The sequence below is a fragment of the Sturnira hondurensis genome, unplaced genomic scaffold (genome assembly GCF_014824575.4).
Source record: "Sturnira hondurensis isolate 20B ecotype Veracruz unplaced genomic scaffold, ASM1482457v3 Scaffold0014302, whole genome shotgun sequence".
Taxonomy (NCBI): Eukaryota; Metazoa; Chordata; class Mammalia; order Chiroptera; family Phyllostomidae; genus Sturnira; species Sturnira hondurensis.
This window is the reverse complement of record NW_028086933.1, coordinates 6922280-7066458: the sequence shown is the minus strand read 5'-3', so window position 1 is coordinate 7066458 and position 144179 is coordinate 6922280. Positions and strand designations below refer to the sequence as shown.

The window sequence follows — 144179 nt, the reverse complement described above, 5'->3', positions numbered from 1 at the left end:
AGTCGTGAATGCTTCTTTTGAGACTGTTGCATTTGAATCAGTCTTAGAAACAGAATAGACAGGCATTGGAGATTAGCAGGTATTGAACAACCTCACCCTCAACATAGCATTTAACTTCTGATTTTCAGATGAAGAAACAGAAATACCAAAGGTTGAATAATAAGAGGCAAAGGGAGTCCTGGCCAGGTGACTCAGCTGGTTGGAGTGTCATCCCATATAGCAAAAGGTTGCGGGTTTGATTCCCAGTCAGGGCACTCATGAGAGGCAAACTGATCCATGTTTCTCCCTCACATAATGTTTATCTACCTATCTATCTATCCATCTGTCTATCTATCTATCTATCTATCTCCCTTCCTCACTCTCTAAAATCAATAAACATCCTCAGATGAGGATTAAAAAAAAGAGGCAACAGGAATGGAAGATTGGAGCACATTGCCCTGAAGCCAAATTTAATTTAGCAATTAGCTTTATAAACTTGATGAGGCAAAACGTAAATTTGCCTCATCATCTCTGTGTCTAGTTCCTCATCTGTAAAAATGGGAGACAATAATACCTATCTCATGTGGTGGTTGTAAAGATTCAGTGAGTTAAACCAGATAAAATAGGCTAACACACGGTGCTCTACATGTGCTTGCTTTCATGAGTAGACCAAGGAACCCTAATGAGGACCCCCACCCTCCCTCTCCTGTATGTAGTTAGAAGAGAAAAACTGACGATGTAAATCTATTGACAACTGTACAATGATTGTGAGTGGTTGTCATACATAACCTCTTTTCAGAATGTCATGTCAAAACCTGCATCTGAGTTTTTGAAATTCATTCAAAAGAGTTTCTGCAGTGGCGGGCAGGAATGATAACCAGTCTGGGAAATCAACAAAGTCCAGCAACCAGCCAAGCCAGAAAATTTGCCTTTTAACCAAGAAGACTTGAGTGTAATTACTCAGTGTCAGCTTGGGTCTATCCTCTGTCAACAACGGGCTTAGTGAACTGAAGGGTTGGATTCTGACTTAGATGTAATTCTTGGACAGGCTATTAGTTCAACTTTTCTTTGGCTGGCCAAGATTATTTTTCAATGGGTTCTTGAGCCAATAGTGATATGCTATATCACAAAATAAATCAAGGAATAAACTTTGCCGTGGGCTAGAAAAAGAAACACCCAATGGAAGTTCTGTCGTGGTGAAAACTATAATCTGCAATAAATTTTACTCACTAACTGTGGCCCAAATAGTATATTTTATAAGGAGAAGTATGCAGCTAACGAATAACAAGTGCTAAAAACTCAGTCTACAAAGGGTCTGTTTATGGAAGGAGTTATGAGAATTGTTTGTACTACATAGTACTCCTCCATCCACACAGCTGGTAAAGTGAACCTCGCACCGTGGAAGACAACAAGGAAATGGCCAGCCTTTCAAATACGCCTGGCTTAGAGTAGGTATCCAATGAACGGATACTAACTGAACAAATCTAATCTCCATCCGTGAATATGTATCCCACATTAACATGGCTGTTTTCTATCTGCCCAAAGGTGAAGGAAATGTGAGGAATTTCTTATGTAATTATCTTTTTGACAAAAAAATGAGGTAATAAGGAACCCAGATAATCGGCTGTGATTGCTACATATCATGGAGACTTAAAGAAAATAGATGAAGGTTTTAAAATTCAAATCAAATTAATCATTTTATCTTTACCCTTCATTTATTGACGTATTTATTTACTGACATTTGAAATCCTGAAGATTATCAAGGTGACAAAAATATTCTTTTTCTTGTCCTGGCTGGTGTAGCTCAGAGGATTGAGCACGGGCCTACGAACCAAAAGATCGCGGTTCGATTCCCAGTCAGGGCACATGCCTGGGTTGCAGGCCAGTTCCCAGCAGGGGACACACGAGAGGCAGCCATACATTGATATTTCTCTCCCTCTCTCCTTCCCTTCCCCTCTAAAGATAAATAAATAAACTATTTGAAAAAAATTTTTAAATTGTTCTTTTTCTCTAGAGACCAAGAGAGAACCTTTCAAAAACTTTAGATATGGGGCAGCCAATTTGTAACATAATTTGCAGTTCCTCAAAAGGTGAAAAGTTGAGTTACCAGGTGACCTAATAATTCCATTAACAGGTAAACACACAGCATAACTAAAAATGTGTGCCGTCACACACACAAAAACATGTACCTGAGTGTTCATATTAGCATTATTCATAATTGTTAAAAGTGGAAGCAATACAAATGTCTGCCACCTGGTGAATGGGTAATAAGATGTGGTATATCCATGCAATAGAATATTATTTGGCCACAAACAAGCCAAATACAAAAGGCTGTACAGTGGAGCCTTGGTTCTTGCACTTAATTCACTGTGGAAAACTATTCAAGAAGTGAGTTGTTCAAAAGCTCAACCTCCTTTGTTCGTCGCCTGCGAGGCGCGTGGCTGATCATACAGATGCCAACACGAAAAGGCTGTTGGGTAGAGAATGGAGAACCAAAGTCTTGTTAGACAACCAAGACGTTTTTCCTGTGAACAACTTGGTGGAGAACCAACTTGTTTGAGAGCTAAGACATGTGAGAACTGAAGTTTAACTATACATTGTACAATTCCATTTGTATGAAATACCCAGAATAGGCAAATCCATAGAGACAGAAAGTAGGTTAGGAGTGGCCGTGTCATGGCAGAGGTGAAGGTTTTAAAGGAAGGTAGGTTGGGGGAAAGTGGGGAGTAACTGCTCACGGGCCCTCGTGAATATGGGGTTTCTTTGGGGGATGGTGAAGTGTTCTTAATGTGATTGTCTGAGCAACGGACTAAAAGTGATTGAATTTCACCCTGTAGAAAGATGACTTGTATGGTACACGAATATCTCAATAAAGCTGTTAGACCAAAGGTATAGCACATAACATTTTTGCTTTGTTTGTGGTTTTTAAAAGCTGTCCTAAAACCACAGATTTTTAATTTAACTTGCAGAGTAATGGAGTTGCCTGACATTGTGACAAAGGGGCCCAACGTGCTCCACCTGGAACAACCATGGAAAAACTGCCACCCCCAGGGAAAGGGTTTGTTGTTTAATGTACGATGTGATGCGTGCTGGCACAAGGACACAGAGCACCAGAAGTCCTCACGGTCTTTCCATATGCTGCCATGGCCAAGTCTCCCTAACCACCCAGGTTGTGGGACAAATGTCAGAGAAGTTACATAGAAGCTGACTTTTATCAGTCCTGAAAAATTAACTCCCATGTTTACTAAGTTGCAGCCACACTGAGCTTCCTAATGTATTGCTGAGCTCTACCTGCCTCAGGGCCTTGGTACCTGCTATTCCCTGCATCTGAAGTCCTCACTCTTCTCTCAGGTCTCCACCTCACTGGATCCTCACCCGTCAAGCTTCTGTTCCCATGCTATCTTCTCGGGAAACTTTTCTTAGATCCTCCTAGCTAAAACATTCTTCCCCATGGACACCCTCCTCTCAACGCTGTGTTTTACTTTTGCCAAGGCACTAGAACTTTCTGAAAGTCTTCTGTGTTTATCCGTTTGCTGCCCGCTTTACCTGCCAGAAAGCAAACTCCATGAGGGCAAGGGACTGCAGTACTTCCCTGTGCCTACCACATTACCAGGTAGGTAGTCCGTGCATGAGAAATATTTATTGAGCAAATGGTCTCCATGGTACAAGTCATAATCAAGTTCATAAATAACATCCAAAAGGTCAGTCTCTGTACCTGGAGATCACACCTTGTACAGGAGTCCAGGGACATTGACTCTCCAAAGAACAGTCCGCAGCCAGCTCCTGGCAGAAAGGGCACATGGCTCAGACTAGAAACCCAGTTGGCCACCAAGGACTTCCTGTGCTCTTGCACTGATCTTCTGTCACCATGATCCCAAGTCATACGGCAGCATGAGCTCAGGTGCCTCTCCTGTGGGTTTATAAATAAGTCTGGGCTCACTACTGATCCTGGAACAGCCTACATGGCAACTTGTTCTCAGCTTGCTCAATTAGTAGGACTGCTCCCAATAAGGTCAGCAAATAGCAGTTATAGAGAGCAACCCAGAAACAACAACCTGGCCTGCGAACCACACTGACACCACACATGTAAGACCTTTCAAACCTTGATCACAGTTTCTACCAAAGCAGTTCTTCTCAATCATGCCCCAGAGTTGAGTTTTATTTTATTCACTGAATACCTGAATGTAGGATGAAGATGCTTCATTGTAGTGTAAGTTTCTTGCCTTTCAGGTGAGGAGCCACTGGTAATGAACTTCTCAGGCTTGATATGGTCAGGCAGAATACCTGAATGGGTAGGAGCAGGGCTCTAGGCAGCAGATGGTTCTGAGTTGAGGGTCTTGGTTCTCTCACTTCCTAACTGGGTTACCACAGTTGGAATGTCCTGTGTGAACTTGTCCGGTGTGAGCATTTTACCTAATTCCTCTGAGCCTACATCTCCTCATTTGTAAAATAGAAATAACTCATAATTTATTAGCGTAGATTAAATTATGTAATATATGCAAAACACTCAGCATGGTGCCCTCCAGTGAGATATTGCCATCTATAAATAACAAAGATTGTAGCAGGCATTTTCCAACTTCTCTTCTGAAATTCAGAATAATTTCTCCCAGGGACCACAGAAATAGGAAGGCTGCAAGGACACGTAAGTTGATGTCAAGAAACTGTGAAGTTAGCCCTGGCTGGTGTAGCCCAGTGGATTGAGCGCGGGCCTGTGAAGCAAAGGATCGTGGTTCGATTCCCAGTCAGGGCACATGCCTGGGTTGCAGACCAGTTCCCAGTGGGGGACACATGAAAGGCAACCATACATTGATATTTCTCTCCCTCTCTCCTTCCCTTCCCCTCTCTCTGAAAATAAATAAATAAAATAAAAAAAAAAAGAAACTGTGAAATTAACAGACTGTAGATACCTGAACTCAGGCATGGCGAGATGACACGTAACTACTAGTGGGAAGTTGAGAAAGACCATTAGTTCAGCTTTGTCACGGATGATAACAATGCATGTGGACATGATGTTCTACACAGCTCCACAGAAAGCCACCCAACAAAAACATGTCACCTAACCCAGGCTGCGTGTAATACAGACATGCCATCAATGTTGTCGCCCTTCATGAACACAATCCTTTCCCAATTCTACTGAAGGTAGCCGCAGGTCCCTTACCTCACAGAGCTACCTCTGTCTTCTTCCCATTTGTAACACTGGCTTGGATTTATGCAATTCCTTCCTGTTATACACTTTCATGTAAGTTTCAGTCCAGTTCATTTAGTATTCACACTATTTCAAGGTAATACACAAAGCAAGTAGTACTGACACCATTGTACTTTTTTCCTTGGTTCTATTTTTTTTTTTTTTAACGCAGAAAGGAGTATGAGACCCAGGGAAGTTAAACAGGCAACTTGCCCTGAGGTCACATAGCTGTTCAGTAGCCAGACTGTAGGAACACTTAGTCCAGTGGGCTCCCGTCCACAACAGTGCTGCTTAGACTGCGGCATGCGTAGGAATCACTGGGGATCTGATTACAGTGCAGTTTCTGAATTCAGTGTGTCTGGGGGAACTAGGATTCTGCGTGTCTAACAGGCTCACAGGAACTGCTGCTACTCGCAGGATATTCTTCTCCGTACCCTCATAACGCCCTGGGAATCACATGTTGCCCCTGCAACAACTTCCTCAAATGCAGTGGAATCCTTTGGGTATTCATTCATTTCCCCAACTAAACTATGAACACCACAAGAGCAGAGGCTGTGTTTTGTTCATGACTGGGACCTGGTTGCCCAGCACGAGGCCTGGCAAAAAGGAAAGGAACATAGATTTTAGGAGAATGAAGGAAAAGCCACCTATTTTCTTTCTTACTTTATTTTTATTTTTTTAACCTTGCCCAAGGAGATTAAAATGTTTATTGATCAATGTTTATTGATTCTATAGAGAGGAGAAACTGAGAGAGGGAGAGAAACATCAAACAGCTGCCTCTCACACCTGCCCCAACCAAACACAAAACCCACAACCTTGGCATGTGCTCTGCCCGGGAATCAAACCCGTGACCCTCTGCTTTATGGGAAGATGCTCCAACCAAGTGAGCCAGGGCTTTTGCTTTTTCTTAATCCCTTCACCTTTTTTTACCTTGCCCCACAACCTCCCTCCCCTCTGACAGCTGTCAGTCTGTTTCTATTTTGTTTATTTTGTCCATTATGTTCCACACATGAGAGAAATCATATGGTGCTAGCCTTTTTCTGACTGGCTTATTTCACTCAGCATTATGCTCCCTAGGTCCATCCATGCTGTCACAAAGTATAAGGTTTCTTTCTTTTTTACAGCTGAGTAGTAGTTCACTGTAAAATGTACCATAGAAAAGTGACCCATTTTCAGTGACAAAGCCACAATACTTGAACGTTAAGACTCTTGTTACTTTTTGAAAAAGGATGTTTATCAAGTAACCTTTATTGTTTCAAGTCAGATGATGATATCTAGTTGTTATCAACACGTTCCAAAATAGCAAAAGCAAAAGAAGTTTTGCGTGGTCATCTAGTTTAGGCTCCTCTCACAGAACGATGCCAGGGTCCAGTGCAATAGAGCCATATCTGGGGCCAGTTGGATGGGTTGATGTGAGGTCACCCTAAGGGAACGGGGCAGCTGTAGAAATAGCAGGGTGATTGAGGCTCCCTAACACTCAGCTGGAAGACAGCGGCATCACCCCTGCCTCCACCCGATAATGCTGATAACAGCAATCCACCACGGGTTGCGGGTTTTCCAAATGCCAAGAACTCTGCTAGGCACTTTATACAAATCATCTCATTTTATTCTCTCTCCACACCTACAGCATAAGCACTTATTCGTAGGTAAGGAAGGAAAAACATCGCGTTATTAAACTGTAAGAGGTGAAGCCAGATTTGGACTCAGGCAGTGTGTCTCCAGAGTTAATACTTCTTGCCTACTGCCTGGAAGCACACAGGAAAAAGAAGCAATTGCCTGAAGATAGGAGTGACTTCACTCCCTTCTCTGTAACCTGATAACAGGCCTTGACAAATCCTAGATAGAGGGAATTGGGGAGAAATACACCACACGAGCAGGAGATGCCCGTATATTGAAAAGGAAGTGTCTGAAAACACAGTGCAGAAAAAATGGGATTTTTTAAAGATTTTATTTATTTATCTTAGAGGGGAAGGGAAGGAGAGAGAGAGAGAGAGAGAAATTTCAATGTATGGTTGCCTCTCGTGCATCCCCTGCTGGGAACTGGCCTGCAACCCAGGCATGTGCCCTGACCCGGAATCGAACCGCGATCGTGTGGTTCGCAGGCCCGCGCTCAGTCCACTGAGCCACACCAGCCAGGGCAGAAAAAGTGGGATTTTCTGATACAGCAAATGCTCAAATAGTTTGATTCTATTTGGCTTACAGTTAAATATGCAAAAGCACTGAAGGGTTCAGTACGAGTTGGTTAAGTAGTCAGTCTCAAAGGTCCCAGGTTCTTTTCACACTCCATTGGGTCTCTTATGAAACTTGTTTTAATGATTGGGCAGAATCTGGGATGGTCACCACATGGAAGAGACCAGAGTTTTGTGAAGCATGTGTGCCCAATGTAGAAAGTCAAAAAGTCTAAAGGACAGAGAGAATGTTTTTTTAGAAGCTTAAAAAGCAGAAGTTCAATTGTTATATTTTAATGCTGTCAGAAAATGAGGAATCAAGAAAACAGGGGAAGAGGCTGCATTGTCAAATTGGATGTGAGGCCCTGACAAGCTTGGCTCCGTTGGTTGAGTGTTGTTCTGCAAAATGTAAGGTCACGGGTCCATTTCCCTGTCGGGGCACATGCCTGGGTTGTGAGTTCCGCCCCAGCCGGGCACGAGAAAGAGGCACCCAACTGATGTTTCTCCCCAAAATCCATGTTTCTCTCCCTCCCTTTCTCCCTCCCTACCCCTCTCTCTAAAAATAAATAAATAATGATTTTTTAAAATGTGATATGAGAAAAGGGTAAACAATCTTGCTTACTATAAATTCCTTTAAAATGTGGAATAAGGAAATAAATAGGAGCAATACTATATTCTCCCCTTTCTACCCATGGTCTCCCTTTCTACTGTTTTCATGACAAGGGGTCTACTTACCATGGTCCAAAAATACCAAACCGACAATTCCAGAAATGAAGAATTCGGCAGGGTTAGATTGCACACTGCTCCAGAGAGCGTGATGAACTCTCGGGTGGCCCTGCCTGGGACGCGAATCACCCCTTTGCCCAGCACACCCACGCTGTGTGCGCTCCCAGCCCAGTAGTCACTAGCAGCTGTCTCGGTCCTCAGACTGACTGTGGGGGCATCCCAGTGCTTGGGTGCAAGTGACCCTCATTTTGCTTAATAATGGCTCCGAAACACAGGGGCAACAATGCTGGTGATACAAATATTCCAAAGAGAAGCTTTCACTTGAAATGCGTCCTTGAAGTGAAAAGGTGGGTGCAGTACAATAAGCTATTTTGAGAGAAAGACCACATTTGCATAACTTTTATTATAGTATATTATTATAATCTTCCTATGTTATTATTAGTTATTGTGTTCATCACGTACTGTGCCTAATTTCTAAGTTATGCTTTATCACGGGTATATTTGCATGTATTACAAAATACAGTATATGTCAAGTTCGGTGCTATCTGCAGTTTCAAGCACCCACGGAGGGTCTTGGGACGTACCTCCCACAGGAAAAGGGGGGCTAATATACTAAAATACAGCCACAGGGTCTTGAATAAAACATTACGGTAAAAAAAGTTGAGCTCTGCAGATTGGTTTTTAAACACACTTCTCTTATTATTTACCTTTGGAGACAACATGATATTATGGATTGAGAAGGCCCAAGACCTGGTTATGCCACTTCCTAGTTATGGTCTCAAACTAGCCTAATTCTTCCTGGATTCAGTTCCTTTGTCTATAAAATAAAGGTAGCCCTGGCTGGTGTAGCTCAGTGGATTGAGCCTGGGCCTACGAACCAAAAGATATCAGTTCGATTCCCAGCTAGGGCACATGCCCGGGTTGCAGGCCAGTTCCCAGCGGGGATGCACTATAGGCAACCGTGCATTGATGTTTCTCTCCCTTTGTCCTTCCCTTCCCCTCTAAAGATAAATAAATAACAGCTTTAAAAAAAGGTAACAAACACCTTTCTCCTAGGATCACTGTGAGCCTTACATTAATGACATACTGCTACCTACACAGGGATGAATGTGTTTATAAGAAAATAAGTATAAATTAGTGGTATATTGTATGAAAAGATTATCATTGTATGTTAACCCATGTGGGTTAAAAACAGAACCATATATAATTTCACTTAGGTATGGATCCTTAAAAAATCAACTTCATTCATACTACACCTACAAATTTTAGTCAATTTACCAAATAACAATCATGTTAAAAAATCAGAAAATTTGCCCTGGCTGGTGTTGCTCAGTGGATTGAGAGCTAGTCTGGGAACCAACACATAACAGGATTAATTCCTGGTCAGTAGACATGCCTGGGTTGCAGGCCTGGTTCCCTGTCGGGGCACGCGAGAGGCATGAATTGGTGTATCTCTCACACACTGATATTTCTCTCTCTTTTTTCCTCCCTCCCTCCCATCTCTCTAAATTAAATAAATATTTTTTTTAACAAATCGGACAATTTTATGACTCAGTAGTGTAGATTTGGGGGGAATTCTACTTCAATTTGTGGAAATGCTTTATAAACCATAAAGTACTAAGTAATACACAATATTGTTTTTATTGTAATGCTCTGTTAGTTTCTAGAGCAGCTGGAGACGTCATCAAATTAAAACTACTCAACACGTTAAACTGCACATTTTTATCCACAGGCATTTAATATGAAATTTACTTGCAAAATTAGGGAAGTCAACTTCCTAAGAAGTTACAACAACATATATAATAGACAACAAGTCAACAAAGATAACAAACAAAATTTTTAGAAGTCTTCCCACAATTTCATCTTCCAGACTTGTGGGTGTAGTAGTAGAAATTAATATCCAGTTTTTACACGTCATATCCAGAATGCGCCTGCTTCCTAGAGGGAAAAAAGAGAGAAGTACCCTCAAATGAACACACAGTTCTGATTGTTTGACTCAATCTAACATTTGCACTGTGAAGAAATAGTGATGAGGAAACACCTTCAAGGCAACACTTGACATACTTGTTACCAACCAATAAACTAAAATGTTTTATCCCTTAATGAATTAAAATATTTTTCATCCATTCACTTTGACTGCTTTATGTCATAGTCATAGATTTTTCTGTGTACCAAACCTGCCTTCTTTCTCACAGACACAGTTCAAGCACTTTGTAAGGTATGGAAATGTCCAGTCACTGCTGTGCACCGAAACTAATATAATACTGTATGTCAACTGTAATTGAAAAGTAACTTTTTAAAGAAAAGAAACAGCTCAAGGAACTATCAGAATAACTCGTCTCTTTTGGTATTATCAGTGTTTAGGAAGTCTTAGATATTAAGTCATTTACACTATTGTACAGTGGAATCAGTGAAATTATCAGTCTTCCAACCCGTACAGTATTGTCAGGACACAAAAATTTGAAAACATGGAAAAAGGCAGGAAAATTTTTTTTAAGTTTTAAAAAATTAAACAACAAAAGGTTTTTTAAATTCTATTGATTTTTCCTCAAGATCCTCTCTCATATTCTGGTCTTTGAATAAGGTATCAATCAATCTCTTTCACATTTCAGTGTTAATTAAACAGCTTTAAAAGCTGGAATATTGAAAAGTATAATGGAATTTATAAAAGTACTAAGTTGTGGTTGGTTTAGCATACTGTCAGAACATTTTACCAAATGTCAGTTAGGTAGAAAGTTTAGAACCATTCTGAACTCCTTTTTCAGGAACGCAAGGTCAAATAAGCAATTTTCAAGTGCTTACTTACATCCAAGTCCCTTATGTACATCAACTTATAAAGGACACCAGCACTTCTAAAAAGTGGCAAGACTGGGGTAGTGCTATTATCACTCAAAACCCAAAAAGGTGGGTTGAGTTGTGAGAGAGGAGGCGGGGCAGTGGGGGGGGGGTGGCAGAGAGATACACGATCTATGCAAGTGTAATTTTCTCCCACGTGGAGCAATCTTGATTGATTTCTGTAATAACCAGCCCCATTCCTAAAGGAAAGACTTGTGCCCCAAATTACACAGCAATCACCAGCAAAGAAAACACCTAGAATATCCCTTACATTCAACAGTTTTCCTTTGCCTATGTTACAGAAACAAGGGATAGGAATAATACGTGGGTTTACAGAATGACTTTCTCTCTCTCCTATACCCTCAGCCTCCAAATGGTGTTTCCTTTGTGCTCTGAGGGGTACCTTCCATTTCCTTCAACGACAGTAAGAGAGAGGCTCAAACAGGAAGTGAGGGAAAGACCAGACAATTGGTTAAGGACTGAAGAACAGAAACCCATGTCTTACCTGACTTAATCCCAGGTGGTGGTAAATGACTCTGCTCTGTGGTTTTCTCTCTGTCTGCTCTGGCTAGAACAAAGTACACTCAGCACAGGTGGTTTCTTAGCAACTTCTGTTCCTGGGTCAAAGCACATTAAAAGGTTTTGTTAGACAGTGAGGAGGTGTACGCAGCTGAAGAAGAAGGCGTCTACAGAGAGAAACTCTAAAACTACTTCTCAGAGAAGTCAGGTAGGAGATATTGAAGAGGACTTTGGAAAACAGGACACTTTCATTTCGTTTCATCACAAATCCACATAGCTAAAATCTGTACCTTTAACAGAAGAATTAAACTGAATTCTAGGATTTTCCTAGCAGGGCAAACATTCACAACACTTTTTAAAACAATTGTTCTTAGGGGTGGGAAGATGGGAGAGATGTTTAATGTACATACTTATAACTAGTAAATGAATAAGTCCTGGAGATCTAATATACAGTACAGTGATTATAGAAAAAAACTATTATAAACATTAAACTTGCTAAGAAACTAGATTTTGATTGTTCCCAATTCTAGAAGAGATGAGAATTACGGGATCAGATGTTAGGGGATGTTTGTGTGGCCGTCATATAATATAAATGTATCAAATCAATGTCATACACCTTAAACTTACCTGACCATGTTGCATGTTAAATATACCGCAATAAAATTTTTCTAAAAATTATTTTAAATATATTTGCTTCAATATCCACCTTGACAACAAATAAAACTTCTCTGTCTATAGAAGAGACTACAACTCATGAAATTGTATGTCTGTTATAAATTCAAAAGTTTTAAGATTTTTTATCACTTTCATGATCAAATTAGAAACAGAGGAGTGAACTTATTATAAGAGACCAGGCTATAAAGTTCAGTCACAAAAAGAAGATTTTTTTTTGTCCAATAAAATGATAATTATTATAACTGAAATAATAGAAGCACTATTTAGAAAATTGTTAAAACATTTAAAGATGAATAAAACCAATACCTCTGACCACCTGTTACAATCTTAGGCATATACCCTGAGGAAATGCATGAATATCCACACCCAGGACACATATCTAAACGTCATCCATAGTGTCTTCAACCCAAATGCTCATTAGGAGAGAGATGATAGATAGATAGATAGATAAATATATTCATATGATGGATTTTTTTACAATAATAAAATTAAGCTACAGCTCCACAAAAAGGCAGAGCTGATTTTTATAAGCATAATATTAAATTTTTTAAAAGCAACATGTAAAAGAAAACACACAGTGTAATTATACTCATGTAAAGTAGAGAAACAGAGTTAAAAGCACGTAGTTTAAGAAACAAACTAATAGATTCATAGAACAAACTGATGGGGAGTACGGGAGATGGGCAGAAAAGGGGAGGGGGATTAAAAAGCGCAAACTTCCACCCTGGCCAGGTTGCTTAGTTGGTTGGAGCGTGCACCCAAAGGAGGTTGTGGCTGATCCCCAGTTGGGGCAGGTACAGAAAGCAGTTGTTCTCTCTCTCTTTCTCTCCCCCTCTCTCTCAAATCAAGAAACATAGCCTCAAGTGAAAATTAACAGGAAAAAAAGTACAAACTTCCAGTTATAAAAGATGTCATAGGGACATAATGCAGAAGGTATACAGCTAAGCACAGTGACTGACGGTTACTAGATTTATTGTTATGATCTCCTCATAAAGCACATGAAGGCTGAATCACACCTGAAACACACTGTTGTATGTGAATGATGATTAAAAGTTGAATTTCAAAAGTGCATGGTTTAGTGGAGGATGTACAGGTGGCAACAGTGTAGTGGTAAATAAATCAAGAAAAGTGAGGCGCTGGCCTCCATAAATTCAGGAGAGTGGTGGTGACTTTAGTGAGAGGAGGGGAGGTGGAGATGAGGAGCTTCCCACAACATTTCATTTCTTGTCCTGGATGTGGTTACACTGACAATCACTTCTTTTTTTTGTTTGTTTTGTTTTTAAAAAATATATTTTGTTGATTATGCTATTGCAGTTGTCCCATTCTCCCCCCTTCACTCCCCTCCACCCTGTACATCCCCTCCCACACACACTCCCCTGCTTTAGTTCATGTCCATGGGTCATACATATAAGTTCTTTGGCTTCTACATTCCCCATACTATTCTTACCCTCCCCGTCTGTTTTCTGCCTACCATCTATGCTACTTACTTACTCTCTGTACCTTTTCCCCCCTCTCCCCCTCCCACACCCCTGTTGCTAACCCTCCATGTGATCTCCATTTCTGTGGTTCTGTCCCTGTTCTAGTTGTTTGCTTAGTTTGTTTTTGTTTTTGTTTTAGATGTGGTTGTTAATAATTGTGAGTTTGCTGCCATTTTACTGTATGTATTTCTTATTTTCTTTTTTAAGATAAATCTCTTCAACATTTCCCTTATTAACAATCCCTTATTAATATTTCAGGTAATAAGGGCTTGATGGTGATGAACTCCTTTAACTTGACCTTATCTGAGAAGCACTTTATCTGTCCTTTCATTCTAAATAAAAGCTTTGCTGGATAGAGCAATCTTGGATGTGGGTCTCTGGATTTCATGACTTGGAATACCTCTTTCCAGCCCCTTCTTGCCTGTAAGGTCTCTTTTGAGAAATCAACTGACAGTCTGATGGGAACTCGTTTGTAGATGACTGTCCCCTTATCTCTTGCTGCTTCTAGGATTCTCTCCTTCATTTTAATCTTGTCTAATGTAATTATGATGTGCCTTGGTGTATCCCTCCTTGGGTCCAACTTCTTTGGGACTCTCTGGGCTTCCTGGATTTCCTGGAAGTCTATTTCCTTTTCCAGACTGGGGATGTTCTCCTTCATTATTTGTTCAAATAAGTTTTCCATTTGTGGCTGTTCCTCTTCCCCTTCTGGTACCCCTATAATTCAGATGTTGGAATGTTTAAAGATGTCCTGGAGGTTCCTAAGCCTCTCCTCATTTTTTTAAATTCTTGTTTCTTTATTCTTTTCTGGTTGGATGTTTCTTTCTTCCTTCTGGTCCACTCCACTGATTTGAGTCCCAGTTTTGTTTTCATCACTATTGTTTTCCTGTGCATTTTCCTTTATTTCACTTAGCATAGCCTTCATTTTCTCATGTAATTTGATACCAAATTCAACCAATTCTGTGAGCATCCTGATTACCAGTGTTTTGAACTGTACATCTGATAGGTTGGCTATCTCTTTGTCACTTAGTTGTATTTTTTCTGGAGCTTTGATCTGTTCTTTCATCTGGGCCATTTTTTTTTTTTTTTGCCTCAGTGCACTTGTTATGTATGAGGGGTGGAGCCTTAGGTGTTCACCAAGGCAAGGCAACCCAGTGGCTGGGTTGTGACACTGTATGTGGGGGAGGGGTCTGAGAAGGAACAATGTCACTTACTCCACTCGCTGCCAGATTTCAGTCACTTCCTCTGCTTCCGCCAAGCAAAGTGGGCCCTTTCTGGAGCTGATTCCTGGGTGAGTGGGCTTGTGTACATTCTAGGACCCTGTGGGTCTCTCCAACGAACTCTCCTGTGATGCTGAGAGTTTCTCTTTCTGCCTCAACCTCCACAGGTATTTTCAGTCAGAGGTTTGAGGCTTTATTTCCCTGCACTGGGGCCCTGGGTTATATGGTCTGTCCTCATTTTTTCCTGGTTTACCTGAACACAAATGTAGGACCACCTGGTCCTCCAGCCGCTTCATGCACCGTGTCCTACTCTACAATCTGCCTCCTCACCAGGTTGGCCAGCCGCCAATTTGCCAAGAGTCCTCTCTGCCCGGCTGCCCATCTCTGCCCCTCCTACCCATCTGGATGAACATGTCTTCTTTAACTCCTTGGTTGTCAGACTTCCATGCAGTTCAATTTTCTGTCAGCTCTGGTTGTTGTTTTCCAATTGTTGTTGTCCTTCTTTTGGTTGTGGGAGGAGGCACAGTGTGTCTACCCACACCTCCATCTTGGCCGGAAGTCTGACAACCACTTCTTAGCTATGTGTTAAACTGTAAATACAAGTTCTATGTGCTTTTCTATATGTATGTCAGACTTCACAATTAAAATATTTTAAAAAGAAAACAGAAGTGCCTACAAATGTAAAAGGTGGTCGTAACAGTTGAGTTTTAGTGATTTTTTTCTTTTTCTTTTTCCATTACATTTTCACTTAAAAGAATGTTGCTTATATAACTTTAGAAAATGAAAGACAGTGGCCCTATAACTACTAGTCCTCTTCCTCCCCATAAATTGAAAAGGAATGTATACTGATCTTATTTCTGTCAAAAGAACCATTTAACAACCATTAGAACCTGGTCATTGGTAATAAATTCATTCTTTTGAGAAAGAACATGTTCTCATCTCATTCAAAATGCTGATGAGAACCAGGAGTGTGTGTGATCCCTGTTTGGCTCTTCCCCTTGGTATTAGATGTTTTCAGTTGTAAATCACTGGAGAGACACAGATTGGTGTCATGACAAGATTACAAACACTCAGATTCTACTGTGTGTTACAATTGGGAGTATCACCGTACTTTGATTTACATTAGCTAAAAGCTCAGTAATCGAGTGTTTTTTATTTGGAATTGCTGGGACATTCTTTTGGGGGGAAACTATTTAACAATAGCAATTTTTTAGGGAAAAACTGTTATTGGATAAAACATGCACCAAAAATATAGCGTATTTTTTAGACCATAAGACGCACCTTGGTTTTAGAGGAAAATAGGGAGAAAAATTTTGAAGCAAAAAAATGTGGCAAAATATTTGATCATAAATAACATAATATTTCACCAATGTAAATGTAAACAGAACTCAATAGCAGCATTAACAACCATTATTCCTTTCAAATTTTGGGGAGAGGAGAGTGGGCGCGTCTTATAGTCTGAAAAATATGGGTAAATAAATTTCAATGGGTTAGGACAGTTTTGAAAGTATAGTAGAACATATATAGTGTGACTAACTCAAGACCATGGTCTTACCTTGAATGCAGTATTCAAAAACCATAGTTAAATAATTTCACCTCCAATTTCTGTAATAACACACCATAGGTTGTTTCAGCCCAAACATATTTCATGTTGAAATTTCAGATGGTTGCAAATACTTCCCTCTCCCATTTGCATGCCTCGACCTAGCTTTTACCCCCCTCCTATTTCCAAAAGACACTGGGAGTCAGTGTATTATTTTATAGAATGTTGTACTAGCAACAGGATGAATATTCCCTTACCAAGTTTTTAAAACTTCTCTTTGTTTTTTTCTTTTGTTTCCATCGAGATTCCAAATGACCTAACTCCAACTGACTGCTCACTGTCTATGGAATGGCTGGGCAGGGGACCCCACAAAGGGAGTCAGACAAATAGAGAGCAGGCGTAACCCGTGCTCTCTGGAGTTGAACTTCACTGAATTCTCGGTTCTTCAGTCTGATATCAGTGTGTAGGCTCTTTTGGTTTTTTTCAAAGATTTATTTACCTATTTTTAGACAGAGGGAAAAGGAGGGAGAAATAGAGTGAGAGAAACATCACTGACATTGATGTATGAGAGAGACATCAGTAAGTTGCCTCTCACAAATGCCCCAAACAGGGACCCAGCCCACAACCCAGGAATGTGCCCTGACCTGGAATCAAACTAGCGACCTTTGCTTTGTGGGAGAACACTTAACCAACTGAGCGACATCATTCAGGGCAGCTTATAGGCTCTTCATTAAAACCTTTACAAACACGTTTTTGTGAAAAACAGGGTATCTCCAGTCAACTCTGACCCCTGACACTAGTGCATTGACCAAATGGCTTGGTGTCCGGGAGAAAAAACAAAACAATGCAAAACAAACACACCAGAAAAACCACACCCCTCTATTATATAAAATTACTCCTCCTAATTATTTATACTAAGGCATCACCCCTTTCTCAATTTCTCTCAACTTCTACTCTTTCATTTTACGTTTTAGGCGTGGATTCTTGGTGAAGACAAAATTGTAAAGTCTCTTTTTCAATCAAAAGAAAAATGCTTTTCATTGGATTCAAATTTATATTCTTAAACACGAGTCACATTTCAAATAATATTTTCTTTTTTGGATAAGAATGTGCTAATCCTACTTCTTGTTTCCATCAATATCTAATGGTCAGGATAATATTGGCAGAGTTGCCTTGAGACACACTTTTAAAAAATGAGATATAATTGAAATCTGTCCACTTTTGCTTAATAGGTCACTTATGTAAATTACCATAATGACCCTTTATTGAGGGTCAAGTATGTGCCAGGCCACGTTATGCATGATCAGGATAAGGAGCCGCTGCCCAGCCTACTGAGCTCCTACTGGGCTACTCGGCCCAGCTCCTACTCTATGTTGGAGCCTAGATTCTACCAACCTGGGACTCCAGTCTCCAAGTCCTCAACTACAGGGATTTATTAATTTTTTCTTATAGAAAGTCACATGTGAAAAGATCTGCATTACAATGGAAGCTGACTGTGCTGAAATGAAAACATCCACATGGAATGATCAATGGCCACTTTTTTTCTTTGGTCCGGCTCCTTTCTGCAAAAGTGAGCTGCTGGTTGAATAGTGGGACGGACAGTTCTGTACTTCCTCTCTGTGCCCGAAGACCCTGAGGTTGCCAGAATATCTTTACAACAGCAGTCGTTAAATTATTCACATCAAAACAATCTGCTCTTTGTCAGTGGAACCTTCACAAACCACCACTGGGAGGTTATTCACCAGCAACCAGATTAGCTGAAAGGCAGTTTTTAAATCTACTTTTTATTAGCTTTTACTACCAGCAGTTTTATTCTTGTTTATTATTGGTTCATTATCTATCCGCGGATCAGCTTATGACTGATAAGTTTCTCCCCTGGATTTCAACATTAGCTGGACAGAGAAATAACAAGAGTGCTGTCAGGACACGTTGGCTGAGAGATGGGTCTGGATTTAGACTGATGGGGTTTGACTCAGATCTGCCACTTGCCACAAGAACCTGGGACAAGTTACATTAACTCTCTGTGCCTCGGCATGTCTGTAAAATGGGGTGATGACCATAGCACCTACTTCTTAGGGTAGTATGAGAATTAAATGAGCTCATACTTGCACCTAGCAAGTAAACATCTAATTAGAGAGGGTGACTATTATGAATTATCATTTAGCCTATTCCATCCTAGATTATACCCTTTGAATGAATCATTCTTTTTAGGTTCTTCTTAAGCACTTAAACAGGCAAAGCTGTTGCGTTCCTACTTATCCTTTGAAACCCGATGTTCCCTCCTCCGTGATCCATCCTGACTTCCTCTGGTAGAATTCAGTGCTCACTTGCCTGTGGTGTAGTGCCTCTCACTGCACTGTTTATGGTGGTTTGCATGTACCAGCCTCTACGGAGTTGCTATCTTCCTAGAAAGTGGGATCCACGCCTTACCCGTCCTGGATCCTAGCGCCTCACAACAACTGCATGCACAGTAGAAGCTTTCTTGGAAGGCTGAAAGTTCATTTTTTTTAAATGACTATTATAACAAGAACAGCAGATACAGCAGTGGGCAAAAGGATTACAGTGGTGAGTACGCCAAAGAATTTGTTCTTGTATTATTCATTTATTTCTGTATTATTTATCTTCTTATTGTTACAATTTTGTGTCCTTACTTATGATTTACCCTTTAGGTAATGATGACTGGTAATTTAACCTACTTCTGCTCACCCCTGTATATTAAGTCTACTTTTCCCAGCAAAATTTTAAAACTAAAATCCCAGAGTTAGGAGCTTTTAATTTGTGTGCACATGGACAAATGTCTCTTGCCCATGAAAGTTTTGTTCAATAAAATTATCTTTTAGAAACTTGAGAAATCATACGGTAATTACGTCTTGTCGGTGTTTTCACTTCTGGTTTTGTTTTTTTTTCCTCCTTGTAATTAGGAAACCAAGTCAAGTTGTTGGAAGGCAGCAATAAACATACGGCGCCAGCCCTAGAGGTTTCAGGACAGGAGTGTCCTGTGGGGAGGGTCACCATTTCTGTGACATAATGGAGATTTGTCCCCTTAAGTCTCCTGAAATGGATGCCAGTCTAGCAAGGCGGGAGACAGAAACTCCTGAAATCTGAGTTATTCAGAAGCTAAAGAACAGCTGGGCATATTTAATAGTAAATGGATTTTGTATGCTTTGTAAATTTCTAAAAATTTGAGTTCGAGTTGCATTTTCCGAACTAATTAAGGCTCCAAAGCTCAGTTATGTGAGAAAGGAAATTTAATGCACATCTGAGAAATTAATTCATTGACGATATGAGCCTTGTAAGAGTGAAAGCTTGAATGAGAATCATAATAAACAGCACATGGCTTCATACTTAAATGATTGCCAGACATGATTGTTGGACCTTGTTCACTTATTAAAATGGGATTTCAAGGAAATTTTTCTCTTTCCAGGTACGAAAAACAACAGTAGTGAAAGGTCTGCACTATCACAGAAATGTTGGCACCGGAAAAGATATTTGTGATTTTGTAAAGTTCTCACTTGACCAATGAGACCCAAGGAAGTACAGCAAACTCATCTGAGGTCACACAGCTGCTCTACTTCAGAGCTACTATCATAACTGCCTCGGCAATTTTTCAAAATCTCTGATAAATTGGATTCTGAGTTCCGTAAGATAGGGCGATTTGGAGATATTCTACTGTCATCACCTCCCAGCTTGTTTGATTCCAGCCAGGGAAAGACCAGAGAATCCGGAATAAAGGAGGTGGCAAGTGAAAAACCCAAGAACTTGGCCAGGCAGACGCACGAGGCGCAGCACTTGACAAAGTGGACTTGGACTGCAAAGAAACACTTAGGCTCTGTCACACATGGTCGGTGGAGTGGGGCGAGAATGTAGAATGGGGGCCAGATGGAGCTGGTTTTAGATCCCGGTCCTGGCCGGCATTAACTCTGCAGCCTTGGCCCAGGCACTTACCACCACCTGCTACCTCACCTGGAGAACCACCAGAATACCTGCCTTCCAGGGCATGGAAAGGGTTGCATTCATTACTACAGTTAAGAAAGGCCTATGTGTGGTTTGATTTTAATCTCGTAAAACCTTATGAGGTGGGTTATTGCACTTTTATTCCCTTAGTTGGAAAGATGGGCCTATGCATGCTTTGATTTTAATCTCATAAAACCTTATGAGGTAAGTTATTAACACTCCTATTTCCTGAGAGGTTAAGTGACACGACACAAGATCACACACCAGGGCTGACCAGAGATTTGAACGGAGGTCTGTTCGGCTGTGAAGCCTCAGCCGCTGCACTGCCTCAGGACTGGACGAAGGTAATGCAGGAGCCCGGCAAGCTGCCCGATGCTGGATAAAATAATGATTGGCGCGATGAAGCAGCAGAAGCAGGAAGATGCCTGCTTCCCTGCAGCCCAAGCGCAGGTGAGAGGCGTGAGAGATCAGAAGAATGGGAGGGAAGCCTGCTCTTCCGCAGGGGCGGGGCGCCCCAGCCCTGAGTGGAACCGCTCCACTGCTTTTGTCTTCAACTCTCTCCTGGGCTTTCTTTCTGTGTCAACACCTGTCTGGGTTTGCCTTCCCAAGCCATCTATGGCCATGCCTCCAAAGTTTAAAGTAAATATTTTGAGCCTAAAACGAACTATGTTTCTACCCAGGAACAAACATCTCCTCTTAATCATTCACTCCCAAGTCTCCGGAAGGCTGAGATTCCCCGCTATCACATTCCTGCCCCAGATAGGAGATTGGACATTGACCCTAAGACCTAAATTACTCAGTTGTGGGCACTTAACATGAGGAAATATTCTAGAACCCAAATAATCAAAATGTTTCCAGCCTTCTCCCTGCCAAGCTCCCCACCCCTCTCCATGAAGGACAGCTGCAGTGCACACTTACAAGGCCCGACATAGTTTCCAGAGCACTGGCTGGGCCCCAGGGCTGCCAGGCTCCAACAGGGAGCCCCAGCGCAGCAGCGCGGCCCAAACCCCACCCTCCTGTGTGACAAGGAGTGGGACTGAGGGCTGTGGTGTTTATCTGCAGAATGCGTGCATCCAAACAAGTGCCATCGCAGGTTTGCGGCTGGCGGGTGGAGGAGAGTAGAAAATCTCCGGACCTCTTTCAGTTCTAAAAAGCATTTCACAAAGTCTTTTAAGTATCTTCTTAAACTGCAATGCACACTCCTCTGCATAAACTCATTGGTGGCAGTTTGTTATCTGCTGAGGTACGGGGGTGACGTCTGAAACCAGCGACATGTTATTTGGAGTCAAGTTTAGCTGAGAAGATACGTGGGTAGGTTGGAGAACACAACTTCCAGTTAAATAAAAGTCTGTGACCTCCGTTTAGGAAGAATTATTATTTCCAGCATGTAGCACAGGGATTAGAACAAAATAGGGGCTCGATAAAAACAAAATGTGGGCTGGGGGAAGAGGAGCCATAACTTGATGGTGCTGTTCTCCTATGATGTCTCATAGACTCATTACTTAGGAGGAGAACCCAAGGAGGAGGCCTGTAAACCAAGGAGCCATTTCTCCAAGAACGTACAACCTTCTAAGGGAAAGACTGTTGTTTTGCTGAGTTTGTGCATGAAGGCCCTGCGGACCTGCTGCTGCATCAGAATACAGTTTCCTGTCCGTGCTTCTCCTTTTTCGTGTAACAAGCCCCCTCCGACCCATATCATGAAATGTCTTCTACAGTAGAGCTCACTGATCCCTTTCTAATGTACTACTGTGTCTTGCCTACACTTAGAATTGTATACAAGTTTGCAGAACCAAAGCTTATTAAGGAAAACAAAAATCTCACCCTGTCTGCTGAGTTACAGGGTGACGGGCACTTTGGGAAGCAGGTGTTGTGTGAGACAACCCTCCTTTCTGTCCCATGCAGACACAGAATAGAAATCTAGCAAGGCGGCAGACCAGTCTTTTGTCACCATAATCACAAGAAAACATTTAGAATGCTGATTATGGCAGAGCCAGTGACTTTGGTGAACAACAGCTTATGCTTTGAAATTGTCATGCGAGGTTCCCCGCCATCACTGATCTTAGCCATGGCCTTGCGTTCTAAACTACTAACCACGCACCACCCTTCCAAGCCCACATCCTCAGCATTCACAACACCTACACATCCTGAGGATGCAGTTACTAAAAGCAACAGAAGCCAGTTATTGTCTCAACAACTTAGATTAGTGTTTCCCATCAAGGACCACTCTGAAGGCTCTAGGCAGGGTCCGGCACAGATAACACCCCTTTTTCATTACAAAATCATGAGCATGTAATTCTGTAACATAGCAACATCACACTCAAGCACACCATATGACATTTTAGGTGGAATATTCAAATTAAAACTGTAAATTATCACACCCATATTATTATTCTACCAACCACTCTCAAGCAGGCACTACTTCTGCTGGACCCTGTAGGTTGCAATTTGAAAACAAATGAGAGCCTTGGCTGGTGTAGCTCAGTGGATTGAGCACGGACCTGCGAACCACATGATCGTGGTTCAATTCCCAGTCAAGGCACATGCCTGGGTTGCAGGCCAGTTCCCAGAGGGGGACTCATGAGAGGCAACCATACATTGATGTTTCTCTCCTTCTCTCCTTCCCTTCCCCTCTGAAGATAAATAAATAAAATCTTTTAAAAAAAAGAAAACAAATGAGAGATGACTGAGAAGATTCAGGTGCTGGAGTTATTGAGTGATCAGTTGATAAATAATATAATTGTCTAATCATGGTGTGGTACATCTGAAACTAATATAATATTGTACATCAACTGTAATTTTAAAATAAAATGTTTTAGAAAAGAAGATTCAGGAAAAGTTCAAATGAGGGATTTCCTAAACAATGTTACCATACTTGGCCACTTATATGCAATTCTCGCAAACCCCCCTACCCTGTAAAACAGGTGACAACTCACACTCCACAAACAGGGAATCTGAGGCTCAAAGAGATTGAGTACTTGCCTGAGGTCACACAATTTGTGAGGGGTCCAAGCCAGGGCTCAGTACCCAAGAGGGCGTCTGCCTCCTTCCCACCCACTCTAATGCCTCCCGTATACATTCTATCTAGAAGCCCGATGCGCATGCTCAAGGGCACTGAACGTGTGTAACCACAGCAGAAAGCTTGGTCGGTTTATAGTCCTGAAGAAGGACTGCAGGGTTAGGTTTCCTCCCTGCTCTCAGGGACCGAGCTGGGCACCAGCCTTTCTGGGCGCCAGGGTCCTCCTTTCCAGATGGAAAACACGGTGACCTACTTTGCAGGGCTCTCAGAGGCCGCCATTATAGAAGGGCTTCATAGACAAAGCCTTTGCCTAAAATAACAAGAAGGCAATGAATCCGTGGAACAAGACAGGTACCCTCTCTGACCCAAATCTCCTATCCAACTCTCCCCTGTGATACTTTCCAAATTTCTCTTTGAAATCACAGAAATCCTCTCTCTAGAGAGGAAACAGGGGAGATGAGAACATCGAGCATAGCCACAAGGCTTGCTCGAGTAATTGAGACATCATTAATGCCTTGCTTCTCCTCCTGCCTTTATTAAGCCAGAAGGAAATGGACAGAGCAGAATGCTAATTCATTAATTTAACCAATAAGCAGCCTTATACAAATTGAACAGATGCTGAAATGCAGGGAAGGGAAATAGGCTTTATGAATCTAAGTTTTAATTTACTATATTCTCTCTCCAGTAGAAACAAACAACAGTCATACTAAACTTTCCTCCTATAGCAACATTTTAAAATGCCACATTTTTAAAACCCAAAACTTACTGTTTAGGGGTCCAGTAAGTGAAGTCCGAAGCCAAGGAGATGATCGCTCTCTTTTGTGAAAAACACCATATGCTCCTAGATGGATCAGGAGAGTCACTGGGCTGTTATTAATAACTGGCCTAGAGCTTTACGAAGAAACATGAGCCAGACCATTACAGGAGGAGGCCAGTGGAAAGGAATTGACAGACACAGGTGGGATAAATTATGACCAAATTATACTTAGGCCCACACAGGAGCTCAAATACCCCGTGAGGAGGGCCTCGGCCCTTTCACAATCAATAGATCCCACGTCAAACACTTTGAGAGTTCCATAGTCAGCTAACAAAAATACCCTTATGTTTGTTTAACTCTCTTGAAAAATGGCATGACTCATTTCATGTTATACTATCCTTCGTTCTTCCGAGAAATGCTTTCTTGTGGATATCTGACTATCTTCTCATATTTATCCATTTTCCCCTTGTTTACATTGACTTCCCCTATGTTTACAATGTATGAACAAAAGGATTTTCAAGCCCTGGCTGGGTGGCTCGGTTGGTTGAAGCATCATCCCATACACCAAAAGGTGGCAGGTTTGATTCCTGGTCAGGGCACATACACAGAAACATAGGCTGAGTATTTGATCCCTGGTTGGCTCACGTGTGGGGATCGGGCGACCAATGTTTCTCTCTCATGTGGGCGTCTCTCTCACATCTCTCTCGCTCTTGCTTCTTCTCTAAGATCAATAAACATATCCTTCGGGGAGGCTTTTTTTAAAAAATGGATTTTCAAGGGTACATTATCAGTATTCTGAGATTTGTTTACCTGTGAGCATATCAGCCTCTCTCCCTCATAGATCCCAAAGCAATCCCTGGAAGCGCGCGCACGCGCGCGTGTGTGTGTGTGTGTGTGTGTTGAGGGGCAGGGAGGTAAATCTTGGGAAGCTATAGAATTCAAGTCTGAAGAACAAGTGCCCCCGGCAACTGACATCACATCGGTCAGACTGTTAAGAGTGTGTCTTCAGACCTAAACTATATTAAACACTGGCTCTGTACAAAGTGTTAAAAGAAAACAGGAGATAAGACAGAAATATGTCTTATTGAAATATGTAAAGGTATTAATCGAAGGCGGGACATATTCGTGAGATTTCCTCATTCTGAAGGTTCCAGCTGCCATCCCCCTGACTCAAGCCTGGAAATCAGCCCTTTTTCAAACTAAACCCCTTTTCAACTAACTGCTAAGGGTGGGGAAGCTCGGACACCTATGACCCTCACCCAGTGGAGTGGTGTTCTGCTGGGGTAATTGCCTCGCCCCCCCAAAAGTAATATGCCTGTTTAATAGATGGGTAAGAGTGTAAAAGTAGGAAAAAACAACTTTTTAATTACTCTGATCCATTTTAAATTGTTGAGTATCCACTGAATACACATATTTTTATAAAACATATTCACAAACTATTATAATATATTATGTTCATTATATAACACAGATAGAATTTTTTAAAGATAAAATTCAAGACTACATGAGCATTCTTTCAGCACTACACATGGGTCCCTGGGACATGAACACCCCAGTCTGCAGATGGCTGGGGAGTGGTGCAGAACCCCAGCTTCACCACTCACTGGCTACTGTGGGTTGAATTTTGGCTCTCAAAAAGATATGTCCAAGTCTTAACCCTGTCTTAACCTGTGAACGTGGCCTTATTTGGGAATGCCACGTGACAAAGAAAACAGACACTTGAATGATGTGTCTACTAGTCAAGCCTCCCAGGATTCTCGGGCAATTCTCAGACTGAGGCTCTCTGCTTGACTTCTCATGTGGTGCAGAGAATCTCAGGAAGTCCAAAGGACTTACTCATTCTCCTAGCACGGCCCTTCACAGATGGGGAGATGGGGCCCAGAGATTCCAGTGTGTGTTCCAGTCTGATGTTTACTGAAACCTCCTTGAGCCAGGCAGAGTAGATTTGACATCCTTAAGGATATCAGCCAAGTGGGAGAGATAGGTAGATGAACACACTTAACAATTTCCCCAAACCTACCAACCACGTCTTGGCTCTGAGCTTGCAAATGCCATTCCTTCTGTCACCTAGAAAGAGAAGATCATAACAGTCACCCTCACATAAATTTGTAGCAAGGATTGAATTAACATGTGTGGAACATGCAAATGCACAAGAGTAAGAACTACAAAAGTTCTTGCTATTTTTATTATGTTGAACACTTCATCCTACAGGCAAGATGGGGGCTCACGTTTCTATTCTAAGCAGGGGTGCAATGCCGCCAGCCTTTCTTTTAGAAAGGCTTGTGGAGTTGGGGTTACTGAGCAGGTCCTGAGGCCAGAAAAGCAGCTGACACTATTTCCTACAACAGCCCAGGAGCGACAAGGACTGAACTGACATGGAGCAGGAGTGGGGAAGACGAGCAGGAGTAGGAAGCGTTTAGCAGATGCAATTGGCAAGATTTAGTGTCTGGCTAGAATTGGGTGGGAAGAGGCTGCCCGGACAAAGAGTCGGTGAGCACTTTCTGTTTATCAGGCACATAGCTAGACTCTCAACACCAAGAGATGCTGAGGAACCGGTGCAGGGCCACAGTGAGTGAGCAAGTGGGCGAGAGAGACTTGAAACTCTGTGTCCGGGTGCCCAGTCTACGCACTTTCTAACAACCCGCTGCAATCTGGGAAACAGGTCCTTCCCAGGGATAAAATTTCTGCCTTTCACATAACAGCTCTTAACCCACAAAGAGGACCAACAAGGAAAATTCAGATACCGAAGGAGGTGGGAGGAGGACTTTGGAACATCCAGGGCCTTCCACGCCAAAAATAATGAAAGTTTCTTACCTCGAGCCACTCACATTAGCAAATTCCTTTTATTCCATTCATTTTGATGTAATATGTTTTATGCAAACTTGAATACTTTGCCTCTCCTTCCCATTTTTATTGCTAGAGGCAGATCACTCACCTTTTCTTCTTAACTTTACAAAAGTGTTGCGGTCTCCCACTGCCACTGAGCGTACAAAATGAAAAACAATCTCTGTCTCCCGCCCCGGCCTCACAACTAAAGGCTGGGAGGAAGCCCTGGCCACACCGAGACCCTAAAGAAGCTGGTGACGGAGGAGGAAGGGGCTGTGGGAAGACTTGCCCCATCATTGTCTTCAGCAAGGACCAGCTCCACAGCTCTACCACATCCTTACTGTCTCTAAGAACTACATCGTAGACACAGAGGTATGGGGTAAGCAGTCCCAGCAGCTGGTCCTGGGAACACAGCAGGGCAGGAGGACTGTGATCACCTCCAGCCTCTCTCCTACCCCAGCAATGACGTCATTCTCAAGGACAGCCTGGGAAACATTCCTGAGAAGCGGACTCATGAGGTGAAGCAATTTGGCCCCATCCTACCCATCATCCTTGTGGGCAAAAGAAGGAACTGAGGCAAGACCAGCTAACCAGAGAGCTGGCCAAGATGAATTCGGAGCCTGTTCCATCTGAGGAAGGCCAGGACATGAGGAGCCAGATCAGTGCCTTTGGCTACTTGGAGTGTTCAGCCAAGACCAAGGACAGGGTGTGGCAGGTGTTCACATGGCCATTTGTAAGCTGGCCTCCAGGTGCACAAGAGTAAGCACCCAAGGGGAAGCACCACTCATTCTCTGAGAGCCCAAGACCGCCCCTCTTTCCCACTGTGCCTGCCTTCACAGGAATTCAGAAACACCCCCTTTCCCCAGCCACACCTTCCATTTTCATTTCTCTCCAGCCCCAGGATTGCATGGAGTTTCCCAAGCTCCCAGCCCCCCACGGTGGTGGTGGCAGGCCCCTCCTCCCTCCTAGCAGGAGAGGAGTTCTGCTGCTGCTGCCTGGGTCCAGGGCCAGGGTCCTTGATCCCTTTAGCCTTCCCCAGAGGATCATCACACAGCAGTACCTGACAAGCTTCTGGTTCATGGGAGTGTGCCTGGGGTAGGAGACTTGGAGGGTGTAACCCAGAGTCCGGGTCCCTGGGGTTTCTGCTCTGGCTATACTTGGTGGGAGACATGAATAAAAAGATCATTGGCTTCAACGTGTTAAAGAAAAAAAGAAATGAATAACACCCTATGGAATTATGTATTCAAGCTGTTTTTAAAGTATCTTCCCCCCCAGTTTCATTTCAAGAAGCTGGTTTGAGGCTTTTTGTTTCTGGGTTTTCTGTTTGTTTGTTTGTTTGTTTGTTTTGTTTTGTTTTAAGTAGAACCTGGCTTGATAACTGTGTGTTGCATGAAAGAGTCCAAGAAGCTTGAAAGAAAACCGAGCAAATCTTTAAACAATAAAATTCAAGACCCAACACATTCCTTTCTCACAAGCTCTCCACCCCCTCCCCCCTTCCAAGTGCCCTTAGGGCAGCGGAAGGAAGTGGCCCATGAACTCCAGCCTCCAAACATCCCTCAACAACACTGCCCAAGTGGGACAGAGCTGTTCCCCTCGTCAGTGAGCAGAATACCCAGGGTCCCAGGTGGCTGCAGAGTGGTTTGAAGAAGGGGGACTTGCTTCTTGCAGGAAGGTTCTTCCAAAGGAAGGTAACTGAAGACAGGCACCCAAAGCACTGCCCCGCAGTCCTGGGTAATAGTCATCCCGAAATGAACTTCCTGCCCTTAATCAGCCCGGTATTTTTAAAGAGGCGAGACTGGCTTGGGTATGGTGGGGGACGGTGTGGAGGAAGTGACACAGAACCGTTATCACGCTGTGGCGCAGCGTCTCCATCCTATCTGGCTCCGTTTTGGCCCAGTTTCAATGCCTGGGACAGTTCAGGGAGGGCTGTGGGACGGATGCGGGCTGGCGGCCGGGCGTTCTGCCCTGGTTTCGGGCCTGCAAGCTGTGCTACCACGTTTTCAAGGTGGAGACTTGGGAAGAACAAGCACAGAAGTACAGCGCTCCACATGAAATCACATAAAACTCAGAACAGTTCTGAAAGGTGATCTGACTGACATCTTTCAGACACAGCATTCGCACATCACTACTGCCAAGAAAAACGAATGTCGGTTTTGAAGAATGCCATTGTCTTTTTGTAAAATTGCATTTTCAGAAAGTGAATTCGAGAAAGAAAATCTTAAGAGATAGGACAAGCTAACTTGGTATCTATCCCCAGAACAATCCTGGCACTGGAGGAATTTAAAATAACAGCGCTCATACGTTGGGGGCTCAAACCTATCCTACGTTCAAAGTCCCTGCCGTAAGGACTTTATATGTAGAAACATGTTTATTCCACACAACTCTGTGAGGAAGATGCTAGAATGGACTCTGAGCAGTTATGCAACTTGCCAAAGGACCTTAGGGTCAGACCAGTGTCTGAAGTCAGGCCTGTATATGTAGGTCCCGGTGCCCATCCTCTCGCCTGCCCTCTGAAGATAGACATTAAGGAACGAACACAAAAGCATGCTTTGATGAAGGAATTTTTTTTCTTGAACCCTTTGGTTTAATAGACAAGATTAAATACGTGATGGTCCTTTTAGAGATGGAGTTCCGAGTATCATAAATGTGCTTTGACCCCCTTGTGGCCATTTAGCATTTTTTTTAACGAAAATTTTAAATACTAAATGAATTGCTTACCCTGGTCTCCCTGTAACCAGACTCAACCAGGGTAAATATTGGAGAAGTATAATTGGTAGAAACTGGTTAACCTGGAGAGATCAAGATGAGTGAGTACTGGCATCCTCTCTACACACAGGCTAACCTTTCCTTCAGGCATAGAAATGGGCTTGATCAAACAAGCTTAGAGATAATTCCATTTATGATGGGAAAACAAAGAAAAATGCAACTCATGGTACAGGCTCATAGGTATTTCAAGTCAAACCTGGCTCTGTGTTTGAAATACGGGTTTTTTTCCTCTGACTTTTAGAGGAACTCTCAAGGCATAAAATGGGCCAATAATTTGGATAACCTGCACTTTATCTGAAAGGTAATAAACTTGTTTAACGAGTGAGGAGCTTAACGTCAATTTACGGCCCTTGTTTTCCCAAAGCACACAGAGAGTAGGTCGTATAAAAACAGTCACTTGGGTTTTAGTTGCTTTACAAATGAAATCATTCCTTCTCCCCTCCAAGTGGCCACAGTTCCCATCTCAGTAAATCAAACCCGTCTGAAGTATTTTCTCCATGACCAAGGAAATCAGGGACCTCTTTTCAGATGAGGGTACAAAATTTGAAGATGGGGTTCCTCAGATTAGGAAGGGAACATGGTTGGAAATCCGGATGCCAGGAGAATTTAATCAAACTTTTACTGGTTCCATGGCTCAGTTGTCATTGTCCTAGACTCTACAATATCAAATTGACAAATTTTATCCTTGTAAAGAAGTTAGGAGGAGAGAAGAAAATGGTAGCAGTTCCCTGTACTCTACATTTTTTAAAAAAGTTTTATTGAACCATTTGGTTTAATAGACAAAATTAAATATGTGATGGTCCTTTCAGAGATGGAGTTCAGAGTATCATAAATGGGCTCTGGCACCCATGTGGCCATTTAAAATTTTTTTAATTACTATTTTTAAAAAATAATAATAAAATTATTATTCTTGCTGGTGAGACAAGCAAGTTAGGAGCTACCTAAAGGTCTGACATTAGTCAAACAGCACATTAATCACACCCCAGTCATGCTCCTCAGCCTGGGAGCATGTTGTGTAATCTGAAGGTGCGTACAGTGAGTCATGAACAATCGCCACTCAGAAAAGGCCAGCAACTTAAAAGCACCCAAAAGTTGAGCTCATATTTCCACAGAATGAAAAGTCAAAGTAAAATAATGCCCAATGACTTCCTCTCCCTAATCACATTGTTTTTATATTTAATTCATTCATTTTTAGAGAGAGGGGAAAGGAAAAAGAGGCAGAGAAACATCAATGTGTGGTTGCCTCTTGTGTGCCCCCAAGTGGGGACTTGGCCTACAACCCGGGCATGTGCCTTAACTGGGAATTGAACTGGTGACCCTTTGGTTCACAGGCCAGTACCCCAGCCACTAAGCCACACTAGCCAGGGTCCTAATCGCATTCTTAAACTCAGGTGTACTAATGGTGGCGGGTTGTCTCACTCCATACTTGTTTACATAGAGACTGTTTCTTTAGAAGAAGCCTCATGACTGATATACCTTCTTTGGATCATAGGAATTCGCCCTAAATCTCTTTTGGTTCCAAAGTTCTATCAGATCAACCAAAAATGTAATGACAGCAACATCACATCTTAACTAGAAAATTGGAACCCTAAGGGGCAGTGGTAGTCAGCGGCCTTTTCCGAGCTCAGAGGAGGTTCTGACCATGCCAGTACTATTATCTACAGAAATGTGTACGTGGGAACACGCAGAATAAAGGAGAGAATTTCCTCCTGTTTCACTTCACTGGAATATCGATCTCTCCAATCCAGTTGTCTGCAGTCAACAACTCACACACCCATAAACCAAGGCTCAGGTCAGAACCGCTTCTCACCGGGTTTCCCACTTTGGAGCGTGGTGCGCAAACCACTGCCGCCTTCCTGCGCAGATCACACTTGCTGCGGCGGCGCGTTGCTAGCAGTCTTTCCCACGACTCCCTCCTTCCTCTCTGTTCTTAAAAATCTGTTGGAGAGCTACTCCCAGGTATCTCTCACCTAATGTAGGGAATCAATATAGTGCTTTCTTACTATTACCTGGCCTGTGCTAGGAACTTCCCATGCAGGCCTGGCTCCAAACAGGGCTTCGATTCTCACGTCTCAGTGCTTTCTCCCTCTCCCCATCTCTTTCTCACGCATGTGCACAATCTCTAGCCCTGTCAACCTTCCCTCGTTCTGCAAACCCCTTCTGCTAGGGATTCGCAGACTCCAAAGGCTGCGGGGACCACACTCTGAAGACTTGTGTGGTGGGCAGAGTGACCACCGTGCTTGCAGGGGCGAGGCCCCATGGCAAACTAATTTGTCCAGAGAAATTAAGAATATTGATTTTAGAAATTAAGAATATTGATTTTTAGAAAAGCAAAAGTCTCCATTTTCAATAAAAAATTATTTCAATTTTCATCAACTGGAACTCTGTGAGGTGACAGATGTGTTAAGTAAGCTCACTGTGGTAATCATTTGTACAATGTCTATGCACAAAACTCATTACTTTGTACACGTTTAATTACACAATGTTATGTGCCAATCAGTTCTCAATAAAGCAGGGGGAGGGAAAAAGGAAAAGAAAACATGCTACATTTGTTTCCACATTTGGGGGAAAATTTTTTTTCATGAATACTCCAGGTCAACCAACTTAATGGTGGTGAGAGGTACTTGGTGCCCAGGCCACCCACCGGTAGCAGACTTAGTGCAATGTGGCGTACCCCTTGGCCCACCCAATTTCACCAGAAGCTCATGTACCCTGCCAGCATCCCTCATCAAACTTGAGGTGGCTGCTCTTGGCTTTGCTGCCTCGGGCTGTCAAGGAAGCCTCATGCGCAATGTAGAAAAATCCAAATGGAGCATCATTCTCCCCATGGGTACCTTCCACCAAGTTGGTATGGATCCAACCCCAGCATCCCTGTTCTCTTGGGGGACAATTCTGTGTCCCCTTCTAAATTATTCCCTGGGGAGACCCCGTGGGGCTGCACTTTAGTTGCCCACAATGCTAACAAGCTCAGTAACCCAACTTTCACTGGTTTCACTTTCTCCAGGTTCTTCTTCTTTCTGGAATCACCGCTCTCAGGAAGCTTCCTGCACCAAATCCTTGTCTCAGTCCCTTAGTAGGGGGCCCAGTCCTCACTTGGATAAATGCTCTTACTCCAGGTTTTGAACATGCTGCTCCCTCTGCCCCTAACACCCTTCTTCTAACTGCTCCCTGCTCTACAACAAACTGCTTGAAGGTCAGTTCCTCTGGAGTCTTCTCTGACCCTCCTCACGTCTAATGCCGAGGGATCTTGCTGCGCTGTTCCCACACGGACGGCGCTGACCACGTTTGCAGGTTATAAGCTCCAAAGGAGAGAGAACTGTAGCCTTCTTGGCCTCCACCACATACATTCCCAGTATTGTACACAATGGCTGGCATAATTTGTGTTTTAAAAATATTTGTGGAGAATGAATGAAATTATAACAGAAAACAGTTAAGAAGCTGCAATCGAAGAACACAATACTCTCTACAACTTAGTTTATAATATATTCATTGGACCCTAATGGCAATACGTTCATTCATTGGGTCCTAATGGCCCCATTCACATCCGTATTTTGTAGGTGAGGAACCAGCTCAGAAAACTGACTCAGACCAGACTCGAGCTCACTGGACACTTTCTACCTATGTTACACCTCGAGGCTTTGTGCCCGACATTAAAGTGACTAATAGGTGGAGTGTGACTCTGTTCCCGAGGTTAATTATTTCCCAATAGTGGTTCTATCCAGGCAGAGCTATTATCCCCAGGGCACGGGCACGGGTCGAGAGAAATGTGGACAAAGTTACTCAACCAGACTCAGCTCGAATTTCAGGAGTTGCCTTTTTATAGTCCTTTAGGCACATTTAAAGAGCACACACCTAAATTCACAAGACTTAAAGCAAGTTTTTTGCATTTATATCTCAAATATAAATTTGAGATATTGTATTTTTCATCTATAGAAGTTCAATTTGGTCTGTTTTGTATTTTCCATTTCTTTTATATGCTTGTGCTTCTCTCTGCCTTCTTGACACATGGAGAATGTTTAGAATTGCTATTCATCACTTCCACTGTAAATTCTTTCACTTGTCTCACTTCTGGGCTGGGTCAGACTTTGATTTTGAAATGAGAAATTTAAAAATCAATTACTAAGATCTCTTTTTCAAATAATTAGTCATCTTGAAAGCTGCAGTCATTAGCAGGGTATAGGGTGATATATGTAAGAGAACAGAAAGATTTAATGGACAAAAATCCAACTTCTCATGTCTACGTGAACATCAGACACAAACCGTAACTGACCATGCACTGATTTCTTCTTTTTTCCATGTATTTTTATTGTTGTTCAAGTACCGATGTCTGCCTTGTCCTCCCGCCTCTCCCCCGACCCCAGCCATCCCCACCTCCCTCCCCCGATTCCATTCTCCCACCTTGGCTTCACCCATATGTCCTTTATAGTTGTTCCTGAAAACCCATCCCCCTCTCCCCCCATTCTCCCATCCCACCTCCCCTCTGGTTACTGTCACACTGTTCTTAATTTCCATGTCTCTGGCTATATTTTGCTCACTTGCTTGTTTTGTTGATTAGGCTCCACTTAAAAGTGAGATCATACGGTATTTCTTCCTTTACGTCTCAACAGAATGTTTCAAAGTTTGGGCACGAATTAGACGTTAGTGACTAAACACAATTGCATGTCCAATTAAAAAAATTTTTTTTTAAATAGCCTATATGTTAAAACAGATTTAGACTCTCTCATAAACATGAAAACTTTCTAAGCCAACCATTTCAACTGTATTAGAAACATGTGAACACACAGCCTCTAAAATGTATTAAAAGGAAAAAAGGGTACATGCAGCTTCAACTTTACCTTCCTGTGAATGCATTTTGTGTAAGTCCTGTTTTCTTCAAATGCTATCTGAACTCAGAATGGCTATCCCATTACATAGATCAGAAAACTGAGGCTGGCAGAGGACACCAAGACTTGAATTCAGACTTCCTAGGTCATTTCCTGGTCAACGTTTTCATCAAGTTACAGTTAAAATCTAGCTGCCAAGTAGAGTAAAGATGCATTTTGAGATGTTGGCCATTTTCAATTTACATGACTAAAATTCATTCTATTAACTAACGGTTAACATGGAATCTTGTTCAAGCCAGAGTGAGTCAAGACTCAAGATTTATTTAATGATTTTAAATAAAAAGGGGCCCAGGTTTAAACAGTTTTGAGTCCCTAAAATGGTGTCACAACTGGGTTCTGGAAGGCTATGCTCCTGAGACAGGGTCCTGCAAGGTACTGTGCTCTGCCTCTCAGAATGTGGACTCACACTGCGGGGGCCTTACTAAATGCCACCGATGAGCCGCCGCCCCACGCCCCACCCAGACACACACGGAAGTCGCACCAAATACTCATTCTAAGTTTCTTCCTAAATGAATCAGTGTGGAAGGGACTTGTCTTGTGTCTTATTGTGTGAGGAACTGTACTAAATAAAGGCTTTCATCTGAATTTTTTCATTAATCTAGTTACAGAAAATCCTCGTCTCATAGGTAAGGAACTTGAATTCCAAAGGGTTAAGTAACCGGCCTAGTGAAAAATCTGGTACTCAAACCTAGAACTAATCTGAAGTCATGTTTCCTACTTTGTAGGAAACCATACAGATGGCTTTCTTTACAATTTTAAGAAAAGCTGATATACCAAAAACAACGTCCAAAGCCTGAAAAATATATATACCCTTGTTTACAGTAACATTTTGGGAATTGAGGGTGGCTTTATTTTCTTTATTAAAAATCTCCTAGGTTTAGGGATAATATAACACAGATAAAAAACAATAGATAAATCATAAGCATACAGCTCAATGAATTTTCAAAAACTCATTATATCCAGGTAACCAGCCCCTCCTGTGTCCTCGTTTACTTTCTGTACAGTAGCCTTTAGTATTTAGAATCTAAGTTTGATATCTGTGAGAAGCAACAGGGAAACTATGTTCATCTCCCGACTCAAAGACCGGAAAGAAATGAGGCATATTTAAGGCCAAGAGTTACATTTTAAAAAATTATCTTTATTTAGGTTTTCTGATTCAGCACATGTATCAAAGACTAATCAACATAAAGAAGTAAATAAGACGTTAATTGGAAATCTTACATCTCTCTAAACTCTGACCAAGAATGTCAAGATTGCCACTATCACCAGAATCCAACCTAGTCCAGCTGTAGACAAGCTACCTTGAACACACAGTGCGCACGGATATGCAGAGGCAAAGACATGCTAGCGCCTGGCTGTCCTCTCTTCCTTGTTGATGTCTTTCAGTTTGACAGTTCACTTTTGATCTCCATGCTCAGTTCCAAATGAAGTCCAAATAATCCTCAGGGTGAACCTGACCACACACTCTTCTGGAGGAACGCATTCTTTAACTGTCGTGCCTGCAATTCTGTTTTTGCCAGGTGGAGTTGGGATCGAGATGTACAACACAATCTAGATGACAGTGCAGACTAAGTCAAGAACTAAAGTTGAGCAGTAACCCGAGTTAAGGCATGAATGCGCGCGCACACACACATACACACACACACACAGCACCCACGCTGTCACCAACACAGGCTTCGCCTAACAAGAGGCAACCAGGCCTTGGCAGTTCAACACAACGGCTGAGCATTCTGAAAAATGCTCCCCATTATTTTATGCTAACAGCTGTGTGTGTGTTTCATCAAAGAGAGAGAGAGAGAGAGAAAACTAGAAACAAAACAAAAACCTAAAACCCCCTTAATCTCTTACAATGGCTCTTGAGCATGGAACTCACGTAGCAGCGTCAACAGCTGGCTCTTGAATAATTTGGAAATAAAAGGTTGTTTTACTATATTTCTTTGGTAGTCATCACTACAAAGTTCTCAGTGTTGGTTACTTACAAGACAAGTACTAGACAGAAGATTGAATTACACAGAAATATTTCTTCTGTACTGATTAAGATAAACATATTGAGCTCTTGAAGCACAACTTACTATGCTTTTTCTTATCTTACTGGGCACCCTCTACAAGCAAGGCTTTGGGCAGGAAAAGTCTGTGTCTACCTAACAAAGGGTGATACATTTTCTGTTTCCCTACAACTGAACAGTTAACAAAAATTCACATTATTAATTATTTCTGGTCACATCAGAAGCCAATTGCAAAGGGACAGCAGCAGCTGGTGTCAAAGCCACATTCTGGCCACACACACATGCATTCCATGGTGGGGGTCAGTATCTCAGGAGATCAGAATTTCAAACTCCTTTCAATCAACAAAGGGGCAAGGTAAATGAAATCTTAAATACTTGCGCCATCTGCCAAATTTCTAGAATTCTGTCTACAATGCCAGCACGCTTTTGAGAGAGAGCAGTTCGGAGCCCAGAGAGCTGTCAGGTATCAGGTAATTTGGTTTCCTGTGGAAGGCTTGGTAATCTGGCAACAAAGTACTTATTAGCAGCACAGTGGTAGCCAAGGGTCTCTGTCAGCACGACAGCAAAATGAAGCTGCTGAAGCTACTACTGGCTCCTGCCTGCCTTTGGGATGGCTACTGGTTTTACAAAGGCCTCTGGGAGTCTGTCCAGGGTAACTCTGGGCGAGTGGGCAAGAGGAACGGCAGTAACCATTTCCAGCCGCCGTGGGAAACGGCTGAGGTAAGTCAGCTTCCCATGCGGGAGGGGGCTCTGCCCCTGTGGGCTGGGGGTCTGAACCTGATGGGTCCCCGGTGGCTTAACGGCTGCCAAGAAACTGCCTTTGCAGGTACTACCCAAGTGTGACAGGTTCCACATGGGGTCATAAAACACTTTAAAAGGACATGAAACAGCATAAATTCAAAACAGTAGTGTTTGTCCCATCAATTCTGAACGTCTGCAGGGAGGGGGAGCTAGACTGATGCGGGAAGGGTGCTGTCTGAAGGGGCTGCATTTTACTTTAAAGTGAAACGATTCGTCCAGGGGACCCAGCACTACACTTCAGCAGAAGTCTGAATGCCAAGAACCGTGTCTCTAAAAGGCATCTGTCAGGAACTGTTTGCTCATTCCTAGCGCTTTGTCATTCACCGTATGGCAATGTTCTGACATTTGTGCTTTCAGGAGGTAACGACACTGAGAGGAAAGAGAGGGAAGATCATCACGTCACGCACTTTCTGGTTGGAGTGCGAGACACTACCCAACAGCACGGAAATCTATGCACTTGTAGAAGATTCTTGTAAACATATACCATATTTCTCCGAGAAGAAAAACCAAGAACTGTACCATGAAGGCAAATTTTGTTTGCCTGCTTTCAGGATGCCTTGGAATGGCAATGTACCGGGGTGGGGGGGTGGGGGTGGAGCGGTTGGGGAAATCCCAGGTCTGATCTGACCCAGTCTGATCATGTTAAAAATCTAAAGCCTCAATAAAATGCCAGACTTGTCCCCCTATTTGAGAACTGTACTGTGATTATGTCTTATTACACACACATTATAAATAAAATTTACAGAGGCGTGGGAGTTCTCCCGACCAACTGAGCAATGATGTTCTCCATCTGGGGGCGGGGGGAGGGGGGTGCGGGAAGAGGTGAAGTGCCCTGTTGTTGCTTTTCCTCTCGAGTTCTTAAAATGCTAGTCAAACACTATCGGCCAACAAGACTTTCCTCTTTCTGTAACTCTTAAATAGGCATTCAAAGGCAAAAATGGAGGTTTCTATGCTGTACAATATTAAATATCTACAATGTCATTCATGGTTCCTTATTTTTAGGAGTGTGTTCCATAAGAGCTAGCTATTAGAGATGGTTGTCACAAAACATGGACTCTGAAAAATTACCGATAAATTAACTTTCAGTCCTCTGATTATATCCAACAGATGCACATTCTCATCATAAAATATACATTCTCTAGTAAGTTATTTTTGTCCACAGCATATATAAATATGCAAACACAGGTGGTAAAAAATCACTTTACTACCAAAATACAAAACAGTAACTGCCGAAAAGCAAAAATAAAGATGTGGCAAGTATTAAGAAAAGAGTGACTCACTGTGTTCCACTTCAAAGTGAAACCAAGGAATTTATTTGTGCTAAATGAATGGAAAAAATGTATTCAGAATATACTTCTTTGTACACACTGCACTCGCTTATACTGGACAAAATAAGCAGTCATCAATACTAATGTGCTACTTTCCTCTACACCTCTTTTCTGCCGAGCAATAAAGCATTGTGTGGCCATTATGCCAAGATATTCCTATAATGTTCATTTCAAATAATATCTTCTAATAATTTTGCACCTTTAAAATATTTGTCAAACTCTACTGCAGGGGAACACAAAGAATGGAGAGGGGAAATAGCTGTTTTTTGCTATAGTCGCATTGCCTTCTGTAGCAGAAATCAAATAGCACGTCCTAATCAGCCATCGCAACCACTGTGGGAGGACATTCATGGATTCATGTTAGCGGGGGCAGTTCGGGCGGATTAACATGAAGGATAAAGGAAGAATCACACTTTAATATACAATATCTATCCATCCCATGTAGGTGGAAAAGGTACAGCCATGTGACCTGTCACTTTTTGGCCATCTGTTTTACAAGAGGCATGGATGCTAATATATACCGAAAATAACCTATAAAAAGTGTATCTGTAGAAAGCTCTATTAAACAGTGTATTGTCTTGGGCACTGATCTAACTTTCCATTGCACACTGAAAGCTAGATTTTCCAAAAGTCTGAATTGTAGTGCTAAATTATTGGGATGTTTGGTTAACACCATTATAATGGGGAGGTGGTGGTGGTAATAACAGCTCAGTGATTTTCTGCAAATTCATGGAAAAAAATATAAAAAAGATATCCCTTTATATTTTACAAACCTAAAAGCCAGGAAAATGAAGCTCTGGGGCCAAGCAAAGAACTGCACACTGCTGCTGAATTACCAGGTATTGAATAGCAAATGTTCCAGCCAGGGAATGGACATACATGTCGATTCAAGTAAAACACTGATGGAAAAAGTCGTCTGTTTAGTGTTGTAACCCACAACACTGGCTGCGTTTCTGACAAACATTTACAACACAATTAATAGTGAAGCCTAGATAACCTCAGTGCAAATAAGTCAGATCCAAACAGGCCAGGGAAGGAAGCCTTTGGCATTGAGTAGACGGCTCCACTGGATGAGTCCCAACATGAGATTCAGACTAAGCACATGCATTAAGGCTGGGAGGAGGGGTGCACCGAGTGTGGCGGAGGGACGGACGGCGTGGTGGCTGCGGAGGGGGCTGTGGGCTGCATGGGCGGTGGAGGTGGAGGCGGAGGAGGCTGGACTGGTGTCTGTGTGTTGGGAGACGGAGGCGGCGTGGGGCGTTTGAATTTGTCAGGACTGTTGCTTCTCCGTGGTGAAGGCCTCTGTGGAAAGGACAGGAATATCAGGAGGTCAGTTTGGGTACAGACAGCTCATTCTAACACTGCCTGACTCTGAGCTGAGGCCAGTGAAATACTGGCCAACGAAGAAGAGAAAGCAGTGGTTTCCTTGTCCATCTCTACTGGTTTCTAAACTGGTAATGAAAACTTAAATAAGGTCAAGTTTATACTTACAGCTATGAAAAAGCAAAATTACTGTGGAACTTGCATTGAACAAACTACTGGACTTGTGCCCCTTCAATGGGACAGCCCTAACATTAAAACACAGTCGTCACATGCTCCCCTTAAATCTGTCCCAAGTTCCTTCTATCACTAAAAAAAGTTTTCAATATCCTAAAAGCTGAAGATCAACCAAAAAAGTGTCTGCTTTTACGCAAAGCCCATCAAACCAGCAGAACAGCTTCATTAGGATCTAACATGCTTTTATGGAATAGTTTCTTCTTTGAAAGATTCCCTTATTGGGATTCTTCAATGCAGTCCTATTCTCAAAGCCCCTATGAACTAGACTTCCAAATACTCTATCAATGGACTAAATAAGAAGTTCTGAAGAAAAAAAAAAGACAGTCCCCTGAGTACAGTTTGACTCAGACGCACAGAAGGTTCCTTCTAATTTCGGGAGAAAAGTTCTGAGTGAAAGTAGAATAATGCTAATTTCAGGAAGAATACTGAGGGTCAGTGAACTGTGAAGGTACAGACAATAAATATTTTAGACATTATGGCAACTAACCATAATTCGTTATGGCAAGGAGCTGGCCAGAGTTCAAACTGCACTTCACAAGGGCAATGTTTCAAAGAAAGTGAAGTTGAAATTTTGCTTCAGGGATGGATTTTAGTGTCAGCACCAGAATATGATATATAACTATTAGTAAGTCTCTATAGTTTTTAAGGTGAGAGGGAGGGAGGCAGCGGAGTTGGGGAGGGAGGCGGAAAGGCAAACGTCTGGGAGCATCAATCCTGGTCTCCTGAGGAGGACCAGTTGCTCACAGCATCTGGAGTCAAGTGCTCCTGCCCCGCCCATGGAGACTTACTGTGATACCGTGGGAGGCTCCCATATGCTGCACGTGGAGACCCGGGGAGTTGTAATATGACATTCCGGCTCTAGTCAGTGAGGTCGGCGGGGTGAAACCAACGGTGTGACTTGCATATGATAGACCTGAAATACAACACCACCTTGTAAGTATTATTTCATGTTGTCAAACTATCTCATGTTGTCCACCACCTAGGAGGCTTTAAAATGCAGAAGTTCTCAGTCATTCACAAAAATACAAGGAGACCAAAAGCATCACAAACTCACTGAACGGCCTGCTGGATAGCAAGGGATATAAAAGTCCAGCCCTGGAACAACAGAACGGAGAACCCAGATGTAATTCTGAGCATGCACGGTCAAATGATCTTCAGCAAAAGCGCTGAGAATTCACAATGGGGAAAGTAGACACTTTGAAAAACTGAACATCCACATGCAAAAGAATGAAGCTGTACCCTTGCCCTACACCAAACCCCAAAATCAACTCAATGGCTTAAACACTTGAATGTAACACCTGAAACTAAAACTCCTAGGAAGAACACAGGGAAAAGCTTCCTGTATTTCCTTGGCAATGATTTCTCAGATACAACAGCCACAAAAGCAAAAACAGACATCAAACTGAAAACGTTCTGCTCAGCAAAGGGTACAATCAACAGAAGGTAACCTATGGGATGGGAGAAAATATAGTTTTCAAACCACATATCAGATACAGGATTACTATGCAAACTACATAAGGAACTCCTACAACTCAATAGCAAATAAATAAATAACCCAACTGAAAAAATGGGCAAAGGACTCAGACATTTCTCTAAAGATGACATAAAGTGAACAATAGGCTTATAATAAGATGTTTAACATTGCTAATCATCAGAAAAATGCAACTCAAAACCACAATGCGACAGCACCCTATACCAGTTGAGATGGCTATTATTATTTTTTTTAAAGTTAAGTGTTGGCAAGGAATGCGGAGAAACTGGAAACACAGTTTGTGCCCTGCTGGCAGGAATGTAAACTGGTGCAGCCACTATGGAAAACAGTATCGAGGTGCCTCGAAAATTAAAAATAGAACTACCGTGTGGCACAGCAACCCTCCTTCCACTTACTTACGCAAAGAAGTGAAATCAGCATACTAAAAAGGAATCTGCAGCCCCACGCTCACCACAACATCCACATGGTAGAATCCACCTAAACATCCACCAACAGGTGCACGAAGAAAATGTGGCATATACCTACAATGAACTATTATTCAGTCTTTCAAAAGAAAATGCCTTTTGAAGAGTACGTAAATGGACCTTGAAGACATTGTGCTAATAGAAGCCAGGCACAAAAGAGCAAGTACTTGCATGAGGTGTCTTACGTCGAACTCAGAAGCAGACAGGAGGGCGCCAGGTACCAGGGGGTTGGGGTGGAAAGCGATAGGGAATTAATTGGTCAGTGGGCCAAAGTTTCAGTTACAGAAAAAGTGCTGTACAGTGCTGTGTACTACAGTAAAAAATTTGTTCAAAGGGCAGACCTCATGTTCAATGCCTTACCCCAACTGAAGAAACAAAGGCGAGCCCTGCCGGAAGCGATGATGAGACAAAACTGCTGCGGGCGCAGTAAGCACACATGTGTCTGCAGCCCTTTGGCAAAGGAAGACTGCCACACACCTTTGCCACTTCAGGATATTCAATGAAGAAAACAAAAGCTCTACGTATGCCCAAGTTCCCCAAAAGAAAGTTGTATGTAAGGAAGAAACAAGCCCCAGCGCACGACAGCGTTCCGCAGTCTTTATCCAAGACCTGAGAACCACCTCCGGAGTGTCTGAGAAGGGCGCGCCCAGACTCCCCACACTGTTAGATAGGTCTGGGGGGAGGTCCAGCCAGGTTTTCTCTGAACAGCTCTAGGGAACACAAGTACAGTCTTCATTCCATTTCTTAGGAAAGTGATGAAGTTTAAGAGAAAGGCTATGAAAGTGGATCCTTATCCCCAGAGAGAGAAGCTCAGAGGGTTCAATTCACAATAACAAAAGTAAGAGCTAGCCTGTTTTCTAGTATTACAAGGTTAATACATGAGTCAGAATCTATGGGGAACAGGGTCTCCGGGCAGCAGGTGTTAAGAACCACAGAGCCCTTATCACTCTTAACTCTGACATCCACATCTCAGTTCATACCATGTCCTTTGCCTGAGATATCTTTTCCTCACCACAGAACTGAACTCATTTGTTCCTTACCCATCCCCTCCTGTCAGTCAGGCCCTCACGCAGCCTTTCTGAATGGGCAGAGAGTCCAGACTCTATAGCTGACTGCCACGTTATCTCAGACTCTAGTTCTGCCACTGGGCATTGAGTGACTGTGGACTCTTAACCCTTCCGTTGTAAAATGAGATCATCCCAGTGACCTCACAGGTCGTTGTGAGGATGAAATGAGTTAATAACAGAAAGTGCTTGGAGAGGGCCTGGTACCAAGTAAAGGCTCGGTAAGTTCCAGCTTGTTAAGGTCTCCTTTGAGGCTCATCTCAAAAGCTCTCTAAGCTGGTCACTCTCTGTTGTTTGAACCTGTTTTAAAATTAGTAATTTTTTATTACAACTTATTTTAAAATAGTTTATAATTCACAATAAGCTGCAGAAATACCACAGGGCTCCTGTGTACCTTCTCCCCAGCATTCCCCAGTGGTATCTTCCACAACCAAGCACGTCAGCGAAACTGGGACACCGGCATCGCTCTATACGAGTGACTCCAGCCTATTTGGATGCCATCTGTTTTTACATGCAGCTCAATGCAGTTTCAACACACGTACAGACTCGAGTAACCGCCACCAGTCGGGACACAGAACGGTGCCCTCACAGCGAAACTCCTTCCTGTTCATTGCTTTAACAGTCGTGCCTTCGCTCTAACCCTGAACCCTGGCAAGGACTAATCTGTGCTCCTTCACTATAGTTCCGTCAAGTTGAAATTATTATAGAAATAAAATCGTATGGTGTGTAACCATACATTAGCTTTTTTCATTCATCATTAACACCTTTGTAATCCATGTATCAAGTCAATTTTAATTGCATGTATCAAGTTAATTTTTTAATTGCTGAGTAGTATTCCAGTAGTATTGCTGGAGTAGTTGTACTACAGTTTAACTACTGAGCTTTTAAGGGATATAAAACATGTAAAATTCATTACAGTTGCCCTTGTATTAAGAGTTTCTTTTTTCTTGTATTTTCCCCCACTTCTCAGGCATTGAGGTTGATTATAAGCTTGTGGAGGCCAAAGACAATGTCTCACTAATTTCTGTTTAAGTTCTAATCATCATGCATCTGACCCTCTGGCCCAGGAATATAAGAATAAGAATAAAAAAAATCTGGGCTCAAAATGCCAAATCCCCAAAACCAACCTACTTAAATAAAATACTATGGCTTTATGAAGCTATTGTCGGCATAAATTCCTTTGCTCTGATACAGACATGCATCACCTACATACCTCTGGAACACTGCGTATTATTTCCAAATGCCTACCAGAACTTCTACAAACACTCTAAATTCAGTATTGAGAATCAAATTTAGTATCCCTCATCTGGAAACCATTCCCTTTCCTGTAAACTCCTTCTTGCCTAATAGAATTAAATGATTACTAGAATAAAAAAATAGAAATGCATTAACGAAAGTACAAGATTAGGGCTTCATTCTCTATAAGCTCAAGATATTAATTAAAAGCAATTCAGACAAAAACAAACCCACTGAACAAAATGAAGCAAGATACACAATGTATAACCCATATAAAACCAACCCCCTATAGGAAAATTGCCAGAAGTAGGGGTAGGGAGAGGAGCCACTTGAAAACAGTAAAACATTAACACTGCCTTTGGATAAAAGGATTCTGGATAATTTTATTTCTGCTTCTTTATACCCTTCTGATGGCTGCCTCAGTTTCCTGATATATTTCTGCTAAAGAAAAAAAAATATATAAGCAATCTAAAAGGCAGAAATGTTTTTTCTGTTACACAAGTCATGTATGGAAACGCTTTGTAAAAATTCATACAATCTAGATGTGATTTCCCCTTTAACTCTCCCTGACCTGGATCCATCACCTCCGCTTCATCAAGACTGCTCTCTTTAAGGTCAGCAGCCTCTCCGTGTGGCCAGCTGCAATTGCCAATACTCATCATTTTACTTGACCTTGAAGCAATATCTGACAGAGTGGACCATTCCCTTCTCATTGAAATGCTTTGTCTTAACTTCAGTGACTCATATACCAATTTTCCTTCCACTTTTCAATCTTCTTTGCCACGTTTTCCTCCCATACTTGACCTCTGAATATTATAGTCGTTTCAGGATTAGACTGGAGGTTTTTTCTTTGTTCTATCTTCTATGAATTGCTCTTCTCATCTAACATCAGTAGCTTTAAAAAATGTTTTAGGTTTACGAGAAAGTGGCGACAGTAGCAGAGAGAGTTCCTATATATCCAATATTCAGATTCCCCTATTATTAACATCTTATAAGTGAATACGTGGCATATTTGTCTCAATGAATAAACCAATACTGACACGTTATTCTCAACTCAGGTCCGTGCTTCACTTGTATTTCCTGAGGTTTTTTCTCCTCATGTCCTTTCCTGTGCCAGGATCCCTGTTAGAATACCATGTTATATTTAGTCATCAAGTCTCCACGGGCACTTCTTGGCTGAGACAGTCCTTCAATTTTCCTCGTTTCTGATGACCTTGTCAATTCTAGGGTGTAATGGTCAGGTTTTTGTAAGCAGACTATCCCTTAAATGGGATCTGTCTGACGTCACCGCGTGGTTAGACTGAGGTCATGGGTTCTGAGGAGAAAGACCCAGAGGCACAGTGCCGTTTTCCTGACATCACATCGGAAGCACACACCACTGACATGACTTCACATAGCCGACACTGACCTTGATCATCTGGGCCGATGCTGGGTTTTGTCAAGTTTGCCCATTGTAAAGGATCTCTTTTATTCTCCCTTTGCATACCCTATTTTTGGGAGGAGGTCCCTATGTGCAGCCCACACTTAAAGAGTGGGGAGTTATTTCCATTTCCTTGATGGCGGAGGATCTGGTACAGAATTTGAAATTCTTCTGCGTAAGAGATTTGTCTCTGCTCCCTTATTTATTCAGTCATTTATTTTAATCAGTGTGGAGTCACAAACACACATAAAACAAATGTTACTGTTCCTGTTGTTCCGTTTGGACCTTGGGAGGCTCTTGTGGTGAGCCCTGTGCTGCACTGACACCTCGCCTATCTTTGTTTCTGCACCTCCTCACTTTCTGGCATTACCAGGTTTCCCAGGTTCACCCTGTACCTTCCCTGCCTCAGGCCTAGGAACACCCATTTCTCCAAGGAGAAGCTCGGTCTTGTCCCTGGAGAGTGGAATCCCCAAGCACGATTTGGGTGGTGGGAGCGCATGGTGCTAGTGGGATGCAGAACCTTTTGGAAGCGTCATTACTGCTCATCCCTGATGTAGGCACATTGAACTACGCTCACTGGGAAGGCCTCCTCAAGCTGTATAAAGTAATGGGCAACCTGAAAAATAATCATTGAAAAGTAACACTCTCCCCATAGATAATAGACATACACAAGTCCACTTATAATCAGGAAGAGGATGCTTCTTCAGTCCTAAGAAATTTACCTTTCAAACAGTGAAACAAGATTCTACGTAAGTTGGTGAAAGTGCAAGACTGCCAATGTCAAATGGTAAGGGAAAGAGCCCAAGTGCTTAAAATGGAAATGAAAACTACAGGAACAGCACCATTCCAAAAATCCTTCCAATGACAACGGAAGTGATAAGCACACTTGAAAATTCAGGTGTTGCCGATGCACTGTGTGCAGGACTGCAGTGGACCAGAAGAGGGGTAATTCTGCGGCCAAACAGGAGCTAAACTTACTCTGAGGATATTACAGGACTTACAATAGGATACAAATGTTCTCACTTAGCCTGGCTGAAAGCAAAAAATCTAGGTGTTACTATGTAGTTTAAGGGAAAGCTAAATACTGGGAGCTTTTTCATACACACAAGCCCCACACTACAGAGACAGGCTGCGACGAAAGTCAACACTATGAAAATGGAACGAGGTCTTTCTACAGAATATTTGTTACAATAAAAGTTAATATTGCCAGCAAACATCTGCCTTTTTTCCCCAATGACCACAACATTGTATTTAATGAACTGGAAATTATGAGCTTCTAAAGACTTCCTTAGGCTTAAATAAACAGGGCATTAAACTCTATGCACTAGGAATCAGAGTCACGCATCCACTCTAAAGGCTTGCCTGCACCCTGCTTCTTCCTAATTCGTGTCTTCCTGTTAGGACAATTAATCAGAAAGCAGAGAAGACCTTTGCTATGGTAATGAAACCCAAATGCTATTTGGGGGAAAAGTGAGAGAGATTAAAGGCCACAGGAAAGTAGGGAAAGAGTTTCAGGAACCTCCTTTGGGCAAGAACAAGGGGTGATGACCAAGCCACCGATCCAAGACAGAAAGTGGCACTGCTCCTCTGTGCTGCTGGATGCCAGGGACAGTGTGTGGGCCCTGCGTGGACAAATGCTGCCATGCTTCGCGTAGAATTTTCTTTTGATTTCACCTCTTCAAAGAAAAGAAAATCACAGCATCACAGAACTGGGCTGGATCCTAAACTCACAAAACCGAGCCATTTCTACCTGACGTTTTATCGCTGGCCACCTGCCTTCCCGCAGCGTTTCCCCTTTACCAACCTGAAGGGCGTCTCCTATTTTTAATTTTCTAATTATTATAACAGATAATATGAGATGTCACTTTACCATGAGGTTCTTTTACTTTCCAAACCACGAAACCTCTATTGCTGCTGCCCTTCCAAGAAGTCACTTCACTGTATCCTGCTGGGAAACTCCTCTCCTCCCCTCTCCCCACACACGCTTCCCCCCCCCGCCCCCCCAGCACCGGCAACTCTGTTTAAATTCTGTTTACCACCAAGCACAAGAAAATCAGTCTCTTCCCTGCAGTCACAAGACTCAATCTTTGGCCTGCTACCTTTTCTTTCTTCCCCCCACTCTACTCGCCAACCTCCCCCCCCCCCCAATGCTTCCTCCTCCTTCCTTACGGAATCATTTACTTGCCCTCCTGGCCTGAGAGCTCCATGCTGTGCTGGTACTGGAGCCAGAGACCTGGGGAGAAAGTTTTCGGGGTCAGATGAAGACAAGCACGCCTTTGAGGGAGAGGCTTCTGAGGAGCAAAGCCAGAAGCAAAGCCAGCTCCTTCCTGCATGGCCTGGCTGCCAGGGCCGAGTCCTACTCCCAACTCACTGGAAAGAGCAGGTTGTAGCTCTCGCTTGAAAGAACACAGGCTTTGCAACAAGACATGCCCCCACTTGCCACTTCCTGGCCATGTGACCAGCAGCTTCCCAATCACTGCTTCCTCAATTTTAACATGGGAAAAATAATGCCTGCATTAATTTCTCCATGAATGAAAATGAAATACTGCCTGCAGTACAGAAGGAAAGAACCCATAAATGATGTGCTATGATCCACCTTAAAAAATCTACCCAAGGTTTTGTCGATGCGGCGCCACTTAAAATCACAAAGACAGTCTTTTAAAAAAAGGTTTTGTAGTTACATTCCGTTTAGGTTAAAAAAAAAATAAAGAAAAACACCAGCTGGCATTATAACATTTAGGCTTAAAAATTACACACTAAGACTCAGTTTAGATAGTGATTTGTTGTTGATGTTTCTCAAAAACATACAACCATCCTCTCTGTTTACAAGATTTTTATATGCCAAAAGGGATGCCTGGTAACATACCAGAAATCAGTCCCAGAAGTAACGAGAACTTGTACTCACCAGGTGATATAGGCCTGCTTGAGCTTGGAGAAGGAGTGTAAGGGATTGGGCTGGACACAGTGCGAGGTCTTAATCCTTGTGCAGACATCTCGTTAAAACACCTAAGAGGAGAACAGGGATGATCAGAACCACCCACATTTCAATAGTTCTTAAGGGGCCTCCCAGGAGAAAAAGTCTGCGGTTCACATCTGGACTTCTGGCTCCTGAATGTGTAGAGTGTGATGCTATAACTAGGAGATGTATACAATGGACTCCAGCTGCTCGCTGCTCAGCAACCTCTCTCCCCAGGGCTACAGGTTGAGGGGGATCTGGACGTCCTGGCTCAGGAGAGGGGCCTGGTGACAGAGCTACACCACACAGAAGACAGGACCGGGCTCCTCTCTGTTACACAACTGCTATTTAGAAGTTCACTTCCAATGTCCCAAGAATTAAAGACATATCCATTTTTAATGGCTAAATTTAACTTGTTACTTGAAACTCGAACCCAAAGAAGCCCTCTGAGATTCATGGAATCAACTTAAGGCTTAAAGATGTGTACTCCTGAGAATGGGATGTCAATCATTTACAAGGCAAGCCTTCCTTAACAAGCAGTCACATGTTAGAATATTTGAAAAAAGACACTTAAAAGAACACTGATGAGGAATTTCTGCTTGAGAGACTCCCTAATACGCTGTCCCCCACAGGCCTGACAGCCAAAGGAAGACGCAGGCTGAGCCTGGGGAGGATCTCAGTCCTGATACTCAATCCGCTCACGAGAGATTGGAATGCAGTCATTTCTACACTGGCCTACTTGACGCAAAGAAAACCAGGCTCCTGAATTTGGCATGCATCTCTCAATTAGCCACCCACCACTAGCTGCACCTCTACTCTTTAGAGCGGCCACCATGGTGGCAACCAGGCTGGACTCCTTGTATCCTACCATCCTGCTAGCAGCTAGGACCGCCTCTTGGTTTTTAAGAAATAAACTCGCTGGTAAATGTCTCAAGCACCCAACTATTTTCTTTCTCCCAAATGTGAAATCATCATTCCCGGTAGGGAGAGGAGACGTCCTTATTGAGTAGCTGTGCTCCACCTGAGATAATCTGACCTACAAAAGGTAACGCAAACCTTCTGGAGTGAATACCAGTTCTGGGAAATAACATCTGGGAGCCTGAAGTAGCTTTAGCATTGTCACCATAGTTGGAAGAAATGCCAGAGTGCATCTGATTCAAAACCAAGTACAGGGCGCCATGTGTGTTAACAGATGGTCTGCTCTGTGTCTTAAGGTCATTGATAAAGCAGTTAATAAGTTATTTAGTACTCGAGCTGTTGTTTTTTGTCAAATGGTTTTCAGATAAAAATTTCAGCGAGAATGGGGCACTGTCAGAAAGGAATCAACTAAATTCAGAGTTAAGGATGATAGTTTTATGGCATAAACTTTTAAAAATACTCTTCATTCTTTTCAAATGAAGAAGTACGCACATAGATATTGCCAATACCATTTCTTCTCATTAACCCAATGACAGCTCTTATTTCGGCCCATTTCTCAAGGGCACAATCAGGGCGTTTGATGTTTGGCTTCAGCAGATAAAGGCATTGCATTATTATTTTTTTTAAGTAGCTACAAAAAGGCTCAAAAGTTACTAAGTGTGTTAAGGAAAGGCCTTTGGCTTTCAAAAACCTCCTGTCTCCTCTTTATTCCTTCAACCGTGTGAATACATCCATTTCCTTGGGTTGTATGATGGCTTACTTACCTGTACCTATGACTTAAGGTGCTCCCAAACTTTAAACAGACATAACACAGGATTAGACAAATTCATCGACAAATGCAAACTCTGCTTCTTGACCCGTAACCCTGCCTCCACTTCTCTCACCGAATAATTTTGGAAAGGCCATTTCTTTTCATCTTTTCGGGTTTAGGGAAAATGGTCCATCTTCTTCATTTACCCCATTCTCAGCCTCTACGGGGGATGATGAACACCACTGCATCCAACAAACAAGTGCAGAAGCTATTTCCTCCCCATCTAACAAGATGCGAGGGGGGCCCTCTTGGGGCCTTCAAAAAGAAAACAAAAAACAAGGATCATAAGCCACAGGCACACCTCTCGTCATCCATCTCCAAGCTGGACTCGCTCTCAGACAGCTGTCGGCAGAGGGCTTCCCTCCTCTCCATCTCCCTCTGCAGCTTCCTCTGCAGCCGCAGGTTCTCCTCCCTCATGTGACGCTCCTCCTCCAGGTACTGCGCCATTTTCTCCGAGTCTGAAAAGCCAGAGTTCTCAGTGAAACCGTGTCATGAGCCCACACACAGACCTTGACAAAGAAGATGGCAGTCCAGCTCCTGTGCTATAGACAAGGGCTGTGTCCAGACCAGAGACCTCACTCTCCCACACTTTCGATCTGGGTTTCAAGTTTACCCCTAAATACCAATGCTCACCAACAATCTGTATTCTGAAAAGCATACAAAAAGCAGCACTGGGAGTTTCGGCATCTTCGCTCCCACTTACTTGCCTTCAAAAGTGCCTGGTATGGAGGAGGAAACGGAGTTGTAGCTAAGTCTGGGCTGAGCAGCTCCCAGAGCTCTCTGCGTGGCTGGAGCTCAAGGGGAAGGGACGCAGCCAGGGAAACAGATCCAGCTCACAGGCTCCCCCTGGGCAACAAGTCCGCTGCTGCTCAACTCCAGACAGAGTGTGGCAAGTCCCCTGTGGGAGCCCATCACACCTGCTAGCTCACCAGTGCACTGTGGAGGCGGCACACAGAGAACCAAGGTACTAGGACATGCTTGGTAACAGTTACGGTTCTTATTTTTAAAAATAGAAACTGACAAACGACTTTCATGTTTCAAATGAATCTAATGTTTAGTGCGTGTGTGACTCACATTCAGCCTTTCTGAGTCAGAGAGCAGGTAAAGACCTGCATGCGGCCAGGCTCTTGGGATGGAGTCTTGATTACGACAGACACCCCTCCTGAGGAGCCGCACCACCCAGGCATGGGCAAGAGTAGGTTCAGAGTGGGGAGTACGCAGAGCAGTTTATTCTTACATCATTATGTACTCTATTATTTATTTGCATTACAACTGTAAAGCTACTTTGGCCCACCCCTGTATGGCAGGGTCTCTACTACAGCACCAGTCTCCCAGGCCAGAGCTCTCTCGCCCCACAGAGCGAACTGGAGCCAGGAATCTGACATGCAGAACTGACACCTTCACCAGGCTCTGCACGGAGCTCCCCGAGGTTACGGTGGGCAGGACTCTGGCGCACTGCGGCACCAGGACGTTAAATGGCATGACGTGACCTCCTGGCTCCCTTTCTGGTTTACCTCAGACAGAATTGGTGTTACTAAGCAACCAAAATATCCTTTCTTGCAAAACTCAGCATCTACCCATCTTCCTGCTTTTTCTTTTTCCCTGTCTTAGCCCAAGAACTGGGAAAGTAAAGTCTCAAAAAAATAAAAAGGTGCTATCTATGTCTCCATTCCAAAAAACAGCTACACACTCCGAGCGGCCATGATCACACATAAGGGAGAGTCCTTCGGGTCACAGCTCCGCATCACCAGCCCGTGGGAAAGGAGGAGCGGAGCGCTGCTTTGGCTGTTTCTCTCCCACCATCTGACCCTGCTTCTTCCATGGCCACCAAATTAGTTTAGTTTCCGTTTTAAACAACCTGATGAAAAGACTTTCGTGGGTTTTAGCAAACAATGACTTTTGATGATAAATATTTAGTGATTTTTCAAAACACTGTCATTACAGAATATACAAAAGCTCCTGACTAGCCTTATTGTAGAAATTCAAATAAAAATGCCAGACTTATTAAATTCTAGTACGTACATAAACACTAAATCCCTCAGTTATTTTCACTATATCCAAAATCCTGCTGTTTAATCCAGTTGCAAAAATCTCTTTAATTGAAGGCATGCTGGGAAAATATTGACAAAGCACACTTTTAATATAAACATTTACATTCCTTCATCCCAAATATGTAAGTGTGCAGCATTTTTACTATCTCTACAGGAAGCACTAGATTGTCCTCTTGGAATATGTATTGTTTCTAGACTCCGAAGAGCGGGTGTCAGAGCAAGTTGCCTTCTTTTCCATAAATAGGAAAGTTTTGCAGAACGAAGGATTCAAGAGGCTTCAAGAACAATCAGTTAAAAGGAAATGTTTTTCAAAGAAAATGGCAGTCCTTTCCCATCTGTGGAAATCAACAGCGGGACCCCTTAAACAATCATCTACAGACAAGAAAGCTGCTCAGGAGGCGTGACGGCTGAAGACTACTTAGCCCTTCAGCGGGTAACACAGAAGCCGCAGGCATGGAGAAGGCTCCAGGTCCAATACCTCTCTCTGCACGTTCCTGACCCAGGGCGTTCCCTGGCTGCCGTCTGCTGGCATGCCCACACCCGATTTCAAGAGACTGGACTCACTCCCAGGAGTCAACACTCACCTCCTTTCACACAGAGCTTCCTAAGACTGACAGGCCACAGTTCATGTTTCCCCCATCTTTAGCCATCTTGCAATATTCAGTCACAGACAGCATCGACCAAGGGTGACTTCCTGTCAGAGTCCAAAGAGATTGTTCCCAAACGACCCAAACGTGGCCTATATATTTTGGATTACCTTTCAAGTTTATGGTTAGAAAACACCGATGCCCACAGCCTACCCAAATCAATTAAGTCAGAATACCTGAGGACGAGGCCTCTCCACTGGTCCATTAGAAACTCCCTAAGGGATTCCAATGTTCAATGAGAAACATTGGGAGAGAGCTTCAGGTCTGCTACAGTTGGACTTGGAGAATGAGAATGAGGTAGGTAGGCGGGGAAAAGTCACTAACTCATTCTTTAAATCCAATCCAAACCAACTGTGAGAAGCTAAGTGTCCCCTGTTGCTGTTCGGTTTGGCTTCCTCTATCCTAAGAAAATCAAAACGGCACTGACGGTGCCTCTGTTGACAGTATCTGCAGTCTCTTCAAAGACCCAACAGTGGCAGGACAGAAGTAATGGGAATAAAAAATCCTCGCCAAATTTCTTCTAAAAATATTGTCTGGGGTACAAGGCATACACACCAAAGGGGGCGGGGAGCACACTGACGGCCCTGGAAAGAACTCAGAAAGGTGCTACAAGACCTCTGTCTGCCCAGCACTGCAAACTCTCAAAAAAAAAATCCTAAGATAACTGATATTCGAGAACTTCTTGATTTGTTTTCATGGAGGATATGTCGTGGTTCTCAACCCAAGGTATACATCCGAGTTACTTACATTAAAAAACAAACATACAGATGACCAGGCTTTTCCCCTCAAGTAAGGCTAGAAACCTGTGTGGGGTTAGACAGAAGAATATAGCACTCCCAAAGATTCTCAAATCCTAATTGCTAAAGCTTGTGACTCTATTACCTCATGTGACAAAAGGAACTTTGCAGATGTGATTAAGTTAAAGACCTTCGATGGGAACTTAGCCTGAATTATGTGGCTGGGCCCAACACACCCACAGGGTCCCTCTAAGGGGGAGGAGGAGAGTCAGAGCGAAGGGGAGGTGTGATCCCCAAAGCAGAGGTGGAAGCGATGCCACTATGAGGATGGGGCCCCGAGCCAAAGCATGCAGGTGTCCTCTGCAAGCTGGAAACAGCAAAGGAACAGGTTCTCCCTTCCAGCCTTCTCCTGTTGAAGCCTTGATTTTAGCCCAGGGAGAGACCTCTTCTGAACTTCAGACCTCCAGAACTGTCATACAGGTCTGGGCAAAAGTAGGCTTACCGTTGTTCTTGTGGAAACAACAACTCATTATTTCAACAAATAATAAAACAGGAATAAACTGTTTCATGTACTCATAACCATAAACCTACTTTTGCCCATCACTGCATTATCCATTTGTATTGTTTTAAGCTATGAAGCTGGTTACACCATCAATAGGAAACCAGTGCGCTGTATTTCGTAAAGGCTCACGATATACCATCCCAGATGCATTATTGGACAAGAGTAGATCACAACGAATTTTAGAAAAGGAAGCAAAGATAAAAAACCACTAAAACTTTAAACATATGCCCCATTTGACTCAGCAAATCCACTTCCCAGGATTTATCCTGAAAGTGTTCCTAAGCAGTTATCAAATGTGTGTACGGACGTCTTACTGTAGTCACAGCATCGTGACTGAAAATGGTCCGTTGGAATGAGGCTCATTAAACAAAGTATGGTCTGACCAAACAATCAGATACTGACGCCATCTTCTAAAAAAGGGAGTAAGGCCACTCTATATATTGGCGAGGAAAAAGTTGTAAAATACAGTGAGAGAAAACAGGAAAGTGCAAGAGTACGTTCATTGTACTACTATCTGTGTTTTAAAAGTTTATACACACACATACCCAGAAAAATATATAAAAAATGTGTAATTGTGAGAACTGAGTGGCTGGGGATCAGAGGTGAAACAGACTTACTTTTCCCCTGCGTGCCTTTCACTACATTATCTACTCAAACAAACTGGTGGGAGCAGCCTAAAGGCAGATAACACTGGAGACCCGCGCAGATGCAGTGATCTCATCGAGTACTCAGAAATCTAGTTCCCTTCATTGCCAACTCAACATCTCAACCTTTTCCAAAATAATAAGTATAAATTTCAAAAGCATCTATTCAAGGACCATGAACAAATGTTAGCCACAGCTAAACTTTAGCAGTGAGGAAGATACAGGCTCTAATCTCTGCATTAATGCCCCCCAAATACACTGGTCTCCTGCAATACTTTGCTAGCACAATCCTAGAGATGAATGCTGGGGAGAAGATTAAAAATAATACCTGTGGTTTAGCACCTCCTGAAATTTTTTGAGTTACTTCTTAGAAGTGTTCTGAACTAGTTGCCCTGGCATACCACAGCACTTTTTAAAAATAATCTATCCCAGGACGACACGATAAATGTGGACTGACAAGGTAAGTACAATACGAATTTGACTGGTACACATTAAACAGTGAACGTCAGTAAAACCCTGTACGTGGTAAGTGGACTAGCTCCGCAGGTGGAGGACCAGCGGAACCAGAGACTACGTACGCTGCAACTGAGCAGCTCGCAGCTGCTTCTTCAGCCGCTCCACCTCGTTCTTCAAAAACCGGATGTGGCGCATCATGTTTTCAGGAGAGTCGATCTCCATGGAGATGTCTCTAGGTGATGGGGGAGCCGAGACTGGCTGGTCTAATTTCTCCTGCAGGATTCTGTATTAAAAAAAAAAAATCCAACAATGAGAAACAGTTGGCCTTTGAAAGACAAAAACAACATACCAGCTGCAGGATTTGTTTTCTAGAAGCTCCTGTAATGAATGAACTACAGAATGAATTCAGGGGGTAGCTTATTTCCCCTGCCCACTTTATATCAACTTCTGGTCACCCTTACCTGGCTTCAGGTCAAAGGACAGAGTGGAAGGATCCACCCTCCTTTTTTCCCCCCTTTAAATAGCCACTGGTAATTACGCATTCCTGAAAAAAGCGCTAACACTTGCTTCTAAATAGTGTATCTGGCATATAGAAGGCATTCAGTGATCTGTTCACGAGATATTTGCCATGTTGGTTGAGGATACGGTGATACTAGAGGAATTTCACTCTCTTGATGCTTTTAGTTGAAATTTATTTACTGCACAGTATGAATCTGTGGATGGTGGCGTGGCATGGAGACTCGACTTATAAAATTCCCTCCTGAAAAACCAATCCTGAGGGTGTGGCCAACTGGATGAGAGGCCCTTTACTTCTGGCCATAGCCAAGGCAAAAGTTAAAAACAAAACAAAACAAAAATGAACAGGCTAATAATTGGTAGTGCCAGCCCCTCCACCAATTATGGTTAGTTTGAAGCACACAACATGCCTATTTATATTCAACAACTTTTGATTTACACACGTCAACTTCATACTACTCAACCCAATAACTGCAATACACGACCTCGACTGTGTTCTACAAAGGAAGACTGAATGGCCACAGACCTCCATGTCCCCTTTGACAGGATGCTGGGTTTTTTGTTGTTTTCTCTTTACATCTGAGTTTGCCCTAGGGCATATTGTGAACTGGGCCTGCCTTAATCGAGCAAACAAGGTTAAATGTTGTTAACAGTCTCTACGTTAATTATGTTAAATAATGTTTCCTAATTCCACTTATTAGTGCCAATATACAAAATGCAAAACACAGTTGGTTCAACTGTAGCTTGACTGTACATATACCTCTAATTGTCACTTTTCTTACATCCTGTGGTATGTTTCTATTTTGCAGATCTTGAGATGAACTCAAAATAATTTATAATGTTCATCCAAATCCAATACTTATGGCAAAAGGAACTCGGTTGGCACACAGAAGATCCTGGTGAAATGCATTAATAAGCATTTTTAGGAAACGCCTTTCCGATGCCCCCCCACATACAGAACCCCCGGCCATTCTCTAAGCCCTGCTCCAGACCCTCCGCGAAGTGTGCAGCTCTTGGAAATACAGACCTAACGGGATCTTGCACAGAGGTGTTCAAGAAACGTTTGCTGTTGAATGACATTTCAGATCCACATGCACACATTTAATGCAAAGAATCCTAACCTTAAATATGTGCAGGTATTTCGTTATCACGAGTTTTACAATAATTAGATAATACTTATTCTATCGGAATCTCAGCCTTCCTAACCAAGTGCATGCTAGTGATGCGTAATAGTTAATGGTCTGATGCAGTACGTGGGCTGTGCACTTTAGAAAGGAATGGGGCAGTCAGCTCAAGAAGGCAAAAAAAGTGAAACTACAGCCATCCTTCGAGAAATGTCAAGGGGAACAACAGCACCTTGGCCAGTTTCTTCATAGCCTTTGACACGGAACAAAAAGACACTCTACTGGGACAGTGTGAGAGAAGGATAAGAGGTGACCAACATGAAAATAGGTTGAAGGCTTCCGGCATTTTTTTTTCATTTGACAAAATAAAATGGCGTGCATCAACCACAGAATTAAATGTCTCCTTGCTATCCTTCGGTCACACCCAGAGTAGTACCCTAGTCACACATGTGCGTCCCACACCGAACAGCAAGACTGAACAAACCGCTTTTCAGCTTCGAGTTTATCCATTCTTTTCCACAGACGATTAACTAGTGCTTCTTGCTCTTGTTCCAGAGTGTTTTCAAGGTCAATCTTCTCTCGTCTCAACTAGAGGAAGAAAAAAAGTTTTACTGAGAATAGTAGGCCACTTAAGCTTCATTAATTAGACTTGACTGCACCAGTAAGACCCCTTAACATGGAGAAAACTGCAAAGAAATGGCCAATTTTCTGGCACAGACACATTAAGTGCATCTAGTTCTTAAACTCTAATTGAGAAACCCAAGACAGGTTCATTCTTTGATGCTAAATCTTAACTGTTGTATGGTACATTGCTTGTGTTAGCACTTACTCAAGACACATAGCGAGTCTTCCCTAAAGAGGGTGTGGGGGAGTTCAGTTCTCCTTACTAGCCATACCAGGACTTACCTGGGTTTACCTGCCTCAACCCAGCCCCCAAGTCCTGAATGTAGTTCAACATTAAATCAAAAAGACTTTATCAGCATTTATAGAAACAACTCAAACACCTGAAGACAATTCTACATACTGGTCAAGGGATGCATATCAATATGTCCCAAAATACAGAAGTAGGCACGAAATGATAACCACGGAACTCACAATACTGGTTACTTCAGTGGAGGTAGGGCAGAAGGGAAATTTGATTTCTGGCAGGTTGTGCAGTTGTGGAGGGAACCCCCAAACTGCAGTCTATTCGTAAAAAGAAGCAATAATGAAAAAATTCATGTCATCAACCAACACTGAAAAACATGAAAATATTGAAAACAATGCCAGACACTGGTTAACAGGATGCAGCAGGGAACCAAGAAGTCAGCAAGTTCTGCCTTTGTGGAACTTATGTTTTAATGGTATTGAGAAAGTAAATGAAACAAATTATATACTTGGTAGAGGGTGAAAGGATATGAAGAAAAAGAAGACAGGTGAGAGGGACGGGAAGTGCAATGATAAACAGACTGCAGGGTCACAGGTAGAGGGAATGTGTTGTATCAGTTTTTGTACGTGTCTATACATTTGAGAAGTTAGATAATTTTAACAGGGGTTTTCTTTAAAAGGAGAGAATGGCTATTTACTGCCCTTATGCTGTCCCTGCAACCAAGAGCAATCCACCTTTTCCATCACTGAGTCAACAAATTATTTTTGATTGCACAGCTGCAAAAATGCCAAAGCGGCAGATTTCCCATTTCCTTGGGAGGTTGCAGAGGCAAGCTCCGCACTGATCACAGATCCCGTGTATGCAGTGAAGTGGGACCAACACCGTGTGTAAAATGCACCCTTTTAGAGCAACCAAAGTAGATGCCATTCAACAATTAAACGAGCCCACAACACAGAGTCAACGAAGACTACAGCTTTACGGTAGTCTCTTGGCATGGGAAGGCGGGAGAAAGGAATGAGATTTCAGAGTAAGTCAGATGCATTTTTTTGCTGTGAGTTTGGGGGTGGGCTAACGCATGCTGGCTCCTCAGAATGTCCAACACCTCCTACCTGAAGCCATGAGGAAAAAACCTAGAAAGCCTCGCAGAACTCCTCCATAACTTAGTGATTCTCCATGCTGAACACGTGTTTGGCCAAGCTTTGTGTATAATTCACAGCCATTTTTTAAACAAACAAAATTCTAAGGCATTTGCCTGTTAAGGACCCTGTTCCTATATTTAACTAAAAACATTATAGTGGGTACTTTGTAGCAAGAAAAAATCAAGCAAGGCATCATCTTGTAGTAGAGAAACTTATGCCCGATTACTTTTTATTTTAGAGTATAGTATAATCATACATAATGCTAACTAATAACTCTGAAAATCAAAAGCAAGATCAAGCTGTCTTTGCTTACGGATAACTGACTAGACATGCGATTCTAGCAGGTACTCACCCGCTGTGACCCTCAACATCCTCATCTATAAAAGGAGAGGTTGGCCTAGTTGACTTCTGAGGCCCCTGTCTGGGCTACCCATTCTATCATTCCTTAACATTCTCAAGATGGCAGCTGTCTCAGTCTGAACTAGCTCAGGCACCGATTTTCAGCAAGATAAATCATCTAAACCCACACTCTCATTTCAGAGCTGAAGAAACCACTGGTTGGTCTGAGAGCTGACGTAACGCCAGCAAAGTGATACCACCAGGAGAGGAATGCAGACACTATGGTGTCCAAAAGAGCTGGGTCCCATCCTTCCAACAAGCACAGGGCATCTTCAGGGGAAAGCAGGATTTGGGGTAACATATACTAGGGTTTGTGACCCATCTGCCGACAAGTCTTGGGAACGGCAGAGTAGGGGGCAACTTCCGGAGTGTAAGGGAACAGATGAGAGCCGGACAAATAAGTTGGAAAGGTACACGGATCTCAGGCTCTTTTGGTGCCAGCTATCCATTTACCACCCACTTCGGCAAACCAAGGCTTCCTGGGGGTAACACTGGGTTCGCTGCACCAATTTGCTCTCCTAATTTATTTCCATGAGGCAGGCCGCACAGAAGGTCCCAGCTCGGCAGCTTCGACCTGGGGGTCTCACTACACAGGCTGGCAGCACGGGAGGGACTCACACGGTCTAGCCCCTGAAGAGCAGGGTTTACCATCTTGTTTCTCCAACTTCAAAAGTTCCCGCTTTTCAGCACAGCTGAGGAGTTCTCACAGACACTGAGGGGCAGCGAATTAAAGAAAATAGTATTATTTATGATTATGATTAACTGCCCCTTCAATTCTTTCTCACAGTTGCCTTTCCACCCCCTGCTCACTAATCCTACAAGCTACACATTTGGAACCAAAGCATCCACACCAGTTCTGCGAGTTCAGGCAGAAGACTTCACTGCCTGTTACACTTTCCTGACCTCGAACAACCCTCAAACTTCGCAGTATGTGTTACATTTACAGAGTAGTCAGAAAGGCATGCTTAAATAAGAACATCAGCCCAATGGTGCATTGCTTTAATTATGCTGGTCTCTATCTGTATTACTATCTCCTATTTCCTTCCTAATACTATCTGATCACTTTTAAATTCAGTGTTCATGCAAAAGGCATTGTCACCTAATGCCAAGCATCAGATTCTCAAGCTGATGCCCCTTCTGACTACTTACTCTGTGAGCACCAATGGATACAGCCGATTTGTAGAACACATTCATGTAAAAGGCTGCTTCGTAACTAAGTTCAACCGGCTGCCAAATTCTTTACTCCTCTTCAGTAGCTCTCCTTCTCATCACAGGTTCATTAACATCAGACCAAGGCTTCTTATTTTGTTCTCAAAACAAATATAGACCTTCTCTAATGGATAAACTTAGTGTATACAAATAGAACAGACTCATCTGAATTCACAGCCCTTCTAACCTGTGTCTTCTCAGTGGGCAGATACCAACCTCCACCAAAAAAAGCAGAAGATAGCAAGCAGCTGAAAAACGGCTCCCGACACTACCAGACTTCTGTCTCACTATAGCATTTTCCCATTTGAGGGAAACTAGGACCCTGAGGCGGAGGCAGAGGTGAGGGAAAGGAACACCTGGCAAAAAGGAGTGAGGAGAACGTGAGCCTCACCACAGACTTCTGAAAGGTTTCAGTGGATTTTTTCAATCTACTTTGAAAAGTTGTAGTCTAACTACCATACAGTCATCATCTCTATGAGAAAATGTATTTTGAACCCGAAACATCAGACTTAAAAAACAAGTTCTAGGTTTGGAGGGATGAGTGAAAAGGGGAAGGGATTAAGAAATACAAAGTTATAAAATACAAGTTATAAGAAACATGGGGATATAAAGTCCAGTGTAGGGAATATAGTCAATAATATTGTAGTAACTATGTATGGTCTCAGATGGCTACTAGCCTTATCAGGGTGATCACTTCGTAAGCACAATGTCACACACCTGAAACTAATATAATACTGTAACTTTGACTGTAATTGAAGAAGAAACGTTTTCTAAAAGGCAACCCATTATAACTAATCCAAGATAATCGAGAGAGGGGAACGCCTGTGGTGGGGCACCATATAAACTGAACACAGACACAAAGTCTATTACAACGTATAGTGAAAAGCACTTGGAATGCTGATGGTACACAGGGAGTAACTGAGGTTTAAAAAAAATAGCAGAGTACGTTCTAGGTCCTGCATTAACCCAACTCTTAGAGTTGGCTAGATTTTTTTTAACAGAAAGAGACAAACCCTAAGAAAACAAGTGGGTGATGGGGATTAACACAACAATCCCCCAAACCTCCCAGGCTGGGTAGTAGTATCTGAAGGTCATTAACAGCTCAGCCCAAATTTCTATCAATTTATTATGTAGTACCATAGATGTTCAAAGTGGTGACTGTGGAGGTAGATCAGAATCATCTGGGAAAATGAAAAGCACAGTATTCAGAAAATGACTAAAACAAAGTCAGTTTTTGCAATGGACTGAATGGGCATAAGCCCCAGGGGCCCACCCCCCACCCCCAAATTAACATGTTGAAGCCTTAATCCCCAGTTTGATGGTTTGGAGCTGGGGCCTTTGGAAGGTAGTTAGGTTTAGCCGGTATCATGGGCGGGGGCGGGGCATCATGGGATCAGCGCCCTTTCTAAGAGTCACGAGAGACTCTGCAGCTTGCTGCAACCTGGAAGACGGCCCTCACCAGAACCTCATCAAGCTGGCACCCTGATCTCAGACTGCAAGACTCCGAAACTGTGACAAGTTTCTGTTCTTTGTAAACCAGCCTATGATATATGTTACAGCATCACAAATGGGCTATGACAATTTTGTTTCTAGTAGAGACAATAAAAGATCTTACCTCATTCCATCCCACTTTGCCAATACCTTTGAGTTCATCAAGGTTTTACATACACAGGTAGTCCTCCCTTAATGTTGTTGATTGGTTGTGTGACTTTGTGCAAAACAATCTCTAACAAAACTAATTTTGCCCTAGACTAATAGATGTAAACAAGAGTTAAGTTCCTAAGGCATCTCATCAATGTTACAAAGAACTGATGTTAGTCAAGGACCTGCAGTACATGCAGAGAAGCGACTAATAGGATTCATGGGGGAGCTATTGAAATATGCCGTGTGTACTGACAGGAAGAGAACCATGCACAATGGTCCTTGCCCCCAGCTCTGTAGCAAAGCCTTCACAAATTAAAGCAACAGAGACAAGTCAAACTTATACACCGCCTCAGTTGGCGCCTGTTCAGGCCATCAGTGGAATTTCACTCAGCCCTGGCAATTCTCCTGGGCTGGAAGACATCTGACCCTTACCTTCTGGAAAAAAACATTTTTTGAAGAAATCAAGCAGCCAGTTTCTGTTACGGATGAGTTAAGACAGGTGTTCACATAGCACAGGGCCCCTGAAGTACCTATTTGATTAATCAAGCTGAGGCTGGTTTCAGAATAAAAAAAAAAAAAGGGGGTAGGTCATCCCCACAGCTTGTTCAATGCTGAGCACAGAAAGAGCCAAAGGAAGCCTACCAGGGGAGAGGACGAGACAAGGAGGATGGCCACGTTCACATGTAGAAAAGAAATTCATCTATGCACCTCAGAAATACACCAACAGAGAAGAACAAACATGCAAAAATCATAAAGCATTACATACACAGCAAGATAAACAGGGCTGCCCCTTGGATGAAAGTGTACTGGTGATAATTTACCTTCCTACCTTTCCCACCCCCACGGAATTTAATGAAATTTATTATTTTTAACAAAAGAAAAAAATCAAATTCTAAAAAAATGACAATTTCCTAATATAATTTAGGGTGTAAATTTTCACATGTAAAATACGGAATGAGCCAATAAACTCCCAAAGGACCAGTGGTAGTGACGACTTAGCTATCTGGGAGTCTGAGGATTTTCCAGACTGCCCAGAGTTAACCTTCTTTACCCAAGCTTACAACTTTTTCTTCTCAAAAACTGTGTTCCTATAAAAATTAGTTTTCTGAAGTGGATATAACTTCAGGCAGCACTAATATCCCATGAACTTTAACGTGTGGCAAATGGCACTCTGCATTTCACAGTTTACAAGCTCAGTGGATTTGCTTCTGCCCAGTGATGCTGAGAAACGAAGGTCTTTATGAAAGACACATACTCAGACTTCTATAGTTTCTAGACTTAAGTTTTCATCATGTGGTTATCAGCACAATACTAAACAAACTTGCATATTAGGTTTATAATGCTAGGACTCTCGTACCAAATAATTACCATGGATGGAAAGCAGGTTTCAATGTCCTGGGTGGACATTCTTTTGGCTACCTCAAGAGTACAGTGGAATGGGAGTGGGGGACGGAAAACTGTACTTGAACAAGAATTAAATTAAAAAAAAAAAAGAGTACACTGGAAAAGTCCTTGGGAAAGACGTCCTATCATAGTGTACATTGCAAATGCACTATTACATCAGTGGCTACCATCTGTCCTTGGTCTAAAATAAACTTCCTCAACAAAATAACATTAGGGAAACTTTTTTTGATGTGCTTTATCCAAAGTGGAAATCCTTGGATGAAAGAAATCACTTCTCTCCAGTCATTACCACACCCAACCCACTGCCTTACGTAGAGTTGTCAGATTTAGCCCTGCATTTATTGGCTGTGGTTCAGCAAAGGGAGACTGCCTCTCCTGAATCATCAACCGAACTCTTGTTTTGGTCATAAAGAAAGAGACTTCATACATTTCAAAATTCAGAACAAACTAGGAAGTCCCAATATAGCATCTCCGGACTCTGCTGCCCTAACTGCAGCACACCAATGCCCTTCACGTTAACAGGCAGTCTTGGCGCTCAGGGCAAGACCAGACACGCACACAGCTGGATCGAGATAAGGTTCCTCTCCACACAGGAAACAGGTTTTGAATATTTTCCCTGCCATCATGTACTGTCTGTACAAACTGATCCATGTGGCAAGTGGCATCGGATACTTCAAAACAGAGGTGGTCAAGAGGGAACACAGTGACGTTCTGTACTCCATTGAAACAGGGTTTAGGGAAGGAACCCTAGGGATTGGGAGGGGGCGTTGTCACACCCTACAGAGCCCAGGTGGCACACACAAGTCCCGAGGGATGGATCCGGCCCTCTGCCCCATTTTATCCGGCCCAGAGCTTGTGTCTACCCGGCAGCAGCACCAAGCTCTCGCTCAACTGTTAAGGACTAGTTACATGTATACAGTCCTAAAGTTACACTCGGCCCTTTGAAGGCAACCTCAAGGCTGAAAGGGGCCCCAGTGAAAATGAGTGTGCCACCCCTGCTGCAGAGACGTATCCATGTCTCTGGCACAGCTCAGTGGCTACTTTCATAGGTCTGGAGTTGGGACCTCTTGACTGGCATCAAGACAGGCTGACAGCTCCCTGATCACAAAATATATCCACTGGAAAGAGGGCCTACTGAAGCTTCTTTCAGTACTGCACATTGCCCTTAGTTTGCCTGCTTCCGAGGCACCAAATCCCACTCCCTTCTCACCTACACTCCAAGGCTTTCCCCCCTTCCAAATGCACAGCAGGTAGAACGCTTGCATCCAAGATCCTCACATCGCCCAAACATCCTCAAGGATTTGCTACAAATTCCCACAAAGTGGCCTTCAGGGTTTACTATGATCATGTCTGGCTGTACCCCAATGCAGCTCATCTGAATGTGCACACACACAGTTTATTATTTTTTACCAAAAAAAATTAAAAGCAAGGCAGCAAGTTATAACACACCATTGTTAAACAAAAGGAGGAGGAGGAAAAAGAGAAGAGGAGAAGGGAAATGAAAAAATATAAACAGCTGGGGAAGCTACAGTCTGGCTCATGTTTTATCATTTTTGTACTTACACGTGTTTCAAGTTTTCTTTAAAAAGCAATGGATTAATTTTACAATGTAAATGTTTAAAAATACAGTTTCCTAGACTTCCATAAGTTGAGGTGTTTAAAATCAGATTTCAAAGCAAGCACAGTGGTCACCAAATTTCAGCTCCTTAATGCAAGGGAACCCTCAAGGAACATGCGTGTTCTCTGGGGAAACATAATGTGGCACACAGACCCAACAGGTGCTGCCCAGAGTGATGCGGCGAGCCCTTTACAGCCGGGGCTGCGAGGGCAGCTGTGACCGTGAATGAAATACTTAGAAAGCCAGTATGATCATGGCGCCCATGAATTTAAGAAATACTTGGTTTCACCTCAAAAAAAAAAAAAAAAAAACAACCAAGAAGGCAAACCCTAACACGAGCCCCTAGCCACTCAATTCACAGCTGTCTCAGTCACGAGGACGCAGAGGTTACCCATGTAACTCACTTGAGTGCGTCGTCGGGGCGCTAAAATAAACAGCATCAGCACTGTGCACAGACTGGTGGTGCCGCCAGTTTCGTTTGTGCTCGGAATGAATTAACTCCCAGGCGTCTCCCAGACGTTCTTCACTGAGAACCGCTGTTCTGACAGTCAGGAACCTAAAACTTCCCTTTCATCCTCATACGACTTAAAATATACTCTGTTTCCTTATTTTAGAAAATGAAATGAAATTTTGTTCTTTTTTTCCAAAATAGTAACGCTGCTCCTCTCCACCACAACACAACTCTGCACAGAGCACCTCTCATCACTGTCCCTGGGGTCACTGGCCTCCCGAGATCGGGCTCCATAAGGCCGAGGACTTTTCTTAGCAGAGTCTGTGGCAAATGCCAGGCACATGGCAAAGGTGTGCTGAATCCACATAGAATGTGTGCCGTCCAAGTGCACTGACCGCAGCACGGACATAACAGATATCGAAGTGGTAGGGTTGCAGATGCCATACGAGCACACAGAGATGCATGAATGAAACAGGCTCAGTTAATAAGCATGTACATTTTCCTGGACATTTATATAACATGTCACTTACCACACAGAATAATATAATGTCATTTACCACAGACATTAGGTGGAAACTTTCATTATAAATGGCAGCAGCTACAATTTTTGGAGAGCTTATTAGTTGTGAGTCATCAGGGGTTTTACCTTACAGGGAATTTATAGGGAAGGAACAATTTAACTGTTTGATAATTACTATTTGTGTGCCAAGGGTTACAAGAGAAGGACTGGCGGTTTGGACACACCTCGTAGCACAGACACCCTAAGTGACGAGCCGGGGCACGTAGATAAGATGAACAAGGAGGGAGGTGGGAGAGAGCCGTCAAGGTGGAGGAAACAGACCCACAGAGACCTAGGGCAGGAAAGCACTGGGCACATCAGAGCATGTTTCCAAACTGCAGGTCACAACCCATCAGTGGATTATGAAATTAGTTGAGTCCCTTGTGACCTACATTTTGCTAAAAATGAAATAGGGCTGAATGAAAATCAGTGCACAGCACCTAAGGCTGTTTGATGAAACTTGTCCCAGTCACATACACAGTAACAAAAACGCCAGTGCACTGGGTTACATTTCACCTGATTCCTGGCTGTGCAGCCAGCCCTGGAACCACTGCAGCAGGGGGAAGAAAGGACTTCAGGTGCGTGGCCAGTGAGGGGGGCGCCGTGGAAGAGGAACCCTCCCCACAAACCTACAGGGTAGATATCGTGTCTGTTTCCCAACAGAGATCAAATACAGCTCCACAGCTCGCCTGACACCACTCAGCTTATCCAGATGGAAGGAAAATTTCAACCTAGAGAAGACGGTCCCTGATGTACAACAGGGTAAAATAGTGTTGGTGCAAATGAATGCTGATGAGTGAAATTAACCATTCCAATTCTAAACCCAACCTTCAGATGTGGGCCTCTGTGGTTCAGGAGGAAAGGGCATCTTGGACAGGAAAACATACCCCAGATTTCAGGAGTGACTGAGAACACTACGCTGGACCCACTGCAGGGAAAGAGTAAGGTATCTCAGACATGGTAGGCAATTCTGTTCATCACGGGTCAGCTGAATTACCTGCCATGCCGAATGCTCCTCTGATTTATCCCAGTATTTTTCTATTGTACCGCCTAGTACACACACAGTTAGGCATGTAGTCCACCTGTTTATGGCTGTTTTCTTCTCTCCCATAAGACAATTTTCTGAGCCGAGTCCGAAGAGGGCTCTCCTATCCACCGAGCTGAACTTCACTTAATAAGTAAAGCAGTATGTGCCTTTAACACCAGTTGTCCTTGTCCAGAGACAAAAAAATCCTTCCTAGTTAGCAGAAATCATTCAGATCAAGATTTCTTGACTCAGAGAATATTCCAATTTCTAAAGTTCTTACCTAAGAAGATGTGACTACCAAACTAGAGACTAACACTGCAGACCTGTTTGAACACAAGTCCTCCAATAAGGGCCACCAGTGTCCGCTGAAGAGCCCCGAACGTCACGCAAGTCATGGTGACCAGACTAACCCAGTTTATCAGACCAACATTATCAGTGCTGCAAAGACCCTGTAATCCTACATTATTCCGAACCTGACTTTTTGCATCATCCCATAAATTGTCTCTTGGACTTAACCATTCAGAATGCTAAATAAATGCCAAAAGGGTAACTGAGATAAATGATTAAGAACTCCTCCCTGGCTGGGTGGCTCCGCTGGTTCGAGCGTTGTCCCAATACACCAGGGTTCCGGGTTCAATCCCCTAGTCAGGGCACATACAAGAACCAATCAGTGAATCATAAATAAGTGGAATGACAAATCTCTCTTTTTCTCTCTCTCCCCTCCCCCACCCTCCTTCTCTCTCGCTCTCAAATTAAACAAAAACAAAACACTCCTTAGCTGTGTAACTTGAGGAAAGCCTCCTGTTCTGTCTGGGCTTCCATTTCTGAAAAAGCAGTACAGGCAGGTTAGGCCACTTATAAGCCAACTTGGTCTGTCACCAAGCAGCGAGCCACACCACACCCTCCTCTGCAGCAAGTTCTGGGCAGAGAGAAAAGGTGAGCAGGAGGCTGTCGTCCCAAATCCTGGGAGGAGATCTGATGGCCTTGCCTCTTGATTTCCTCATGATTTCCCCACTGTCTCACGTGTCCACTAGAGTCTGGGGACAAAGGCAGTCTTCCCCCAACACAGTCTTCCAGCTCTGCAGTCCTGTGAATCCATGTATTGGAAAACACCAACAAGGGTAGCCAGAACCATCAACAGCACAGAGACCTGGACGATGACCACACTGTTCACATTCCCTATTTGAAGAATGAAAGGATCCCAGATTCTGGGTGCAAGGGAACAATAAACACTATGTGACTGACTAAGTGTGCATGAGAGGGCCTGACTTTTGGGGAGAGAAACTTACAACGGGGGCCTTCTGGCATGTGAGCCAATTGGGGCCTGCTCTGAAAAACAGGCCAAGACAAACACTAGTAAGTCTCAAACACTGTTAAGTTCTCCTTTACAGATAATGCGGAGGGGCTGCCTTAAAAACCATTATAATCCAAGCTACACCTTTAAAACAAACCTATTATGGCCAACACAAGCCCCTGGTAGAAGACCTTTCAATATCCCTCCTGCAGGTCCAATCCCTTAGGATGAAAAGATGGGTTGTTTTAAAATTAATAGCAGCAACCACCGCACGCTGGGTGCTTACAAAGCAGCTGGTGTGAGTCACCTGACACTCTTCCCCACGCACTGTATCCGGCATAAGTTTGCTAACACTGCCATTCTATCAGGAAGGGCACGGAGGCCTAAAAGTGAACTGACTGGGACAACGGGACTGAGCCACAGACAAAAGAATGAATTGGGAGCCCTGTCTCACACAGTACCCAAAAGCTAACTCAAAATGGATCAAAGACCTAAGCGTAGAAGTCAAAAGTATAAAACTCTCAGAAAACAGAGATAAATCCTCATGACCTTCAATTTGGCAACGAAGTCTAAGGACTGCAAAAGCAAGAGAAAAAGAGATAAACTGGACTTCACCAAAATTAAAAATTTCTATGCTTCAAAGCACATTATCAAGAAAGTAAAAAAAAATCAAATAAATATTTGTGAATAATATATTTGATAGGTACTTGTCCATTCAATAATAAACAGACCTTGAACAGACATTTTTTCCAAAGAGGATATACAAATGGCTAATCAGCATCTAAAAAGATGCTCAACATCATTAGCCATCAGAGAACTATAAACCACAAGGATACAACTTCACATTCACCAGGATTAGCTCTAAGCCATATAGTGCAGCCACTCTGGAAAATAGCGTGGCAACCTCTGCAAAAGGTAAACACAGAGTTACCATGTAACCCAGCAATTCCACTCCTAGGTATGTACCCAAGAAAAATGGAAACAGGTGTCCACACAAAAAAATTGTATACGCATGTTCACAGCAGAATTATTCATCAAAACCAAAAGGTTGAAACCACCCAAATTTCCATCAAATGATGAATGGATAAATAAAATGTGGTATATCCATTCAGTGGAACATTACTTGGCCAGGAAAAGAATGAAGTATGGACACATGTTACATCATGAATAAAAACCTATGCTAAGTGAAAAAGCCAGTCACAAAAGACCACATGCTATACAGCTCTATTTATGGAAAGTATCTACATAATTGGCAAATATGTAGAGAAAGTACAGTGGTTTCCCCTTAAGGGGGATGGAGGTTAACTGCTAAGGCCACACGGTTCCTTTATGAGGTGATGAAAATGTTGCAACACTGACCATGGTGATGGTTACACAACTCTGGATATGCTAAAAAACCACTGGATTATACATTTTAAATGGGTGATCTGTATGGCATGTGAATAAAGCTGCCACCAAAAGAAAAACAAGTGAACCAAGATATTAAGCAGAGGGAAGAGGTTCACATCTGGTCTTTACAAGTTTTGTGCTCAGGTCCCGAACAGTGCACCGAACCGCCTTCCAAATGGCAAATGACCACTCTCTAGTCACCTGTCCAAATCCACACTTCTCCAACACGGCAGGGCAGGGAGTGCCTTCAAATAGCTTATAATTGTGTCAGAAAACAAAGGCATGTACTACACATACATTATTATAAAACATAGTGTAGTGCATGCCTTTACTCTCTGATGATAATCTGTAGTAGAGAATCCATTATATAATACAGACTATGACATACAGTATATAATACATTACAGGTGACAATTCCAAGAGATGACCACAGAGAAAGTCCGAGAACTTCCACAGAAACAGGAGAGATTTCCACTGGTGGAAAAAAAATAAACATTTCCCTTAAACAACAACTAAAATTACTTACAGCAAAACAAAATACGGAGTAAATTTCCCAATATTTAATTATCCTCAACCTATCCGGAGCACAGGGGAAAACGTTTTCCAGTGATGTTAAATTTCTCTACCTTAACTAAAATAGGGACTTGATGTCCTGAATCCGAGCTTTATTTCTTCTACAGGGCTTGGCAAAGCACGTATTCCATTGTGGAAATCCATCCCTTTACTGCTGAGATCTGAAATAAGTCTAAAAACGCACTAAGTCCTTAACTCAGAAAGAACATACACTTTGGACCCCATTTTAAAGGGGTTCAGTTACTGAGGTCACCAGAGAGTCTTAAGAGGGTGCAGGCAAGCCACCCTCTTAGGGCCTGACTGCATTTCTTTGATGCTAGGCCACTACCTCCCCCTGGTGGTCAGAGTGAAACCCTGGGGCTTACAACCCTATTCCTAAAATCTCCTTTGGAGCCTGTGAACAAGTGTGAAGCTGTTTATATTACTGACCACCATCACTGTGAAGGCCATGACCAAGTGAAGTTCTCACAATACCAACTACTGGGAGAATTTCACTTGGTTAAGTCTTTATTAACAAGTACTTGGTGTAACAGGTTCCTGAACAGGGTTCTTCAAAGTCTTACCTTGAACGGAACTAATTGGCTAGTGCCTATCCTGGGAATTAAGCAGGTGAACGTTGGAACAAAATGCTTTTAAACTGTACAGGAAGGAGGAGCCTTCTAAACTTAGACATTGTACCCAAATTCTAAAGATAAATGGTAAAAATAGATTACTCTGAATGTGTGTAAAATAGACAACCCCTGGGAATGGAACTTTTTTTTTCTTTTATCTGAAAAGGATAGAAGAAAAATTTAAGGCCATTAGTCTTGGAAAACCCACCAACATTCCTCCCTCTGACATACAGGTCAGCTAAGTCTCAAACAAACCCTGACTTCTCAATCCTCAGATTCCCATCACCATCCATTCTCAGGCGTAATGACGAAGCTGGAGTTGGAGGGTGATTTAAGAACCCATCAGCATGGATATACAGAAAGATCCCAACGTCAGGATCAATCAGACAACTTAGCATGGAAGGGTTAGTCAAATCATCAAAATGGCAACAGGGACGCAAATTGTTAAGAGCTGGAAGATGTTAATCAATATGCTGAATTTTACATGGAAACCAGATAATAGTACACCATGGTCAGCCTCTTATTTGTCTCAGGGAAGTAAAATTTCAGGACACTAGAGTGGGGGGAAAGCCCTAAGAGCAGATCTAAGTCAGGGAATAACAGGTAATTCTGTCTGGCACATGAGCCTCGGTGGACCAGTAACAGCTGCCTACACGTCTGTGCATCGGGGTCCAAAGACCCGTCCAGACTCCCACAGGCAAGGACTGTGATCAAATGCTAGTATCTGCCAAGCGCAATGGACAAAGGGATTATGCACTGTTACTTTCTACCCTTTGAACAAGTTTAAGCTTACCACTCCTGATTTTAGTTTGTCCTGTTTACCAACGGAAAACCTGGGCCCAAGATATTAGTGGAGATAATTCAAGGTTATACAGCCAGTTAGTGGTTGAACTGGGTGTGCAACCAAGTCTCTGACTCCATATCTGAATCCACAACCCTACTGAGGAGAAGACAGGCTTCATAAAAGGTTGCTAATAAATACAAATAAGAAATGCTAAATGTTTGTTCTGGAGAATTCTTGAAACAGAAGTTTTGGTTCCACAGCCACACTGTCTCAGAAACTTTCACACAACCTATCCTGTGGTTCAAAACACATTCTTCCCCATTTGCAAAAAGGAACCTAACATTTCCTGTCTATAAATCAGTACAACACAACATATCCCCTGAAAGTTTATTAACTGCAATTAGAAAAAGAGAAAGTGTGTGAGAGAGTGAGCAGGTGCGACACAGAACCTCCGTGCTGACTTCAGAAATGAAGTCTCCGCTGTAACAACAAAGAGCTGAAAGACATTTTTCATTTAGATGCCTCGGGGCATCTTAAAAGCTTAAAAGAACAGTTGATGATATGAGGGGGAAAATGGGCAGAGAGCTTTTGATTCTTACCTGCTCTAATGTCAGCTGCTTAGAAATGGTATCATTCTCCAGTTTTTTAATTTTCTTCATCAGCTTGTTGACCTGGAATTCCTGCTCCTGTTCGAGGTGCTGTTCTAACTCGGCTTTCTCATGCTGCAACTGGAAGGCAAAAAAGACACAGCTGCGGAAATCAAGACACTGTAAGTGGCTTCAAAAGCTGGTTTCACCGAGTAAGAGGCATCACCGCTAAAGTTATGTTACTGGTTTATACTCATTCATTCAAACATGTTCCTAGTAACCTGTTCCTCACTGGCTGCTTAACTTATAACCAACAATTAGACTGCACACACACACAGACACTTGATCATAGCCAAAGGCCAAGAAGAAAGGGCAAACCATGTTTGAGCATCAAGCCATAACTAAAGACAGATTTCGGTTTTTACAAATGTAAGTGATTGACTCTGTAGAGAGGAATTGGGAAGCTAGGAAATGAGGTAAGGAAGGGAATTTATTTTTTAACATATAACCATAGATATAAAAATGAATAAATTATAAAAGAAATTTTGTATTGTCAGTTTTTATTAAATGAATTCGTTTACTCAGATTTATATATAGTGATTTTGCCATGTGTGATCTGCAAGCACGTTTTTGGCCCAAACTTTCAGAAAAAAATTCTTTTAATTTTTTTAAATTTAATTTGTTAAATTTATTTATATTTAGAAACAAAATAGATGATCATATTCCAGGTTATTTTGCATACAGAGATCATTGTTGCTTACTGAAATTATTACACTTTTAACACATAAGCATAAATAAAAGAATTAAATGCACTTATATCGATATGGAATTAGCACTTCCCATTTATAATGTGCACTCTTATTTTTCCCTCCCTCAAAAATTTGGGCAAAAAAGTGTGCATTATACATAGCAATATATGGTAATATGTGTAGAGTGGGAAGAGATGTCACAATCACAAAACATACATACTTAATTATTCTGAATGCTATTTCCCAATGTGCTAGTAAGCACGCTTTGGCAAAAAAGTACAACTCATTATCTTTCTATAATGAGATCATACATCACACCTCCTACCGTCTTCCCAAAAAAACAAGGGGAAAAGCGTCTCATTTATGCACTTATAAGGTTATGGTGCCACTGATCAGAACATTCAAAAAATAATAATTTACTACAACCTTTGAAACCAAAAAGGAATAACAAAAATTCAGTGGGCACACCATGGGTGGGGTTCTCATTAATAAGGACACACAGTTTCCAATAGTCTCAACCAAAGAATTTTGCCCATCCATAGTAGACAGTGAAAGAACAATACCCACAGAGCCTAATATTTTCAGAACCAAGGAAAGATGAAGAAAAGCCTATGAAAAACAACAAAGCACATCCAGTTTTATTCAGTTTAAGATGACACTGCCCGAGAGTCTATCTATTTCTTGGGGCAGACACTGTATACCATGCATTAGGTAGGCGAGATCACCCCATTTTACGTCACAGAACAGGTTCCCGGACCAAGGCAACTCAGCAGAAACTGGCACCCAAACCGTGCTCCGACCCCTACACCTGCGTCCTCCCACTGGGACCTGGGCAAACCTAAGAGGGGCCGACTTTGGACCCTCCACCTGCTGATGCCCCGTGCCGGGCACCTGTGGTGTTGGAAAGGCAAACAATTCAACACAGAAAATAATCGGCCATACAGGCTGGCCCACAGGATGCTGCGTCCCTTTGTAAACCCTGTCTGTCTGGGGTGCGATGGAAACGGAGGAAGCTCATCAGGACCCCATCAACCTCGATACCTACCCGCCCCACATTGGATAATCTCCACTGCTCTGAAAGCACATACTTGGTTTAGAAAAAGGAAGTTTAAAATCCAATATTGTCTTCTAAGGTGGAAATGTTGATTAAACAGCTGCTGTTTTTCCTCCAACTGTTTTTGATGTGCAACTCCAAAACAAAACAACAACAAAAAAAGCTGGTCAACCTTGCAGAGACCCACAAAAAAAGCAGATGTGAGGAGGTGCTTACAGTGACAAGTCTATTTTTAGCTAGCTCTTTAAAATGCAGGTTCTGCAAGATCAAGCAGTAATTAAAAGAACTAAGAAGAGTGGACAGAGAAGAATTCCGGGCATTTCAGACACAGAAGATTCAAATTGGAAAAAATATGACTTACGAGGGGAACAGCAAAATGTGTACGTCTTCAACTAACATTTTTATTCTATAAATATTTTCTATGTGTTGTCTATCTGCAGATATTATGCTAACGGCAAGTAAAATCTATGCTTAAGATATTATCCTTACCCTAAAATAGTTTATTAACACTAAGTTTAAATGGTAGCTACTGGTTTTTAAAAAATGAACTTTAGTCTTATAACCTTTAAATCATTTGCATAAAGCTTTTCTTGGAGTAACTACATTTTCTTCCAATATGTTTTCAATTGGTACTATTTTTATTTGAAAGAACTTGGTCTCCTTTTTTTAGCATCAGGCTTCTGTCCTGAGGGAAATTAACACAATAAAGGATCTAAAATTGAAAAATCTCTTCCTCACCAAGCAGCATTTGTCACAAAATATTAATCTGAAAAAAGAAAAGGTTCTCCCTGGTTTATTGGAAAATATTCATATTTAGACAGATGGTCTAGTACGATCAATATCTGATTAATAAAATCTATAAAAGCTCTCAATTTTAAGAGGTAAAGCTCTCAGAAGCTATCCCCCAAGGAAAATTTGACGGTAAAGCGGTCATAACCAGACTCAAATAAGGTCCCTGGGTTACACTAACCCATTTGGAAAATATCAAGCCATCCTGAGACCTGTTTGTCAAAAATTGTTCTCGTCTTCCCCAAAAGACAGAGCTGAAAGGAACAGCTTTGCTGTCTGCTGCGTTCTGCCCTCTCTCAGGTGACGTGCAATGGAGAAGCAAGGCAGAAAGTTTCTGAGCAGAACATTGGAGACAGAAAATATGCTTCTTTCTTGGAACAAAGCATCCGGCAATAAAAGGAGAAAACCGTGAGACGAGAGTTAAGTTGAAGGAGGAGAAGGAGGAAGAGCGGGGGAAAGGGGCCTTGATAACATTAATAACCTCGGAGTTCACTTCATTACAATCTGCCTGAGAAAAACCCAGAAATTGACTGTTTCAAATAGATACCATGTAAATTCAAACCATTTGGCCCCATGGGGTTTAAAACAATACTCTGAATTCACCTATTTTAAAGCTGCAGTCTTGGGTACAAACAAAAAAAGGAAGCTGGTGTAGGCTGACCCAAGACTATCAGAAATAATGTCCAGTTTCGTCTCAGAGTAGCATCTTCAATATGGGCATAAAATTGGAGGCATGATTTTAAATTTCTAATCAAAGGTCCTAATGCTTTTATGAGCAATTTTAAATATTCCAAGAAGGTCAGAGATCCTGAACTAGAACAAACTAATTCTAACTAAGAACAGTCTAGCAAATTCTACTAATGTGTTTGAAATACAATTTATGTATTTGCCTCAAATATATTCAAAGCAAAATGTTTACTTAGGTAGACTGTTTTTTCCCCAAATCAGAATTTTCTGAAAATGCACTTTTATAAGGTAAATCTCAAACGTTATAGACTACTCTTATTTGTGCAATATAAGGTTAACATTAATAAAAAAGAAATCCCCGTGAAACTGAAGTCACATTACGTAACAGATGATTCACTGCAGTACAGTACATTTTCATTGGGATTAGGATTATATATATAAAGATTTGTTCCTTAGAATTCAGCAAGAAAACTATAACATAACTGAAAAAGCCACAAGCAAAGATATAACTATGAATCTGTAAGTTTTAGGTACTAAAACTTGGAACATTTTCTCATTGTATTTGATTATATGTGGAGTCCCAAAACAAACTTCCAGCCCATTAAAAAATACAAGTATAGCAATAATTTGATCTAAAACAAGCTAGATGTAAGCATTATTCAGTTACCAATAATTGTTGTCTTATAATTTACAAAGGCTTTCTGGAGACATTTCAGTGATCCGCTCCTCTTGTATAGGAGATTCAAGAACTCCTCACTACATTTACTCTGGACAAAACTCTCTCTAGCAGGTAGAAGCACTGAAAATCGTCCACCTGAGAAAAGCACCATAGCCGCACATGTAGGTTGGCTGTTGAGGCAGGCCACACGCAGCAGGCATGCCAAATCCCAGGCTGGGCGAAGTGTGTTTGCAAGTCTGGGCTTGCCAACCCAGCCCAGGCCAAGTACGGCAAGCTTTCTGGCCACCTGTCTCAGAACCCAGCTTTCTTAATGCAACTTGAAAATAAACTCAAGCCCTGAACAGGTATAGCTCAGCAGGCTGGAGCGCTGTCCCATGTATCAAAAGGTTTACAGGGTCAATTCACAGTCAGGGCACATACCTAGGTTACAGGTTTGAGACCCTGCCTGGCCATGTACAGGAGGTAAGCGATTGATGTTTCTCTCTCACATCAATGTTTCTCTCTTTCTCAAATCAATGAACATATGCTTGGGTAAGAACTAAAAAATAAAATAAAAATTACAGAAGAAAAAGAAAATAAACTCAAAATGCCACTACCTCTGTTTTCACTAAACACTAATATCTCTGTGTACTAAAGACAGTCCCACAACCATCTGCACTGGACCAAGTAAAGGCCACCATAAGACAATAGCTGCATTAAGTCATTGTGATACAGGCAGACCTGGCCAGGCAGACTGGCCAGATGCGGGGGTGAGGGAGGGGCCGCAGAAAGTGCCCAAGGCAGCACAGCAGCGCCATGCTGCCCCACTAATCGAGCTAGCACAGCACATAACAACAGATTCCCTGGCCCCTGGCAGAGACAGGGCAGGAGAAAGTCACTGTGCAGAGTTTTCACAAGGCTAGAGAGTGATGAACAAAGGGAAAAGCCCTCCTACCCGCTTCTGGTTCCCGATTGCAGGGGAAACCATAGGACACAGTGGCACTTGTACTATAGAGGTCAACATGGCAGCAGAGCGAGGTGCTGACCTGCCATTCTAGCCTGGGACAAGGACAGGATTGGCGGGGCAGCCTGACCCTGTGGAGTGTGCAGAATCTCCAGTGGGAAATTTAAACAGAGGGAAGACAGAGCCGTGAGCTTCTTCCTCTGGGATTCATAGTAAGGACATGGGGGCTGGAGCACTGGTAGAGCCAGTGGGCCCTGAAAGCCACGTGACTGAGCAGCGGGCACTGGGCCCTGTGACCAGCATGACAGAGCCCCTGCAGAGCCAGCCACAGCCTTTGGCGGTAACCCTGTGCCCCTGTGCAGGTACGAAACGGCAGTGGCTGCATGGCGATGCGGGCTGTGTGGGTCGACTCCAGGGAGAAGCCTGAAGCTAAATGCAACCAGGAACAAGCTAAGCCGCCTGGATGGTCATTCTGTAGCCACCTGTGGTTCCCAAGGAAGGTATTTTTAAATGGGAGAAGGAACTTCAGGAACAGCCTTGGACTGATCCGGCAGAAGGTGGTGGGGTTGTCTCTCTGGGTTTTCTGGAGGGAACAGGCTCTGAGGCAGAAGCCTGCCATTCCTCCAAATTGTGTCATTTTTGAATAGAGGACCTCTTTCCTTCTTCACCAAACCCCTGCCTCCAGAGTTTGCCTATGGATGGCGGCTGGCAGCAAACCCCACTTTCTGTTTGGTAACAATTGGACTATCAATAATCATCATGTCACTAACATGAGCTCTGAAAAGAATGTTCAAAACTCTCTTTCACAACACTGAGTCTCTCAAAAACCAACTTTCACAACAGCTCTACTGAGCAGCCTGAGCAGAAAGTCAGCCTCCCACCTCAAACTCAGAACATCACCACTGAATGCCTCTCAGGCCCACACTGATTCCCACCTCCTCCCCCTGCTGTTACCGGTACTGGTATTCTCAGTCAACACCTCCCATCTCATCGTTACCGAACGGCAGTAGGGCAGCCTCCATAACAGCTGTCAAACACAGCCTCTCTTTCCGTGCTCATGCCCCAGTCTAGTTCGAGCCTTCCACTCCTCCTCACTGGGCCACTGTCAAGGCCGCCTACGCCATGAACCCAGATCTAGTGCAGGTGACCCTACCAGACACACACATACTTCAGCACAGGGTTCAAAACCCTTCAACAGCTCCCTGTGACTTGCAGACCAAGTCCAAACTCGTTAGCATGATGCTCAAGTCCCTCCCAAATCTAGTCCCTTTACAAAGTCCCTGTGCTTTTCTTGGACTATTTTCACACTCAGCCCAAGAGATAGTCTAAGGTTTGTAAATATAAATGCCTCCGGGGCCTAGGCATCTAGCAAACAAAAAACAGATGACTCTAAGTACAGGGAGTGGTGGCAACTGCTGTTAAAGGCAAAGCTTGTAAGTTTTTAAAATAAAACCCACTGTGCTGGCTAAACACTCTAGACACTGTTCTGGTCACACTGAACCCCTCGAACACAAGCTGCTGCACATGTCCTGCCCCCTCCCCCATCACACTGGACCCTCTGCCTAGAGCCCCTGAATCTCTCCTCCCTCCAACTTACAGAAACTGGGGGGAATGGTTCAAAAGACATCTGGCACTGCGCCTTCCCATATACCCCAGCATAAGGTACACCCCCGACTCCTTAAGCTTGACAGGCACACGGTGTACTTGGTGCCCATTTTAATGCCTGGTCCATTGTGTTGTTTACATTCTCTCTATTAGTTACTTCTAAAAGTGGCTAACACTTCGAGGCATGAGTTCCTTTGTGCCAGGCACTTACATACATAATACACTAAATCACCATACTCTGGTAGACACTATGGTCTGCACTTTATGACGGATGAAACCACAGATTACAGAGCTAAGGTAAACTGCTCAAAGTCACACCGTTGTTAAGGGGTAGATTCAGGGTTAAAACCTAGGTCGCCAGCTTCNACAGAAACTGGGGGGAATGGTTCAAAAGACATCTGGCACTGCGCCTTCCCATATACCCCAGCATAAGGTACACCCCCCACTCCTTAAGCTTGACAGGCACACGGTGTACTTGGTGCCCATTTTAATGCCTGGTCCATTGTGTTGTTTACATCCTCTCTATTAGTTACTTCTAAAAGTGGCTAACACTTTGAGGCTCGAGTTCCTTTGTGCCAGGCACTTACGTACGTAATACACTAAATCACCATACTCTGGTAGACACTATGGTCTGCACTTTATGAAGGATGAAACCACAGATTACAGAGCTAAGGTAAACTGCTCAAAGTCACACCGTTGTTAAGGGGTAGATTCAGGGTTAAAACCTAGGTCGCCAGCTTCAAAGCCTTTGCCTTTTACCCTAGATGTGCGCTGCCACCCTCGGGCACCTAGGTGCACCCTTGGGCACATTCCAATCTCCTTCATAGGACTGCAACCTCTATGAAGGCCAGTGACCAGGACTTACTCAATTCTGCTTCAGAGACCTAAAGAACACCTTATCTACTGATCAGATAAATAATATCCCCATTTCCTATAGACTGTCTTTCCCTAGATTAAGCCTCAGAACGAGAAAAACTAGGCAAGTATAAATACCATCAGTACACATATAGTACCCCAGGTGACCAACACCCATGTCAAGGAATACGACACCACCAGCTCCTCCACAGCCGCACGTGTCTCTTCCTGATCACAGCCTCGTGACTATTAGAGGTGTTCAATCACTCGACTGATTTCTACGGCATTTAACTCCTTGCATCTTTTCTTCTTAGAATATGTACTATTTATTTCTAAACAGTAACTTTTTCTACCTTCTTCTGCTAAATGAACTTGTGATTTCATTCACCCATGCTATTGAGTCAAGTTGCGATTTGTATTTTATTGCCTTATTAGTATCCCATTGGTGAATATATCATGATTTTTCCATTTTATGGATGATGGTGGGCATTTGGGTCATTCCTAGTTCTTCCTATCATGAACAACACCACAGCGAATATTCTTCTACACATCTGGTGCCCATGCGCACACGTCACAAAACAGACCCAGGAGTACAGGTGCTGGGTCCTAGACAGTGAGTATCTCTCCAGCCCCATAAGGCAATAACAAAGCGTTTGCAGGATGGTTGTAACCATTTCCATGCTGGGAGTAGTGCGTGAGGATTCTCTCATAAAGTCTTGTGCTGTATGTCCTCTTTCCTAATTACTAATGGGGTTGTGTACTTTTTCATGTTTATTGACCATCTGGCTATCTACTTACATGAAGAGCTTATTGAAGTCCCTTGCCATTTTCCTTCAGGGTTGTCTGTTTTCCTTACGGATTTGTAGTTCTATGTGAGTTATATGTGTCGCAAATATCTTCCCCCACTCTGGTTTGTCCCTGCATTTTCTTTACACAATTTCCTATGATACATCTATGGTTCTCTTTCTAGACAACACTCCATATTCGTATCTCTAGACCAGGCTTCTGTAGAGAGAATCTCTGTCCAGCTACTTATTTATCTTCATTTGGATGTCTAAGTAGCTCAACTAAACTTCTGACCGTCTCACTCCAAGTCTGCTCCATGCTTGCTGTCTTTCCCATCTTTAGTAATTCTTCCAGTTGCAGAAGCCAATATTTCTAAGTCTTCTTTGATCCTGTCTTGCTCACACCCATTTCTGATCCATCCTCAAATCCCATAGGATATTCCTTTAAATGCATTCTCAGTCTACGGTCACCATCGTCACTACCACCATCCTAGAACAATCTACCCAATATCTCTTGGCCTGGGTTACACAAGAGCCTCTAAAAGAGCCCCTTGCTTCTCCCTCCCCGCCCCCACTCTATAATCTATTCTCAACATAGCAATCAAACCAAGATCAAGTCATTACTTTGCTCAAAATCCCCTGATGGCCCCCATCTTACAGTGAAAGCCAAAGTCCTGACCAAAACTCGAAAGGCTCTACGTGATCCGCACGCTGACCTTCGAACCCGCAGACCCACTACCTCCCAATCTCCCCTCTCACTCCCCTACCCCGGACTCCACTCCGGTTACACTGGCCTCTCTGCTGCTCCTCCAATATAGCGGGCACAAGGCCACCTCAAGGCATTGGCAATTTCTCATTGTCTCTGGCTTCACCGCTCTTCCCTCAGAAATCCACATGACTAGCTTCCTCTTCTCCAAGATCCTGCTGCTATTACCTCACTGTCTAACTTAAAATTTCAACAGCCCCTTACCTGTCTTTACAGCGTTCTGGTTTTTTTTTTCTTTTTTTCTGTAGCACTTAATATATTCTCATGGTGTTTGAAGCTATCTTTTAAGTTTTCACATTCAACTGGTTATTAACTACAACATACATTTTATGGGGAAAAAAACACAATTATTTACCTGGAGGTTCTTTAAGATTTTCGTCTTACCTAATCATAAATGAGGGGCAGTCTTAATACCCCTTTCCAATCTTTATATCTTTTTTCTTGCCTTTCTATACTAAAACAGTGATGAATGGAAGTAAATACAGCAGGTATCATAGTCTTGTTCTTGATTTTAAAGGGAAAGTTGTTAAATTGTCATAATTAAACACAACGTTCGGTACCTTTTTGAAGACACTAATAAAGTTAAGTTCTTGGTTCTCTGTGATTTATCATGAATTGTTGTATTTTATGAAGTCCCTTTTCTCCATCTATAAATATGATCACATTTTTCTTTTAATTCTGTGAAATGGCAAATTACACTTACTAACTTTCCATTGTCAAAACAACCTTGTATTCCTTGTATAAATGCAGTCTGGTCCAAGGTGTTACCCTTTTAATATACCTCTGCATTCATTTTCCTCATATCTAAGATTTTTGCTCATGATTGATATTCCCTGTAACTTGCCTTTCTTGAACTGTACTTCAGTTTAACCTTATGGTTATGTTAGCCTTAAAATAAGTTGAAAAGCATCTTTTTTTAAACTTTAGAGTTTACAGAAGATTGGAATTATTTCTCTCTTGAATGTTTGGTACGAGTCTTAATTGAAGCCATTTAAGTATGAAAGTCTTTTTCTTAGTCTGCTGATCAATGACTTAATTTCTCTTGTAGCTTAGAAAATTCGTGCTCCCTATTTCTTCCTCATTTAGTTGGAGAAAGTTATGTTTCTCTAGGAATTTTGTCTGTTTCACCTGAAACCTCAAATGTACGACTATATACTTATTCGTAACTTCCCCACTTATCCTTTATCATTTGGATGTTTGTAAGATAAGTTGTGATGTTTCCAGTTTCCTAACAAAGATTTCAAACTTGGCTCTTATTTCTTTGAATGTAGTGAGCATGGTAGTTGATGTGTGATAAATCAAATATGTAAAGTCCACTTCTGTTGTGTTCTTTCTACTGGTTTACCATTCATGAAATCTCCTATTTCCCTCTGCCTGGCTCTCCTTTCGTACTGTATTAGAAAATGTATTTCAAAGTTTAATTGAAGGAGAAACTCATGGCCTAAGATGATGGTATCTTCCTCCAGAAAGTTCCATTCTCTTTTGTCAGTTTGGATCTATCTTAATCCCAACCAAAGCTGCCGGTTCTCTAGTTTGCCCAGATGACGCAAAACTGGAGTGCTCTCATCCAGAAGGTGTGGCTCTTCACGAATGCAGCCTGAAGTGGAGATCGTGATCCACCACCATCTCCACCTCGGGCCAGCCCCGGGATCGGACGCCTGCAACACCCAGCCCCGCACAACTACCAGAAGCACCACTTGAGTTCTCGGCCATTTCTTAAAGAATAGCAAATGCTCCCAGGACAAAAGCTGCCCTTAGTGCTGGGGTCTTCTCGCTCAATTCCCATCCTCTCTGGAATTTCAGCCCAATGGGTTCTTCCTATCTTGTTAGTTATTGGACACTTTTAATAAAAATTTAAAAGCATTTTGTTTAGCTTTTCTTCATCTTTAGTGAGGTCTGTCTGAATTACCTAGTCTGTCACTTTCCAGAGAGGAAGACACACATAACTTTTCAAGGGAGTGAAATAGCTAGGTCCTTCCAGAAAACTAATTACCCTTTAAATGTTATTTCCTTGTCAGCGCTGTCAACACCAAGGACTGGAGTCAAGCCCTCACTTCTAAGCAGATGGCCCCGAGAGAACATCAGACTTCCCATCCACTCAGAATACCTAGAAGGGCTAAGTTTGAGTTTCCTGGATTTCTAACAGGAAATGATGCTGCTTAAAGCAGTAATACCTTTAGAGAAATCTGGTTAGGAAGAAGGTTAGAAAAGGATGCTCCACACAGGTAAGATAAAGAGGTCCTGCAGGCCCAGCAGTCGGCCTACTGCACTAGAAACCTACTTCATCAAAACTAGCAGTCTTCTTCTTTTAGCAGAGAGTGCTTAGCCCAAAGCACAATTCACTCTAAGCTGAGACATTATTATAAATTAAAGTTAAAAGCCTCTCCTTTCTTATCCAGTTTATGAATAAAGAAGGAAAAGAACGGTTAAGACTGCCATAGGGCGTAACTGTATTCTAAGGTAATTACTGGGCTGGCTGTAGTTCATAGTTTGAAAATAAAAAGGACCCTACACCAAAAATGTAAAACAGTGCAACATTTAGAAGTGCAGAGCTTCAAAAACATTTGAAAAGCGTTTCCAGGGATTGATACAAAAGTATCCTTCCATAACCAAGATTTCCCTTTTCAACTAGAAATAAGATGCTCACCTCTACTCTGATAAATAAATCAACCTCTGAGACCCAGCTTCATCTAATTATTTTTACTTTCTTTTTATTTTTACTGTTAATTTCTCCCTACCTGTATTTGCTCACATTTTTGTCAGGAAGTCAGCATAAGAAGCTTCCAAGCCCTTACTCGTGCCCTTATGGTTCATCAAATCTAACCACAACGGCCACAGAGACACACACACTTTGAAAGAAACTCAAATGATAACATAAGACTAAAGGAGTGCATCAATGCTACTGTATTTTCTAATCATTATGCACCTCATATTGGACTGAGAGATTCTGGGCATGCAACTAGGAAATTTCCAGTTTCTAGTTTGCCCTTTAATGGTTGCAGCATTTAAAATGCACTAAAAACATCCCAGGAGCTCGTGGCAGATGTATCGTGAATGAAATGCAAAAGCTCTCTTTCCATGAAAAGAAACAAGGGACAGACAAAGCTGAGGGTCAGCTAATTTGGAATGAAAAACATTAACAAACACACACACACACACACACACACACACACACACACACACAAACTCTGCCCCAACTGTTCTGCAAGCTTTAGGTGGTACCAGTTTTTTTCTGACCAGCTCTAATAGCTCTGAGAAACTAAAAGCCAAGCAGTCCACTGGTCTGCACCTTAACAAAGAATCTATTTCAAGTTTCTCCTCCCCTGCCATTGGGAGAACCAATTCATCTGAATGGATGCAATGGCAGTCTTAGCCCAGGTGCCCCTGAAATTAACAAATGGTGTTACATACATTTGTATCTCTATAATACAAGTTTACTGCCTGCACAAACAAAAATCACTTCATTGCCATCTCAATGACCTAGGTAACCTGGAGGGGAAAAGAGCCTCGGATTCTGGGGCGCATGATTGGGGAGAACGGTAACGAGAGTCTCTGCTCACTTCTTACATCTGCAGACACATGCCCACTCCCCAGAGACACAGCCTTTCTGGGGTTGGGGAAGCACCTGCTCCCGAAGACCAGATTCATTAAGATGGTACTGGAAGGAGAAACTACTCCCGAACTGAGGGGAGGAGAGGGAGAAGGCAAATGCCGTTTGGTAAGCCTCTGTCCAGGTGAATGGGCAGACTTGGAGATCTGTTAAAATCCTTCCTCCCAGGTTTTATTCCTGTGCTAACAGAGATGAAAGAATAATGCACTGCATGATATCACCCTGAACTGCTGCTAGGCTATAGATCATTCAGTAGAGGCAGCTTCGGCAGTGGTTTCTGGCCACAACTTCCTTCTTTTCCGCTATTTATCATCTTTCCATAGATGCTAAGAAACTTCAACCACTTTAATTCCAGGAGGCATTTTAACCTCAGGGACCCAGCTAATAAGAGTAAGAATAAGCCATGCCATTTAACGACTGATCCAGAAAACTTTTATTCTTAAGTACTTTCAATACTCAATAAGAATGGGCACTCCCCTAATAAGGATATGGGTATCATAATTTCTATTAAAGCTATAGTGGCATTTTCTGAGGACCAGATCCAATTTCAAATGCAAATCATAATTACAGTACTACAAACCTATTTATTGTTTTAAGGTTTGAAATTTCAAAGTCAGATTAGATTGAAAAGAATCAGAGATAATATGTAATACTCAGTATTCTTCTTATCTCAATCCTGTTCCAGGGTATTCAAAAAGGGAAAAGTATTCATTAACTTTTGGCAGTGAGGTGGTTCAGAAGACTGTAGGCAACGATTGAACAGTTTCTTTTCCCAAAGAGCAGGAAGTGAACTTGACATATCAGGCTTACATAAAAGCTAGTGAGAAAATCCACAATTGCTAAAACCATTATTCATCTCAGCAATGACAGGTCTTCCAGCCAGCAATGGTAAATGGTGGTTAACCGTTAGCCGGGGGAATTAGAAATTTGAAAAAAAAATTGTTGAAGCCAATGGAGTGAATCATATCAAGAATGACAAGACAGTTAAGCTAATTATCAGAGCGCTCTGTGTATCCCAGTTATAAACAATTTGGGCAGTCTAGAATCTTCTATCACCTGCAAATGAGTCTGCCTCTGTAGGGAGCTTCAATGCATTGCTGTTCATGACGAACAGATGCAACTGTAATACAGGACTTGGAGTTCTCAAAGGCAGGGACACAGAAGGAGGTTTCAAAAGGTAAGTATAAAGCAAGCATCAGAACTTTAAATATCTTCTTCAGAAAATAAGATAGGTGGCCCCCCTTTTTCTGCAATTTTGCTCTCCATAGTTTCAGTTACCTACAGTCGTTTGTGGTCCAAAAATATTAAGAGGAGAATTCGAGAAATAAACAATTTCTAAGTTTTAAATTGTGTACCGTTCTGAGTAGCGCGACGAAATCTTGCACCATCCCGCCAGTACATGAATCATCCCTTTGTGCAGAGTATCAACACTATACAGGCGCACAACCCATTCGTCACTTAGTACCATCTTGGTTATCAAATTGACTATCTCGAAACCACAGTGCTTGTGTTCAAGTAACACTGATTTTCCTTAATAATGGCCCCAAAGCACAAGAGTAGTGATGCTGGTAATTCAGACATGCCAAAGAGAAGCTGCAAAATGCTTCCTTTAAGTGAAAAGGTGTGTCTGTGCAGAAAAAAAAGCACAGAACATATTGTATATATCCATATACATAATACTACCTGCAGTTTCAGGCACCCAGTAGGGTCTCAGAATGTATTTCTTGTGGACAAGGGAAAACTACTGCATTTTGTAATTGTGAAAGAAATTCATGTTGTTTTTACAAAATTGGAAGAAAAAGGGCACAAGAAAATTAACCTAACTTGGAAGTTTGGTACCCAAATATAATTATAGTTAACATTTGGAGTATAGTCATTCAGATTTTTCAAAAATATGTATTTGACATATACATAGCACTGTGTGAATTTAAAGTGTATTACATATTGATTGATACATTTATACACTGTAATATGACTGTGATTATAGTGAGAGTTAGCACCTCCATCACATCACAGAATTATCATTTCTTTTCTTGTGGTGGGAATCACTGTGGTGTGAAGTCCCTTCACAAGTTTGATTATAACTTAACACTGTTGTCCACCTTCAATGTACTGTTCATTAGACTTTGTTATTTAACATGCACGTTATATATGAAATTCTGAAGAGTTTGCTCACACAGCATTTCTTACAAATTTTAATTACAAATTATGATTTAAAAAAATAAAAAAAAAATTTTTAATTATGATTAAACTACAACTTCTTGTCAAGGCATTCTGGGGCAGAATTTAGTTCTGATCAGGCTTATGCTGAGTTTACCAAAAAGTATAAGGAAGTTCTTCATCAGACAACTTCTCACCAGTCAGGTCATCAATCCCAGTCGAAGCTCAGAAGGATAGAGATTTTTCAGACAAGAATTTTTACAAAACGAAGATATAATTTTGTACCTACTTATCAGATACATGCAAAAGCAAGACAGAGAAAACCGCATGTTCTCTGTGTGTGTTTGTGTTTATTTCAGTGCACATTAACATATTGGGAGGGGTTTAAGCTATCTCCCAAACTTGATCTTCCAGAAGGGCCAAGAGATCTCCTCTCATTTCACTTGAAGAAGCTGGATTCGATTTATAAAGGTGTTAGATACCAGCTCATTCAGCAAATGGGAAGGAAGATGTCTCCTCCACAGCAATAAGCTCGTTTTGTTCTCAGGCCCAAAGAATTCCTTTGAAATGCACATAAAAGCAATGTCCAATCAGTCTGAGAGACAACAGCTGAAGTATAATGACAAAACCAAAACCGTTCAATAAGCTGCCTCTCAGTGGCCTTCGAGTGAAAAATGCTAAACACGCTCATGGTGAGCAGGTCAATTCACTCGTTTTTTCATCAGTGACACCTGCAGTAGGCTTCTCTTAGCAGGCTTTTCACAACAAAGTCCTGTCCAGAAGCAAACATCCTAGAGAGCCCGATTAAAGTAATTACACAGTTCAAAAAGTCTACTGGTACCAATTACTCTAAAAGTCTTCCAGATGGAGATCAGTCCTTCCACGATGGTGGCAGAAAATGTGAGTCCTTCCATGAAGGACTTGGTTGAATGGAGGAAATACACACTGAGGAGCCCGGGGGGACGAATTACGTAGGCCCTCAGCCTTTCCTCCCTGTGGTATCTGAGATCTCTCCCACTGGCCCACAACAGAAGAGGGCTTCTTGGGTATTTACCACAAAATGGCATGTAGTGATACCTGATGTTTAAAGTGAGAGATCACCTATCATGCCACAGAACAGACATAGCTCTAAAGGGACCTCAAAACCGCACCCCTGCCACCCATCTCCATTCGAAAGTCTAAGAACCAGGAGTGGGAAATGACAAGTTATTAATGTGCACAGAGTTTGTCTGAAAAAGTTCTGGGGATGCATAGTACGATGGTTACATAACAGTGTGAATGTATTTAATGTCACTGTAGTACACCTTCAGAAAATGACTGAAGTGGAACATTTTGTTTATTTTACTACATATGTACCTCCTCAGCATCAAGCGAGGATTCATGAGAGATTATCTCAGAAACATGCTGACCACTCATTTGTCCAAATACTATGAATTAGATCACTAACAAGCTACAGACCCATCCAGAGTTCCCTAAACACCAGAGTCACACCTCCATATCCTACCTTTTGTTTTGAATGAGGGCAAACATCAGACCAGCACTACACTGTCCAGAAAGCACCCATCCACGTACTATGAAAAACAGACACATTCCCTGAAGATACAAGACACAGGAAACATTGTACACAGGACAATGGTGCCTCAATCCCCTTCAAAGCAGGCACCTTGGGATCTCACACAGTTCTCCCTGGAGGGAGGGACTGTGATAGACAACACCTTCCCAATCCAAAAATGCAGTTAACACAGTCTTGACCTTGCTATGACTTTGTCACGCCTTCTTTGGGCGTGGAGAACCAAGCAAGTTCCTTTGGGAGGACCAAGCCTTCGTTTCCAGATCACAGCCATAGACCCACCATTCACCTCTGGTTATGACCCTGAAGAAATCTGGTTCGTCGGTAGCGGTCTGAATCAAGTCATTAGCAACTACAGCACAATGGTCCTTTGGCTATGGCAGCAGGAGCCACAGAACGAATTTTGCCACGACACATTCCATACCAAGATTCTGCAAAATCTCAGACCTAGTATGTTTTGGAATCCCCAGATCAGCTGCTAATTCTTGCACTATCGGTTGCCCAGCTTTGTTGACTAGAGCCGGTACAGGGTCAACTTTCTCAGCTGTTCTGCTTGTTGCACGCCTTTCAGAACCTGGGTCACTTTCAACAGATTCTCAACCAGCTTTGAAGCATTTGTGCCACCCTTTTATTTGTGTTCCAATCACTGCATTGTCCCCAAAAGCTTTCTGAATCATCCAAATAATTTCCACAGAGGAATATTCAAGCTTTAACGCAAAATATGATGCAGGTTAGTTGCTCTATTCACACAGTCATTTTGAATGTGACTGCCACACAGTACACATGTTCTCTCAATGGCATCTACTGCCCCCACTAACACAGTGAAGTTGTCACTGTTCACACATGTGCATTCCAGCCCACTCTCCTTGGCAGCCAGATTACATAATGTCACACAAATTGGTCTTGTTATATTAACAATTAACGATGGCTGAACTTTTTCCAGACAAACTTTGTATTACTTTTGGCAAAAAGAACTTAGTGTGTTGTTCAGTTTATATATTAGTTTCTTTAGAAAGATCCAATGCGTCTCAAAAAATTTTATTTTTGATATATGAAACACTTTTTCTTCTGACCAAGTAAAACTATTTTTTAGACATATGAACTATAAAAAAAGAATCACTATATTTCTCCATGTTATGAATTCATAGGATGCTCAGAGCTGAAACTTTAAGTTCAAACTTTATGTCAAGTAGATTACTATAACTAACTCCCCATTCTGTTACACACAGCTCTTAATGTTTTCACTCCTAGTTAGCATCTTATTTTAATGTCTTTGGAAAGTAGGTGGGGCATGATAAGTGAATGAAAGGCTGATTGTAAACTCACACTGAAGAAGCACTTACAATGAAGATGCGTCTTTACAGAGGAAAGGAGCCTGATCTGGCCAGGTTTTGACAGCTTTATAATGTACTTTGGTCAAACAGCCCAAATATTAACAGCCAGGAAAGTTGAAAAAATGTTTCTTACAATGTTCAAATTTAGGCCACCTGATTGATTACACACCAAATCAGAACAAAAAAGCGTAATTGCATCCCTTTAGTTCTAGAAGCAACAGGGAGAATAAGTCATTTAATGCTGCCGAGGTGAGATATACCCGAAGGCCAATCTAACCTTCTCCCTCATTTTTTCTCAAGATGAGAAGGCACATGAATAGACAAAAAGTGTCCATGCAGAAATTCTGCCATAAATCTCTACAAATGCCTGGGTACCTCTATTCCTCCAATTTGGCCGCTGCCACATAAATCTAATCTTTCTGCAAGATTATAACAGTGTATTTATTCAGTAACCAGGCAGAAAAATGGGAATAAAACAAGGGCTGAGGAAAAGTTGCCCAGGCCACTACATCGTCTTAACACTAAAGTTTCTATACCAAAGTTTCTAGTCTTATACAATAATCTATGTTGGATGGATAAAAAAAGGATTTAGGAAGTTTTTTTAAGAGCCTTGAATATCTTTTTATTATAACCTCACTAAAATACATACGTCAACCAAATTAAGGAAGGAAATTGTTAGTGACGCCAGTGAATGGAAAACACGAGCGTGTTGCTTCTACGTTTCATGGCCTTGGGACAAAAGGAGCATAATGGTCCTCCAGTGACAGTGTCATCTCTGCTCACTGTTCTGAACGAGCTGTGTTAAACAGTAAAAACTCAATATTCTACTTATTCTTGGGTCCATACTAAGTAACCCAGAAAATGTCTGCCCCACATAAATTTTAGTTTTGTACTTCCCTAGTAAACTTTTGGTGGGGGAGGGGCGGGGGACAGAGCCTTTGAATTAAAATGATCAAACCTTCGTACATGTTTTGTGTGGTGGCTTTTACATACTATTGGAGATTAACACTGAGTTTTAATAAACATCTGATATCTGTTCAGCAACATATTAGTCAGCCATTTGAACACAACAGATTGTGTGTAATTTTAACCACAGATTGTGACTATCTTTTCTTTTTGTCCCCTAAAGGGACATCTTACTTTATATCCTCCTATTTTAGCACCAAAGACCCACTTCTGACTGCCAAAACTGTTCATGCCTTCATTACAGATTCAACATAAAAGGAGAAAGAAACTTCCCATTACTCCCAAAACACTGCACATTGCATTCACGCCCAGGCGAAGGCCTCCGGGTCCTCAGAATTTCCTGAAATGCTGGATGAAACGTCTTACATTCCCTAAGCAGGTGAGCCACGAACCACAGCCTTGGCATCACACACACTGCTGCCATCTTTACCCTGTCCTTTTAATCTCCAAAGAACATTAGCTACAACCTCCTCAGCAGATGTTTCAAGCAAAAGGCTCTATCAGAGTCATTTTTCCCTACAAAGGACAACAACAGGCAGAGAGAGAAGGCGAGAGGGGAGAAGAGAGAATTTACCTGCATCAATTTTCTGGAGAGTTCATTAGTGAGGAACTCTTCTTCCTTCTCATAATTTACAGCAAGGGTTTCTTTCTCCTTCTGCAATGCCTGAATTTTCTTGAATAACGTGTTACTGATGAATTCTTCTTCCTGCTCAGCCCTGGCTTGCTGTTTTAAAAAAAATTATAAGGGAACAAACAAACAAACACAAAAAAACCACATGTTAAGGAAACAGGAAATGTACTAATTGAAATATAGTTCTTATTTCCAGAGAGAACACCCATTTTAATTAGAGCTCTATTTTTAACTGAGAACCAACATACCTAAGAAGCACAAAACAGAGGAACTCGGCAGCAATCCTATCACCCCAAGGGCCTCCCAGGACTACCTACGGTCCCTCTTCTTAAAGCAGCATTTCGACGAAATTAACAAAGACTGTTTTTGCAGTTTTTAGAAGCAATCCCAAGTCAATCAATCACCAGAATATAGAGACAGTTCCTTATCATATGGCAAATAAGTCCAACTCTGAGGTACGTGCATCGATTCACAGCTCTATAAGTCACTGTATCTCAAAAGTTCATACAGCAGGTCCTCACATGATGTCATTTTGTTCAAGATCATTTCGTCATCATGTTGATGAGATACGTCGGAACTTGACTCTTGTTTATATCAATTACACTGTTGGGCGGCAGTTCCAAGAACCTATCCACAATGTTAACCGAGTACTTATGGTAATTAAAATATCTAGGCAAAGAATTGCAACTCACTGAAAGTAAAATTACATCACCTCTACAGAAAGGGTTAGCACATATCACTTAAAAAGCACTACAAATACACATGGCTTTATTTACACGTTCACTGGAAGAATATAAACCAATAGCTGAAAAATATTTTGCAAAGTAGTAGGAATCCAGGGGGTAAAGGCTAAGGGTGGACACAAGGAGTTTCATTCTTTACTTCATATATTTCCCTACTGGGAATTTTTTGGAGGTGTGGGAGAGAAAGGTCAGGCATTACTGAATTTTTAAACAATTTTCATGTATTGATTTTAATGAGTGGAAAGGACGGAAGAGGGTGAGGAAGGGAAACATCAACTGGTTGTTCCACTTATTTATGCATTTATCGACTGCTTCTCGTACGTGCCCCAGCTGGAGACGGAACCAGCAACCTTGGCGTATTGGGACGCTCTAACCAACTGAGTCGCCTGCCTAGGGCCAGGCATTACTGAATTTTAAAAGCAGATTAAAAGGGGGCCAGGCATAATTCAATGGAGTTGAAAATATTCTTCTGTAGATCCTCTCCTTCTATGGAATGTTTGAACAGAATGAACAGAAAAACTGACCATCCTTGAAGCAAATTAATGTTTTCAGAAAGAATGTACTCGTTGCAAATGGAGCCAACTGTATTCGTAGCCCTTTTTAAACCTCAACATTTTGATGCATTAATCCCCAATAATGAACTCCTGTTTCATCTGCCAAGTCAAGGGAGAGAAAGCAATTCCAAGCCTGGTCCAGCACCTGTCACTTAGAATAACAGGAGAGCCAGAGGGCAAGACTCAAAAGGGCTCCTGCATTAAGCAATTACCACCTTTTACTGTAAAAAGTCTGACAACCACTCACGACTCTGGTGGTTTAGAGTTCTGTACAAATTCACCAGATGCCCCAGCACCCACACCGGAACAGGCATGTGGGATGGATGGGGGTCCATCATTCTGGGGGTCCATCACTCCCGCTCTCCATCACAGAGGCCGGGACGAGGCACGTCTGTCCCAGGAACTGCCTGCCATGCCATCCCACAGAAAGAGCCACATGCAGTGAGCACTTAGACCGAAACACACAGTTCCATAAAAAGTGGAAACCTTGGGAGAAGCTGCCGCACTCCATTTCTCTAAGAAACTATTTGGGATAGTCCAGGAGAGCCAAGCAATTAGGAACACATCACAGCTAATAAGTCTGCATCACCAGCCAAGAGCATCCAGTGTGCGATCCCCACACCCCCAGTGGCTCCCTCACACACGTCGTTTTGTGTCAGCACTTCTCAGTGTCTGTTCTGTCCACTACGATCAAGGGAAACCACTGAGGCTTGGCGCTTCCCCTCCCCCTTTAAATTAATCCCCATTTATCTTCAAAACTCATAGACTTCAAGATCTCACACAAGCGCAATGGGCAGCAATCCGAAGAATGTAAAGCATATCTGACTCATACATCCAAGCCCACAATCTGTTCACGCTCCCCGTTTTTCCGATTTTGACTGACAAAGTCCTATATGATTTGAATGCTGCTTTTTCTAAAGTTACATAACAAAGAGGTAGAGAGGACATGTAATGCTTTTGTCGATGATTCCACATTTAGAATTCAAAAGGCTATTTACTGTAAATTAGTTTCATTAGTAAGTCAGACTCAACTTTTTGCAAGTTACTACCAGACATTCAACATTGTAGACTGGTAAATTTAATCACAAGCTGTAAGAGAGAACCAGGTCCATGGGCTCAGCTAACCAACCACACCCCCCCCCGCCCCGCCCCTTCGCGCAGGGGCCTGGGGTGTCTAGAAGCGAGAAGTGGAAAGTAAGAGGTTAGGCCCTAAGAGCTTGTTCATGTAGCTTCTACCCACTTCCCCTTTCATCTAACCATTAAGTCACAGGGACAACAGATTTCAATGTAATACAAAACAGAATATTCGATACAAAGCAGACTAGTGGGTGGGGGCAGGAGAGAATGGGGAATGACTGCTAATGATACAGTTTCTTCTTAGGGTGATGAAAATTTTTGGAATTAGTGCTGAGTTTATAAAACCCTGTGAGTATACCAAAACCCACTGAACTGTACACTTTAAAAGGGTTTAGGAATTATATCTCTAGTAAGGAAAAGAATTCTGATAAGTAACTGAGTCAGTATTTCACAGAACACCAGGTTTCCTATGTAATCCTTCCCAGTGTTATAAAGCAACAAAAGACCCAAATGGCCCTCGTAGTAAACCCCACCAAGACTGACTTCCTAACCTAGCTGTAGTTTCAGCCACTCCCAGGAATGGAATTTTAAAACTATCAGTCAGACTTTCCTGGTCTGGGCTTAGTGGGGTATTCTGCCCGACAAACCCCACTGCCTTCGGGGAGCTGACCGCGCCGGAAACAATCCATTTTTGTTCAACTTCCTTGTGTCGCCCTCTTTCTGCCTATAAACACCTTCCATTCTGTACAACTCCTCACGGCACCTTTTTCTTTACTAGATGGCTGCTGCCCAATTCATGAGTCGTTCAATTGGCCAATTAGATCTTGGGGCTGACTTGAACTTTTGTTCTTTATTACCAGGCAAAGTGGCAGAATTTAAAAGGAATGGGGCAGGGAGATGAGGAAGAGAGCTACATCTGCTCTAGAAGTTCCTCTCAGAGTAAGTGACACATCACCAGTCGTGAGCCATGGAAGCCTTGGCAAACAGAATCATCCGCCACTTCTGAACAGCCGGTCTATTTCTAGGCAAAGCTCATTAATTAAAAAAAAAAAAAAAATGCCACTCTCAGGACCCATTGAATAGCATGAGGAACTATTGTTCTATGCAAGCTGGATAAACCAATCTACCTCAACAAGGGGGTTAACAGAGCCTAAAAGATTTAGCTACATTTTTTGCTACTTAGTAGTTCTCGCTGGGGCTGTTGTTCTGCCCCCCACAGCATCTAAACATCCACAGAAAAACCGTCCATGGAGAGGACAGAATTCCAGGTCCCCAAAACATAAAGCCCTACTTCACCCTTTTCTCAATTGGTCACACACAGATCATTTTAGAAATTAACACACAAATGATGACAAAACACAAGAGGCTGTATCTAATTACAGCCTCAAAGGAAATTGTTTTTAACAGATCAGATAAGGTGTACTAACAAAGTTAATTATCAGGGTATGAGCAGTAGCTTTACAGAAAAGCAGTAAGTATCCACTTTGATCTTAATCTTAGTCCTGGCTTTTTCTTCCCCTAACTGCAAAACAGGCCTTTCTATTTAAACCATAAAATAAATTATCATTCTAATTTACCCCTGCCCCAGGAGCAAGACACAAACTCCACACACCACTTGGAGCAGGTGCCCCCAAGAGGCTACATATACCATATGGACTCATTAGTTTTAGCAATATATTTTCCTTCTTATCTGAAATACTTAAAAACCTCAGCACACCTAACTACATCCCAATTCAAAAATAAAACTTTATTTCAAAAGATAAATAAAATTGTGTTTCAAGGTTTACCTATCACGCAAAACAAAATGTAAGGTTAAAAAATTAGGAAATTTTTGAAGGAGGAAACCCCTTTTCCTAGTGCTTTGCATATAGCTGTAGATTGAAGACTGGAAAACTCTGGGGGGAAATCAAAAAAATCTGTGATTATACATTCATGTACAATATGGTTCTAGTTGCTGTATGTAGAAATAGAGTGAATTTGGTATAATCTTATTCAGTTATTTGTATCTGTCATTCTGCTCCTCACCTAGCAGTAGTTTGTCCGTTATCTACTAATGGAAGGACTAGAGTACAAAACATGTCTCCATCATTCTTCCCCATCCTACCAAAAATCCAATACAAAAAGGAGGAGGGGAATTGGGGAGGGGGGCAGAGGGGAAACAGGAGAAATTTACCTAGTCCACTGGAAGAAATCAACACCGAAAGGATGACTGAAGAAAACTGTCCTCCCCTGAGCGAGCGCTTACTTAGGCAACCAGTCTCCAAAGGAGCACACTTTCCTGCGCTGAGGAAAAGCCCGTTTGTCCCAGGCCACGGCTATTACGGCCGAGGCACGCACTGGAGGGCAGGTCCCACGGTGGCTGTTTGATGTTGCCGTCCTTCATCAGTGGTATTTGGAGACAGAGGGTCAGCGCAGAAAGGGGGATGTGACGGAAAACGGTATTTCAACAATAACCAAAGAACAAGTTTAGCGTACAAGCACATCAGAGGCGCAACTATACTGGTGTCGAGCATTTAAAGGAAAAAAGCATGATGAGGAGACAAATGGAAGATATAAACAAGTCAAATGGAACTTCTAAAGGTGAAAAGTACAGATCTCAAATGAAAATTCACTGGATAGAATTAACCTCAGATTAGACACTGCAGGAATAAAGATGAAAAAGTTTGAACACAGAGCATGAAAAACTATATAAAATGAAGCATAGAGATAAAAAAGACTTAACAAATTATGAGTCTCAGTGACAATGTCAAATAGTTTAATACATGTGCAACTGGAGTCACAGGAGAAGCAACGAAGGGACAAACATAATAATTCTGTGTGAAAAAAAGTGGCTAATAATTTCCAAATCTGATGAAAAATATAAACCCATAGATCTAGATCCACGAAGCTCAATGAACACCAAGTAGAATACTACCCAAGGCACATTCCAATAAAATTTGTGAAAACTAGAAATAAAGAGAAAAATCTTAAAGACAGCAAGTTAAGGGGGAAGAGACAATCCTATGTAAAGCCGTAGAAATCTCATCAAAACCTTGGAAGCCAGCAGACAGTTGAATGTTATTTAAAGTGCTGAAAGAAACGTTCGACTTAAAATTAGAGCAAAAATATGTTTTATAATGTCACTTACATTAAACTCCAGAAATGACAAACCTAATCTGTAAAGGAAGAATGCAGTGGTATCCCAAGTCCAGGGGTCACAGATGAAGGGAAAAGGCACAGGAGAGCTTTTGGGACTGATGGAAGTACGCTGTCTGGATTGTGGTGGTAGTTCCATGGACACACAAATTTGTCACCAATTATTATCTTTGCTCTTAAAGTAGGTCCAGTTTATTACATGTCAATGACAAGTTAATCAAGTTGATTTTATTTAAATGGAAAAAAAAGGTGTGAAGGAAAAACTCTCAACAATGGCACTCACTGCTGAGGAGAAAAATCCAAGGGCCAAAACCACAATTACAGAGGATGATGCAATTCATGACCCGTCTAGAATTTCTTCTAAAAAGTACCTTTTCAAAGCAAGAATTACAAGCAAAATCAATTCAATAGCAGCCATTGGTAAAGAATATAATCAAGAAAGTTCAAGTGACTACCAAGATAATCAAGTGATTTCCAAGATAAGTTGTATTTGTTTTTTAAAAAATTCCTTAAGTTGATTGCTGACTTGTTTTCATACCCCCCCAAAATCAGAAAACTAAGATACGACACCTTGAAGCTCTAATGCATAAGAATCCAGGCAGGCTCTATTTATTATTTAAATCATTTAATTTAGGAATAGATTTAAATATATTTAGGAATAGATTTAAATGTGATATTAAATTTAAGAATATATTTAAATGCATTATTCTAATTATTTAGATTTACCATTTTGTCGACTAGTCACTTACAGTCCACACTGTAATGATTTTAACATCTCTGTTTAAAACAGCATCTAACACCAAATTATTACAAAAGGCAGGAACCACCCAACACAAAGCCAGGCAACTGAGTAACATCCTGTCCTTTCTCCTCTGTCGTTTATCAGGAGCACCACTGCACTACAGGGTTTTCTGGGAGATGCTCAGAGTCCAGCAGAACTCATGACTGATGTCTGGCACCTCTTACAGGATTGGCTCAAGTATCAGTCATCCCAAAGGGTTTAACACCACAGACCACTGCCCTGCACTAACATTTCAGTGTCCGTATTGTGGGGATTGGAGAGCATGGCAGGTGATGCTTTCAATCCTCTACTGGAAGAACTAGGGCATGATTTCCATTACACGCCTAAGCATTCCAATTCTCTTATTTAGTCAGAGAAAGCGCTACATTATTTTTGTGCTTCTTCCACATACTGCATACTATCTTATACTTCAAGCAATTAGTAGTCAACAAATGAATATATTATTTATTAAATTCCAGCATTTGCCAGCAAGTCACCAAGTACACAGGGATCAGAGGAGAACCCTGATTAGGCCTCGTGGCTGTACGATTCTGCCCCGGACATACGCCTGAGCCATTTGTACCGGACTGCAGGAGAAGAGAGAAAGCAGCAGCAAAGGGTGACTTCCAAGACAAGAGCTCGGACTCCAACAGTTACCAGGTCTGACTGAGCTGCAGTGCCTCTCAAATCAGTGCAAGAGCAGCCCTCACCACAGATCTACGATAGACCAACACATATAATACCTCGTGCATGTCCTACTACACACGACTAGAACAGGACTCTGAATACCTGCCTCACCACTTGAACACAACACCACCCACACTGGTCCCCACTCAATTCAAGACGAGCCCACTGGTCACAATGCTTGGATTGTGCACAGAACAATCAGGGAGGAACTGCTAGGGAAGTTGCTAAATGTTTACACTGGATTATGAATTTATCTCCCTATGGCCCAGGACAAAGGGAGTACCAGTTCCTGGGTGACACTTTGAACAGCACTGGGTTGGGGGAGGTTCTATATATACATCACCAGGCTCTAGAGTCATGTTTCTACCAGATGGCTATGCTCACCTCCAGCTGTGTGACCCTAGGGGAGCCACAGGCACTCTCTGGGCCACTGCTCTGTCCTCTGTAAAGTGAAAAGCAATGGCACATCCCTCTGAATCGGTTGTGAAGATAAATTTAAATAATTCACATAAAGAGCTTATACTACCTTGCATGAGTATGCACTCAAAAGATACAGAAAGGCTTGGAGAGGGGGCATGTATGGGAGAAATAACGAGAAAACACTAACAGCTTCTGGAGTATTCCTTCATTTAACTAAAAGAGGAAATGGACAGAAGTATGGTACATCCATAGGAAAAAACACTGGAACCACTGAAAAGATACGATTTGCACATACTTCATGAAAAGATGTCCAGCAGCAAATGGTCAAGTGAAAAGCCAAAGCTGAATGTGTGTCTGTGTGTGTGTACGCACAGAAGGAGGGAAAGAAGATGGGCACGGGAAAGGGAAAAACTCCGTGCTGAGCTCGCACACAGAAACCTACATCACAGGCGCGAGGCCACTAAGTGAGAAGAAACCATCCACCCAGAATTCCTCTCATTCCATCACTAATCTGCCCTCACAATCTGCAGAGGCTTCAGATAGTCCAAGTCTCACAAACCATAAAATAATTTTATTGAGAACAGTACAAAGAAATAAAAGATGGTAAATGAGCAGCACAGAACTAAAATACATCAGACAGGTTTGAAAAAGAAAACAGAACCTCTTGAAATAAATGCCTAAATCCATCTCACATTTTGCATTTCAACAGCCAATTCAGCGCAGCTAAGTAACAAAGGACTGATCAAAAAACCTAAGAACTAATCTAAAATGTAGACAAAGAAACAAAAAGATGAAAAATGTGAAAGATATCAATAGATATAGAAAAGGAAATGAAAAGATTTAACACATTCAACTAAAGACTAAGAATAGCAGAAGAAAAGGAAGGGGGAATATTTGAAGAGATGATGGCTGATAATATCTGACCTTTATCTGCACCAACATATACAAGCTGAAAATATCCCAGAATTAATGAAAGACATCAATCTATAGATATAAGAAGCTCAAAGACACATTTTAATCAAACTGTACATTAACATAAAATCTTTAAAACACTCTAAAAGAAAAAACACAGATGATCCACAGAGAAACAAATAGATTGACAATTACTTCTCAGTATCACCAGGGGAAGGAGAGAGCAGAATATTCTCAAAATGCTAAAAGGAAACAACTGTCAAACTATACTAGGATATCAAGGAACACTGTCTTCCAAGAAAGAGGCAAACCCCATAGTTCCAATGTAAACCAAAACTGAGAGAGCGAATACCCAAGAGACCTCACTGAGGGCTTCTGCAGAATGGCAACGGATGGACGTTTCTCTCTCACACTGAGGTTTCTCCCCCTTCCCTTCCCTCTCTAAAATCAATGGGCATGTCCTAAGGTGCCGATTAAAAAAAAGAAAAAAAGACATCAAAGATTTACAAAGAGGAGGGTGCCTCTGGGATAGACAGCAAGACTTCCAGTCCCCAGGGCCAGGCAGAGCCCCTGCTTGGTAGAAGCCAAACGGGTTTGTGTGTGGAGCAAAGGGGGAAACCCTCCCCCCTCAGGACTGGGGCAAAGACCCACCACCTCCAGGGAGCAGGAAGGAAGCTCTCCTGCCCAAGATCCAGGGCAGGTTCAAGTCAGAGACTGGCCACAGGGGAAGAATGCTGACAACACCCTGTCTCCACAGCCCAGGCTCACAAACCCTACTCAGATTGGACCAGAGAGCTGAGAACCACCCTTGCCCTCTACGAGGAGCCTAGCGATGAGAAAGAACCAACAGCGCTCTAATGGTGAACAGGGGCAAGGACGTGAAGATGTAGCCCAGGCACTCAGGGAAGCTGAAAGCTGTGAAGGTGAGCAAGAGCCTTACGGAGAGTGAGGTACCACAGGCTCTGCTCTAAGTATAAGGTAATAACAGCAAGCAGCCACCACCGAAAGAACTTAACGCTTATGGTACAATGTCAGAAATAATCCCAATGACAAAACTCAAATTCAGCTCTAGAACTGATCAGACTGGCTCAGTCCCACGGCAGTGGCCCAACAGAAGAGAAACATGCTTATTTCTCAGTCTTCTACAGATAGTGTCTAAGGTCTGTCAAAAATTATAAAAATGCATGAACAGAAAAACCTATCATTCAGAGACAGCAATCAACAAATTTTTCTTAGGGATGATACAGATGGTAGGGATTAATAGACCATTATTTTATAATAACTATGATTAAAATGTTAAAGGGCTTCATGGAAAAGATGAACAACATGCACGAATAGAGGAGGAATTTCAGTGAAGATGGAAACAAGACGAGTTAAATGGAAATGCTGGGAATAAAAAGATGTGAAAAATGCCTTCAATGAGATAATCAGTAGACGTGGTGTAGCTTAGGGAAGACTCATTAAATGGAAAGGTAAGCCAATAAAAATTACCCAAACTTACATAAAAATTGAAAAAAAAAAAAAGAGGGGCAGGAAGAGACTGATCATTAAAAGAACAGTATCAAAAGGTCGAATAGTGTCACTGGAGTCCTAGAAGAGAGAACATAGAAGAATTACTTGAAAGGGGAATAGAATTTTCCAAAATTGACAAAACCCCAGAAAGTTCAAAGAACCTTAATTGGAATACGAAATGAAAACAGATATATGCCCCGAATACTCAAACTGCTGAAAAATCAAAGAGAAAAAGAAACCCTTGAAGGCAGCAAGAGAGAAGACCAACCGCGTGAAAATGCTGTCCTCAACTGGCAGAAAAACCACGTAACAAAGCAATGATAGTAGTAGTAGTAGTAGCCAGGATATAAATGAGGTCAGTCCTGAAAAAGCCCAGCCACTATTAACATAACAAGAACAGTTTGTGTGACATTGATATAACCTGGCAGCCAAGGAGACTGGACTGGAATGCGCATGTGTGAACAATGGCAACTTCACTGTACTAGTCAGTGGGGGTGGTAGACACCATTGAGTGAGCATGTGCACTGTGTGGTTGCACATTCAAAATAACTGAGTAAAAAAACAAATCTGCATCAAATTTTGCACTAAGCTTGAACATTCCTCCATGGAAACTATTCAGATGATTCAGAAGGCTGCAGCTATGGGTAACTGGAGATTGGCAGCTTCATCACAACAATGTGCACCCACTCACATGACACATCTCCTGCAGAGTTTTCTGGGTAAACATCAAATCACCTGGGGTGACTCAACGCACCTACAGCCCAGATTTGGCACCCTGCGACTTCTGGCTTTTCCCAAAACTACAAGTAAAATCATTTGTGAAAGGGAAGGGACTTCAGACCATCAGTGAGATTCAGGAAAATACAGTGGGGCAGATGATGGTAACTGGGAGGGAGAACTGTGTGCGGTCCCAAGGTGCCCACATTCAAGGGGACGAAGGTATCATTGTCCTGCATGCAATGTTTCTTGTATCTTGTATCTTCTTCAATAAATATCTGTATTTTCACATTATACATGGCTGATACCTTCTGGACAGACCTCATAAACAACTACTATAAAGAAATACAACCTCTAACAGAAAAATGACATTAGCAGGGATTTTAGAAAAACAAAGATTTAAATGGCAATTTAAAAAACTTCTTAATCAACAATCTCATAAGTAATCAAAATGGTGCAAATTAAGATCACCATTTTCCCCTTGGCTAAGTGTGGCTGAGTGGACTGAGCACAAGCCTGCAAAGGAGGTCACCAGTTCGACTCCTTATCAGGGCACATGCTTGGGTTGCGGGCCACGTCCTCAGCCAGGGACGGGGGCAGGGGTGGGTATGAGAGGCAACCACACATTGATGTTTGTCTCCCTCTCTTTCTCCCTCACTCCCCCTCTCTCTAAAAGTGGGTAAAAAAAATCTTTTTTTAAAAAAAAATCACCATTTTCTACACCCAAGATTGGTAAAAATTAAGAAGTCTGATAATACTAAATATTGATGTGGATCAGCAAGAAGTCTCATATATTGCAGACACACGTATAAATTGGTAGTGTATTTTTTAAAATTAAATACTTTTTTATTAAAAAAATGAGCTCTGACCTTTTTATTGGCCTTCTGCTCTGCCAAGGGATGCCCTACTTCTGCCACCTGTAATGCCTCAAAACTTTGGCGTCTTTGCCCTCAGACACGACTCCGCTGTCCACAATCCTGTGGGTCGTGGTCCTTTGGATGGTTTGCAAGGACTGGCTCTTTCCAGGGGGTCAACAAGATTGAAGTCCTCCCTTTCTTCCAGTAGGGAAGAAGGTGGCAATCTCAGCCTCCAGCTTGACCTTGATGTTCAGCAGGGCCTCCTACTCCTGGGCCTGGCGCTGCCTCTGTGCCCAGGTCTGGACCAGCTCTGACTCCAGGTGCAGCAGGATCCCACTGAGTTATTACCTGCAGGGCATAGCGCATCTCTACCTCCCTCAGGCTGTTCTCCAAACTGGCATTCAGGTTTCTCATTGAGCCCAGGTCAGTCTCCAAGGACTGGACCGTACATCTCAGCTCTGTGAGTGACATCTCAGAAGCATATGTAACAGTGGTCCAAGAGGTGACCCTGTGGTGCTCTCCTCAGTCTGATGGGACCAGTACTTATCTAGCTCCTCTCGGTTCTGCTGAGCTAGCTCATCATACTGGGCTCAGACGTCCACTATGATTTTGTTGAGGTCCTGAGGTTTGGGGGCACCCAACTCCACGGTCAACCCAGAGTTGGCAATATAATTTTGTAGGCCATTTACTTCTTCCTCATAGTTCTTCATGAAGAGCAGTTCCTCCTTGACAGCCTTGATCTCTGTCTCCAGCTGCAGCCAAGTGGTATTGGTGTCATCAGTGACCTTTCAGAGCCCACTGATGTCGGTCTCCAGACTGGCGCATGGCCAGCTCTGTCTCATACTTGACTCTGAAGTCATCAGCAGCAAGACAAGCATTGGCATTCTGTGGAATGATGCGGGCACTGTCCACAGAATTTGCAAAGATCTGAGCCCTCAGGTACTCAATGGTCTTGAAATAATGCCCCCAGTCTCTGACCTGGGGTCCCTTCTTCTCTAGGTGTTCCCAGATTTTGGTCTCCAGTCTCTAATTATCAGCCTCCAGGCTTCTCTCCCTCTCCGGGTCAGAGGCCAGGTGGCCATTCAGGCATTGAGAAGAAAGAAATCAAATTGATCTAAATTATACTAAAGTGTGAAAGACTTTTTTTCCTAATCCTGATGAGATTCTGAGAGACTAGGAAAACATAATAGAACCCCTGCCTGTGTTCTTTTTTTTTTGAAGTTCCATATTTTATTTAATTAATTTTTAAAAAGATTTTAATTATATATATATTTTTTAGAGAGAAGGAAAGGGAAGAAGAGAGGGGAAGAAACACTGATATGAGAAAGAAACATCAATCAGTTGCCTCTCACATACACCCCAAGCAGGGACCTGACCCACACCCTAGGCATGACCTGACCAGGAATCAAACCAGTGACCCCTCACTTTTCGGGACAACACCCAACCCACAGAGCCACACCCGTCAGAGTCCTGTCTGAGTGCTTTCATCTAGAACAAGTTTGCTCTATCAGTTTTCTATCACTATGTAGCAAACCATCCCAAAATGTCATCATTCTTTGGATGGATGGGTATGGTTCCTTGCCCGTTTCACCAAGATCACTAATGAGGCTGCATCAGCTAGAGGTTAGGCTGAGCCAGACTGTCCAAGATCAAGAGGGCAGGAAACAGACTCTAACAGCGTCCATCTATCTCTGAATGGGAGGAGCAGTAAAATACTGTGCCTATAATTCTCAATGGAGCACACCCAACCATGATACTTCCCTTTCTCAAAGCTTCTTCCCTTTTTTTTTCCTTTTCTTTTTGAAGGCACTAAAACTTCTCAAGGTTTTTTGGTAACTGATCAACATGGGAGAGGAGCAAGGCTAGAATATGGTTCGTACTTCAAGTCAGGTGCAGTAAGCAAGGAGGACAATCAGATGTCTTAATGACCACACTAAGTACAGTCAGAAGCTGTCTTTCTTTTTAATCTTACACAACACATTCCCAGTGCCAAAACTCATTTCCTCTCTTGCTGATGGCACCAGAGCATCGAGTGTCTCCCGGCGGAGGCACAACCCGCTTTCCCAGTCACAAACGCAGGCACCGCTCCTGCAGGGTCATGATGGGTAATCTCAGATTTATAAGCAATATACAGAAAGAGATCAGACAAAGAAACATCTGCGCCTAACAGTCTCAATCCACAGACATTTGCAAGAACAAGTGTCACACCCTAGACAGAGATCCGTGGAAACACGAAGGGAGAAATGACTACATCGGCGTTCTGAGTGAGCCACATCACTGATTAACTCAAATCCACGGTCTTCACACTGATGAAATCACTACTTCCTGGGCACACCTTGGTTCAGAAGCCACAGGGGAAGCTACCCACTGCTCCCGGAAGATGTGTTATTAAAACTGAGGTCCCAATCATTTTTTCCAGAAGAAAACCACCAATGCCACACCCTATATGCCTCTACCTATCCTCAGCCACTCCGAAGTTTCCACACCTGGCAGTGGGGGAGTGACCGAGGCCTGGAGAATAGGGATACGACATAGACATGTCCTATCTACCTGCCTGGAAAAATGAGGGTCACTACTCAGTTGCCACCAGTACCGAGAGGAGTGAGTCAGGAAAGGACGTTGAACTCTAGGAAGAACCAACAGGAGGCACACTATGGAAAAGTGACCTCTGGAACAGGAAGGCAGGAGGGCCAGCTACAGCAAAAAAAAAAAGAGAGAGAGAGAGAGACAGAGACAGAAATCCACTTCTCCCACTCTTCCCCCTACACGGTGCATTTCAAAAGCCAGAGAAATTGTTGAGGATATAAAAAATGACAAAACAAATTTGAGGAAAGAAACTCACTGGCAGCGAGTTTCACCCTGGATGTTAAGTTGATTGCAAATGAATATTATCCCGGATCAAATACTGGCCAGGCACCATTCACCACGTGCCTAACTCGGAGCTTCCCTAGGCCAACAGGAGCCCTGTATTTCTGTACGTGTCCCCACTACTGCTGACAGTGTCGGGGGCAAGCTTCAACACTCCTCCCGGGAGGCGTTCTCCACCTGCTTCTCCCCAATAACAAGTTCCCAACCAGAACAGCTGACAAGTAGAAGTGGCCACTACAGTCATTAAGTTTTTTAAATTCAATTCAACACCGGGAACAGAGCAGCTCCTCCATGGCAAGCGCTGTTTGGACGTGGCCGTGCACGCCACAGACAATGGCCCTGCCCGGGAGCGGGACGTAATCCTCCTAACAATTAAAAGAAAGTAACATCATTAATCCATTTGTTTAGCAATTGGCCTTGGCTGCAGAAAACAGCCTAAAGAGTCAAGGGATTTAAAATGAGATTACACTACACTGAAGGAAAAAGGTTAAGTTTCTTATCCATGACAATCACCGAACAAAAGGCCCGCACCTCACACTCTGAAACCTGCAGAATAATGCAGAGCATAAAGGCACACAAATACACAAACTTCATGTTTTATTATATGTGTGTGCACGCTTACATGTGTCTGCACATATAAACATGTGTACAGATGTGTCTATGTATTTATAAATGGGTCTTTAACTCTAGGGACTCCACTCCTACAATAAGTGACAAAGGTGGTCAGCGCTTCCCTACTGATCACATTTATGGAGCCGTACCAGGCTCTCCCACACATTATCTCATTTAACCCACAGACGAGTGGCACCCATTTCAGCCTCACAATGGCCTGTGAGAGGTTAAGCAACTTGCCCAAGGATCCAAGCTACTAAGTGCCAGGGCTGCAAGTCACACCCCCACCATGGACTGGCTCCCAAAGCTCCTGGTCTTCCTACAGCCACCCCCCCTCCCCACCCCCAACACTCCAGTAGCAAGTCCTTGGCTGGCCCAGGGACACAGCATCGCGCTCCAGAACCAAACCCACTCCCTCCTCACTGAGGCCAGCAGCACCCTCGCCGCACGCAGCACAGTGCCCAGGCATCCCAAAGCAGCTCTTCTTGGGGAGGAGACACTGTAATTTCCTTTCCCAAACAGGGAAGTGTTGGGCGACTGACAGGTCATCTTTACAAACTGCCAGGGAGCCGCTTTTGGCTACAGCCACTGCCACTGCCGCAAGGAGACTGCAGAGCTCCTTGTGGCACACACGCCACACGGACCGTTCCCGTGTGATGACAACAAGCTCTGGTCACTCAGCTTCTCTGCACACACTCCCTCCCCTGTGCCTCGCAAGGGTAGAGAAAGACACGTCAAAGAGACCATGGGGGCAGGTCTTCCATAAGCAGGCCAGGGAGGATGTGAATTCAAGTGTACAAAGAAACTGCGGGACGAAGAAAGTGCTCCGACGGCTATCCACCACACTCAGAAACAGCAGTCCCTCCCCGTAATCTACCACAGCTCCTGTAGGTGAGACCTCGTTAACGAGGAAACACCGCATACATGCATTCATCGTACTGTACGCAAACATACACCTGGGAGGGAGAGGCTGCCTCATCGGAAAGGGATTCCCAAAGCCCAATACCAAGACTGCATCAGCCACACCTAATACCCATTCAAAAATAAATACACAAATAAACAAACAAACTACTGGATGAACCAAGGCAAGGGGCTGAGATCGGACGGGCAGTCAGGGGGGGCTCACCCACCGCGGACGAAAGGACCCTGTACTAGCCATCGGGGGACCTCCGCTCTGGTCCTGGTTTTAACTCCTCATTAACCTCAGCGAGCTTCCTTCTTCCCTAAGCCTGCATTTTGCCCTCCGAAAACTATGAGATAATCTACAGTCCTTTAGGACAGAGGAAAAAAGAAGTCACCCCTCGAGATCAATTCTTGGAACACCTCCTGCGGCCTGAGGACTCTGAGGCTGATTAGGAGGGAAGTGGGAACCAGAACCCACATCCCCCACCTTCCATGCTCCTGTCACCACCCTGCCCTGGGAGGCGGGGAGGGTCTCACCCTGCTGGGAACAGCAACTCCTATGAAGTACCTCCCAAACTCAGTTGATACTTGGCTGTAAAAGAGACTAGTTCTATGATTAAGTATAAGGGAATACAATTCTCCCCCAAGAGTAATAAGCCTCTGGATCAAGGGACTTAGAGGGGAGGAAGTGAATTTTTTAAAAAAACCGACAAATTGCTACATAAGAGTAGAACAGTCCCACGTATATTTTTAAAAGTCCATTATAAAAAGCATCGCTACCACTGTTACCCACTCTTACTAGACTCTATGCTAACACGTGTGATAAAACTGTGCACATTATAGGCACACTGTATCCCTTCATCCCACTTATTAAATCGTGTCTTCTCTGTGATTAAATGTTCCTCCAGCCTTTTTTGATGTTGCAAATATCCTAACACCGATGTGCCCCAACCGGCTCCCTGACATTCCAGACGTTTCCAATCCTTTCTGCTGTAAGAACTGTTACAATGAACGTGTTTAAACCGTGTCTGATGCTGGACCAGCCAGAGGCTCTTCCAGCAGGCTCCCCCACCTGGGGTTTCCGTTTGCAGTTCAGGCATAGGGATTTAGGCGAACCACGTCCTACACTCGCAGCTACCAAGCTGTGTCCACTTCCTGTGCAGCTGTAAGTGAGAAAGCGGCAGCCAATTTACTTCCCCCTCGTCATCTGTTTGCTCATTCAAAGGCGTCAAGGGGTTTGGCCCCACGCTGACTGGCTGTGGAAGCCACCCACAATGCTTTGGTTCAAGTAGAAGACTGGCTTTGTGACTTGGGGATTGTTGACACAGGGAGATTCTGTTTTCCCATGAGGAAGGAGGAAGACAAGGGTTAACTTCTAGCAAGGGTTTAACTTTCAGGATAGTTTCTATTCCGGATGGACACAAGGACACAGTGGTCAAACACCTCCTAGATGCCCTGAGCTGGGTCTGGGCAGCCAAAGAGCACAGCTTCCCAGAAAGGGAAAAAAAGAAAGAGAGGAGGGAAACAGTATTGTACATAGGTAGGAACCCTCCCCTGAGAGAACTTCCAAGAAAGATCACTGATCCACTGTCAGGAATGAACGTGAGACCACAGCACTGGTCCTGAAGCCTTTAAACACAGCTCCCAAACCCCAAAGACTCTGCTAACCAAAAGCTGCAACCATTTGGCAGAAAGCCCACCGGCCAGACCATTTATTTGGTGGCAAAGCCTGATCTGAAGTGAATAGGCCTGTCTGCAGCTCTATTAACACACTCAGGGTGACTGTTCCCGTGTTCCGCTGGACCACTGCTCTAGCCCATTAGAAATGTTATGTTCTAGACACGTGTTCAGTATTACCTTGCCATAGCCCACCCCAATATGCACTGAAATGTGCCCCAGCTAAATAAAAAAAAAGGTATGTTGAAGCCCTAACCTCAAGTACCTGCAACTGTGACCTTATTTGGAAATAATGTCTTTGTAGATGTCATCAAATTAAGACAAGGCCATTAGGGTGGGCCTTCATCCAACACGACTACTGTCCTTATAAGAAGGGAAAGCAGACGCACAGGGAGGTGCCATGTGACTGCAGAGGCAGAGACCAGCGCTGCAGCTGCACCTCAAAGAACAACACCTGAGCTCCCGACACTGGCAGATGGGAGGAAGGCACCTCCCCGAAAGCTTCCCCGAAAGCTTAGGAGGGAGCAGGGCCCTGCCAACCCCTTGATTTCAGACTTCCGGCCCACAAAACTGTGATAGAACAAATTTCTGTTGTTTCGAGCTACCCGGTTTGTATAGTATTTTGTTATGGCAGGCCTAAAAAACTAATACGCTGCCACCCCCACCACTGAAAAAACCCCAAATTCCAAAACACATCTGGCCCCATGGACAAAGGGCTGTGGCCCTGCGTTTTAACTGGGATTTCATTTTGCCTATTTCAGAGTAACTCTGGGCTTCATCTACTGTTTCTGGCAACCAATTTATATATAAATTTGTGAAGATTCTGTAATAAACTGTTGTATTTTAAAGGGGGGGAGGAGAGGGAGAGAGGAAGAACACAGGACACGTATACAGCCTTTAAAATTAGGAAGACAGAACAGAAAGCATCTGCAGTGTTTTATATGAGAATAAATGTCCCCCGTTTCAATGATGCTGAGGCAGGAATACACTGAAACACAAAACAGCTGTCAAAATGCTGCAAAATTCACCATGCTTGGAAATTCAAACAGAATTTCTATTGAGCCTTTACACTGGAAAGGAAACAAAGTAAAAGGAGTTTAATGGTGAAGTGTGTGTACATGCATGTGGGTAATAAGTGTATTTACTCACTTCTGTACTCACTAATCTAGCAAATATATACCAGTAAACATGTGTTACATATTCCGGAAGGCACAGACAATATGATAAAGCTATAATGAGAGACAAAACCTTACACTCTAACAGAAATGCTACAAAAGGACAAATTAGTCTTCTTCCAGCTCCGACAATTTCTTTTTGGCACTAAACGTGCCTTCTATTCTCCCATACAACCAAGACTGAAGTTTCAGGAATTTGATAATTACTTTGACATATTCCATTTACAGAAAGTGGTACCTGAATTGATCAGAGACGGAGGCACTCACTGAACTGCCATCTGTACCAACGCAAACAACCCGACGATCAACAGAAGACTAGTGCAGGCAGAATGATGCCACCCCACCCCCCACACACAAAAAAAGATATTCATGTTCTAAATCTAAGAACCTATAAATATACTACTTACATGGCAAAGGGATATTAAAGGAAGAGACGGAATTCAGGTTGCTAATAAACTGACCTCTAAGTAAGGCGATTATCCTGGGATAACTGCGTGGGTTCACTATCATCACAGGTCCTTTAAAATGGCAAACAGGAGGCAGAGAGGTGGTCAGAGTGATGTACTTGAGAAGGATTATAAGGGACCACCGACCAAGGAATACAGGCATCCTCTAGAAGAGGGGTGGGGGGAGGGAGCAGATTCTCCCCGGAGCCTCCAGAAAAGAAGGCAGCCTTGCCAACACCTCGATTCTCACGCAGTGAGACCTGTCTTGGACTTCTAACTTACAGAACTCTAAAATAATAAATGTGTTTTCAGCCACTGAATGTATAGTAATTTGTTACAGCACAAACAGGAAATACTGGCATAAAGGTTCATCACCCTGACAATGGAATAATGATGCTGCCCTAATTAAGAACAAGTGACAACTGTCATAATATATTTTCAATAGGGAAGAACACATGGGAGCCGCCACATGATCTGGATTTTGCTTGCTGAAGAGATTCACACCAGCCTTCGGATGCGTGAGCAATGACTAGAAGCATGTAAGACAGAGCAACAGAGGTCACTCTGAGGGCCAGCACTGATGACACAGCCTCTGGACAGTAAACATGGTTTCCAAAGCTTCTGCAATAAACAGTTATCTATCATCAGGAAAAAAAGTCTAAAATCTGGCAGAGACTGTTCATCTAGGTCAGCTACATGGGCTCCCCAGAGACTGAACCAGGAAAGGCCTGGGACAGGCAAACTGAGGGGGGTGAGGGAGTTCGTGCAGAGGAGAACCAAGAGGTCAAAAGCACCTAGAAGTTCCCAGATTCTTGTCCAGGTGAAGTTGGAGGACACAGACCTTTGGACTGAGCTGGGTGCACAGCGGGCACCTCAAGCACTGCCTTGGACTGAGCTGGGTGCACAGCGGGCACCTCAAGCACTGCCCGTTTACTGGAAAGCCGCTGGCCTGCTGCAGACTGCTCCGCGGGGCCAAGCTGGGTCTCCCCAGGGGCCAAGAACTGTCCGCTTCGCTCTCCAGTTATGGCACCGCACAGTCTGAGTGAGCGAGCGAGCAGGTTGCCCCAACACGACTGGTAACGTCAAGCCCTAAAGTGTTTCGTGGGTGATTTTAGAGAATGCAAAGTGTTTCAAGAACACATATATTGTGTGAGGGCGGAAACCCCTGCCCCCAGTTTGATGTTTTAAGGACTCCACAGGCACCAGATTGGGTAAAAGTAACCAAACCAAAAGCTCTGATCATTCCAAGCCTGCCAGATGATATAATGAACATTTTTCTTTTTATTGAATTTATTGGTTAATAAGATTATATGGGTTTCAGGGTACAATTCTATAATAATACATTATCTGTATATTGTATTGTGTGCTCACCACCCCAAGTGAATGTGTTTGATATTGTGCCACAAATATTGATATCTGGATATAATATAGATATCTGGTACTATATGCTCCTACAAAAATACTCAAGTAAATTCTGAGGTCCTGAAAATCTGGTTGCTAAAAAAACCTCGAGGAGCAATTTCAACCCCAGGTATGTGTGTGAGCAACATGCACACAGACATGAATGCATGTACATGCCTGTCATTTTACCTTTCAGATTTTGTTTGTTTATTTTTAGAGAGAAGGGTAGGGAGGGAGAAAGAGAGGGAGAGAAGCATAGATGTTCAAGAGAGACATCTATCGGTTGCCTCTTGGACGCCCCCAACTGGGGACTTGGCTCGTAACCCAGGCACGTGCCTGACTAGGAATCAAAACCAGTGACCTTTTGGTTCACAGGCCAGCACTCCACACAAGTCAGGGACATACCTGTCATTTCTTAAAAATCACCAATGACGTGTGACATGCCCAGGTAAACATTACTTGCCATCACTAATCCCCCACCATGAAAGCTTCTGACCTTTTTAAAAGCATCTCCTGTGTAGAAAGGACATCAGCTCTAGATGGTTCTCGCAGGCAAGTCCCCCCAAGCTTAAGACAACCGTCACGTCATGTAAACTCTACTCGTTAACTACAATCAATCAAATAATGCAACTAACCCCCAAAGAGCCAAAGGTACTTTCATCTACTATATGTCGAGAAATCACTCATATTAGAGGAGATGAATATAGGGACATATTAAAAAATCATCACCTAGTAGGCTTTATTGCAGGAAAAAGTAGACAGTTCAACATTAAATGATGCTATCATATATTTCATTACATTAAAATGCTTTCAGTATCTTCTCCACAAATATAAAACATGTGACCAAACTCTGCTCGTGCGTGATGGCAAATAAAACAAAGCAAACACCCTATGTCCAAACGTCTACCAAAAGCTTCCGCTGGACCAGGTGGTTAAGAATGAAGGACTAGAAGCACCTCCCATCACCTCCCGTCACGAAAAAGCAGGGCCACCATCAGTGTTCCTCAACACTGAGCAGAACGTCCTAGCTAACGCGACAAGCAGAGGAAACACAGAAAAAACGGTGGAGGCGCTTCTTATGTTGGGATTAGCTCCCAAGGTGAGCATGTAGCCAGGCAACGGCAAAAAGCCAACCCCCCTCACTTGTGATGTGGTTGGGGTAGGGTTAGGGAATCCCACTCTAGCACAAAAACATGCCCCAGTGGAAGAGCACAAGGAAACACAAGCAGCCAACTGAGCAAAGGAGAGACTGACCTGGAGCCTGCAAATGTCCACGGAATAAGAGGGCAGAGGAGCCGACACTGTTTATATCGGTACTCTGTTTACTAGGTATAAATAAAATACCCGAGCATGTTAAGTTCAATGCTCTGATTCTATGGTAATTGGAAGATGCTAGAAATGAGAGACATAAATCTGTCATTCCAGATGTCATCACCTGAAAAGCGCAGAGAACCAATCAACAGTTTTAGTTCAACAAGGTGACCAGAAGCCAAGCAACATTAAAAACATGAAATAAATCATTCCTAAATATGAGGGAAAAAAACCCTACTTACAATGGCAAGAACAGGATACCTAAGGAAAAAAGATGGCAAGTCTGCAAATCCTAGATGAAGAAAAGTAGTTTTAGAGGCCTCACTAAAGGGTTAGAATAAAGAAACACAAACGCTAATAGATAACTAGATTTGTAGGAGACAGATTTTTACTTCCCCAACATAAAATCCCCACAGGGTTTCAGAGACTTGCCATGTGTGTGGGAGGCGGTCAGAATGGTCACGATGATTCTGAAAACTGTGTGTCAGAACTTGCATACGGCACAGTGAGAACCTACTATAAACTTGTAATAATCAAAATATAGCTATTAACGCAGGAACACAGAGATTAAGGGCTCACAAAAGAGTATACATAACTAAATCTGGATGGTATGAAGCTTCAAAGCATTTCAATGGGATAAATGGCTATATGTTTAGACAAAAATAAAATTAGACAAGGCCTCAAAACACAGAAAGTACACTACTTGAAAGCAAAACTATCTACTTTCTAGCCGCCCCTTCTCTTTTTTCCCCACCCACTTGCATGGGTTTGACACTCTTTTTCCATTGATCCCAACACTCCTCGGCCTTTTCACTTCGTTTTCTTGAACACTGTCAGGCAGGAAGTTGCCAGGTGAAACTCCACATTCTCACCGGCCAGGTCCACATTCTGCTCCATGAAACCAGACGAGAATGCACACACAGCTGCAGCTCACAGATACGGCCAAGTGTACAAGCATGCCAGTAGCAAAGCCCAGGTGCCAGACATCAGAAGGTTAAATACTCTGTTAGACAAGAATATTAGAAATGCACATGCTTGCTGCTCAAGGCCACTCCTAGCTCATGAGAAAGGGTCTGGAGCCTAAGGTAAGCCAGAATGTGGCTCACAAGCCCCTACCACCTCACACCCAATCAGAACACTGAATCACCACAGTGCAAGCCTTCTGTTCAAACACTGCTTTATAAGGCGATCACAATGAGGTACTTCAGTAGCTCCATGGGCATCCCCAGATGAAATTTTCTTAGACTGAAGACCTCCCTTTGAGAACATTTTTTTTCTTTGTGGGCAAGCTGTTGTTTCCCCATGGCGACTGCTCATTTAGGCCAAGCCATGGAAGAAGGGAAGAGGAAGGAAAGAAATCGCTGGAGTGCTCAGAGGAAGACACGTCGGCTCGGGTCTCTGCCACCTGGAATCCTTGCAGGGAGCAGGGGCAGTATACATTAGCAGGTATCATCTGGTTATGAGATCGAACCATGACGTCACAAGGGGCCATTAAGAAATTTGGGTCACTGTTTTAATTACCCTCACTCAACAGGTAAGAAGAGAAGGGTCAAGTGTGATTAAGCCATTGCCAGAGGCCCATGTGACTTCACAAGGATTACCTAAAACCTCTAAAAACCAGTAAACACTGGGCAGCCCCAGTCACCAAGAAGCCTGGAAACAAGATCTAAAGGGTAATGTCCTAAATATACTTTCTGCTCAAATTCTTATCTAGTACTTCAGAAATAAGTAAATATCTACTAAAGGTCAATCCCTGTTTAAGAACACCCCTATTATAAAGTGTAGATTTATGAAAAACAAAAGCCTAGGAATTTTCCTTAGAAAAAAACAGCATCGGCCCCTGATATCAGCGAGCTGATCCCAGGCTCACAGCTGGACCTCAGTATTATCACAAATCAATACGACACATTAGGTCAGGTTGTTCTCCTCCAAGACATAATTGATCTCATAGAGCCACCACCACCACCAAGGTCACTCTGGGACCATGACAAAATGAGACAAAACAAGATCACCGAGGAAACCCACCAAACATCAAACATCCCCCTGTTTTAGGCTAAAATGAGTGGCCGATGCTTCTTCACCAGTTACAGCTCTCCTCTGACTCTGTTCTGCCCTCTCCCATAGGTGAGATTTATGGAGATGCTCAGAGAACTGCTCTCACTCTTTGAAAGCACCCCATCTAGAGGGTACCACTACTTCTGTAGACCCTCCCCAAATTACCAACCAAAACCCAAATCCTGCAGTGGTTTCTCTCTCTCTCTCTAACTAACTCACACTCTCTCTCTCTCTCTCTCTCTCTCTCTCTCTCTGGGCTGCAGTGAGTAATACACTCAACTTGTTCCCTGACAGGTGTGTGCCTGGTGGTCTCTGGCTGAAGGGCACAAATTTCACAGGGCCAATTTCCAATTGCTTTCTCCATTAAGAATCCACCTACCTATGTTTACATTTTGATAAAAACCAAACTTAACCTCATTTACAAACTTTTCAGGCTCCTGGATACTGCATAAACGCAAGTTATGTAAGACAAAACACATCTGGCCTGGACTGTGCATTCATCAAGATTTTCACTCCATTCTTTTATTAATTTTTTTAAATCTAATTTTTATTGAATGTATTGGGGTGACATTGGGTAATAAAATTATGTAAGTTCCAGGTGTGCAATTCCACAACACACCATCTGTATATTGTACTGTGTGTTTACCACTCCAAGTCAAGCCCCCGTCCGCCACCATGTATCCCCTCTACCTTCTTCTACATCCCCTGGCCCCCCTTCCTCTAGCAATCACCCCACTCTTGTCTGTGTGCATCGGTCTTTCTTTCCTTTGCTTAATCCCTTGACCCTTCTCACTCAGCCCCTCTGAAAGCTGTCAATCTGTATCCATGAGTCTCTCTCCACTTTGTTATTTTCTTCATTAGCTTCCACATATAAATGAAATCATATGGTACTTTGTCTTTCTCTGTTCTTTTAAAAAATTACCGAAATGTCCTTCCCTGGTAATATATTGAACCCTTTATTCCAAGGACTCTGAAACTCCAGATGGCTTTTTCTCCTATAGTTCATGATACCTTATAGACGGCATTTTTCAAATTTACAAGTTTTGAAAATACCAACTGTACAATTAAGGAATTTTATAGCCCTATAGTACAGATGTTTTTTTCTAGACACTCCAGGTCTTGAAACCCAATCTCAAAAAGAAAAACAGAGAGGGAGAGAGAAAGAGATCAACAACATACAGGACTGGCAGACATCATGTTGGGGGGAGGAGTTAAACACTGACGGGTCCCTACTGTATGATTCCAGCTAAACAGGACCCCCCTCAGGCCAGCGGAGGGGTAACGACTGGAAAGCGGGGTCCATGGTGTCACAAGGTTCAGTTTCTTGAACTGGGTGCATGTTAAACAACTGCCTTCAATCTGAAAATTCACCAGGCTATGTACTTAACTTGGGTGTATATCACGTATACCTCAAAGATTTTAAACAGTGTGGGGGAGTGAGGATGAAGTAGTAGCTTGTCACAATGGTGGGGGATTTAAGAGTTGGAAAATTTCAGTGCAGGTAATAGAGAACAAGCTTAGTAACAAGAATTCACGTAAAAAGCGTTTGTTCCAGGAACTGAAGGTATGACCCACCCTGAGGTGGGTCATAGGAGACCATAAACAGTTCTACCTTTGTTCCTCAGGAGGACTGCAAGCAATTCAAGATGCTATCTGAGCCCCTGTGCTCCAGGGTGGACATCCAAGGCCCAGGACACAGATAAAGACCACTGCCCAGGACACACGTAAAGAGTCATGGGGCAACAGAAGAAAGAATGCTGCAGGTTTTATCTGATTAACATTTCCCCGAATTCCAAACCCCTTACCTACAACTTGTCTCTTCTCCTTATACAAAAGGTCAGTTTAAAATGGAATGTAAGATGGTCTGTTAGGGTAAATAACCAATGTTTTCAGGTTGCCAGCCATCTGAACAAAGCACCCGTAAAGATTCAACCCCCTGTCGCTACCTAGTGGTCCTGGTCATGACAGGCAGCCCGAACTGACTTTTTCAGTTTCAACAGAGCAGCCTCCATTTAACTGAGACCGTGGAGATAGGACATGTCCACCCTTTAGAACAGTTTAACTTCTCTGGGCCTCATTTTCCATCTTAACTGAGGCTAACCACATACTTCATAGGGTTCGTTTAAGGGTTACATGAGAGAATGTTTGTCCACAGCCGGGTGCCTGGTACACAGAGCACGGTGATCCAGAGAAGCAAACGGATGTCCTACAACCCAGTCTCTGCCCAGGGTCCTCTCTCCAGCTCAGGGCAGGGTGGTCCTGTCTGACAGGATGCAAACACAGACAGTGCCCAGCAGATCAGTATCTGACGGACCCCTCCCCTCCCGCACTCTCTTCATCTCCTCCTTTGTCAAGCTGCCTAATACAGAACAGTCCCGTTGTCAAGTCTGACCAGATTCCTCCAGCTGCGCACGCTCTGGCCATCTCCACAACACCTGCCATTTCACGTAATACCCGCTCCATCCCCAAAGCTCCCACTGCACCATCAGTACCATCCCGTCGGTGCCCTTTCACTGTCTTCGCTTTGTTCTCACAGACCCAACCATTTACTTCCCACCGACATCATGGGCCCTCATAACAGAAGCCACAGCGGGCAGGGCTTTCCCCACGAGAATGTGAGGCGTGGGCCCTCCCTGAGGAGGGGTGTGCCCCAGAGTGTGACATGCATGTCCTGTAAGACTTACGACGAGAACATTTTTAAGATGAACATCAAGGCAGCATACTCAAAAGAAAAAAAAAAGTACTGGGGTTTAGGTGGGGGGAATTCCATCCGCTTTCCCTCAGTGTCCCAGAAGGGGTAGACTGAGATGAGACAATCGTGACCCATTCCTCTCAGAGGGGTCAGCTGAGAGCCTACTGCCATTTCAGATTCCCTTTGGGATAACTGTTATATACCAGTTCATTCTAAAAGGCACTGTTCTTTGCCTAAAGATATAAAATTTTAAAAGGGAAGGAGGCATGAACAGTCAGAGGGGGGAAAGTCTAAAACCCAAATGGAGCTAAGAGTCACACACAAATGCTCACCAACAGGCCCTATGCATTTTGAAAACTTAGCTGAGTGTCCTAGCAGCCTAGCACCTTCTGTTTTCCTAAAACGGAGGAGCTTCACTCGGTATGAAGACCTAAGAAAACAATTTCCTCTGTGAGGCCCCATAAAGGGAACACTGTGTGATAGGGCAGAAGATAGCCTCACAAATACTCTCCTTCTCACGTCCCTGTTCCCCGGGGCATACACACTGATCACTCAGGAATGAAGGGACCTGGTATCTGAAACCTCCTTTCAGATGGCTGAGCAGAAAGGAAGAGACACGGACAAGCGGGAGAGAGAGGAGGGAGGGGTGTGTATGATGTGGGAGTGGTATGATGCTAAAATCTGGTGAATTTAGGTGAGAGCAGAGGGTGTTCATTGCACTGATCCATCTATGTCAAGGATGTCCAACTCATGGCCAGTGGATGGCTATGACTGCGACCCAACACAAAGCATAAATTTACTTAAAACATGACTTAATTACTAAGCTTTATATTAAGTTTTATTATTGAGATGTGTACATTTCCTACATTAGTATGACAAACTTGGGACCTGCTCGACGATTTTAAAAGATTATCAAAATGGCCCCTGTATAACAAGGGTTATTATGTGAGGACTTGTTTTGCTTATCTGTGGTGGTGGATATCATGAAAATTATGCACAGGCCTTCATTTATTTATTTTTTTGCTCATCAGTTTTTGTTAGTGTTTGTGCATTTAACGTGTGGCCCAAGATGACATTTCTTCTTCCAGTGTGGCCCAGAAACACCAAAAGGTTGGACACCCCTGGTCTACATTTTAAATGACAAAGACTTAACTTGGTAGGATAAAGGGAAGAAAAGGAAAATGCTCTTACCCCCAGGGCACAGTGAGTAACAGGGATTCTGAAACGTCATCTCAAGGTAATTAACCAGCTGAATTCACTGCCCACCGTGATCTCTCATCTCCATTTTCCTGTACTAGCAATGGCCCTCAGAATCCTAGTTGTGGGTTAAACAGTACGTCTCTGCAGAAACCATACAACATATCAGTTCTGCAAAAGGCTGAAGTACAGCGATGAATGAAATGTGGTACTGGGAATGGGGGCGGGGAGCAGTGAACTTGGAAGGGAAATAGCCTCCTTCTGTGACTCCCAAGTGAGCTGACAGCATCAATACCTTGTCAAAGATGAAAGGGTCGAACACTGAGACGTGCTACTACCTTTCCTGGGGGCCGCCTCCTCACCCCTGAAGCTCCGTGTTTAGAAATCCAGGCTCTCCTTTTTCTTCTCTTTGCTCTTTGCTGCTCTAGCAACCAAACCCACGTAAGCACAGGTTAACAACAGGAAAAAAGCTAACTAATTACAAAGTTTTATTACAAGGTTACTCAAATTATAAGTCCTGTCCAATTGAACCATACTATTAAAAGCTTGTGTTCTTCCGATTGCTTCGACTTACATAAATTAGAGTGAACGGGACTGACCATGCACTGAATACGGAAATCCACTTTCACTCTCAGCTCCCTAACACACGTCTGAGAACAGGAGCTAAGACTCCAGTCACGTGAACTGACGGTGATCAGGGTAGAGCCTGTTTCAAGAAAATGGATCTGTACTTTGCGCACAATTTACACCGGAGAGTTTAATCTGTTGTCAGAACTCAAACACCTCAAAAGAGAGCCCCAAATTGAACAAATTTCCTAACATTTTCTGGCATTTTACAAAGACTACCACTTACTTATGTGGCTTGAAGATACCCATGCTGGTGAGAAAGACCTTGAATGGTACTCCGGAATCACTCCCAATTATCCCCCGATTTGCAGAGGCTTACTAAAAGGAGAGTTCGGTAGTAAAAGTCCCATCGCTCTGTCCTCTCACTGACTTCTCTTGTTATTTAAGCAAAAGAAGAGTTTTCAATGATAAGAAAGCTGAATTTCATTCAGAGGGGACAATGTGAAATGTAAGCAACATGGTGGGTACTTCTAAGGAAAATCATTCCCTTCAAAATTCAAAGAATAAAAGACGTTTCTACACAAAGAACAAAGAAAAGGCCGAAAGAGACAATAGGCTTTGTAAAAAAAAAAAAAAGAATTCTGTGAAGAAAAGGAAAACAATTAAAAAAATGACCCAATACCACCCAAGTGAATACAAACAAAAATATGTAAAAATACGTACTCCTCACACTGATAATTGCACTCCTAGAGGTTTCTCCTGTAGATAATATAAACTATTGCTAAGATTTGTGTTTTGTGACTTGATTTGCAGTGAGCAAAAGACTAGCAACGGTCAATAGAGAAAGAGTTAAAAACAGTGCGCCCATTTCATGGAATACTTTAGGAGCACTTCAAAGGAATGAGGCAGCTCTATACCCACTGAAGGGACGAACCCGTGAAATGCACTGAGTGAAAAAAACCAAGACACAGAACAGCATGTACAATGTGTTCCCATCTCTGTGTATTTTTTGAAAGCGGACAATATTGGCATATTGTAACTGCATAAAATACATCCAGTATTTTACAGAATAATATTTATTATTAATTATTATTATTTAGTTTAGTTTATTATTATTAATCTGTAAAGTATTACAGAATAATAAAGTTCCTATGAAACTAGTAACAGTGGTTATGTCCATGAAGATAAACTGGGGTGAAGGATAAGACTCACCTTTCCCTTTTACATGGCTTGAATTCCAAATGCACCAGTTATTTAGTGTTTAAACCTACCTTTCCTAAAAATACAGAACCTCTTATGTTTTCGGTTTTAACACAGAACCTGAGCATTTCCCATCAGTGAAACACAAGTCTCAGAGGATCTCCGCAAAGTGCAACGCAGAAGGCTCGGTGCTGGGGACCAGAGATGAGCAGTCAGTAATATTTAACAATGGAACAGGGGAAAGCACACAATACATACTGGGGGAAATGCCAGTAGGATAGCCCTGCTTGTCTTCGTCCACAGATTAAACCCACCACCGTGCAAAGAGATGCGGCAGCCTCAGGTAGGACACGCTGAAGGAGCTCTCTACCTTACAAGTCAGCAAAGCCTGTCCTGCTCCCGTGCCCCCTGCAGAGCAGATCACAGGCTGGATAACCTGCTACTCCTCCACTCACCACCCTGGGCAGCCGATCCACCAGGAGGGAACTTTTCTACATCTGACCTCTGCCTATCCAAGCCTCTAATATCAATTATTCCTCATCACTCACCTCAACCTCTCCTCTGGCCCACCTCACTGGTAACACCAATGAACCCACTTTTTCCTCCAGGTTCCCCTTCCATCCCGACCTAAGTGGCTAAGACCTGAAACACGCATGTGAAACATTTCACATGAAACACGAAGGTTTCACAGGCTCTGCCACGGGAAGGTCTTCGGGCTCTGACTCACTCCAGGGGCAGGTGAAGGGCTCCTCGACTCATTGGTAAAACGACAAAAAATCCCACTAAGGCCAGGAAGGTAGATTGCTATTTTGGACAAATTTATTGTATATTTACAGTCCCTCCATCTTCATTCCTTCTTCAACCTCCCAGCCAAGTCAGGAAGTTTGATTAACAAGCAGTAAATCTTTTTGCCACATCTGAATTTGGAAACAGGAAAAATGTTGGCAAAAACACATCCCAATGAAAATCTAAAAAGAAATGGATTAGAATGTCATTTGGGCAGGCCAAGCATATTCACCTGAACCAAGTTGTGGACCAGCATGATCACTGGAACAAAAACCTATTCCCACCCTCACAGGCAAGTGCGCCAGGACGGCTCCTTGAATCAGACGCTCTAAACACCCAGGGGTGTATGTACAGAAGCTACAGGGTTAGAAGCACGGCCGTGGCCTCGGCACATCCCACATCCTAGAAGACAGTCTTCCTTATTATGTGGTATTTTTAATAAATGTAACTCAACAAAATTCTTATATGATTTAATAGGTATACCTCTCATACAGGTCAGGGGGGAAAATTCAATTTTTAGCCAGGGCACCTGTTTTTTCTTTCAGGGAGGAGGTGCAGAGTACAAAGAACAGTCTACAAATCAGGAGACCTAAGTTCCAAGTTCTTCCCCTACTACTGGCTACCAGACTGTACTGAAGTCATTTGATTTCCCTACCATTTGGAGGGGGAAAAAACAAAGAGCATTAAGACTAGCAATAAGTGACATTTTGGATGTTCTCAGCTCAGAAATTTTAAGACAAGAAATAAAGCCAAAGAAAAGGTCTCTTCCCTTCAAATGCACACCTTACATCTTTTACTAATGGTTCAGACTTTATTCCCAAACTCATTAGCATCAGAAGATAGACTATAAACCCTGTTTAAACTGGCCCACCTACTTCCAGATCCTTCCTCCGGCCACATCCAGATCGTACTTGGACCACACTCGTCTTTCAGTCCCTCAAGTTTACCATACTTCTATTGCTTTCAAGATTTTTGCATGGCCTGTTCCCTCGCGACCCAGAACAGGATCTTACCAATCTTCTGCATGGTTAACTTGAATTCATTATTCAGCCCACCTGTCACCTCAGGGAAGCTCTCCCGAGCTGTCCCAAACTAGTTCCATGCCCCCTGTTCATATCCCCTGAGAACCATCTGCATATTTTTTCATGTACCTTCCACAATTTCAATTCTGTCACTTGAAATTCATTGTCTAATGTCTATCTCCCACCCCCATCCTGCCAAAATATAAGCTCCAAGAGGCAGGACTGTGCCTAGAGCCTAGCACAGTACCTCACAGACTATCCTCACGTCTGTGAGGTCAACAAAGATGACTGGCTAAGTGGTCAGTACAAAAGCAGATTAAATTTAAGGTCCAGAGCTTTAAACCTATCTTTAAGCAGGGGAAATGGAAAATACTGCAGAGTGAAATAAAACCACCAGATAAACCGAGTTGGAAACTGACCAGGAGAGAGAAATCGTGCCAATTAAACTCAACTCTACTTAAGAAGGTTCTGGAGAGAGGAAAAGGCTACAATAATAGTATCCAAAATGCAAACAATTCAGTAATTGATGAATTCATCACTGGAGATTTATCCAAATTCAAGATCTTATATAAAATACAAAGTAAAAGTACAGAGAAAGATGGGGTGGGGGGAAAAAAATACCAGGAGATGTGTTTCTAATATTCGACTATGAATTCAAGTAGTTTAATTCATTTTAGAAAAACATCATTACTTCTACGATGTCTTCTGATTTCTCTTAAAGGCTCTGTGCATCATTTAAACAAATCACAAAGTAGTCTATACTACTTTTTTTTTAAAATAGCAAATACCGGCGTAAGGTTTATCATAACATCACACCAATATTCCCTGTAGATTATAAGTGACATTAAGAAAACATTAAAAAACAAAACCGTGGCTTAAAAAACACCTAAAGCCAAGTTAAAAGGTAAGTGACAAATGAGAAAGTTTTTTGCAAATCAAAATTAGAAAAAAGGACAAGAGAGAAAGGATAAAAGACCACCGTCCCAACAGACAGATGAGGAGGACCATTAACTAGGCATTCATAGAAAGAGAAATGCGAACGCTCTTACAGACATATAAAAAGATGCTTACCCACCCACCCCAGAGAAATGCCAAGACTATACCAAGATGCCGCCTGTCAAGTACAGGCGGCAAAATCCAAGTTGTCAAAAGCATGACATGGGGTCACACATTCTCTCTCTCTCATATCCTGCTAATGGGAGTATAAATGAATACAAGCTTTATGGAAGGCAATTTGGCAACATCTATTCAAATTACATGTGTATAGGACATCTGACCCAGCAGTGTCTCTTCTAGGATTTTACCCCAGAAAGGTGGTATATGTATCTCAAAGTGAAGGAAGTCCTCTGGGGTCAACTTGCCTAGGTGTGAATTCTGGCTATGCCACTCTCTGGGGTATGATTTTGGGGACATCGCCCAATTCTCTTCGGGCCTCAGTTTCCTCATCTGTAAAACGGAGACCATAAGACTGCCTACCTCACAAGACTGATGGGACTGAGCCAATATAAGGAAATGGTTCAAGAGAGCATTAGCCAATGCAGTGTACCTCCTTAGATACATACTCAGCCACATGCGAAGTGGTCCATGTTCAAAGTTACTGCATTGTTCAAAGTTACTGTAACACTGTGAGACCAAGGACTGAAAACAAATCAAACGCCCAATGGTGGGAGACAGCCACACAATGGTTTACCATGCAACTGGGGAAAAGAATGAGGAAGTAATCAACGTACTATTAGGAAAAAATCTCCAAAATACAATTAGGCAAGAGAGGGGGAAAAAATCCCCACAGAACAAAGAATCACCTACACCTTTTGCACAAAAGGGAAGAGATAATCATATCATGAGACACTTTTCCTACTCAAAAAATTCAATTAAAAAAAATAAAAGAACACTGCAGAGGTAACTGTGCCACGATGCGGGTGTTAGGTAATGTTACGGGGTCATTCCTGACACTGTGCTGAGCCTGCCATAAATACAAGGCTGTCAAATCGACAGGCTGAACACCTCAAACTTACACAGGATTATGCATTATTTTCTTATTTTTTATGTCGATTATATCTCAATTAAGCTGGAGAAAAATAACTAATGGGGGGGGAGAACATTTTAAAAAGCACAGCACTTTCTCAAGCCTCGGGTAAAAATATTATGCACTCACAAATGTGTCGACCACTGATGCCCAAACTTTGTTCTCGGTCAAAAGCAATGTAAAAATTACCCCAGAATCTAAAACAATACTAATGTCCAGCTCCTATTCCCAGACGGTGAAGGTGTGAGCTCAGGTATCATGACTGGGAGTTCTCCAGGTGATTCTCATGGACAGCAAAGCCACAGACTGAAAGGTGAAAGGCTACTGACAGAGGTCGTCAAATTATACCCACAAGGAGCAACGGCTTCAAAAACAAGCACTAAACCACCACTGTCGCTGGCCCCCAACTCAGCGGGCCTCTTTAAACACCAGCTGACACAGGCAGGTGAGAGCAGAATCATCTGCACTGTCCCTGGAGGTGACTTCCACAGCTGGGACTGTCCACATTTGTCCTCCTGGACACGTCTAGGTGAAGGGCTTGTCCCTCCTGTCCCGACTGAGGCTTCATTTCCCACCTGTACTGACCCACCTCACACAAGTCCAGCAAATATTTGAAAAACTCCTGCTAAAAGGACACTTGCTACCTTTCACCTCATTCCCCTTCATGAATTATGGTCACAGGGAAACTCAGTCCCCTCTCCTCCTTCTCTGCCACGGGGCTGACAGAGTGGAAGTAGCCCAGGCCTGAGAGTCAGGCCATCTACCTTGTACTCCCACTACCCCATTTACCCACTGTTTCCTGGCCAATAATGCCACGGCATTTCACCTGAGCCCCCGAGATCCTTGGTCTGTAAGGCAAGGCTCCCACCACCCACCCCAGAGACTTGCTGCGAGACTGAGATGAAATGCTGAAACCACCCTATACAGATGCTGCACAAGCTACAGATTCCAGGGCTGGAGATTCTAGGCAAAGATGCTTTTTGGGGGGGTGGGGGGGATGTCCAGAGAACATCTGTTTGCACACACTGCCCACAGCTTCTTGCGGGGTGCTCTCCAGACCTATGTGGTTTCACACAGCAGAACTTCTAGAAACCCTACACATCAGCCCCTGTTTACGGAATAATTCCTGCACCACGCCCATCAGATATTTCCCAGCTAAAATCAAAGGATTCTTCCCTTCAGATTTCTTTGAGGCTGAGCTGTAAAAGTCAAGATTCTTGCCCCACATGCAGGCGGTGACGGTGATGACCTTCGAATCATGCTGGTGGGACCGCCCTGTGTACCGTCCTGGGGGCAGAAGCAGCATGACTGGGATGCCTGGGGGACTGACACCAAGAAGCCTGACGGCAGGTAAAAGGTCCCGAAGCATGCTGGCAAAACACTGGGGAGAGAAGAGATTAAGATCAGGAGCCCCGCAGTCTCAGGGCCCAGGGGTAAAGGCTTAAAGCAGAGAGAAGCAAAGGCAACCTATCTGATTCCAGAAAAGCCTTTGCTGTTTACCTTTCAAACACAAATTTACTAGGGAAAATATTATTTTTTAGATGTAATAATAGCATGAGGCTTGTGAAACCCTTCTCAGAGATGCAAAATGAGCTATAAATGAATCAGCTTTAAGACAAAGCATGTGTTGATAACTGGAGAAGCTGGGTGGTTTGTACGTTTACTTTTTTGCCTGTGTGAAAATGTCTATAATAAAAAGTTCGCAAAACCCTCTATCATCATAAAAACCAATTTCACAGCAGGGGGATGTGAGAAACATATTCTAACAGCATGATCAAGGGCCAGACGTTTGGGGCTCGGAGACAAGGCCACTAAATCACGAATGTGAGCAGTTATTTCTCCTCCCAGTGTGTGACCATCCTCATCAGAGCCCTGGGTGCACAGTGGGACCCAGGCGCCAAATGTAACTGTCGCCGGCTGCAAACTCCCTCCTGGGGCTGGCAAGGCACCCCGAGCTCTTTACCACGTTGTACAACCCCCACCTGGCTTTCTCCTACGAGAAAATTCAGGTCAGCTGTGAGTGACAGCACGGACACAGGAGAGAGTGCTCTGCGGAAGGGGCTTCTGAGGCCAAAGAAGGGTGGGAAAGACCCCACGTCATCAGTTCAGCCGCTCAGAGCTGCCTGTGATGCTGAAAGTGGAGCCTGCTGTTTCAAGCTTTGTCCAGGCAGCTCCTTCCTGGCGTGCCCTTCACTCACATCCTCTTGGGGGAATAAAAACCTACAAGTCTTCCAACATTCTGTCATCTGTGAAGTGTTCGATGACCGCCCAGCCAAACATAGCCATTTCCTTTTCATTTCTTCCTGAGCCAGTCCTGGTTCTGTCTGGTCCAAGACTGTTCCACGGACCTTCCCCTGCTCTGCTACGTAGGATGACCTCTGCAGATTGTGTTTCCCAGTTCCCAAAAGTCAGCTAAGTTCCACCTGAATTGAGCCAATGAGAGGCACTTGCAAGAGTCTGGAGGATGGGAAGGAGGGTGTTTCTCCCCTTTCTTCTCCACCTGGGGCAGCATTTCTGTCTCAGGGCCCACCATCATTCCAGCTTCCTCTGGGTGGCCCCTGCACCTGGGCTCTGACAACACCACCTCCCCCTTTTGCCTCCAGAGGGTGTGGGGGAGTGGTGTCCTGCCTTTCAAACCACCTGGCTGCCTCACAGCACCTCCCAGTGGGTTGTTTTCTCAGCAACTCCACCACTGGGGTAGCCAATTCCCTGGAGTAAGTTCTCTCCCTCTCATTCCACATGGTTTCTATTTTCCTGTGTGACTGGTCAACTTACCTACCATCTTCCCCTAACCATGGTGGGCTCACTGCTCTCTCACCTGTCTCTCCCACCAGCCTCGGAGCTCCCTCCCAGCAGGCCTGAGGTATTCGTTGGCCTCTGGGTGCCCATACCCCAGGGTGGGGCAATCTGTCATTATTCATCCCAGCCTTGTTCCTATGAAGGCATCTCAAGCACACAGTGGGTGCTTAGAGGTGCCTAAAAACTGCTGCGTTAAATGAATGCCAAGGAGACCTCATCATCTGTATAAAAGTTAGAGAAAAGTCACAGGGAAAGAAAACTCTTGGAAACCAGACGATCGCGGTTCGATTCCCTGTCAGGGCACATGTCTGGGTCGCGGGCCAGTTCCCAGCAGGGGATGCACGCAAAGCAACCATACCTTGATGTTTCTCTTCCTCTCTCCTTCCCCCTTCCCCTCTAAAGCTAAATAAATAAAAATTTAAAAAATAATAAAAAAAACTCTTGGGGACACATTTATGGGCAAAAGAACAAGCCTTTTGAAGGGAAATCAATGATAAGGGTTCACTAGTCACGACTCAGAGACACTGCCCACATGACAGGGCAAGGACTTTGGTCAGGAATTCTAAAAACAACCAACCAAACTGTGCTGTATTCTGAATTACCACAAAGGATTTCACAGGCCCTCACAGCTACCAGTGGTCACAGAAATACAACACAATGGGTGAAAACTGGGGGCTCCAGAGCCTGAGGGCCAAATCCTGGACCCAGCACCCACCAGCTGAATGACCCTGGCAGGTCAACATCTCTGTACCTTGGCTCTCTCAGCCTGCAGAGTTGCAGGAATTGTGCCCTGTGGCTTTGTTTCAAGAGCTAAACCAAACAGTGTGCATTGGCTTCATCGGTCATTATAGCTCCAGGGGTCTCAAACTGGACCACCCTCAGAGTGGGAAGTGAGCACGCATGTGACAGCCACAGAGGCGAAAGCCACAGGGACAGGTGGTGCCCAAGACAAGCCAGAGTGTCTGCGCCTTCCCTAAGATGTGCTCTTTCCAAACAAGGTCATTCAAAACTCTGGAGCCAAACCACTCACCTGGGGCCGAATGCCAGCTGCCGGTTTGCAGCCCCTGCATTCTAAACAAGTGTTCTCCAAGAAAGGACAAAGCCAAGACCCCAAAAGGATGCAGGTTTGTTGCCTGGCCCCTCAGACAGCAAGAGACCAAGAAGCCCTGTTCTCCCTGAGCCATTTTAGGGTCCAGAGGAAAGGAGAAATGAAACAAGAGGGCTGGCAGCACGTGGCCCGACAAAGGGAGACACCTGAGACACGCAGGCAAAGAGGGCCTTCGGGGAGGAAGAAACAAGGAAGTGGCTGGTGGTCGGACAGAAAGAGTGAAAGCAAAGGGCCAGCCGCTTTTGCTCTCACTTTGAGGATGAGGAGGTGACGTCCTGAGAAGACCCCGAAGAGCCACGGTAAGGAGAGGGCACTTGGTTGGCATCAGGAAGGAAGAGAAGGGGAAAAGGAAGAAGATGGGCAAGACGCAAACCCAGCTTCACTGGCCAAAGCAGGAAAAGGAAGAGGTGCTGAATGCATCCTGGGGGCTTCCACAAGTCACATCTTTCATCCTCAAAACCCGGGAGGTAGGATCAAGATCCCTTCACAGAAAAGGAGGCGTGGTGGCCCCGAAGTCAGGTAACTTGACCTATGATTGCAGAGCTAGGAAGGAGCAAAACTGAGAATTTTCTAATCCTATGCGTTTGTGTTTATAAAATACAGGATGCCCAGTTAAATCTGCATCTCTGATAAACAATGAATAATTTTTAGTGTACGTATGTTTCATACAACATTTGGGACATACATACCCTAAAAAAAACTATTCAGTGTATCTGAAATCTAAATACGGCTCCTTGTTCTGTTATTTGCTTGAATCTGGCAACCCTATCTGATTTCCAAGTATGTCTCCACTATACCAAGTTCTCTCAAAGAACCCTGGGGTGCAATAACAGAAAGTCGTTGAGTAAAACTGAAAGGAAGAATAATTCACACAGCCTAACAGAGGCTGCTAATCTGCAACACAAAATTGAAAGCACAAAAAAAACAAAAATGGTGAGCAGTGGACTCCACAGGAATTTGGGAAATACAGATAAGAATACACTGGACTTGTGAAAAGCATCAAAGCCTACTGGTTTTCATTTGTGGGCTAACCAGTGAATTCCAATCACCTGATCACGTCACCCATCAGGTACCAGTGACCAAGAGGTGCAAGGCTCTGGGCCGAGTCAGAACCAACCAAATAAGGATTTAAGTCATTGGTGCCAATCTGTCTTACCTGAAAAAGAATTCAATGGGAAGGCATTCCCAGTAGCCTTGGAGGGAGGCAGGGAGAAACTAAGGTCTCCTTCCTGGTAGTCTTGGCTATCCCCCCCCACCCCCTACCCCTGGTGGGCAGATGACAGTGGGAGAGCTAAGGGCATTCCTGGTTCAAGATCACTTACTGTAACCTGTGTACTTACCATGCCAGCGGAGTCCCTGCATTCCACACACTGTCTCTCCTGCCTCCTTTCATGATACCAAAAGGCTTCACAAGAGGACAACAACATCTTGACATACCCCTAGTGAAAAGCATGTTCCTTCAACCTTTGAAAAGTCCCCAGGCTACCACTTCTATTGCTAGAGAGGTCCAGAGGCAAGAGATAGAAAAGAGGTCACTTGAGTCCCTGCAAACAGACCTGCTCCCCCCTCCCCCATTCACAAGCCGGGGCTGTCCTTCTGTCATTTGGGGACTGTAAGAGACACTCCTGCCAAGTCAGCCAATGACAACCCTCTTCACGTTTTGGTTTCTCTTCTTTAGACCAGCAGTTAAGCAGAAGTGGTACCTGTGTCTCAGCCACCCAAGTCTGCTCTCCAGCATCCACACCCCTGCAAAACGGGGTCAAAAGTCACAGGACAGAGAAGCAGGCTTTGAATGGCTGCTGCCCACAGGGCTAAAAACAGAAAACTGGGAAGAGGCACACACTGGCTGTTTTCAAGAAATAATGAAAGGAACCCTGCAACCAACCTACAGGGAAAAACAATGGATCTTTTAGGAAATGTGTTTGTCTCCCGCTGTCCTCTTACTTTCACAGGGCCTCACAGGCCAGTTTACCCCTGACTCACCAAGCCCTAGGAAACGGGCCGAGTCCCAGGCATCCGCAAGTGCCAGAGAAACGCAGGCCCTCAGAAGCCAGGCTGCAGAGCTCCCCAGCCTGAGGTCTCGGCAGTTTGGTGCTTGTGGCCTCCACAGCCCCCTCTCGGCTTTCCAGAACGTATTTTGCTGCCATCATCTGACAGGATAATCAAAAATAGTTTTTGATTATAAAATACGTTTCGGAGAACAATCCAAAGGTTTGGTTACTAATAATGGCCCTGTTCTCCCCGCCCCCCCCCAGCTTCATTTCTTCCCTTGAATTCGGGTTCTTCCTGAGTAAGGGAGGCACGCCTCCTAATGCCACGACCTCCAATTACCCTTCACACCTCCCGAGAGAGAAAGGAGCCCTCCTTGATCACGGTCCCAAGGCCCCAGATGTAGTCTCATCCCAGTTCCTAAATATGGCGCTCTGCCTAGCATACAGCAGGTGATCAATTCACGTGCTGAAAAAAATCCACTATTACTGTGCTGGTCGGACTATTTTTAAATAGGGGTTTTAAACCAAGTACTACAAAGAGACCGACTCCAGGCTGGGATGGGAGCCCAGACAGCAGCGCTATAAGCAGAGGTGGCAATCTCCTGGGGTACGTGGGACAGGAAGACACCCAGGCCCCACGACAGAGTGGGACAGCACCAGCAAGGGGCGCACGGGCTGCCCCCCAGGCACTGAAGGCACCCTGTCCATCACTGTGTCTTTTCTGAGGCAGAGAGTTTGTGGCCTTGGAAACGCTCCGCGGGGCCTGGCATCCCGAGAATTTGCTGTGGTAATGGGGCAGCCCTGACTAAAGTCACTGAAGGAACTGAACAGTGCAGAAACAACGACAAGGAAAACCGCCTATACATGAATGTCTATCCCACCCTCCCGCAGGCTGTGGCGCCTCGTGCCGAAGCTCTGAAGCCAGACCTGGGTTCAAACTGCAGCCCCAACTTTCATACCCTCTCTGGGCCTGAATGTGCACGTCTGGACTAACGGCTAAATGGGTGCCGATCACACAGAACGATGGGGAGGGTTACACTGAAGATCCACGCAAACCCCTCCCAACAGTACCCGTCCCACAGTAGGCACTGGATAAACACTGGCTGTGAACACAGCAACCCGAAATGATTTGGCAGTAGAGCGATGCTGGTAAAATAAGAACTGTTATTCATTCCTTCAAGCTTTTCTCCAAACTTTCATAAACTACGGAATATTCAAAATGCTATCAAGGAAATCAAATGCTCACAACACACTCTTTTTAAAGAGGCATCCATCATGCATGTGGCGTCGGGGCAAAGGCCCTTCCCCTTCCTGGAGCTCAAGCTGCCACTGTGGACGGATTACTCCTCTCCAAGGCTCTTGCACCTCCAGATAACTGCTCTACGTGAACATTAGAGGCGGGGGAAGAAAAGAAGAGGCACCAAACCCGGAGCTGATGGGCTGTATATGTTTGCTGAAGAAACCAGACGTGTGACAGCCAAGAAGGAAAAAAAAAACTAGGTGGGAGCAAGACATCAACAACACTTTCATTAAAAGGCTTTAGGTCCAAATCCATCACTCCAACACCTGGGCATCGAAAAGCAGCTAGCTGTGTCTGTAGATCAGAGTTAAGTTTCACCTTCAAAAACCAAAAACAACAATTAAACTACTAGGAACCGAGGTTAACGGGGAGCTGGGGGCAGGGGGAAATGAGTTATTGTTGAATGGAGACAGAGGGTCTGTCTGGGATGAGGAAAAAGTTCTGGAAAAGGAGAGTGGAGATGGCTGCCCTGTACTGTGAACGTACTCAGTGCTGCTGAATTGTATCCTTAAAAATGGTTAGAATGGTAACTTTTATTTGTACATATTTTACCACAAATTTTTAAATCACTAAAAAGTCACTGACCCTATTCTTTGGGACCTAAGTTACTTCTATATAATTAGCTATAGGCATTCAAGTTTCAAAATGATTTGAAATGGTTAATACACTTTCCAAAAAGACATGGAACTTTATCATAGTACTCAGATCAGTGCTTTGAACCTAAATGGGTCCAAACCTCTACTTTATGGCATATATACTTAAAATTGCACTCTTTGGTTAGTAAAAGCATTAAAATCATTCAGCTGATCTTCCCCTCTCAAATTTTAGTAGCTTCTATAACCAGAAGCTACTAAATGAAGCAAAGACACAATGTTTTGACTCTCAGCAAATGTCTTTGTTTAAATAGATTAAGGCCTGTCCAATGAAGAACCAAAAAGCAACAACAAAAAAACCCTCAATCGAATAAAAGTTATTATTTGAGTCGGTGTATTAGGACAATTGGGAAAAAAAAAGTCACCACTTACATGCCAACAATTTCATGAATTGAGAAGCTCTTTCTATAATAAAACACCAAATACATTTTGCCCAAGACTATTTTAGCCCTGGAAGTCAGTTTCAAAAAGCAGGTAACACAAAAGACTGTGTTCACTCAGGGGAGCAACACAGGGCAGGTCTGAAGCAGACACAAGATTTCTAGGAACCTGCTGCAGCTCACCGGAACTCCACGCTGCTTTCATTCTTTCACTTTCCTCTTTCCTTCTAAGGAAAACTTTTGAATCATGACCTGTCTGGCTGAATATCCCCACCCTGTGCCTCAGTACCGAGTGGCCTCATTTGATCCCAAGTGCCCTAAGATGCCCTGGAGGGTATTAACCAGATCACTCTGGACACACACCTGGCACCCAAGGACGACTTGATCTGGAACAGATGCGTGGGAGATTATCCTGTCAATCACCACTGCTTTAAAGAAAATTAAAAAATGGCACTTTAACTTGCCCATAAATAAGTATCTCTAATTTTCAGATAAGAAGCCTTCGCTTTCCCAGATTTCACGCTGAAGACGAGAAACTTTCAGTGAACCCAACAATATCCTACGAGAGGAACGTTGGTCGGCCCCAGAATGTAACAGAAATAGAGGAAAAATCACCTAGATAATTTCGATCCACAGGCAGATGTAAAGAATAATATTAAAGCATGAATGGCATTTCTTTTCAATCATCAGCACATAAAAAGGAAAATTAAAAACAAACAAAAACCTCCCATGCTACCGTGACACAGACACACTGAGCAACAGCTCTCCCCATCTATGCCTCGCAGAACAAACTATAAGCTAATGAAACTGAGCGAACACGACACACTGTTTTCCTTAAAGGTATTCACAAAATGGATGAACCTCCTTCCCGAAGGTGGAAGGTAATGCAGCCCTCCCAGGGCACCTCTACAGGAGCACATCTGAACTCCGTTTCTTGCTTCCACTTACATGTTGGTTATCTCTGTACTTCACGACTCCCTGGACTGGAAAATGCTGGAGAAGGCAGGCCCATTTCCTCTACTCTGAATTCCCTACAGCACCCAGCCAGGGCCAAGCTGAATGAAAGTCAAGTGCAATCCTTGGCAAGCTGCTGGAGAAGCCCTTACATTCCTTCTGAATATTTCGGAGTATCTGGAACACAGTCAGCCCTTCACAAGTACTTGTAGGTTGAACCCTGCCTATTTCAGGCTGTATTTGTCACATACCATTTTGTGCCTTCCTGAGGAGGCAAGGGAGGGGGGAAAATCATAGAAAATTTCCCAGCGCTAACCATGCGTTATAATAAATTGAAATCATTAATCTATACCCCACACATCAGTTCTAGGGACCAATAATAAGGAATGGGGTGAAGTTAAACCTAAATAACCATCCATCAAACTATTAACCACCCCCCCCACTGCCTTTTTTTAGCATTCTCCCTAGAAGAGAACACCTATACGAAGTGAATTTGCAATCAACTGGTACGAGTACTGGGATAAAATTCACACCTGTGGGGCTTGACAGCCCTGGGGAAGAAGGAAGAGCCTGAAAGTTACCACTACTCCAAATCCGGACGACTAGAAAAATCCTGATTTTGCAAAGCAATAGTTTCCCTGTCAAGAACATTTCAACCACCACCAAGCAGGAACGCACCTAACCTGGGAACATTTACTTCCCCAGCTTTAACAAGGATGTAATCTGCTTAAAAGCAACTACATTGATTGAAAACAAAAAGCAACACCTTACCCAGGAAAGGAACAAGGCAAATGATTGCTACTTCTTTGCTCCTCCCAGCTGTAGTATATAAAAAGCTCAGGTCAGTATTTCTAGGTGTAAATGCAATTATCTCCATAAGACATGACTTGAGGAAAAAGAACAAAGAAAGAAAAAACCCGTGTATACTGTGTGATGCTATAGCAAACTCCCAAGCCACACTCTGCAGGCCACACGTGGCCACACTGTCCAAGGACTCAGCAGATGTCCCGACCTTACTTGCTGACACTTCTTCCCCAGCCGAAGCTCCAGGTCCTTGCACTGACACATCCTCCCTGCCGTGCGTGGTCCACAGCTGTTCCCCAGAGGCGGCTGTGGGGCATTTCAACGTTAAAAAAAGTCAAAAGGGATGCCTGGAGTGATGTGTCAACAGGAGCAAAACTGAAGTTGCAAATATGAACACTTCTAACAGAGCCACTTCTTCCCCTAAGCCTTGCTCAAAAACCCTTGGCAAAGTGAATCTGAAGAAAACTGTCAAAGGTGAAATGTATCACGAACTCTAGGTGTATGCTACAAGGTAGCCTACAACATCCTGGACAGTTGGAAGGTAGGAGCTGGGGGCACACACTGATTGTAGTTGTCCCCCAAAGTATACAGTGTATCCATTCATCCATCCAGTCTGTTCAACAAACTATGGAGAGGATGGTGTTTGCTTGCTGTTGTTGAGGACACACACAAGAGAGTGACTCCAGGAGCACAGGTCAGGAGACAGTATTGCTCACCCCGGTAATTTAAAAAAAAAAAATCCCATGCCTCTGGAGTCAACCCAAACACTCTACTGTACCCAGGAACTGAGGAATTGGAGTGAACCGGGCAAATTCTACATTCCCCCCTGAAAAATGTACACATCCACCAGGGCAGACCTATGTGATAGGAGCAGCAGGGTGATAGATGGCCCCTGTGGGACGTGAATGGGTGCAAAACCAAGTGGGTGGCTGGCAAAGAGGCAGTGCCGGTAGACACTCGGGAAGGGGAGAGGCACAGTCCACTTGGAGTTAGTTCCAAGGCAAATGCAAGAGTGCAAGGGGAGGAGTCGGGAAGAACAGTTAAGGACACGAGGTATATACCCTAGGACATGACGTAGGTATCCTAGAAGAGTAAGAGAAACCTGCTAAAATGAATCCCAACCAGCAGTTCAGCCCAGTGAGAGCTTCGAATGGGAGGGGTGTGTCTGTGAAGCCAGCAGGGGCCAGGTCATAATGCAATGTACACCAGAAGGATGTTTACTTGTTGCAGAGGGCAGTGGGGAGCCCCTGGAAGTTGCAAAGCAAGCAGTGGCCACTCCAGGGTTTTGTTTTACACCAGTCTCTCTGGTTTTAAACAAGAGTCATCACAAACCAGACACTGGATATTCTCTGAACTGGTCCCCGACCCAGCAACATAAATAAGGAGAACACTGTGAAAGAGTACCACCTCTACTCAGGTTTTGTGTTTTTGCAATCATACACAAAGAGATTACATGAAACACACAAAAGGAACCTACAAATGTAAAGAACTTTAACTGCAAAAGAAATTTAAGAATAACCTCTTGAGGAAGACTGAACCTGTGCACGATTAGACCTAACTGCGAGGTCCTACTTTTCTCAAAGTTGTGTCTAAAGAGGAGTGTTTCCATGAAAATCTTAAGAATTTTTTTAAACAACAACAACAAAAAAAACACACAATATACCTCTTTACAAGGGCAATGCTGATCTGCTATCTTCAGAAAGTCTGCCAAAATGAAGTCTTTAAAATGGAAAATGGCATATTAGGCTTCCAGGGTAAATAATCCAAAATCCACAACATTAACTATATGGTGGCTTTTATTGGTTAATGAAACCATTACACTGGTAATGTTCAAAATAGCCAGGTTTTTCTAATCATGCCATACCAACATGTTTTTCTATTATATAGCTTCCAAATGCCTTTGTATTTCTGTAGTTCCATAAACTTCTATGATGAAGGACTAATTTTATGGTTAGAAAGATACCTAATAGTGCCTTTGCTGATGTGGCTCAGTGGATTCAGTGCCAGCCTGAGAGCCAAAGGGTCGCTGGGTCAATTTCCAGTCACAGCACATGCCTGGGTTGCAGGCCAGGCCCCCAGTAGGGGGCATGGGAGAAGAAACCACACATTGATGTTTCTCTCCCTCTCTTTCTCCCTTCCCCTCTCTAAAAATAAATTATATATACTTAATAGTGATTTATAATAGCTTTTATTTTTGAACCAAACACATGCTAAAGGTCTTAACATGCTGTACTCTGAGAATACCAGCAACTAGTCCAGCACATTGCAGCCATCCACTTCTGCCCACAATTGCATTTCCTCACCTTCTCAGAGACCACCACTCCTGAATACCTCTCATAACAATGAATTAGGTCAGAGGTTCCCAACCTCTGGGCTTTGTACTGGTACCAGTCCAAGGCCTGTCAGGAACTGGGCTGCAGAGCAGGAGGTGAGCTTGAATGTAATACACTTTAATCATCCTGAAACCATCCCCCCAATCACGGTCTGTGAAAAAGTTGTCTTCCGGGAAACCAGTCCCAGCAGTCAAAAAGGTTGGGGACCGCTGAATCAAAATAACCTCTGACTCTCACCCACAGTACACGCTGGTTAGAGCTAACCCAACAGATATAAGCTACTCAACAGGGTGACTGAGCATCTGTTTTTTTGTTTATTTTTTTCGCTGCAAAGAAGAACTCGTGATCTATAATCAGCAGCCTGGTTCCACCGCTGATTTACTAGAAGAAATCGAAGAAGCACTTGACACAATCCAGCCCATCTCTAATTCTTCAAAAAAAAAAAACCCACTAAGGCTAAGCTCTAACTCCCAGATGCACTTGCAGAAAGGGACAAAGGGCCTCATACATCTGGTTCTTCCCCACAGATGATATTTACCTCTACATGCTGAGAACGCAGACCCAAGGAACTAGTCCTGTACGAAATGGGTAGGTATATTGATCAGAATAAGCACTTACGTACGAAAGAGAGAGAAATGACCATTAGTCACAACCTTCTTCTGGCCTTTGAACTTGGCTCCAAAAAAAGAGGGCATAACAATGAGACACCGCTACACACCTGTTACAGTGGTCAAAATTCACAACACTGACAATATCAAATGCTGGCAAGGAGGTCAACCATCAGGAACAGCTTTGCTGCTGGTGGGAATGTAAAATACTGTATACTACAGTCTTTTTGGAAAGACAGTTTGACAGTATCTCAACAAAATAAAATACTCTTACGGACAATCCAGTAATTGTGCTCCTTGCTATTTACCCAAATGAGCTGAAATCTCCTGTCCACACAAAAATCAACATGCAGATGCTTATTACAGCTTTATTCGTAATTGCCGAAACTTGAAAGCAGCCACGTCCTTCAGTAAGTACATGAATAAACTGTAGAATATCCAGATAACGGAATACTATTCCATGTTAAGAAGAAATGAGCTATTAAGCCATAAAAAGACATGATGGCAACTTAAACATCTATTACTAAGTGAAAGAAGCCATTCTCAAAAGGCTATAATACCGTGCAATTCTAACTCTACGACATTCTGAAAGGGCAAAACTACGGAGAGAGCCAAAAGATCAGCGGTTGCCAGGGGTTAGGGGAGGATGGAAAGGCAGGGCCCCAGAGTACATTTAGAGTCCTGTGTCTCCTCTAGGACTCCACTGGATACGTGTCATTATACTTTTGTCCAAACTCATAGAAGGTACAACAGCGAGATTGACCCCTAATGTAAACTGTGGACTTCAGAGAATTATGATGTGTCAGGGTTGGTTCACTGGTTATAATACATGCACCAGTCCAGTGGGGGATACTGTTAACAGGGGAAGGGACTCAGGGCCGGGAGTACATGGGAAATCTCTGTACCTTCCATGCTATTTTGCTGCAAACCCAGAAGTACTGTAAAACGTAAAGTCTGTTAAAAAAAAAAAAAAGGAGGGCACTTCTCTCCCCTCCAGGGTGTGGCTAATTAGCTACATACCCTCCTGATCGCGTTCAGGGAAAAGACACCCGTAATCATCTTTCTGTGCTCATGAACATGACAATTAGTATTATTAACTAGAAGAACTAATAATAGCCAGGAAGGCAAGTAACAAGATTATGACTCCATGTTTGCTTCAAATGAACTAAAACAGTGAAAAATCTAGCAAGGCCATCACTGAACTGAGTATCTAGGCCTTGTCACAAATTTCCCAGGCAGCTACTAGCAAGGGCTATGTTTAAGTTAGTGTCATCAGGGGTTCTTAACCTTGACCTAAATGACAACACAGTGTTGTTCAAGGGACTCCTCACATCCACAGACCCATTTCACGTAGTCACACATTCTTGTCATAGTTCAGTTAACAAAACTTTCAAAAGCTTAAAGGAACCTCTCTCTTCTCTGCATTTGCCTTATTAACACCTGCCAAGTCCTAGGGAACAGGTAAACCACAAGCACTTTTATTTGTCTCCCTGAATACATTCATCAGAGATTAAGGAAGAATTGGGAGACTTCTGGTACTTGTAAGCTGTCATCTAAAACAATGTTTAAACTTTACTCGTAAGGACATTTCACAAAGTACATTTGGTTGGATGTCAGTTTCAGCTGAGGGAAGTGCTAAGAAATAAAGATGCCACCTCACACACTCTTTAAGTGTTCAGAAGGCCTCTGATCTTATATACCAGGAATGAACATGTTTACATGTTTGTCCCTGCAAAACCAACATGTTTGTGTACAGTTTACAGACCTACTTATAATATGGTCAAGTGTCAAACAGATAACCCTTTCATAGTATCTCCACTCCACGTTCTCCCTCCCAAACAAATAAAAACAGCCTGAATTGCTTACTGTATGCAAAAGGCTAGAGATTCTGTTTCATGTTTTACCACTTTCCGTGGTTCACATTCTCCAAGAGACCCACCCTCTCATTTACTAACTCAAACCTTAAATAAACTGCTTCTACCAGCTCCCCCCTCATCTCAAACCCTCACTCAGCAGAGACATCAAAGAAAGCTACAGAGGAGGCTTGGAAGTGGCTGCCTTTGGAAAGTTATCCCCCTTCCTATCAAAGGGGCATACTTCAAGAACTTTACAGTTCTAATTCCAATCACCAGGGCTGGATTTGAGCATGCAAAATGTCTTTGTACAATCAATTTCTATTTAGGCTGCCAATCACACTGAAACTTTAGAGGAAACCTGCTTCCTAAGCAAATTCAGACAACCATCCAATTACCATGTGTGAGCTAGCATTAGGGGAGCAAACACACCCATTCACACATAAACACTCAGTCCACCACTGAAGACTTTCACAACACGGGGGCGGGCATCATAAACTCGCCCCATTTCACTTCTAGAGTGTGATCTTTGACCCATCCCCCAACTCGTATCTCCATTCTGAAGGTTCAGTCTAATCAGCTATTGTGCGGCAGCTATGGCAATTAATTCCTTTGATTTCTTAACGTTTTCTTCTCTGCTCCCGGCTGGGAAACTGTTTTGATCTGAATAGAACTGTCTGCATGGGATTCTGCATATTAATGATGTGGCTAGCTGGCGAAGATGTTAGGTGAGAGCACTCAGTGTACTTTTTCCAGTTATGTTTCGCCTCATCACAGCTATAGTGGCCTTTCTAGATGCCTGCTACGAACATAACGCTCCTCGGAGCAGCCTCCGGGAGCCAGGTGGGAACAGAACGGACAGCCTGTCCTCCTGGCAAGTACCTGGACTGAAAAGCAAAATACCCCCGGACACTTCATCACCAATGAAACGACCACATGTATGTACGTCTTGCTCGGCAGGGGAGTCGCCAAAGTCGCTAACCTTTCACCCTGGTTTCTGGCTGTTCAGGCTTCATACTTTCACTCTGTTCACACCAGGGTAATAAGATGCTGCATTCTCCCAGCTGTACATCGCCTCCAACATCCCCCACCCCCACCCTCCCCACCAAGGAAAGGACTTCCAACGAGGTAGTAGCATCAACTCCGGTACCCGCCCTTCCCTCTCGATCCTGGCCAGAAAACTCCACTTCCCGGATTCCCGGCCACTCTCTCCCGCCCCCTCCCCGGGCAATCTACTCAGCGCCGTTCTAATGTCAACGAAGTGCCCACCCCAGCTGCGCACGCCTACCCCATGCACCCCAAGCCAAGTCCCCGAAACAGGCCCCAGCTTCCTCCCTCTCCCCTAGGACAGGGCACCGAGATTCTGGACGCATCCCTCAGTCACGCTAGGACTGAAAAAGTCCCACCCCGCCCCCCCAGCCACAATGCCAGCCTCTAGCTCTGCCCGGGAGGGGCCTTCTCTCCAGAGGTGAAAAGAGAGCGTGGGTACGTTGTCCCAGCAGCCTTCTCCCACACTCCGCAAGGGGCCTGAACCCCCAGGGAAGACAGACTGGCGTGGCCCCGAAGGGACACCTCCCTCTCCCCACCCTGTGGAGGCCATCAGGTCGAGAGAGAGAGAGAGAGAGAGAGAGAGAGAGAGAGAGAGAGAGAGCGAGCTTGCTGTGGGACCCCGGGAACCTCGGGAGACCGGGGCTGCCTGGGTCTGGGTACGGCCTCTCCCGGGGGCGGGCGGAGGTCCGAGCTGCGGCGCAACCCCGGGGGACACTCACGATGGTCACGCTGGCTTTGCGCAGGTCGCGGTTTTCCTCCTGCAGCGCCTTGCACTTGAGTTTGTAGGTTTCCAGCTCTATCTTCAGCACCTTGTTCTCCTGCTGCAGCGAGGCCAGGCGGTTGGTGAGCTCCTCCAGACGGAAGGGCGAGATGACAATGCCCCCCGATTTCCCACCACCGCTACCTCCGCCGCCGCCACCACCGCTGCTCCCGCCACCACCGCCCGAGGTTGAGGAGCAGGACGACTGCATGGCGGCCAAGCTGCTGCTGTTGCCCCCCGCCCCATCTGTGTCGCTCTCGCTGGCGCTGTCCGCCATGGCCGCGGCGGGCTTAGGTAAGGAGGAGCAGGGAGACGGTGACGGCGGAGGCGGCGGCGGAGGTGGAGGTGGCGGCGGTGGCGGTAGCGGCGGTGGTGCTGGCCGCGGCGGCAAAGGCTGGGCTGCGAATGAGTGGGCGCGGGGCGAGCACTGGGGAGCGCCGAGCTGGGCGCCTGGCACCAGGGCGCAGACTCGGAGCGCCGCGCGAGAAAGAGAGGGAGCTTCCCGCTGCCAAGGGACCTCCTCTACCAGAGAACAGAGACCCCGCCCGGGCTCGGGCAGTATTGCACTGAGGCTTGCTCCAGCCGGCCTGGCGCGCTTGGTAGGCCGCCCAGCTAAGCTATCCGAAAGCTCCGGGACCCGCCAGCCGCTGCCACGGGCCCGCCTACTGGCGTCCGCCAGCAGGCTAGGGACGCGCGGCCGCTTCGAGAAAGCCAGTCCGACCTCCACTCCGACTGTCCGCTGGCCGCACGTGTTCTGAGGGAGGGCCTCAGAGCCCCCTAATTTAAACCCAAGGCTGCCCAGCCTCTTCCGGGCTCTTGCCCGCCCCTGGGAAAAGGAAAACCAATGCCCCACTAGCCTTGCAGGTGCTGGGGACACGTGGAGAGGTCAGCCGGGTTCCGGCAGCCCGCCCTGGACGAGTCTTGGCCCCATCTTCCGCCGACTGTGTGTGCTCTTGTCTCCCTCTGTCTGCTTCAAACATGCACACAGCCCTTTCAGTTTTATATTAGTAAGCCTGACGGGGAGGTATTGAAGAGCCCGAAGAGAACTGTAAGTTCCCCTGCAAGGAGCGGAGTGGGGTGGGGCGAAAGAACACCAGCCACAGGTTAACCTCGTTAACAAAGATTTGCCGAAGACCACGCCACCTTCTTTCCTCCCCTCAATAATTTAATAAACCCCACTCAGCTCAACTATTAAACAGGGTGCAACTTTTTTTTCTTTTTCTATTTGCATCTTGCAAACAGTGCTAGGATACGTCATGTAATAGGATTAAGACGCTAACATCTAATCCGAAAAGGAAAAAAAAAGGATAACACTTTTTGTGGATTGAAAGTCATCTGTTTAAGTGCCAGTTTTCCAAAGTAACCGGAGAGATAAAATTTTGTCACCGGTTACTTTTAATCACCACAAATAGTGGTGATTAAAATCACAAATAGTGGTGATTAGGTAGGACTACAACATAACCATCACCTTTCCTTTACTATAGTCCTGCCCACTCCTAGAGAACTTTAATAAATCAGAAATTAAAACAGTTACTCTAATATGGTCTAATTCAGGGTTCTAGTTTTGAAGCATAAGAAATTTAAAGTGAAAACTTTTATCCTCTCTCTCCCCTCCCAAAGGACTTGTAGGAAATTGGCAATTTAGAAGATTCTAAACACTGTTAACACAGAACGGCTTTCACATATGTATAAAAATTGGAAAATGAAACTGACCAGACTAGTTATATTATCCAAGTTTAGTCAAGGGAATAACAAACATGGAAACAAAAAATACAAAAAAAAAACTAAAATTTTTTTTCTATTCCTTTAAACTTTTAGAAAAGTTTATAATGTGTTAAGAAGTATAAAGAGGTGGGGGGGAAATGATTTTTGTTTCTACTCCTTCATTATCTTTAACCCTATATTTGATCTAATGATTAAACTGTTATTCAGTGGCTATTGGAAACTGCTACCTCGGGAAAAACTAAAACTCCAAGCGTTCCAAATGACATCATCTTTTTACCAAGATGGCTGCTTCTAGCAGACAGCTCAGAGCTGCCAACCGCAATTAACCCCCAAATTTCTCCTGTTTTTTATTTTAGTGCCAGAGAACCTCTGAATTCGGTCAGGTCACCCGTGGATGTGTGTGAAGCCGGGTGGAGGTGGGGGACGGGGGTGTGGCTATACTGTTCAGAATCGTGTAGCCAATGTAATTGTT

General features: G+C 43.4%; 2 protein-coding genes and 1 pseudogene across 4 annotated transcripts; 1 reads left to right on the top strand and 2 right to left on the bottom strand.

Annotated features, from left to right (window-relative positions):
* Positions 1-9680: 9680 nt before the first annotated feature.
* MRLN (myoregulin) lies at positions 9681-24162 on the bottom strand. Of its 2 annotated transcripts, none has more exons than XM_037062653.1 (3): positions 24062-24162; positions 11399-11510; positions 9681-9996 (listed from the first exon to the last, which is right to left on the bottom strand). In XM_037062653.1, the coding sequence occupies exon 3, from the start codon at positions 9974-9976 to the stop codon at positions 9836-9838; it is 141 nt and encodes a 46-aa protein (XP_036918548.1). In that variant the 5' UTR covers positions 9977-9996; positions 11399-11510; positions 24062-24162; the 3' UTR covers positions 9681-9835. The 2 variants fall into 2 exon arrangements, with proteins under 2 accessions (XP_036918548.1, XP_036918549.1); XM_037062654.1 differs by lacking the exon at positions 24062-24162 and adding an exon at positions 20544-20676.
* On the top strand, positions 20679-27641 carry LOC118998473 (rho-related GTP-binding protein RhoC-like; annotated as a pseudogene).
* An 8003-nt stretch (positions 27642-35644) lies between these two features.
* Positions 35645-142954, bottom strand: CCDC6 (coiled-coil domain containing 6). 2 transcript variants are annotated; one of them, XM_037062737.1, is made up of 9 exons: positions 141942-142953; positions 92000-92149; positions 72886-73014; positions 57802-57905; positions 55800-55960; positions 50882-51038; positions 48801-48901; positions 41008-41132; positions 35645-39964 (listed from the first exon to the last, which is right to left on the bottom strand). In XM_037062737.1, the coding sequence occupies exons 1-9, from the start codon at positions 142257-142259 to the stop codon at positions 39770-39772; spliced, it is 1440 nt and encodes a 479-aa protein (XP_036918632.1). In that variant the 5' UTR covers positions 142260-142953; the 3' UTR covers positions 35645-39769. The 2 variants fall into 2 exon arrangements, with proteins under 2 accessions (XP_036918632.1, XP_036918633.1); XM_037062738.1 differs by lacking the exon at positions 92000-92149 and having other exon boundaries at positions 141942-142954.
* Positions 142955-144179: the final 1225 nt, after the last annotated feature.

Coding starts and splice junctions, on each gene's coding strand:
- MRLN (XM_037062653.1), bottom strand. CDS start 9,976: ATGACGTGTAAAAACTGGATATTAATTTCTACTACTACACCCACAAGT.
- CCDC6 (XM_037062737.1), bottom strand. CDS start 142,259: ATGGCGGACAGCGCCAGCGAGAGCGACACAGATGGGGCGGGGGGCAAC. Junction 73,015..91,999: donor TCTCCAGAAAATTGATGCAG/GTAAATTCTCTC, acceptor TTTGCCTTCCAG/TTGCAGCATGAGAAAGCCGA. Junction 48,902..50,881: donor TTGGAGATGGATGACGAGAG/GTGTGCCTGTGG, acceptor TTCTCCTCTTAG/GTGTTTTAACGAGATGTCTG.